At 42.8% G+C, this 144,179-nt stretch overlaps 5 protein-coding genes across 13 annotated transcripts in view; 2 read left to right on the forward strand and 3 right to left on the reverse strand.

The window, feature by feature from the left end:
- PDP1 (pyruvate dehydrogenase phosphatase catalytic subunit 1) overlaps nt 1-7,087 on the reverse strand; it is a 14,070-nt gene extending 6,983 nt beyond the window's left edge. Inside the window, exons 1-2 of one of the 4 annotated variants that reach the window (XM_066625781.1) lie at nt 6,617-6,797; nt 2,768-2,802 (exon numbers count right to left, since the gene is read on the reverse strand). In XM_066625781.1, coding sequence (XP_066481878.1) covers nt 2,768-2,798 — 31 coding nt within the window. In that variant the 5' untranslated portion in view covers nt 2,799-2,802; nt 6,617-6,797. Of the gene's footprint in view, nt 1-2,767; nt 2,814-6,616; nt 6,798-7,000 lie in introns of those variants that run through there. The other 3 variants (XM_066625783.1, XM_066625782.1, XM_066625780.1) reach the window with 3 other exon arrangements.
- A 16,389-nt stretch (nt 7,088-23,476) lies between these two features.
- Nucleotides 23,477-63,055, reverse strand: TMEM67 (transmembrane protein 67). The gene is made up of 28 exons (XM_066625707.1): nt 62,848-63,055; nt 60,941-61,026; nt 60,743-60,836; nt 56,954-57,053; nt 56,437-56,506; nt 55,212-55,286; nt 54,461-54,523; nt 53,184-53,338; nt 52,975-53,083; nt 51,523-51,609; nt 51,370-51,435; nt 50,874-51,033; nt 50,066-50,189; nt 49,391-49,496; nt 47,098-47,154; nt 46,896-46,994; nt 43,979-44,077; nt 43,545-43,631; nt 42,302-42,401; nt 41,850-41,989; nt 39,624-39,764; nt 38,060-38,140; nt 30,322-30,438; nt 28,376-28,492; nt 27,229-27,333; nt 26,470-26,572; nt 25,052-25,194; nt 23,477-23,835 (listed from the first exon to the last, which is right to left on the reverse strand). Exons 1-28 carry the CDS (start codon nt 63,023-63,025, stop codon nt 23,755-23,757), a joined length of 2,943 nt encoding a protein of 980 aa, XP_066481804.1. The 5' UTR covers nt 63,026-63,055; the 3' UTR covers nt 23,477-23,754.
- A 2,190-nt stretch (nt 63,056-65,245) lies between these two features.
- LOC136647964 (RNA-binding protein 12B-like) lies at nt 65,246-74,698 on the forward strand. Of its 2 annotated transcripts, XM_066623869.1 has the most exons (3): nt 65,246-65,372; nt 71,103-71,148; nt 71,803-74,698. In XM_066623869.1, exon 3 carries the CDS (start codon nt 71,830-71,832, stop codon nt 74,245-74,247), a length of 2,418 nt encoding a protein of 805 aa, XP_066479966.1. In that variant the 5' UTR covers nt 65,246-65,372; nt 71,103-71,148; nt 71,803-71,829; the 3' UTR covers nt 74,248-74,698. The 2 variants fall into 2 exon arrangements, with proteins under 2 accessions (XP_066479966.1, XP_066479965.1); XM_066623868.1 differs by having other exon boundaries at nt 71,103-74,698.
- Nucleotides 74,699-94,609: 19,911 nt separating this feature from the next.
- Nucleotides 94,610-111,616, forward strand: LOC136649237 (RNA-binding protein 12B-like). Of its 5 annotated transcripts, XR_010794377.1 has the most exons (6): nt 94,610-94,779; nt 100,864-100,909; nt 105,071-105,120; nt 106,430-106,575; nt 108,922-109,073; nt 110,918-111,616. XR_010794377.1 is itself a non-coding variant. In XM_066625706.1 (3 exons), the coding sequence occupies exon 3, from the start codon at nt 101,601-101,603 to the stop codon at nt 103,977-103,979; it is 2,379 nt and encodes a 792-aa protein (XP_066481803.1). In that variant the 5' UTR covers nt 94,610-94,779; nt 100,864-100,909; nt 101,573-101,600; the 3' UTR covers nt 103,980-104,783. The 5 variants fall into 5 exon arrangements, 1 of the variants encoding a protein (XP_066481803.1); XR_010794375.1 differs by lacking the exon at nt 105,071-105,120; XR_010794376.1 differs by lacking the exons at nt 105,071-105,120; nt 108,922-109,073.
- On the reverse strand, nt 107,923-135,473 carry CIBAR1 (CBY1 interacting BAR domain containing 1). Its single transcript, XM_066625708.1, has 9 exons — nt 135,369-135,473; nt 130,720-130,954; nt 128,645-128,713; nt 127,369-127,470; nt 126,929-126,934; nt 119,158-119,262; nt 117,903-118,016; nt 110,904-111,023; nt 107,923-108,936 (listed from the first exon to the last, which is right to left on the reverse strand). The coding sequence occupies exons 1-9, from the start codon at nt 135,440-135,442 to the stop codon at nt 108,832-108,834; spliced, it is 930 nt and encodes a 309-aa protein (XP_066481805.1). The 5' UTR covers nt 135,443-135,473; the 3' UTR covers nt 107,923-108,831.
- Between the last annotated feature and the right edge of the window lie 8,706 nt (nt 135,474-144,179).

Consider the following 144,179-nt stretch of genomic DNA (forward strand, 5'->3'; position numbering starts at 1 on the left):
TGTGTCATCTGTTAGACTAACCCAGCGGTACTCAAACTTTTCCGGCCAGTGGCTCCCTTGACCCCCACCCCATGGCTGTTGGCCATGACTCCCCATCATGCTCCTGAGGGCTGGAAGTGACATCATTAAACAGGAAGTGGCCAGAAATATTAACTATATTAATATTAAATTAATCATATCATTAGTTAAATAAACTTTATTTATATCCCGCCCTTCTCCCTAAAGGGACCCCAATTAAATGCAGATCTTAAAAATATATTATTAATACAAAGCAATATTCATGCTTTATAAATGATCAGCTGCTGATCACTGTTGGAGACAGGATGCTGGAGTAGGTAGATTTTGTCTAGTCTAGGAAGACTCGTTTTTTTAACTTTGCAAGCATACCAATACGCGTACAATTGTTTTATTAAATGAACTTTGTGAACAACCAGTCTGACCAACATTACACACACACACCCCTGTGGACCCCAAACCAACTAGTCATTTCTCCCATTCTCCTTGGATAGGATGGAACCCTTTATTAATTTGATGAAATTAAATTTTTCCAGCAGCTGGTGGGGAAAACAAAAATAGACCATGAAAATATATTAGAGCTGATAAGGGTTTGGTTAGGAGGCTGATTTGTCTCCTATACTAGGAGATGCACAGCTCAAGCCTATGCATGTCTACTCAGAAGTAAGTCCCATTAGAGTCAATGGGGCTTACTCCCAGGAAAGTGTGGATAGGATTGGGCTGGAAATCACTTCATCAATGGCTGATAAGTATTCCCTTCAAATAGCAAGATTCACCACTTTAAAAATACAGCCTCTCCTCTTCAGCCAAACAAGAAGATTAATAAATCACTTTAAAAACAGTACCCTTTTTCTGCTCCTGGCCAAGTAAAGTGTGTGCTTCTCTCTCCCCCCCCCCCCCCTTTGCCAACTGCATGGAAACAACTTTAAGACCCCGGTGACTGGTAAAATAGGAAGTGTTTTATTTGGGGAGGGGGAGGAAAGCGGGAAGGTTTGGAGATTGAAAGAGGGGAGTGGAAGAGGGAGGGGGTTGAAAAGAGATTTCACTTTGATGAGAATCGATCCCAGGCTGGGAACTAGGAACCAACCAGACAAGGATCAAGGAGGGTTTCTTTGTGACAAGGACAACGACTGCAAAATGAGCATGCTTGGTACTTGTCAGATGGGGGTTGGAGTCGAAGAGCTTTGGAAACAACCTGCAGGGAACACAGAAGGCAGCAGCCTCAGAGTGGAGGGAGAAGAGGGCAGGGCAGCAGCTCAGAGGGAACAGCTGAGCAACTCCTATTTCTTCTGCTTTAAAAAAAGCACAGAAGATGGTATTCTGCCCAGGGGTGTGACTGTATCTCTGCCTCCCCTTTGAGTTCCTGGCACCTCTCTAAGGAGCCACACCTCACAATTTGAATAGCACTGGACTAATCTAACAAATCATCCCTACTACCACAGACTAAAATAGCCACCCTTTTGTATTAGCTTGTCTGTAGGGAGAGTAAAAGTGCTATACGTACTTCCGACTATTTCTTTCAGAAGTTGCCATGATCCAGCTGCTACATCTCTGATGCCAGTAATTCAGCCAACAAAGCTGAAAAGGGTCATTCCCATTTTCAAAACTTGCTCTGCAATTGGCAAGTTAAGCCCTACAATGGACTTAAGTTCAGGTTATTCCCAACTGTTATTCACCCAAAGAGGAAAAGTCAAGATAAAATGATTATTGTGGAAGAGACAAATTGTGTCCCTTTCCCTATGGATTATTAAGGATGAAAATAATCATTTCCATCTTAACTAGGATCAGTGGCTGGAAGAAGCGTGAAAGTCCGCCTGCCTTCCTCAGCTTAAACTTTACAGTTGCCCAAGAGTGCCTACTTTCACATCCCTGGCTATTCTGATGCAATTTGGTAGGAAAGAAGAGGCAATCTTTCCATTTTTGCCAGTCAGTACCCTGGTTAACAACTGGTGCCAATAAAAGCCTCCTGCTCAAGGAAAGGACCTCACAAATGCCCGTCATGGTCATCAGGATGAACGTGCCTCCTTGCCACCAATGAATGCAAGGCCAAGACAATCTCATACACCAGCATCACCAAAGCTCAGTATACTGGCAGAGACAAATTCCTACCCTGCCTCTTAAGGGGTTAGCAGAAACATTTTGATCAGCTAAAGTGTAGACATTGCTGAAGACATTCACAGAAAGATCATCTAGCATCGGCTTAATCTCAGTGTCCATTAACTGTCAAACACATTATATCTGAACTATGATGCACTGCTTACTGGAAAGTACTTCAAGCCTTAGAGAATCAGGGTACAGATGTTCTACATTTTTAAAGTTACATTTAAGGCCTGGATAGGTTAAGTGATACTAAGTTTGCTCTGCTGTAACATATCTAGGACTCCAGAAGAATTTCTAAGGTGGTCTGAAGAGGACTATTGTACATACATGCACAATTCTCAGGCATAACATTCTAATGATTAAGGTGTAAAACTTCAGCCTCTGCAAAATGTCTAGTGCTTCTATCATAAACACAAACATGCAAGTCATTAGCACATTTGTCCAAGCGAACATCCTAAATAGAAGTGATATTATAGATCTAAAAGACAAAGACAATGTTTAAAGGTGGCACCTTCCAAAAACAGTGCCACTACCTATAGCAACATTTTACTCATTAACACCCTCATTATCCCATGAGGGATTATCCCATCCCCAATCTCCTGAAAGATTCCTATTACTGTACTGAGAAAATAGGAACACAAGAGATACATACCAATCCGCCTGGGACCAGGACACACACACATTCTCCTGTCACAACAAGAAGCCGCCAACATCCACAAAGCAGTAGCCCAGGAAAAGCAAGGCAGAGAGTTTATTAAAGAAGGAGGAAGAGATCTCCAACATTGAAGAGGGAACAGAAAAAAGACAGAGAGACAAGCAGTTTGTTTGTAGTGACAAGCATTAAGAAGCAGCAAGTGCAACACAGTCATCCTTCAGCAGCATTGTCTAATCACACCACAGCCCCCAACACACTATTCTCCATCCTCCTTGATGCACAACACCCAGTTCATGCAAAATTCATTTGCTGTCAGCCAGACATACTGAGCCAGAAGCACACCCATCCACTTAGGCAGGGATGGAAAAATATTTCAGGCTGTAAAGCACTGGTTTCAATACTTATAGATGTCAGCCCTGTAAAGGGCAAACCAACATTTTACTTTTGTATTTTCTACAAACTCAAGTACCTTAGATTTTTCCAGCTCTGGTAGCCTAAACATTAGCCTGCAACACACACACACACACACACACACACACACACACACCTGCTCTGCTGCCCTTCAAAACTACATACACATGCACACACACTATAGCAAACATGTATGTATTAGTGACATCCACAAACTACAACAGCCCTAATCCTCCAAAGAGTACATATGGGCACATCATTAAGCTAAGCCTACTTGGATCCACGGTATTTCACTAATAGTTTCTTACCTTCTGAGAAGAGTTCCCAGGGAGAGTCATTCTTTTTTTCCATATGCCCAATTTGCTTAGTTTTTATATACATGGAGAACACCTATGACCTATCTAGGGGCACTGGCAATACTCAATCTGTGCACTTGACCACCACGATACTCACCTACAGAAAACTTCCATTATGGATTTGCATTCCCATCAAGCTTCAAGAACCTGGACTGGTCTGCTGCCAATTCAGAGGGGATAAAGGGCAACTGCAAGACCAGTACAATCTCATCAGTTGTTCAACAAGCAAGTTCAAAGCTTGCAGCAGGTGGGCAATGGGGAAGTAATATCTTGATGAGAACCAAGAAAATAAAAACATAAGAACATAAGAACAGCCCCAATGGATCAGGCCATAGGCCCATCTAGTCCAGCTTCCTGTATCTCACAGCGGCCCACCAAATGCCCCAGGGAGCACACCAGATAACAAGAGACCTCATCCTGGTGCCCTCCCTTGCTTCTGGCATTCTAACAAAACCCATTTCTAAAATCAGGAGGTTGCGCATACACATCATGGCTTGTACCCCATAATGGATTTTTCCTCCAGAAATTTGTCCAATCCCCTTTTAAAGGCGTCTAGGCTAGATGCCAGCACCACATCCTGTGGCAAGGAGTTCCACAGACCGACCACACACTGAGTAAAGAAATATTTTCTTTTGCCTGTCCTAACCCGCCCAACACTCAATTTTAGTGGATGTCCCCTGGTTCTGGTATTATGTGAGAGTGTAAAGAGCATCTCCCTATCCACTCTGTCCATCCCCTGCATAATTTTGTATGTCTCAAGAACAGCCCCACTGGATCAGGCCATAGGCCCATCTAGTCCAACTTCCTGTATCTCACAGAGGCCCACCAAATGCCCCAGGGAGCACACCATAACAACAGACATGCATCCTGGTGCCCTCCCTTGCATCTGGTGCCCTCCCTATGCATTCTGACATAGCCCATTTCTAAAATCAGGAGGTTGCACTTACACATCATGGCTTGTAACCCATAATGGATTTTTCTTCCAGAAACTTGTCCAATCCCCTTTTAAAGGCATCCAGGCCAGATGCCATCACCACATCCTGTGGCAAGGAGTTCCACAGACCAACCACATGCTGAGTAAAGAAATATTTTCTTTTGTCTGTCCTAAGTCTCCCAACACTCAATTTTAGTGGATGTCCCCTGGTTCTGGTGTTATGTGAGTGTAAAGAGCATCTCTCTATCCACTTTATCCGTCCCATGCATGATTTTGGATGACTCAAACATGTTCCCCCTCAGGCATCTTTTCTAGCCTTCCTCATAAGGAAAGATTCCCCTTTCACCAGGAGGTTTGTGCCCGTGCCTCCAATTGCACACCACAAGAACCGAAACTGCCCAGAGCAAATGCTGTGCAGAGGGGGTCCTCTCACATTATGAAGCAAGACAAGGAATGATGGAAAAGTCCATCACAGGTTACAAACCACGATTGGTATATGCAACCTTCTCATTTTAACACTAGGCTATCTCAGAATGCCAGATGTAAGGGAGTGGACCAGGGGATGCAGGTGTCCTGTTGTCTTGTATTCTCCCTGAGGCATCTGGTGGGCCGGATACAGGAAGCTGGACTAGATGGGCTTTTGGCCTGATCCAGTGGGGCTGTTCTTATGTTTTTATTTTCTTGGCTCTTTTAATGTCCTTTTCTGCATTTTTAGATTGCCTTTCTGCAAGAGCATTCTAGGTGGTTCACAAATGTAAAAATACTAAATATACAACAAAAGCTTACAGAACAGAAAAAAAAAGTTCTGTTGGGCTATTTAGTAGACCTTTTGTGAACCTAGGGGGCTCTCTTCTGCCTTTCACTCAGAACAAGTAGCCCCTGGGAAGGAGAAGCAGCAGCCCCAAAGGTTCTCTGAGGCCAGTGCTGGAACCTTCTGGAGCTGACAGCTGACATGGCACCTGACATGAGCTGTGGGGAGGGGTCGTGAGCTGTTTACACCTACAACAAGGCTCCTATCTAGGATGATAAGAAACGAAGTGGGAAAGAGTTGCCTCTACCTTTAACCACTGTACTGAGGAGGGAATATGGGTAGGTGCAGTTTTTTAAACCCTTCCATGCTGAGCTGTACCTGCCAAAATTCCCTCTTCTATACAGTGGTTAAAATTAGAGAAAACTCTGTCCCCCTTTGGTCATCCTAGGTCAGCCTAGCAAGTGCCTTGGCAAGTGCAGCTCATCATGGATAGGTTTAAAAAGCTGCACCTACCCCAACCCCCTCCTCAACACAATGGTTAAAAGTAGAGGCAATTCTGTCCCACTTCATATCTGGTCATCCTAGGCAGGAGCCTTGCTGTAGGTGAAAATGCACAACTCCTACTTGCCCACCTGTTGTAAGCACCAAACTTGCCTGTTACCACGGAGTGAGAAACATACACACACCTTATGAGTCGGCTGTGCATCTTGGCTGGCTTGCTCAATCCCCCTGGAAGTCATCGGCTTGGTGTGCCCACTTCTAGTCTAGTGGCACTGAAGTGGCACCTTGATTGTGCCACTGGTTGATAGGAGAGGAGAGGTCACGAGTGGCTTTCGTGGCTGGGCATGGATGACTCCCTCTCCACTGCAGCAGCACCCTGATTTTTAGGGGTATGAAGGGAGCTCCTCAAAATGCTTCCACTTCAGGGATGTGAGGGGGTGGGGAGGCAGGTGATGCACAGCCTCCCCACTGGGGTCCTTTGGAAAGCACCACCGCCGTGGGAGGCACCCAAGCACCCACAACCCACGCACTCAGCGGCGCTTTCCAAAGGACCCCAGTGGGGAGGCTGTGCCTCACCTGCCTCCCCCCGCTGCCTCATGGTTGGCAGAGCTTTCTAAAAGACTCCGGGGGGAGGCACTTCCTCAACTGCCCCGCCCACCCACTGCACGTCCCTATAGCCACTTCTCCCTCTGCCTCCCTGGGTCAGACTGCGAGCCCCTCGGGGCAAAGACTCCCACGTGCGGAGCCAAGCGGCTCTCCAGACAAGCAGCACCGTGACGCCTCCTCCCAGGCAGAGGATGGGCAGCATCACGCCCGCCTGCCCGCCGCAGGCCCGAGAAGAGCGCGCACAGCAACGCCCCCCCTCTTCACACGCGCCCTCCGCAGACACTGACCTGGTCAGCCGAGAGGGGTGGGGCGCAGGACCCCGCTCGGGCAGCGGGAAACGGCTGGCGCGCGCGCGCTCCTCTCAGTGCCCGCCGCAGAGGAACCTGCTCCAGCGCTCCCTCCCCTCTCGGAGTGCGCGCGCCCGACACGAGCCCTCACAGCCGTCGCCTCAAACGGCATGACGACTGCGCTGTGTCGTGGTCGCTAGCGGTGACGCGCGCAGGATTATAAAGCAGGAGAGGGAGGGGAGAGCGGCCGCGACGCCCATTGGCTGGAAGCGGAGGGAGGGCGGGGGAAGCGGTCACATGGCGTGCCCGCTCACTGAAGCCCACACTGCTCCCCCCACCAGCCTTCTCTTCCTCCCGTCGGCGGAGGGATCTCCGTAGCCTCACCTCTGCCGGTCTAGTCCATGGGGAGCGGAACCTCCAGGCGGCAGCTCCGCGGATGCGTCTCTCCTCCCTAACGGATGACCAGACGCCTGTGCGCTGTGACCGCCTCAGCTCCCTGACAGCCAATCAGGACCTCTTGCTGGGAAGGGCGCGCCGCATTCCTGCTGGGGGAGGGCTCTGGAAGGGCGTCTGCCGCCTCCTGGCAACGCCCCTCGCAGCGCCTCAGGCTGCCGCCCCGCCCACGCTTGCCCGGGAGTGAGCCTTTCGGCTGCGGAGGGGCCTCTTCTGAGGCATGCGGAGCGTTGGCCTCTCAGGCTGCATCCCGGCCACACTGACCTGGGAGGAAGCCCCATTGGCTGTTGCGGGACTTACTTCTGAGGAGACGTGCAGAGGCTGGGGCACTCACAGCCCAGTTCTAAGCATGTCTCCTCAGAAGTAAGTCCCATTAGCGTTAATGGGGCTTACTCCCAGGTAAGTGTAGGCTGCAATCCTATACTCATTTGTCTGGGAGTAAGCCCCTTTGACTAGAATGGGGCTTCTGAGGAGGCATGCACAGGATGGTGCTCTCAGGGTGCACTCCTATCCACACTGACCTGTGAGTAAGCCCCTTTGACTACAATGGGGCTTACTTCTGAGAAGACATGCATAGGATGGGGCACTCAGGCTGCAATCCTATCCACACTTATCTGGGAGTAAGCCCCTTTCACTAGAATGGGACTTACTTCTGAAGAAACATGCATAGGATGGAACTCTCAGGCTGCAATCCTATCCACACTTAGGTTTTAAACTGATCCCTGGGGGAAAGCCGACAGGAGCCAAGGGGCATCCGGTTCAGGACTCCTCATCCCTATGGGACAAGGATGGGGAGGTTAGAGAACAAGACAAAGGCAGAGTAGAAGAAATTGGGAATGGCAGCATGATGGGATGTGATAGACGGTTTGGCACAATGAGAGGATTCAGGGATAAAGGAGCTAATAAGCAGCCCATCCTGGGGCATTGCATGTACAAATGCTTTTATGCAAATACCCAAAGTCTCCGAGCAAAGATGGGAGAACTGGAATGTCTGGTGACAAGGGAAAACATTGACATAGTAGGCATAACGGAAACCTGGTGGAATGCAGAGAATCAGTGGGACACCGCAATCCCAGGCTATAAACTGTACAGGAGGGACAGGGCAGGGCAGGTTGGAGGTGGGGTGGCCATTTATATTAAGGAAGGGATAGAATCCAGCAAAGTAGAGATTGAAGGTGGGTCCGACTCCATAGAATCTCTGTGGGTTAAATTACCAGGCCTGAGGAGTGATGCAATACTGGGGGTGTACTGTCATCCTCCAGACCAGAAACCAGAAGGGGACCTTGAAATGAGGAAACAGATCAGGGAGGTGACAAGGAGGGGCGGGGTTGTAATCATAAGGGACTTCAGTTATCCTCATATTGACTGGGTGAATTTGTGTTCTGGTCGTGAAAAGGAGACTGGATTCCTTGACATGGTAAATGACTGTGCCTTAGAGCAGCTAGTCAGGGAGCCCACCAGAGGACAGGTGACTGGATTTAATATTGTGTGGTACTCAGGACCTGGTTACAGATTTCAATGTTACTGAGCCATTGGGGAACAGTGATCATGCTGCGATCCGTTTCGATATACACATCGGAGGAAGAATACCAGGCAAATCTCTGACAAAAACCCTTGACTTCTGATGAGTGGACTTCCCTCAAATAAGGAGGCTGGTTAGAAGGAGGTTGAAAGGGAAGGTAAAAAGAGTCCAGCTCTACAGAGTGCATGGAGGTTGCTCAAATCAGCAGTCATAGAGGCCCAGCAGAAGTGTATACCGCAAAGGAAGAAGGGCTCGACTAAGTCCAGGAGGGTGCCCGCATGGCTAACCAGCCAAGTTAGAGAGGCCGTAAAGGGCAAGGAGGCTTCCTTCCATAAATGGAAATCTTGCCCTAATGAGAATAAAAAGGAACATAAACTGTGGCAAAAGAAATGTAAGAAGGTGATACAGGAGGCCAAGAGAGACTATGAGGAACACACGGCCAGCAGCATTAAGGGGAATAATAAAAGCTTCTTCAAATATGCTAGAAACAGGAAACCCGCCAGAGAAGTGGTTGGCCCTCTGGATGGTGAGGGAGGGAAAAGGGAGATAAAAGGAGACTTAGAGATGGCAGAGAAATTAAATGAGTTCTTTGCATCTGCAGAAGATCTCGGGCAGATACCGCTGTCCAAATGGCCCCTCCTGACCAAGGAATTAAGTCAGATAGAGGTTTAAAGAGATGTTTCAGACCTCATTGATAAAGATCAGTAAGTTGCCGGGCCCTGATAGCATCCACCCTAGAGTTATTAAGGAATTGAAGAATGAAGTTGCTGATCTCTTGACTAAAATATGTAACTTGTCCCTCAAAACGGCCAGGTGCCAGAGGATTGGAGGATAGCAAATGTCACGCCTATTTTTAAAAAGGGAAAGAGGGGGGACCCGGGAAACTATAGGCCAGTCAGCCTATACTGGGTAAGATGATGGAATGCCTTATCAAAGATAGAATCTCAAAACACATAGATGAACAAGCTGAGGGAAAATCGGCATGGCTTCTGTAAGGATAAGTCTTGCCTCACGAACCTTATAGAATTCTTTGAAAAGGTTAACAGGCATGTGGATGCGGGATAACCCATGGACGTTATATATCTGGACTTTCAGAAGGCATTTGACACGGTCCCTCACCAAAGGCTACTGAAAAAACTCCACAGTCAGGGAATTAGAGGGCAGGTCCTCTCCTGGATTGAGACCTGGTTGAAGACCAGGAAACAGAGTGGGTGTCAATGGGCAATTTTCACAATGGAGAGAAGTGAAAAGTGGTGTGCCCCAAGGATCTGTCCTGGGACCGGTGCTTTTCAACCCCTTCATAAATGTCTTGGAGACAGGGTTGAGCAGTGAGGTGGCTAAGTTTGCAGACAACTTTAAACTTTTCCAAGTGGTGAAGACCAGAAGTGATTGTGAGGAGCTCCAGAAGGATCTCTCCAAACTGGTAGAATGGGCAGCAAAATGGCAGATGCGTTTCAATGTAAGTACGTGAAGTCATTCACACTGGGGCAAAAAAACAAAACTTCACATATAGGCTAATGTGTTCTGAGCTGTCTGTGACAGATCAGGAGAGAGATCTTGGGGTGGTGGTGGACAGGTTGATGAAAGTGTCAACCCAATGTGCGACAGCAGTGAAGAAGGCCAATTCTATGCTTGGGATCATTAGAAAAGGTATTGAGAACAAAACTGCTAATATTATAATGCCGTTGTACAAATCTATGGTAAAGCCACACCTGGAGTATTGTGTCCGGTTCTTGTTGCCGCATCTCAAAAGGGTTATAATGGAAATGGAAAAGGTGCAAAAGAGAGCAACTAAGATGATTGCTGGGCTAGGGCACTTTCCTTATGAGGAAAGGCTAAGGCGTTTGGGCCTCTTCAGCCTAGAAAAGAGATGCCTGAGGGGGGACATGATTGAGACATCCAAAATTATGCATGGGAAGGATAAAGTGGATAGAGAGATGCTCTTTACACTCTCACATAATACCAGAACCAGGGGACATCCACTAAAATTGAGTGTTGGGAGACAGGACAGACAAAAGAAAATATTTCTTTACTCAGCGTGTGGTTGGTCTGTGGAACTCCTTGCCACAGGATGTGGTGACGGCATCTGGCCTGGATGCCTTTAAAAGGGGATGTTTCTGGAGGAAAAATCCATTATGGGGTACAAGCCACGATGCGTTTATGCAACTTCCTGATTTTAGAAATGGACTATGTCAGATGCAAGGGAGGGCATGAGGATGAGGTCTCTTGTTATCAAGTGTGCTCCCTGGGGCATTTGGTGGGCTGCTGTGAGATACAGGAAGCTGGACTAGATGGGCCTATGGCCTGATCCAGTGGGGCTGTTCTTATGTTCTTATCTGGGAGTAAGCCCCATTGACTAGAATGGGGCTTACTTCTGAGGAGACATGCTAGGATGGAGCTCGCAGGCTGCAATCCTATCCACACTTATCTGGCAGTAAGCCCCTTTGACTAGAATGGGACTGACTTCTGAGGAGGCATGCTTAGGCTTGGGCTCTCAGTCTGCTCTAAGTGTGACCACATGAATGCTTTTTTTTGCCCCTGTAACCAAAAATTAATTCACTTGGAATAAATCAAGAATGTTGCTTTCAAGATTCCAACACACAATCAGAATTAGACTGTGCCTGTACTGTTCTGATTACGTCAACCTTCAGTATGAAACCACCACAGCAGTCCACGCCAGTTATCCCCAGACAGGAAGTGAATCATCAAAAGCTGCAAGTTGGTGGTTGGGACCAAAGAGAAGCTGGGCATTTGGAAATTCACAACTGTGGTATAAGCTGGGACTCAGAAGCTGATAACTCATTTGTGAAAAGTATGGGGACCAGTGTGCTGAAGTTGTGCAATGCATCTATGTAGGGTATTCACATTAAAGTTTACAAATCCACAGTGGAAAATATGTTTTGTGTCCATTCTTTCTCTGAATGCTGCAAACTCATCCTTTGACTTACTCATGTGTATTCACTTTCCATTCACTTACTCATTTGAATATAAACTTTCATGTGTGTACTGGTATATTTTGGACTGCAGCATTTGGGAACAGAGGCTTAAATGTTTCCTTGCTGACTCAAGGTCTAGCCCCATACCCATCTCCATTTGTACAAAAAACATGTTGAGTTTCATCTGCATCAATCCACGGCAAGACAACTGTGCACATCCATCAATAATTCACTAACATGTCAACTTTGACATATCATCTCTAGCAGGGGCTTCCCAGAAGCTTTTCACAGCTGCCTCACCACAGCTTGATATAACTGGAAGTTAGCATTGCCTGATTTTTTTCCTTGAGGGTATTGAGGTCCATGGCATTTGTACCTTACCTTTTGGAAGTACATGGGCTCATCCCATTCCGTCTTCCTAACAACCCTCTGAGAGGGTGAGAGAGAATGACAGAGGTCAGGTTATTTTTAGCCACCATACCAAATTCCATATTGTTGCTAAAATTAGCCCAATTACCAAGATCCTTGAGAGGTCTCCTACAGGATGTTATGGAGGCAAAGTCTGGTAGCCCTAAAACAACACAACCCAGACAACAGTTAACAAGATAGGACTGGTTAGGTCTTGAATAGGTCAAGAGAAGAGTAAAGTAAGTAAAACACAGACCAATCTAGGAAATACCACAAGCAAATAGTAGCAATGGTAGCCCAGCACAGCATATCACCTTTCCTAACTTTAATCAAAGCCACACTCTTCAGACACAGATTAGATAGGGTCTCAGCTTTTGCTAAGGATTTCTGAAGGCTACTGCATCCCGTGTCGACCACCAACCAAATCACCCTGAAGATCCTCAGCTTCTGTCTTACATAGCCCACGCTTGGAACCTTACAGGTTCTTTTCCTTATATGGTAACACAGTCTTTGGACCTGGAACTGGCAATCTTCACTCAGATCATCTAACAAGTTTTTCTGCCTTAACCCCGACCCCTTTGCTTGTTTCTCTTGTTTGTTTTTCTTGCTTGTTTCTCTTGTTTGTTTTTCTTGCTTGTTTCTCTTGTCAAGGTATGTGCTGTATATACATTTCTAATGTAAAGTTCCTGAGGTAAAATTTCATCATCAATATACGAGCATGAACATAGGCCCTGAAAAACACAGTACAAGAAATCTTCTTGAAAGCAGGGTTGCAAATACAGATGGGACCTCAGTCACTAATTTGGCATCCACTGATTTGACTCTCCACCGATACCGAGGTCCACCTTTAAATGCCTTGTAACCAGGAAAAAAAGCATCAAAATCCCACTTTGTACCTTCACGCTGTTAAATTTATTTATGTTCTTAAATAATTTCATTCCATTAGATTTCCATTATTTACCCCATTTAGTAGCTGAATGCAGTATAGTGCCCACACCAATGCATTCTGGGGCAACAATAGAGGAGCAAGAAACCTGGAAGTGGGTCTTTAGAGCTGTTTTTCTACTGATTTGATATCCACTTATTTTTTTTTATCTACTGGGGGTTCCGGACTGGAACCCCCATGGATAATGAGGCACAACCTATAAGTTAAAGGGTGAAAATAGAGATAATGGCTGAAGCCCCTTGTCCAGTGTTTCGCAACCAGTGGTACTTGAGGTGGTATCCAGTAGTACTTGCAGGATCCCCAAACCCCCACTACCTAGCAGCAAGACCAGCAATGCAATGTAACAAGAAGCAGTAGGAGGTTTGGCTCAGTGGGCAGAGCTCCAGCATGCACTTTTCACGTGCTCAGTAAAGACCTCTTGTCCATCCTGAACTTCTTAGGGTGCAATCCTAACCCCTTATGTCAGTGCTTAAGTGCAATAAGGGCAATGCAGCTCTGAGGTAAGGGAACAAATGTTCCCTTACTTTGAGGAGGCCTCTGTGAGTGACACCCAACTGCAGAATGCAGCACATGCCCCACTGGCACCGCTATGCCAGTGCTGGAAAGCACTGACATAAGGGGTTAGGACTGCACCCTTATTGGTGTATGTTGTATGGTACTTCCAATAGGTGGACTGTGCAAAGTGGTACAGTAGGCAATAAATCTTGAGAAATGCTGCCCTCGGTTTATTTAATGCTCCCACATAGGTTTATTTAAAGGTTAATTTTAGCTCTGCCCGATTTGGATTTGGGGCATGGGATGAGGGGACAGAAAAGGGTTTTGAACCCTTTCACCAGTGTTGTTTTTCCCAACCTGAATTGTGCCTCTGCCCCTAGTGCTACTGGTTGTTCTGAGAAGCAAAACATACCACAGATGTGCTCTGGGAAAAGAATTAAATAATTAAAAGCTACCAGAACTCCAAAGCACCCACCCATCAAGGAGTCTGCTTGCTATGTATTTACATGTTGTACTATCCTAGCCTTGCTTCCTTCCAGTCTGCCCCTACTGCTCCAAGTGTTGTTTCCTCTTCAGGAGTGACTACATAGATGGTTGTTCATCTCACAGCCCACCCCTGCAGCCCTCATCCCCTCCCCTCCTGAATCAAGGGATCATCAGGCTTGTCATGTAATACTGCAGGGCTAAACACAGCGGGACATGTTTGGAGTATGGAATCTGCCTTGCCCTGAATCAGGTCTCTGGTTCGTTTAGCTCAGTATTGTCTGACTCTATACTGACTGACAGAGGTTCTCCCAGGCTTTCCCATCTCTGCTGGGAGACACCAGAGAATGAACCTGGAACTTCCTGTTTGACTGCCAGATGAAACTGTATTGAGAACATTAACAAATCGTGTACTAAGGGTACAGCCAATTCCACCTGTTTTAGTTGTGTGTTCTTAAGACTGAGCAACTTGTAGATCTGAAGATTAAGAAGATTGTGTTCTTAAGACTGAGCAACTTGTGCAATCCTTCAGGTGCAAAAGTACATGACACAATTTCAATCTGCTGTAGCTTTCTTCAAATCAAATGCAACTTACATAAGCAACACTTTCTCCCCTTCGTTTGCTTTGATTTACTTTTGCACCGCCTGCGTTCTAATTTTCAGCAGCCAGAAAATAAGCCTGAAGTTCTTGTCTGAAGAGTTACCATGTTGTATAAGCTGGAGAACTGCAAAGGTCATGGGAATGGGTTATTTTAAAAACCTGACACATGTTGGGTGCCAGCCAGGTTAAGCTAGATGAGACTGGAAAAAGACATCTGCGTTTTGCATTTCGGATTGGCTGACAAAGACTGACCGATTCCTGTTGACCTGCAACACTCAGCAGCAAGTTCCTCTTATTATCAACTACTTTACATACAATTTTCAAACTTCAAACTGCTCATGTGTAGAGGAATATTATTCCTTAAGTAATTGTGGCTGCATAGAGGACAAATTTTATTAACAGTGTACAAGAATTTGTAGTGTATAGCTAGCAAAGGACCCAATCCTACTGGTGCAGATGCAATGCAGCCTGGAGGTAAGGGAACAAATGTGCAGGTGCAGATGTGAGAAGACAAGCTGCACCTGCTGAAATTCCCACTTTTATACAATTGTTAAAGGTCCAGGAGCCCTAACATTTAACGATTGGCCACCCTGGTTTATAGACTGACAGGTGACCTTGAGGGAGTCATTCTCTTCTAGTATGTTGTGATATTCAGAGTAGTGAGGAGGACCACATTCCCCTCTGGGACATCTGTTTGTCCTTACCCTGAGGTCATGTCCAGGTTGCACTATTCCAGTTGCCACCAGAAACATAGGATTATGTTTCATGTTTCCACTCCTTCACCCAGCTGGGGGTCTGTCTACCAACCCTGAGATCACTGAGAAGGGAGAAAGATGAAGAGCATCTTGACAGACTTTCTTGCTTAGCTTCCCCTCCCTTCTCATTCATACACACAGAGAGAGAGAGAGAGAGAGAGAGAGAGAGAGAGAGAGAGACTAAAGCCTTCTCTGGACAGTATGCAAAGCTGAGCAAGGCATCAGAGATGGGTTGCATGGGTAATGGGGTCAGTATTATCTACTCTGACTCGCACTAGTTCTCCACGATTTCAGACAAAGATCTTGTTCATCATCTGCTATCTCATTCTTTCCAAACAAACAAACTTAGAGATGCCAGAGATTGAAGCTGTGACCTTCTACATGCAGGTGAACATGTAGTAAAGGTCAATTCATTTTCAAACAATCATTCGTAGGCATCACACTCTTATCCGAAGATGCATGAAAGATGAATGTCAAAATTATAGCATACCCTACACCTATATCTCCAGGACATAGAACCTTCGCAACTGCTGCTGGGCTCTTTTCCTAGCATAAGGTATTTGTATGAGATAATCTCATACATTGATGGCTGGCATTTCCAATACTCTATTGCAGTGGCTCTCAAACTCTCTGGGAGAGTTTGAGAGCCACTAAGTTCTTGTGTGGGCGGGGGGGGGGGGAAGGCAGCAGGGGTGAGGGAAGGCAGCAGTGCAATCCTCAGGATCGCCCCGCTCAGGGGGGCTGCAGGGGCTTGGGCACACATAGTACTCTGCAGCCTCCTGGGGGTACGGGGAGCCCGGCATGACCTGCAGCAGGGAAAGTAGATCCATTCTGCATCTACTTTCACTGCTGCAGGGAGCCCTGCTGCAGGTGGCACTGGGCTCCCCGCACCCCCCGGGAGGCTGCAGGGGCTTGGGTATGTGTACCCAAGCCCCTGCAGCCCCCCTGAGCGGCACGATCCTGGGGATCGCACTGCTGCCTCCTCCCTGCCTCCAGGGCCCGCAGGCTGGGGTGTCATGACGCCCCAGTTTGAAAAGCCCTGCTCTGTTGGAACTGTGAGCTTTCTGGAATAATAGAATAGTGGGAAGCTACTCATCTGGTCAAGGCATGGCAACAAGAGTATACAAAAGGGAAAAAAAAGGGAGAAGCAGTGACAAAAGACTCCATTTTTGTATTCTTGGCTGGAGCAGAAGATGGGAAAGTAGTCTGGACAGTCAAGACATGAGTACTTCACAGTCCTCCATACTACCTGTGCATACAATAATCGTCTTTACCAAACAGTTTCGGCTGTAGTTGTAGATAGAAATTCCATCATGATCAGGTCAGCAGTTTTCATATTTAGGCATATGTTGATTTAAACTACTATTCCTCAACAGCAAGATAGAACTGGGAAGAATCAACAACATAAAGATGAATTTTGTTGGTTTCTAGTTAAAAGGAAAGGGCTGCAATCCTATCCATATGTATGTGGATACAAGAGACTCTGGACAGAAACAACACTGGCTGATAGCCACCTAAATTTGGAGGTAAAAGTACACACCAACAGCCTTACTGGAAGGTCTTCTGAAAGCACCTTTTGAAGGCATTTAGATCTCATGTCCCCTTCACCTATTCTTACATAAACCTCCAAAATGCTTGTTAAAATGTGCATTGGAGACATTAGTGAGGGAGCTTACTTCAAGGAGATTCCAAACAGTAGACATGCTCAACGACCTCTTCATCCCATTGTTAAAAGTCACATAGCAAGTCAATTGTTGACCTGGAGCTTGAATGCAAGCTCCTCTCAATGAAAGCTAACCACTTTATCCACCAGAACAAAGCATATGTTGCCATAGACCCGCTAAGGGCAAATTCCTTAAGAGGTTTTTGTCTGCATGTGCACCTGTTTCACACATACTGAAATCCTCTACCAAAATAACTAAGGAACCACATGCTGGATATTAGCTAAATAGAACATTATCCATGTAAGATTGCAGTTGTAAGGTGTCAAGAAAAAGTTATATTAATAACTAACATTTCTTACTAATGCTTTTTTAAAGCTTTTCTGTATCTGCAAAACCTGCTTGTACAAGACCATCCAAAGAGAGGTGCTGACAGAATGGGGGCAAGGGAGGGAGAAAGCAAGTTCCTTTTTCAGTCATGGGAGTGGCTGACAGTGTAGGTTGATATAGGTAGGAGGATCAATTTCTCAGGCAGTGTAAAGCCATTTCTGCCCAATGTTGCATATACGCAACAGGGATCAAATGTGTACGCCTGTGGGCTGGGTAGAAATGGGTTAAGACAAGACATTACCCACCAAAATGTGGGTACCCACCAAGATCTGAAAGAACCATAATACTGTACAAATGCAAATCCCACTCTAACCAGAACCAGGTGAATCTTGAAAGAGCTGCATATTAGACCATAGGTGCGACAAGACTTGCCTCTAGACAGCCTATTGCATAAAAGGCTTATAGACAAACTAGATTTATGCTGAGTGAACTGTAGCTCTGCTCTGCTGATTGCACCATTGGCAATAACATAATTTTTGAAGTAATATACAGTCTTCCAAACAAACAAACAAAAAAAGGCATTTGACATATAACAGGCCAATCCTATGTAGTGCTTATGTAACAGGGCCACACGGCCCCCGCTGCGGACAGTGCTGGGTTTGAGCAGGCTAGAGGTCTATTCAGGGTAAGGGAACATTTGTTCTTTTACCCTGTGTCAAACCCCAGCCTGCTCAATGCAGCTACTCAGATTTGAACCAACAAAATCCCTGGTGCAAGTCCAAGAAGCCCCATGTAGGGCTTTCAGGCCCAGGGAGGAGGTTAGGATATGGTGGAGGTCACATCACAGTCATGCTCTCATGGTGGTCTGGAGTGGGTCAGTTACAGGAAATAAAATATACATTTTGTGAAAAAAACTTATTTTCACAGTAGGAGAAAAATATTTGCAAGAGATTTGCAGTATTTGCAGCTGCTGGCTGCACTCTCTATCTCTCTCCCTGCCTTTCAGCAGGGCAGAGGGAAAAGAAGGCACACATATTTATAATGCCACTGGCTCAGCAGGTCGGTCCAAACATGTTGGTGGGCCAGATACGGAATATGAGTCATAATTGGCTTGAGGGCACATGTCTGGAGCCTGTGTCCTCCTCATTGTTTTTTAAGATCCAAGTGGACATGTCTGCATGCAGAACACCCAGCCATAAGAGACGTATAGATAATAAAACAATGTCAAGAAGGTGGTTTCTGTATATTACACCCCTCTCCAAAGAGCAGCGGTCTCCCTTCTTGTCAAGTTTTATCGGGATATTTGATTAGTTTCATATCTCTCATGAGTCTCTTATCTCATATCATCCCTTAACATATTTGTTGATAATCCTGCACAGGGGAGAAAAAGCACTTAAAATTCCACATGCAGGTCATGTGTAAACAACTACCAAAGTCTACTGCACATTATCTTATTTACATTCCTGTGTCCAGACAACATGGCAGTTTGAGCCAGCAGGATATTACAGACTGCATTTGAGATATAGTTATAAGCAGAGGTTGCTTAATATCCTTAAATATTCTTGGCTCAAGGGCAGAAAGCTCAGATAAAAGGTACAATAATAAAGAAAATGTAGGTCAGTGTGACTGCCTCCTGAATATGAAAAGGATGACACCTGCAAGGGGTTTCAAGAAAGCTGTGCAACGGCCTCCTTCAAAACATGGAGGAGAACGAAAAGGAAAACTCTGGCAAAATAAATGCAAGCTGATGGGATGCAAAAAAAAAGAATATGAGGAGCTGTAATGAGTACCCCAGACCCAGCCCACTCCCAGGGGGATAGTTCCACAAAGTGGCATAGTTACAGGGGGCAGCGTGGTAAGTACTGAAGAGCTGCAACTTGCCACAAGTGGCCCCTCCTACTTGCCATTGGAGCCCAGAATGACTCCAGTGGTGAGTGGGAGAGGCTATTCACATGGCTTATTGTGGCACCTGCATTACTTACTGCACTCACCCCTGCCCCCCATAGCTACAGCTCTGGCTCCACATCATAAAAGTTGGGGAAGGACATGGCGAGGCTGAGTTGATGGTCAACCTGGAGTAGGAATAAAGGACTCACTGAGACCAGGATGCTGCTCAGTACGGATTCATTTGTGGGGAAGATTTCACAATATTGGTTGGTCCCGAATACTTATTCAGACCAAGAAAGCTCTAACAGGACACTCATACCTTAGGGACTACATTGCCCTGTATGAATCTTCCTGAAACCCATTAAGATTAGCTGGGAAACCTTTGCTTTTGATTCCGTCTTTGTACTGCATCAGATCTACCAAAGCCAGTCTCATATATTCTCTCTTCAAAGAAACTTCCAGCCTGACATTTTACATTTTTCAGAGGCAGCTGAAAACCTCATATATATCAAAATGGCCTAATTTGATGTTCTTGCTTATTTTAAAGCCTTGGCAGTATCACTTTTATGTTGCAGTTTTATTATTTTATGTAATTCTAAGCTCCCTTCATCTTATTTTAAGAAATTCAGGATGGGGGGGGGGAACCCCAAGAACAAAAGGAAACAAGTGTTTGTTTTCAGAAGAACTTGTCACAGTGGAGCAACTTGGATAAGACTGCACATAGGTCCTTTTCATAGGTCCTCTGACAACTTCATTATTTCATATCTAGCTATTAAAGTAATGAAAAAGGTCAATCAATATTTGTTTCCTTTTCAATTAGGTACAGCTTTTCTAAAGTGTTCAGAGTATGTTGTGTGATGGCATTTGCCCAACAGATGCCATTGTTTAAGGAGCCAGAACAAGAGCGCATAGTGTTCAGAATTCAGTCATCTCGATGACTCACACAGAAAAATGCACAGGAACTGTGCTGCAGTGGAAAGCTAATTTCCTTCATTACTCATAAGAAAAATATTTCTGGAGTCCAGCCTGGTGGCATACTAGAAACATGAAGGATGATTTGGTTCTTCTGTTGAAGTTATTTTAATAAAGTCACAGGATTGTTTCGTATTGAATAAAACAGTCTAGATTTTCCATGAAGGACCCTGTTTGCAGCTGTGTGCAGAGTCATTGAAGATTGGTTGTGTGAAAGGATTCCTCATGTTTTTTGAAATGTTCAGCAATCATGAAGGTAGTGTTCAAGTAATCATCTGCACAGCCGTTTACATCTGTTTCCTTTTAGTTTTGTGCTATAATCAGGGATTGTTCTCCCATGAAACAAGCCAGCCAGACTGTGCACCAAGTTAACCTGTAAATTACAGATATTGTAATCTGTAAATTACAGATATTGCCATATACTGTATAGATGTGTACTACTAAATCAACTTTCAAGATTCAGATTTTTTTTGGGGGGGGGGAACAACTTGAAATTGTTATCAGAGAATGGGAATAGGATGGGTCTTAGAGGCAGAAAGAAAAGGTTTCAGGAAATAGTAACCAAATAGGAAAACACACTTGCTCCTACCTGTAACTATTATCCTTTGAATGGCTCTCTTTGTATATGTACAAGAGCTTGGCCAAATTGGAAAACTTGCCTTTCAGAAGTCTCACACATTGATTAGCATAAATACTTGTCAGGACCCCTTTTGTTTCTGAGCTCTCACTTAACACCACCCACCAAATTCCAAACTTTTCTTAAGTCACACTATCTGAAAACTTGGCTCTCTTCCCCCCAGAAGCTGAAATACCTAGAAAGCTGAATCGATTCATAACATATAACCAAATTTTGCCCTCATGCAGTAGTACACATGCACACATAAAGCTTCTTTGTGCTGAGTCAGACCCAGTTCAGAACTGTCTACCATCATCAGCAACAGAGTTTCAAACAGCAATCTCTGGCACTACCAGAAATTGAACTTTTTTTTTGACTGCAAAGCAGGTGCTTACCCATGGTGCTACAGTTCCTCCAGAACCTACACAGGGCACTGAATATAAGAATTTATCTGAACGCATAGATTAGTCCTAAGATGGCAATAGCTAAAGAAGGCCCAAACTTGGTAAAAACTGATGAATCAACCATGTGCGAGTCTGAGTACCAAAACTTACTCTTCCATTCTGAGACTGAATTTGGGGATTGATATTTTCCTTTACTTTTAAAATAGCTTGCATGCCTTTGATCTCTGCATGGATGACTCTACCTTAACATCTTGTTACTCTTATTGCATGCATAGCTGGTATAATAGCAAGAGGTGCCAACATAAACTGAAATCATGTGCTTGCATTTTTGTGCAGTATCTTAGTGAATTATTTTCAAGAGAGGTACGAACCAGATTTCTCTTAAACTGAGTGCACGAAGGAGAAGATTAACAATACAGCTTAAAGGGTGATTAGAGCATTAAAATGACCATAAGAAAAATCAGCAAAAGTGGATATGTTCATGGGATTTACAAACTAAGTTGGTCTTTTATGTTTCAGGGTGTTCAGATAATTCACTGTGAAAACGGACAAAAAACAAATTGAACTGGATTGTAGGAAAACGTGCTAAAACATTCATTAAGATTAAAATTATAGGAACTCATGATGGATGAGCCCATGATCTATCTAGACCAGAATGCTGGATAGTGACCAACTGCAGGTGAGACACCTCTAAGCTCTCAAACAGATCATGGAGGTACTAATTATTCTGTTCTTTCTTCCTGCATCTGATAATGAGGTAAACTTATTCTGCACAATGAAGCTTCCATTCAAGTATTGTACCAAATAGACCTCTATTAATATGTCCAATTCATTTTTCAAAGGCATCTCAGTTGGTGAATATCTTCCATCTCATGGTAGTCAATTCCACGTCACTTTAAGAAATACTTATCTTTGCCAGTACGAAACTTCCTGTCTACCGAGTTCATTGGGTTCATTCATAAGATTGGTTCACCATATGCTTTAGGATCTACTGAAACTGTTTGTGAGAACTTTATTGCATAAAAATGGTTCATCAGCTGTAATGGTCTCATTTCAGTAGGTCAGACCATTTTAACAGGTTGTTTTCCTGCTACTAACCCTGACTCTGTGATGGAGGCCTATTTATTTCCCAAGCTGTATCTGCTTTGTTTAATCATCAGCACATTTTACTCTTGTCAGCATTTTACTAAAGAACCCAAATTCGAGAATCCTTTTGTTAACGGTACACAAAGCAGAGTAGGAAAACCAACAGCATGTTTGTTTACATAATAGGAGATGTAGGTCATTATCTGTGTATATTTGAACCAAATGTTTTCACATGTGAACATTTCACATGAAATGTTTTCACATTTAAGAAGTCTCCTGGACCATCCCATCTATATACTAGTCCATATTTATTTAAAGCTTCTGTATCCCATCTTAACAATTAATTTTTATCCTGCCTTTCTCCCAGTGAGGGCACTCAAGGCAGCTTACAACATTTAAATAAATCTGTAAAAACAATAAACTATTAAAAACAGTAAAACAGAAACCCAGTGTATTTCAGAAAATTATGAAATTAAAAATGCTAGTCAATCATCAAAAGCCATCCTAAACAAAAATGTTTAGGCCCTGCCAAAAGATCTCCAAAGTTCTTAGTTCCAAAAGAAGGGACTGCCACCACAACCAGAGTGCCACCAAAGAGAAGGACCTACTCATTACTGCCATTCCCCTCACTTCCATCAATGGCAGCATGATTAAAAGAGACCCCTCAATGACGTGTCAGATTATATGGAAGGAGGCAATCCTTCAAATACCTTGGTCCCAAGCCATAAAGGGCCTTGAAAGTCAAAACTAGCACCTTGAATTGTGCCCAGAAATGAACCTGCAGCCAGCGAAGCCACCGGAGCAGTGGCCTGAGTAAATCAAGCCTTCAGCCAACAAGACTCCTGGAATTACTTCCATAAAATGAAAAATCATTACAACAGAAAAAAGTGGTAGTGGTGTTGAGCAAGTGCCTCCTTTACTCCTCTTCACAGGGCAGTGTGGCCACTGTGAAGGGGAAGGAGCACAGTCCAAGCTTAAATAACATACAGTAAGAACAATAGTAATAAATCTGAGTAGTGGCAATGAGTTATGGTAGTAACTCTGCTCCACAGATAATCTCCATATTCTTGGAGATTCACAAAGGTCTGAGAATACTCTGGAAGTGCTGTCAAACTTTCCTTTTTGGGCTAGACTAGGGCACAGTTTCATCATCCACCTTCTTTGCTTACTAGTGGCCCCAGCTTTTAAGCTACAACACCTGCAATTCCCCTTCTGCTATTTCTTCCTAATTCTATTAGTCAACAAATCACAAAACACTGTTAAAAAAGTAAATGCAAAGTTTAATGTAACATAACAATGACTCAGACAACAGCAACATACAGATATACATGGAATGCCTCTGAAGTTAGTGCATGGATTTAGCTTTAAATAACGTGATGACTTAGCATCACTTTAAGGTATGTGGTCCATAATCTACTACAAGTACAAAAGTATTTAATCCATACAAAAATATCAATTTTCTAGTATACAATATAAAATGGGAAACACTGTACATTAATATTTACACAGTGTGCTGTAAACTAATCCATCTTTTGTGTGACCTTTCAGTGCCACAATTCCCAGAAGGAACTTTTTACATTCCTTTATATAAGAAATCTTTCATCCACCAAAGTTTTGGATGCCAAATTCTTCTGTCCAACTGCATTACGAATAAACCTAAAAATCTAAAAATACAAAACCAGCATCAGAAATAGTCTATTCATGTATGTAAGAGACTCAGCCAACACTCCTTAATACTCTCAACAGCCAATACACGGATAGAGCTAAATACATAAAGGAGAAGGCTTCATTCCTAATGGAGTCCCCAGGGGCAGCTGTGGCCTCCACCACATCCCCCAAATGTAGATATTTACTTTCTGTCATACACGTGAACTGCAGAAAAAAGTGCCACACTAGGGGACAATGTTGTGGCAAAAGGAAAGCCTACCCACCACTTTGCAAACTGGGTGGCCAAGCCACTACCAGCACATATAAGGGATCCAGAAAGGAATGGAAAGATGCTGATCTTCTCCCTTCTAAAGACAGATTTAGGGTTGCAAGAAAGGTGCCATTCACTGTGATGTTTTGCAATCCCTTCCAGTTCAAAGGTTTAGGAAGGGGAAGCAGTTTGCCACCTTTCTACTCTTCCTCAACATAACTTCTGATGTTTCATATTGTTAAATGTCCCTTTTGCTTTCCAGTCCTCAATGTGTTTTGTTTTTATTGTTACACTGTGGGTACAGGCAAGGCTTGCTTTATTTTTAGTTTTAATACAATGCCTTTTAGAAATAATATACAGATTGAGTATCCTTTATCTGATCTGCTTGGGTTAGAAACTGGTCCAGATTTTGGATTTTGGAATATTTGCATAAATATTCTGTGTTCTGTGAACTTCTGTGTTCACACTTCACACTGTGTTCACACTGTGTTCACACTGCACTCAGACTTCTTGTGTTCACACTTCACAAGTGCTCCTTCTGCAGTCGGCAATGTGCTGTCTGCTTTGCTCTGCTCTGCACCACCTTCTGTGGTGCCCTCTAGGGGTCACAGCGCAGTTGGATTCTGTTGCTGATTTGCACTGAACAGCAACCCATAACGCATTGTGCTATGGCCAGTTGCATGAAAAATCCCTGCCAGCTTGCTGTATCATGCTGAATGTGTGAAAAATGCAACAATAAAGTCCTGCCAGCTTTCTCTACTGGTGCTATGCCGGCCAGGCATAGGAAAAGTTAAAAAAAGTCATGGCCTCTAAAATGTCTGGATTTTGGATGTCCTGATAAGGGGTAATCAACCTGTAATTCCCCATGTGCACCAATAACTGCATTAGTACACATAGGAAATTACCTTATTATTACTCATTAACAAACATCCTTCTCTCCCACTTCCAATAAGGTAATTTACCTCTTGTTGTAAATATGTGAGAACAGATGCTAAAATAAAGTTTTGGGTAGCCAAATCAACAACAGCGAAAAACAGCATATCAAAGATAAGAAGTGTGGATTCGCTGCCATAATATAGAACATCACTGAAAGAGTGTCCTTCATCTGGAGAGAGAGAGAGAGAGAGCAGCACATTATCTCCATCAAAAGAGAAACCTTCTTTGCAAAAAGAAAAAAACTTGTTAAAAAACTACTACAGAATGGATAAAAACTAACAAAACAAAAATACAGACAAATGCCACAGCTTTCTCTGTAAATCAAAATTACTACTGTAGCTGGACTTTATCAAGTGGCTATCTTAGTTGCATGAAGAAATCCATAAGCAATATCACTGGAGGCAGACATCTATAACTGCTTATTGTTTAAAAATCAGATTTAAAAAAACTGCTTCTTAATAAATAGAACAATCTGACTGACGCTTTGGTCTAATTCAATTTTTAGGCACCAAAGCAGACAACTGAAAGTAAATGAAAGGATCTGAATTACTACTTGTGTTTTTGCAAAGTATATCCCATAGTTTTTTTACACATCTTAGAACTAAACATTTAGGGTCAAAGGCAAATTCTTTAAAAATATCAAACACTGCTAAACAATCCTATGCATGCCTACTCAATTAAATGAGCAGCCCAATCCTAACCTGTGCTGGCACATTTGGGTCACATAGCCTGTGCTGTATTCAGCATAGGTTAGGAGGAGGTTGGAGGCCTACACAGGGTGCGGGGACATTTGGTCCCTTATGCTGGTTAAAGCCACAGCCTGCCCAATGGGGCTTATCAGATCTGTGCCAGCTAAAAGGCGCAAATCCGGGAAGCCCCCTGGAAGGCCCAGGAAGGGGGTTAAGATACTGTGGAAGTCTCCTCCATCAATCCTGCCCCCCTCCTGAGTATGTCTCACCCCTCATTTGCCCTCTCACCCCTCTATTACACCCCCTCACCACCTCCGGAATGCCCTACCGCCATCCCGTCAATCCCTGCACCACTTGGCACTTTACTCATATCCACTGGCGACCAAGGGATCGGATTCAGTGCCAGTAGGCTGTCACAGGTCTTTCCACCAGTGCTGCTCGCTTACGAGTAATTGCAAATATGTTTTATGGCGTGTTTGTGGCACTCTAGGCCAGTGTAGTGGCCATTGCACCAGTGCTCAGGATTGTGCAGTGAATGGAATTTACTGACAGGATGTGTGACATCAGTGCTGTTTTCCACTGTCCCCTGGTGTCATAGTGGACAATGTGGAACAAACCCATTCTCTCAACAGCCCTGCACCCTTAAAATGAATTGGCAGCAAGTGTACTGTGAAAGTGACTGGAGTGTGCTGGCACAAGTCTTTAGGGTTCATTTGTCCTATAAAACAAAAATCTAACAACTAGGTGTACAATACCATTGTAAAATATGCTCTTTTCCATTGGTTCCATAAACTCCATTCCAAGAATTCGTTCTAACAACAATTTGTCCTTTACAATATAGTCCATTTCCTTATGAACCTATAAAAGAGAGGAAAAAGCCAAAACAAAACAATTTTTTTGCATTAAATACTACTTAGAAAAGACATCACAGACATACACTAGACCAGTGCTTCCCAAAGTGTGAGTGGTGAACCCAAGCACAGTGGGTCATGATTTGGGTCCTCCTGACCACCCTCATGCTGGTTTGGCTCCCAATATGAGCCATTCCAGAAGCCCCATTACTTACTGGAGCCTCCAGAAGCCTCTGTGGGCCTCAGTATGGCCTTCAGAAACCTCTATAAGCTGGTTTTCAGCAGCCACTTCTGGTTTGCTTCTGAAAACCAGAAGTGGCTTACAGAGGCTTCCGAGGGCCATTCTGAGGCCTGCAGAGTGGGTTGCTGGGCCAAGGGAGGCCTCTATCACCACCAGGAGCATCGCAACCCAGTGTGGAGGATGAGGTGGGTTACAGCGCTGCAAAGTTTGGGACACCTTGCACTTCATTATATGAAGAATGCATTTTGGAAAGATAACTTCTATGGAGAAGTGCAGCGCACTGAATATATAATGCAATATAATGTATTACAATACAATACAATAATATAATCTCTACAACTTCATATAAGACAAAGAATGAATCACAATCTCTCATTTCAAACTAATAGTTCTATCCTGTGATTAAATGTCAGCATACATACATGATCAATAAATGACCCTAGAAATTTATTCATGGTATGGTAAGCTTTAGTGCTCTGTTCAAAAGTAGTTGTGGAAGAATTCAAAAGCCTAACGGGTCCATGTTTCTAGAAGAAAAAGAGTAAAATGTATTTAAAACATGCACACTTACAGTTTATTCTGATATAATAGCTATGTAAAACAATGATGAAGGTTCCAATGTCTCCGAACTAAGAGAAAAAAGTTTGCAATAAAAGACTTGACTGTTCTCAGTTAACTGTTCTCTCTTAAGACAACACCATATCTGTTTGGTGCTAAATTCAAATCTCCTGCTAGTATCCAAGAACCGTTAGCACCAGCAGGTTCAAGAAGATGCTCCTAAACAGTAAACAAGCTCACTGAACCAAATGCAGCTGAAAAGACAAGACCACCAGTTCTTAAGGTTTGCTTAAGATTTCATTTTGTATGAAATCTGCTTGGTAGCATAATGTGAAAAGTGTTCCAAATCCTGTGCATCATTCTTTAATTTCAGTTCTTCAGCATCCGCCCAAAACCTGGACAAGAGTCTCTACTGTTCAGGAGGACCAAAGCTCACATAGAAGCCTCCAACATGTAGATGTAAACCCCAATAAAATCCTATAAAAATGTAGAGACACTGTAAAGCAGTGTTTCTCAACGTTTGTCCTCCTGTACCTCTTCACATAGTCCACCTGGCTGAAGTACCACTGGAAGTAACTGGTGATGACATCGTTGCCAGTTTCTTCTGGGTTTGGAGGCCAGATGTGATGTGACAAACACCAGAAAGAGGCTCAGGGTGGATGGGAGGGCTTTTAATAGCACAGAAAAGCATGCTTTAGAGCTCTGCCCACCAAGCCAAGCCTCCTATCACTGTATGTTGTGTCACGATCCTAGTCTTGCTGCTGGTCGGCAGGTATTCAGGGTCTTGCAAGAACCATCAGACACCACCTCAAGTACCACTGGTGGTACCTGTACCACTGGTTAAGAAACACTGCTGTAGAGAAATGCGTAAAATACATAGATGAGAATGATAGCATACTGGCTATAAAAATACATATAAAATACTAGTGGAAGATATGTCAGAATAAGGTCCTAACTAATTGATTTTAAGTGCTTAGGATAGCAAACAGTTAAATTTACCAATATACATACTCTTGTTAATGTTTCATGAATCCGGTCATACTGCTGCCTCATCTTGCTTGAAATGCAAATTTGAAATGTCTGTCCATCAGTATTTGGTAACAAACCTCTTTGACTACACAGATTTTCCTGTGGAAATGTCACAAATTAGAATTTCTAGAATACATGCAGAAACAGAACACATGTACTGTTCTTGTCACTGAGTATAGCTGTACTCATACATCATCTGTTTTTGCTCTTTAGATGAGAGAATGCTCAGCAATTTTGCCTAAGGAATGCAAAAGAAAGGAAGCGCATAATTTAAAAAACTCAAGTCAGGATGCAAACAGCCTTGACATTTGTTCCATGGGAAAAAGGAAAGGTCTTCTGGTTGGTTTTGGTCAAAGAGCAGCACTCCTTAATGCATAGCCTAGGCACAGAAAGCTGAGCAGTCTCTGCATTGGCCTATCTAGCTCAGTTCTGTCATGGCCAGGGAGGAACTTTTTGAGGTTTCAGGCACGGGTCTTTCCCAACCCCATCTGGAGGTGCGAGGAATTGAACCTGGGATATTCTTCAGGCAAAGCAGGAATTCCACTTAGCTATAGCCCCATCCCCATGGTAAATGACTTATGAAAACGAGGAGAGTAAGGGTCAGCTATGCAAAGAAATGTCAAACACTCCTCTAAAATATAAACACCCATGTGTGGACCTAAACTGCTCTATAGATTCTGGCCTGGATAATTAAATACAAGGCAATTTTCTTCAAAGTTGTTGATTATCTAGAATTAAACTAAACAGGCAGAATTGCCAAAAGGATAGAATAGATTTTTTGAATAATGTTAACATATAGTATAGTACAAATAATTTTAACATTCTTTTTTATGCTTGCCATGTTAAGCTTGAATATATCTGGCAACAGCCCACTTTTCCTTTGTACTTGCATTTCTAGTGATGAAGGAAAAACTACAGTGGGTTGCATTCTAAGTGCTTCCCCTGTGCACAGAAGCAGATCTGGTGGCTTAAGGTAGAAGCGAATACTTTTTGCCAGTGTCCTTTTCCCTCTGCAGTCCCCTGTGCTCTCTGCTCCTGAGGAACTCCAATTACAAGCCAGTATGGATACAACTCAGTTTAGTATTTTCTTTACAACACAGAAAAACCAAGTAAGAGAGAAAGCAAGATCTTGGTGTAGATTCAAGCTAAAGTATAATTTTGGGAAAAGAATAATTTATTCAAACATTGGATTAGATCCAAACTTTTCAGCCTGTGACTAGAAGAAGCTTGGAACATTTACAGAAGAAAGCTCCTTCTGCTCATGGAACACAAACTTTAGATCCAATTAGAATCTTCAACAAGAGGGAAAAAAACCCAGAATAGTCATCCTTTACTATTTCGAAGATATTTTGGGACAAGGAAAAAAAATCTAGTGAGTCCTTGAAGTTGTACAGGACAGAACATGCAGAAGAAGGCAATGTATAGGCTTCTGTACAAGTGTTTTTCTCCACATTTTCCACATTCTATTTCTTTATAGATATTTTGAATAAAGCAGAATGGTCTACGCTTTGTGTAAGTCCCATTTAAGTCTCACCTTGATCCCCTTATTCCACCTTGATCTCCAAAAGCAGGGCACAAAAGTATAGCTTTATATGGCCTACATAAATCTAAGCAATGTGATGTTTTGAAAAACAATTCAAAATTAAGCAAAAATTAAAATGCATGAGCCCAGATCCAAATATTTCAGGATGAAAAGGGATTCTAGTAGAAAACATGGCCAGCTTCTTAACCTTTTTACCAACTCTCAGTCTTCTCTTTCATCTTTTCAGTGTCAACCCAAGTAAAATACAGTAAGTACATAATGAGCATTCCTGCCATGCATAAATTCCACATAAACTCTGTATGGCAATAAAGGTCTTATCTATCACAAACTCTTTAACAACATAAGCCAAGTCTTTAGACTTCATTTTCCTAGTTCTTTTACATACCGCTTCCCTCTTTAAGTTCATATTCATCTCTTCCATATTGGTATCTGCATGGCCGTGTACAGACCGTCCGTGAATATAATATCCAAAGCATCTGTGTGATAACAGAAACACTGAAATCTATAATACAAAGGACAAAAAATATAACACCTTAAGAAATATCAATTCGGGTCTAACGTAAGTGTATGATATCTTCAAATACCAAATGTATAACATTTATAATAAATAATAACGCCACTTTGAAATGCTTCATTCCAATGCAAGTGTGAAACTTATTCAGACAAGTATGCAAAACCCTTGCCCACTAATGTATTATTTATCAGCTCCAGGATGTCAGTTAGTAACCTACTACACCCTTCAAAACTGGTGCCTATCTTTATTCCAGAGGCATTTATGAAATGGTAAACATGTCTGTGAAAAGATGTGCATGTAGCACTGTGGGTTGAATGTGGTCCTAACTGAAGTCATAAGACTTGGTGAAAAGCCAAGATTCTATTAAGAGCAAATGATCAAACATTACAAAGGGATAATTACCATGAGCAGTATATAAACTGATGTATTCTCTCTCCTCCCGCCTTTCAGCATTCAGAGACTTTTAAGGCAAACTAGGGCATAGTATTTCTTACAACCATACAACATCTCTTATAATGCTGATGGGCAGTGTTTGGGAGTTGGACTTAGACCTGGAAGATCCAGGTTGTTGCTTAGGCAAGAAGCTTCCTGGGTGCAGTAATTTAGCTCATGATCATGTGGCCCAGGGTCAAGCTCAAAATGATGCCCCGGAAGTGATGTCATAACTGGAAGGGATGCCACACCTGGGCTTTTAAAAAAGTGAAAATCAGGGGAAAACCTGCCTCCTCCCTCCAACAGCCCACTATACACTTACTCTGTCACCTCCTCCCCCAGCCAGTGGCATAGCTAAGGCATAGAGATGGCAGAGAAATTAAATGAGTTCTTTGCATCTGTCTTCACGGTAGAAGACCTCGGGCAGATACCGCTGCCCGAACGGCCCCTCCTAACCGAGCAGTTAGGTCAGATAGAGGTTAAAATAGAAGATGTTTCAGACCTCATTGATAAATTAAAGACCAATAAGTCACCTGGCCCTGATGGCATCCACCCAAGTTATTAAGGAATTGAAGAATGAAGTTGCAGATCTCTTGACTAAGGTATGCAACTTGACCCTCAAAACGGCCACGGTGCCAGAAGATTGGAGGATAGCAAATGTCACGCCGATCTTTAAAAAGGGAAAGAGGGGGGACCCGGGAAACTATAGGCCAGTCAGCCTAACATCCATACTCGGTAAGATGGTGGAATGCCTCATCAAAGATAGGATCTCAAAATACATAGATGAACAGGCCTTGCTGAGGGAGAATCAGCATGGCTTCTATAAGGGTAAGTCTTGCCTCACAAACCTTATAGAATTCTTTGAAAAGGTCAACAGGCATGTGGATGTGGGAGAACCCGTGGACATTATATATCTGGACTTTCAGAAGGCGTTTGACACGGTCCCTCACCAAAGGCTACGGAAAAAACTCCAAAGTCAGGGAATTAGAGGACAGGTCCTCTCATGGATTGAGAACTGGTTGGAGGCCAGGAAGCAGAGAGTGGGTGTCAATGGGCAATTTTCACAATGGAGAGAGGTGAAAGCAGTGTGCCTCAGGGAACTGTCCTGGGACCGGTGCTTTTCAACCTCTTCATAAATGACCTGGAGACAGGGTTGAGCAGTGAGGTTGCAAAGTTTGCGGACGACACCAAACTTTTCCGAGTGGTGAAGACCAGAAGTGATTGTGAGGAGCTCCAGAAGGATCTCTCCAGACTGACAGAATGGGCAGCAAAATGGCAGATGCGTTTCAATGTCAGTAAGTGTAAAGTCATGCACATTGGGGCAAAAAATCAAAACTTTAGATATAGGCTGATGGGTTTTGAGCTGTCTGTGACAGATCAGGAGAGAGATCTTGGGGTGGTGGTGGACAGGTCGATGAAAGTGTCGACCCAATGTGCGGCGGCAGTGAAGAAGGCCAATTCTATGCTTGGGATCATTAGGAAGGGTATTGAGAACAATACGGCTAATATTATAATGCCGTTGTACAAATCTATGGTAAGGCCACACCTGGAGTATTGTGTCCAGTTCTGGTTGCCGCATCTCAAAAAAGACAGTGGAAATGGAAAAGGTGCAAAAGAGAGCAACTAAGATGATTACGGGGCTGGGGCACCTTCCTTATGAGGAAAGGCTACGGCGTTTGGGCCTCTTCAGCCTAGAAAACAGACGCCTCAGGGGGGACATGATTGAGACATACAAAATTATGCAGGGGATGGACAGAGTGGATAGGGAGATGCTCTTTACACTCTCACATAATACCTGAACCAGGGGACATCCACTAAAATTGAGTGTTGGGCGGTTTAGGACAGACAAAAGAAAATATTTCTTTACTCAGCGTGTGGTTGGTCTGTGGAACTCCTTGCCACAGGATGTGATGATGGCATCTGGCCTGGATGCCTTTAAAATGGGATTGGACAAGTTTCTGGAGGAAAAATCCATTGTGCGTTACAAGCCATGATGCGTATGTGCAACCTCCTGATTTTAGAAATGGGCTATGTCAGATGCAAGGGAGGGCACCAGGATGCAGGTTTCTTGTTATCAGGTGTGCTCCCTGGGGCATTTGGTGGGGCTGCTGTGAGATACAGGAAGCTGGACTAGATGGGCCTATGGCCTGTTCCAGTGGGGCTGTTCTTATGTTCTTATGAGTTGGCTCTCATTTCCATGTGTCATAATACAGTTACCGCTGCTAACTGGGTAAAGAGGCACTTTTTGTATTTATATTTAGCAGGGGGAGAATAGTCATCCCTCTTCATCCCAGCACTGTGTCTCTAACCAATAAGGGGCACACTTTTTATTTATTTACTTAATTAATTAAATTTGATTTTGTTGTAGAGAGGGGCTATAAAATCTTCTTTGACCCCAGGAAGCAGATAGATAAGAACATAAGAACAGCCCCACTGGATCAGGCCATAGGCCCATGTAGTCCAGCTTCCTGTATCTCACAGCGGCCCACCAAATGCCCCAGAGAGCGACCAGAACTGGACATAATACTCTAGATGCGGACTTACCATCGATTTGTACAACGCCATTATATTAGCTGTTTTGTTCTCAAAACCTTTTCTAATGATCCCAAGCATAGAATTAGCCTTCTTCACTGCCACCGCACATTGAGTCGACACTTTCATTGACTTGTCCACCCCCCCAGATCTCTCTCCTGATCTGTCACAGACAGCTCAGAACCCATTAGCCTATATGTGAAGTTTTGATTTTTTGCCCCAATGTGCATGACTTTACACTTACTTACATTGAAACGCATCTGCCATTTTGCTGCCCATTTTGCCAGTTTGGAGAGATCCTTCTGGAGCTCCTCACAATCACTTCTGGTCTTCACCACTCGGAAAAGTTTGGAGTGGTCTGCAAACTTAGCCACCTCACTGCTCAACCCTGTCTCCAGGTCATTTATGAAGAGGTTGAAGAGCACCGGTCCCAGGACAGATCCTTGGGGCACACCGCTTTTCACCTCTCTCCATTGTGAAAATTGCCCAATAACACCCACTCTCCGTTTCCTGGTCTTCAACCAGGTCTCAATCCAGGAGAGGACCTGCTCTCTAATTCCCTGACTGTGGAGATTTTTCAGAAGATTTTGGTGAGGGACGGCATCAAACGCCTTCTGAAAGTCCAGATATGTCAATGTGTTCTCCAGCATCCACATGCCTGTTGACCTTTTCAAAGAATTCTATAAGGTTTGTGAGGCAAGACTTACCCTTATAGAAGCCATGCTGATTCTCCCTCAGCAAGGCCTGTTCTTCTATGTGTTTTGAGATTCTATCTTTGATGAGGCATTCCACCATCTTACCCGGTATAGATGCTAGGCTGACCAGCCTATAGTTTCCCGGGTCCCCCCTCTTTCCCTTTTTAAAGATCGGCGTGACATTTGCTAGCCTCCAGTCCTCTGGCACCATGGCCAGAGGTCTTCTGCCGTGAAGACAGATGCAAAGAACTCATTCAATTTCTCTGCCATCTCTAAGTCTCCTTTTATCTCCCCTTTCCCTCCCTCACCATCCAGAGGGCCAACCGCTTCTCTGGCGGGTTTCCTGCTTCTAACATATTTGAAGAAGCTTTTATTATTCCCCTTAATGCTACTGGCCGTGTGTTCCTCATAATCTCTCTTGGCCTCCTGTATCACCTTCTTACATTTCTTTTGCCACAGTTTATGTTCCTTTTTATTCTCCTCATTAGGGCAAGACTTCCATTTACAGAACGAAGCTTCCTTGCCCTTTACGGCCTCTCTAACTTGGCTGGTTAGCCATGCGGGCACCTTCCTGGACTTATTCGAGCCCTTCTTCCTTTGCGGTATACACTTCTGCTGGGCCACTATTACTGTTGATTTGAGCAACTTCCATGCACTCTGTAGAGACCGGACTCTTTTTACCTTCCCTTTCAACCTCCTTCTAACCTGCCACCTCATTTGAGGGAAGTCCACTTGTCAGAAGTCAAGGGTTTTTGTGAGAGATTTGCCTGGTATTCTTCCCCTGACGTGTATGTCGAAACGGACAGCAGCATGATCACTGTTCCCCAATGGCTCAGTAACATTGACATCTCTAACCAGTTCCTGAGTACTGCACAATATTAAATCCAGAGTCACCTGTCCTCTGGTGGGCTCCATGACTAGCTGCTCTAAGGCACAGTCATTTAACATGACAAGGAATTCGGTCTCCTTTTCGTGACCAGAACACAAATTCACCCAGTCAATATGAAGATAACTGAAGTCCCCTATGATTATAACCCCGTCCCTCCTTGTCACCTCCCTGAACTGTTTCCTCATTTCAAGGTCCCCTTCTGGTTTCTGGTCTGGAGGATGATAGTATGCTCCCAGTATTGCATCACTCCTCAGGCCTGGTAATTTAACCCAGAGATTCTATGAGTCGAACCCACCTTTAATCTTTACTTTGCTGGATTCTATCCCTTCCTTAACATAAATGGCCACCCCACCTCCAACCTGCCCTGCCCTGTCCCTCCTGTAGAGTTTATAGCCTGGGATTGCCGTATCCCACTGGTTCTTTGCATGCCACCAGGTTTCCATTATGCCCACTATGTCAGTGTTTTCCCTAGTCACCAGACATTCCAGTTCTTCCATCTTTGCTCGGAGACTTCAGGTATTTGCATAAAAACATTTGTACATGGAAAGCCCTAGGATGGGCTGCTTATTAGCTCCTTTATCCCTGAATCCTCTCATTGTGCCAAATCATCTATCACATCCCATTACTCTACAATTCCCAATTTCTTCTGTCTTTGCCTTGTTGTCTCTAAACTCCCCATCCTCATCCCTTATTAACACCTTATTGATTCCATGCTGTATCAAAACATCTCATCTCATCGGCTCTCAGAACAATCAGTCTCATTGGTTAGTTCCAAGTTAAGAAAATCCACCTTTGTTCCAGTTGTCCATTTTCTGGTTGTCATAACTTTTGATAGAATGCAGATATTCCAATGCAGTTTGTTTCATTGCATTCTGCATTAAATTACCTTTCCAATGATATATAACCTGGTGGTATTATTCGTACATACCAAGGTTTCCAAAATTTGGGCACTAGTGTCAAGCTCAGCTTGTTGCCCAGTGTAGTTGCAACCATCTTCACTCCCTTAGCTATGCCACTGCCTGGGTGATCTTGGCCAGTCACTATCTCTCAGCCTAACTTAGCCCACAGAGTTGTTGTGAGAACACAAGGAGGGAAGGAACTATGTACACCATCTTTTGCTCCTTGGAGAAAAGGCAGTAATAAAATGTTAAAAATAAAACAAACTAAATGGCCGATCCTATCCCTGAGATCCTCTGGGCAACATCTGAAAAACACAGAGCAGGCATAGTTTGGATGCCAGCAAAGAGCCAACACAGAATGGATAGAGGGGTGTGATATGACAGGGATGAGGTGAACCAGAACCTAACCCACCTTCAGACGATGAACATGCCTACAAAGCTGAAAAACCGCTACATGGCTGGCATAGATAGAAGGAACACTATATGGAACAAAAGGTAAGATGAGCATGCCCTGGCGCCTCCTGTCCTGTCTACATATCCTTCTGACAGGTCCTGCAGTGAATTTAGTCTCAGGCAGGGAGAATGAGAAGCACCCACTTGCCACCCTTCATGGAGTGGCTGAAAGGAGTAGCGCTTCCTCAAGTGGTAGCGGGGATGTCCATCTCTGTCCAATCTGGCATTGGCTGCTCATGCTGCCAAAGCACTGGCCATGAGGGTGAGAATGGCTAAATTGGCTAAGGGTCCAGCAACAGGCCCCCTACTGCCCAATGCCTATGGGCCTTGTTCAGCCCAGGTGCTGCCTTGTGACTTGGCTGCCCTGGGAGGCCTCATTGAACAGAAGTGCATGGAAGGTGGCCAGCTGTGGCAGCAGGTGGCTGAGGCAGCCTGTGAATGCCAGGCTCAGCTTGTGGAGGCTCTGGGCAGGGTCATGCAAGCCATCAACAGCAAAATGCAAGAACACATTTTGGTGCCAATGCCCATGGCCTAGGAGGATGTGGAGTGGCAGGAGCAGGCACTGACAGACCTTTGGGCCATTGGGACTAGGGTGCCAGCTCAGGGTGTGGGACAGGGTGCTGGCCATGGTGTGGGCATCCTGCTGGTAGAGCCAGTGCCGTATTCTGCACCCCAGGCTCGTGACTTGGAATTCAGTCTGCAAGGTCTGCATTTCTTTCCATGCCTTTCTCCTGTTCCCCCTGTACCTCCCCCCCCCATGGAGGAGGGGGAATCCCATGTCCAGTGTCAACATGGCATGAATGTGGGAACGCTTGATGCGAGTGGCTTGGCAGTGTGTTGGTATGTGCTGAGGTATGTCATGTGCCTGAGTGCCAGTGTCATTTGTGCCCCCCCGGAGTTGGGGCAAGTTGATCTGTAGCATGTGGTTGATGCACAGGGTGCCTGGTGGGTGGAACTGTGTGGCCTGTGTGGGAGTACAAGGGGGTGGGCACGTGTGAGTGCTGCCCTGGCTGTCTGCCTGTGGACACAGCAGCCATGAGCCTTGGCAGTGGTGCATCTTCCCTGGTGTCCTCAGCCATGGATTCTGCTATCAATGTGGTCCTATGCGGGTCTCCTCCAGGGTGGCCTCAGTTGCACCTCAGAGAGCTTGGTTTCAGGCAAGTGTACTGGGGCCCACAGGGCATTGTAAGTGCAGCTTTTTGTTGCTGGATTTGTCAGGCTGTGATTGTACACTTGCTTCCAGGGAGGTGAGGCTGGTGTCTGGGTAGTGGTAGGTATCACTTGGTTGCCGAGCTACTGCAGTGCATGCAGTGCTTGGTTGTGGGGCTGCCATGACACCACCACTGTGACTGGCAATGGCATCTGGGCAGCATCATAGTTGTTGGGGACGCTGGTGGTGTTGCTGGGCTCACTGCCCTCGTGGAACGTGGCTTGGGCTCTACTCCTCCCCCATCCTTGCAGGCTAGGTTTAGAATATGATAGATGTTTGCAGGCATTTGAATAGGATTGGGCCTTATGAAATGGGTGTTATTTTCCAATAGTCTCCATGTAGAAGAGAGCCAGAAATCAAATCCTAGTAAAGTTTTGAAAATAACTTATGGCAATTAGACCTGCTACTGTTTAGATACCAGTTACTAAACTATTTGCCATTCTATACATTTACCTGAGAGCAAGCCCCAATTTGAAATATAAAGTAATGAAACACTTACATTGCTCATACAGCACAAATCAACAAACTGCCTTATCTTATCTTCAACAAATCTTTCATAAAAGACAGAAAAGTAGGTCATCTGTAACAAACAAGGTGATTAATAATGTGTTCATTAGTCACATTTTTCTCTTTACTCTAGTTAAGCTTTTTTAACCATAAGCAGTCTCAGTGACATAAGCCAACAGCTGGTCATTTTGCCACTGCTTTGCAAAGTCTAATGCACTCCATCTTTTCTCCAAGAAGGTTGGGGCCACTACAAAAAGACCAGAAAGCCAGAATGTAGTGTATTGATCCCAAATGACTTCAACATGGGATGTTGGGTTAGCAATATACTGCCTACTGCCCAGCTCGAAGCTGTAGACATAGCAACTCACTTCCGCTGCCCAGACTATGCTGCACTTGGCAGTGGCGTTTCCTGAGGGGGGGCAAGCATGAAGTTTTCCAGGGTGCCTCTACACACTGTACAAGTTGCCCCTCCCCCTGCCATCAGGGCCATCCTGGGTGGCGAGAGCAACACGGAGGCACCTCCTCTGTATTGCTTTTGCCACTTGGAATGGCTCCAATGGTGAGGAAGAGGGGCAGTTTACACAGCACACTGAGGAGCCCTGCAAAACTTTGTGCTGTGCCCCACCCTTTGGGAACACTACTGACACTTGGACCCCTCCCTGAGAAATCTTGAAAGGGAAGCCTGCTGTTTCCTGCTCCCACTTGTTTTCCCACTTCTTAGACAATGTTTGAAGGCTGTACGGTCAGCCTTTTTGGTTGTGTCTCAAAGTGAATTTGCATTTTCACGTTATCTGGCCAAGCGTGTGGATTTTTTGAGAGTTAAGTTCAATCTATTTTGCTTTTATGTAATTTAGATCTTTATAAGATTTAATTTTTTTTAAACATTCAGGCAAACAAAGGAAAAACCATACAAAAATAGATCTACAAATGCAATCTCAGGGGGAAGGCTGCTTTTCTGCCACATATCCATCAACGCTACTGAATGTGATCGCAATCAGCCCCTTTCTGCATGCACCTGTATGTGCTGTGGTGAACACTATCATTATGCAAAAACATATAGACTGTTGTATGTGGATGTGCAAACACACTCTTAATTATGGTTGGAGAGGCTTAAGCAGTTTGATTTGGATATTTCACTCTAACAACATTTGAGGACTCCTGTGCCAAAAAATGGTGAATTTTCTCCTTGAAAAATAAGGATATTCAAATAACTTCTAAACAGTAACTGACAGCCCAAACCTAACCAACTTTCTAGTGTTGATGCAGTTGGGCCAATAGCGCACATACTGCATTCTGTTGTGGGGGGAGTTATGGAGGCCTCCTCAATGTAAGGGAATGTTTGTTCCTTTACCTCAGAGCTGCATTGTGAATGCATCGGTGCTGGAAGGTTGGTTAGGATTGGGTTGTAAGACCAATTCACAGGAAATTGAAAGCAAAATAAATAGCTCATTTAGTATCAACCATGTGAAATGTGTAAATACCATATAAACAATTGGTGAATTGGGCATCTGGAAGACACACTTGACTATACAGTGAGCAAAGATAGAGAGATCTACCTGTATTAAGGCAATGACTAGCCAGAGTACAGCAGACACACCAAATCTCAGAATGGAACTCCAGGGAGCTTTGTAACTTTCAGGGCTCCTTGTAAGACTGGAAGAAGAATCCATTAAGGCCAGGTTTGAAAATCCTACAATCTGAAAGGTTAATTTAAAAAAAATCTATAAACAATTCATTCGTAATCTGCATTGAGAAAAGTTCTGTATTTTCCCTGATGCTGATGGAGTAGAGGAAACACCTTAACAGGGGGACCATAACTCATAACTTATCTTCTGTCCCACAGAGGGATGCAACAGTGCCAACATTTCCCCCACTGCATCCTTTGTGGGAGAGGAGGCTGGTAGGCACCTTGGAGGAAAGGAACATTTGTTCCCTTGCCCTAGGTAAGCCCCAGTACATGCAATGGGGCCACTTGGGCTTGCGCCAGCAAAATAACTGGCAGGAATCCAAACACCCCTGTGTAGGGGAAATTAGGCCCAGGAAAGAGGATAGGATATGGCTGAGGCCTCTGCCACAATTCCCACCCCTCTCAGGACTGATCTACCTGCTCCCTGCCCTGTAACACCTCCTCCCTGCCTCTGTCATGCTCTCCCGCCCAGCCTTCTAGCCCGTGGAGACCTTACATGGACTGGTGGACAGAAGCCTTTGACTGGTGATGGTAGGTTGGTGCAGGCTTTTGCACCAGTGCCATAAGCCTCTGTGCTGCTGCAACATGCCTTAGAGCAGGGACCTCCAAATCCTGGCCAGGGGGCCAGATGTGGCCCGCGACAAGCCTCTATCTGGCCTGCTCACCTGAATGTGACCGGAGTCACATTCTGAATGTGCTCCAGTTGCATCTGGAGGGTATTGTGAGGGCCATGAGTCTCCCCTCAGAATGCCTTCTAAAGGCCTAAAACATCACTTCCTGGTTTTCATGAAAAAGCAGAACTGACATTTTTGGGCCGTCTGAAAACCTTAGACTTCCTAATGTATTTAAGTTTTACATTTAGAATTTATGTATTTTTCCAGCCCTCGACACCATACCAGATATTTGATGTGGCCCTCTGGCCTAAAAGTTTAGAGACCCCTGATTAGAGCACGTTTGTGAGTGTGCCTGCTCATTCTGCCGATGGAGGTCAGCATAGGATTGTGCCATTAATATGCTTCTCAGATATTAAACCCGAAAGTACAGCAATACTTGATAAATGTTTGTTTTTATTCAGATAAAAGATAATAATTGTATTCCTTAAATTGTAGAATGATTTGCAATCATGATGCTGATGTACCTGATTATGTTGGATAAATCAGAAGACAGTTTTTAGAAGTCCAAATAAAATAATTTTCTAAGTTTTGCTATCACCTTTTTCTCCTTTTCCTCCTTGCCCATGCCACTGAACCATTTTTAGTTAACGCTGAGCAAAAAATTAATATCAGCACAGGGTAATTTTAGCTTTGGAATATAGCAGATTTGACAATTCAGATGAATACACACTGATTGCAATTCCTGCTTTATGATGTCAAGTATTTAACTGAGAGAGTTGTTTCACTTCCTGCTTCACAATCATTGCTTGGCAGCAAAGTGAAGTCTGTACTAGTAATGACTCTGCAGATTATGCAAAAATAGCAACACCATCAAACTCTTTGCCCTGCTTATTCATGATGGATGGGTAATAAGTCCTTACCTGTCTCACTTAGGGCCCAATCCTATCCAACTTTCAAGTGTTGATGCAGCTGCAATGCAGTCCTGAGGTAAGGGAACAAATACTCCTTGAGCTTGAAGGAGGCCTCTGTGTCTGCCTTCCCACCGCAGGATACAGTGTGTACCCTGTTAGCACAGCTGCATCAGCTCTGGAAAGCTGGATAGGATATGGACCTTAATGGCATAAGCTAACCATTTTGTTGATTTTTTTCTTGACATAGTTAAAATATGCATAATTTCATACACTTGTATGCGCACACACACATAGTGCCACATAATGAATAGATTAAAAAACCGATGTTTAACACGGAACCCTTATGTAATCAGACCACAAAAGCTATGTATGTACCCAGATAACTGAAATCATAACTGTGAGGACTTTTAATCAAAACAATACAAGCCCAATAGCATACAATGCACCTGCATGGCACTAGTATTTTCTTATTAGCTCACCTCCCTCCAAGTCTTGGAATGTTGCCTACATGCTACCATTAGAACCTGCAAACATCAAATAAACTATCATAGAATAAAATCTGAAAATCACCTCTAAAAAGAAAAGAACAGCAAGCACTTGGAAGAGAGGATTTATTTTCCTGATGGTTTGAATTTCATTCCACTCATTTGCTATGAAATATGTTCTCCATATGCTGACAGGTGTAGAAGTACTTTTTATACCATTTTCGCCTATGGAGAAGAATGGTACATCTTTAGCACTGATAACATAGACACAATATGGATTGCCTGTCATTAGTGGAGGCATGTAGTTGCACAATAACATCATCTTAGAGTACAGTTAGAACAGAATTCTTGTGTCTTGGGGCCACTTCACACATTCTAGTACTATTGCCCCACCTGAATGAAACACAAGGAGTACACTATACAGTACTGCTAAATACATTCTTTTCTCAGTGGCTGCATGTAATAAATGGGATCTCTAAAAGGAAATATACAAATCACTTAATTGCTCCAATTGGACACAAAAATGTTTCTAAATACCTTCAAGTGCTTTAAGAACTTTTCCTTTAGGACGCTCCCAGTCAATGAAGAAGATATCTATTGTAAGTTGGGAAGCAAGCATTTGCAAAAATTGCAATGCCTACGGAAATCATTTAATGAGATAAAAACAAACGTGGATTAGCACTTAGGAAAGCAAGACAAACAGTTGTCATTCAGAATCAAACTATTTTGAGTATTTCCACTGGAATTCAGCTGGCTTGTGCACACACAGACTAGCCCTTACTATTACTGGGTGTGGGGATGGAAAAAGCCCTTTCTGGTCTAAGTTTTCTCTATCATAGCCATCAACCAGGTCTGTGTGTGTGAAAGAGGGACTCTAGATTATGGATGATTTATGAAAATGAAATTTTGGAAACTGCTGGTCACAAATTTTATTGGATGCATATCTTGTCTTTCATGATGGAACTCAAGCAGCTTTCAAAAGGGTTCCCAGATTCTCATCCAGGCAGTGACTGATGCTTAGCTTCTGTAAGCTTCTGCATCATGTGCTTTCAAGACCATGCCCCAAGACTTACAACTTAAGTACTTCAAATTCTAATGATCTCAGTGGAAGTGCTAAGCATGAGCTTAAATCTGCCCTACTGAAATAAATTGGAATTTAAATGAGTTTCTATGGTTAGATTGTGTCTTATGGAAGTAGTCATGTGTATATATTAATTAACACAGGCAGTCATAATATGAAGCACTGTCTAAATATCTGAACAAATGCCTGAAGTGTATCTATTTGGTGGTGATGGGGGAGGGAGATTTTCTTCTATTCTGTCTTACAGAAAAATAAGTCAAATTTTATATACTTTCAGATGTAAAGACTACAAGTTGAAAGCGAAATAGCTGTATTTTGTGTCAAACTTCCAAACTATTTTCATGACTGAGTTGAAATGGGGGGGGGGGGTAATACCCTTTTCACAAGGTAGTTTCCCAATAGCTCAAAGGCCCTCCAGCTGTTGTCTGTTGGGGGCAATTGCCATTTGCAGTGCCTTGTACAGCACAATCCTTCCATTTTCTTAGTAAGCACCAAGGGAAGGATCAAACTATGTATAAAGGAAGTGATTTCTGAAAGGGAGCCTCCTATTATATATATTTTTTATTCTTCCAGAAAGCAGCCACCTGGGGCTTTTGTCTAATGAATGTAAAACCTTTCCAATCTAAACTGTTAGCTTTAAATTAGGAAAAGTAGCATAGATAGCAAGTACCCACAGTCTTGTAAAGGCAACCAACTTACCTTCAGAGCAAAAGCACATCCAACATACGAAACAAAATCATTTTCTTGACTTGGCAGAGGTAAGAGGACTGAGACAAATTGTTGTGCCTGTGGGGGTGAAAGATCTCAATTATACCAAACACAGGTTTGTAGTGACATGTGTGTGTATTCTTTATCATGCCAATGTCTATATCCGATTGTAAAACTGAAGAAAATTAAGGGTTTGGAGCTTTTTAACTAGCTCTATTTGCTACTCCAAGCATAGTCAGAGTCAGAGAAAGAGGCGAATGGAAAATATAGACACAAACACACAGAATATTTTATGATACAACTTGCCTCAATGGTCTGATGAGAAAAGCCAAAAAGGAAAATAAAACATGTAAACATATGAATGCCATATATTTAGTCAAAATTGTTTATCTGAATTGAAATTGCAAAAACAACAAAATACTTACTTTGAAGAATACAAGCCAATAAATCCCTGTTCCTACTGTGATGATGAAGAAAACATTTCCAAGATCTCCAGCGTAGAACAGTAAAAACTTCAGAACTGTCTACAACATCAGATTATAAATATATTAAACATACTAGACCACAGATTCTAATTTACATAAAATGCTAATTTACATAAAGTTTTTTGTATATCTAGCAGCCTCACAGCTGATTTTCAGGTAACAAGATTACCACAGTTTGCACTTGAATTTGGAGCTGCACACATAAATGTTTGTATTTGCACAAGCATCTCACAACCAGTCCCTAGTTATTTCTTTGAGGATGCAATTCTAAGCAGTGCTACCATTGCCTGAACTAGTGTTCCAGCAGCTGCTTTATGGCTGTTGCAAACGGTGCTTCCAGAATGCTGCCAGGGAGGCACCACTGGGGAGTGGTCTGGGAGATTGGTGGGGAAAGCTGAGGCTGAAGGTGTGATGGAAGTGGGAGGAGGTGGCATCCAGCAAGTGACTTGTGCTGGATGCCACCCACTTCCTAGCCTCCCAACATGCTCCCTTTGTTTCCTCAGACTAAAGAGCTGGCACAAGTCTGATCACCCATCAGTGATAGGTAGGCTGATAGAGAGGTAAGGGAAAATATGTTTCCCCCCCCTTAAACCTCCCAATCTGCACCTCCACCACAGCATACATGGCAATCCATTTTGGCACAGCTGCATGATATGGCAGGGAAAAGGATAGGGCTGGCTGTTAGTGAGCTGCTAGGATTTGCAGGTCTTCATCACTGCTGAAGACTTGGTCTCCTTTTCAGCCCTGCCCATGCTTCCTACTGACATGCACTCCCCTGGAGATAAACATTCAGTTCTCTGACCCAAGCTCCCACCTCATGCTTGTCAGTTTCGCTTCCCTTCTACTCTGTATCTAGGGCTATGCTATTCCTCAATCTCTGCTTCTTTGAACAGAGTATCAAATTGTGGCTCTACTAGTGGTTCCTCTCCTGGTTTTTAAGTATTTCCTCCACACTACAGCTCCACATGCTACTGTGGATTCTCAGCAGCATATTGGGGAGGGCTGGAGTACTTGACAGGGATGAAGAAGGTGGCTTCTGCAAGCACTACACTTTGGATGCTATCCATAGGCAGCAACCCCAGCATACTTAACCTGCCAATAAATACTGTTAAACTCAATAGGATTTACTTCCAAATAAAAATTCTTCGGGACTGGTCTAAATCCCATGGCACTGAGCCTTAGCGAGCAAAATTTAAATTAGAAAACATTTGTCCTGCAGCCTGATGATGTGAGACGGGTTTTACAGAATATTAACGCCTGGAAAGCAGCTGGCCCAGATGGAATTCCAGGACAGGTCTTTAAAGACTGTGCTGCAGAGCCGACTGAAGTTTTTACAAATATTTTCAATTTATCTCTGTCACAGTGCTCTGTCCTTACTTGCTTGAAGACATCTATTATAGTGCCAGTTCCTAAGCAGACAGTTGTTGCTTCTCTCAATGATTATCGACCTGTGGCTCTAACTTCGGTAATTATGAAGTGTTTTGAGAGGCTGATGCTGAAACGTATTAAATCTGGTCTTCCACCCACCTTGGATCCTCATCAATTTGCATATAGGAGTAATACGTCAACTGATGATGCCATCTCTACTGTTTTACATACAGTCCTGCGTCATTTGGAACAATGGGGTTCATATGTACGGCTGTTATTTGTGGATTATAGTTCTGCTTTTAACACCATTCTACCTAGCAGGCTGTTTTTTTAAAGTGACTAGTTTGGGTATACAGCAAGACATTTGTCTGTGGATAAAGAACTTTTTGACAAATAGGCCACAGTCAGTTAGGATGTTATCATTCTTCCACTCGGATATTAAATACAGGAGCTCCTGAAGTCTGTGTGCTGAGCCCCTTCCTCTATTCCCTGTATACACATGATTGTATCCCATCACATAACACCAATGAAATTATAAAATTTGCAGACAATACTACAGTGGTGGGGCTTGTAAGTGGGAACGATGAGCCTTCTGCTTATAGGAAGGAGGTACAGGAGTTGTTATTGTGGTGCCAAGAAAATAATCTTTCACTTAACATCAAAGAAACTAAAGAACTTATAACTGACTTCCGGGAAAAAAGGGATGCACACACACACCATTATATGTAAATGGTGAGGAGGTGGAGAGGGTTGCTAGTTTCAAATTCCTAGGTATTTACATCACAGAGGAACTCTCATGGACTATTAACACCAGCACGTTGATTAAAAAGGCACAAAAGCGGTTATATTTTCTGAGGAAGCTTGGGAGGTTAAATTTGTCACAGCAGCTGCTTGTGTCTTACTATCGTTGCACCATTGAGAGTGTCCTAACCTATGATATCTTGGTGTGGTACAGAAATTGCTCTGCAGGGCACAAAAAAGCTCTGCAGAGAATTAAGATTGCACAGCACATCATCAACCTTCATCTACCAGCTTTGGAGGACATCTATACATCTTGCTGTCTGCAGAAGTCACATAGTATTCCGAGAGACCCCTTCCACCCGGTTCATAAGTTCTTTGAACTGTTGCCTTCAGGTAGACGATAGAGAACTATTAGAGGACGTACCACACAATTCCTGAACAGTTTTTATCCCACAGCCATAATTACGTTGAATAAGGCAATATAGTCGTTACCATGCTCCTGGGCATTATGGTCTGTTATACTGTTTTTATATTATGATGCATGTTTTATAGAATGTGTGGGTGAGTGTGTAGAGTGTGATTGTTGGAATTGTAGTACATATTTATGCTTGTATCTCAAAGGTGCATAAATTTCGATGTGCTGTAGCACAATTGCAATAAAGTTACTACTACTACTACTGAAAATGAGACACTCAAGAGCTATATTTTTTAAAACGTATTATAATGTGAGATTCCCAACAGTTCATACCTGTAGGTCAATCATGGGGCTCCCTACTCGTCTCTTCCAGCCAGCAGTCTTGAGAAGGGACCATAGAACTGCCAGGCCACCCAGAACACCCAATGCTATCTGAAGGAAAAGATAAATGCAGAGCTATGCAACTTTTTCTACAGGAGTAAGCAAAAAATGTTTATTGAATTATATACAGTGATGAAGAGAAAAAAATACTTACATCAGTCTGAATGCGAGCCTCTGACTGCTTCATTTCATAGTTTACTGAGAAGGAAACCTGAACAGTAAAATAATTCTTTTAAAACACACATATATAATAAATCATCCTTACTGGAATGCCACATTACATGTGGCATTAAATTACAGAGATATACTGAAAATAAATGAAATTCAATGGAAGTGATGGGTAGCTAATCTAACGGGCTGAACATATTCTTAAATTTTGGCATCAAAGTATGAAAAGTGGGAGGGAGGACAGTAAGGAAAAATTGTGGCTGGTTGGTTGCTCAGTAGCAGTTGTGAACCTTGCTAGAAATAAGTGAACAATGCAGTCCATGAAAACAAGAAGAGGATAAAAGACGACCAAAAAGATCCTGACCATATACACAAAAGTACTCTGAAGTCTCAAAACTGAGACTTTGGGGCTGACAACAACAAGGGAGTGGCTCACCTGGATATCCTAAAAAGATAGGAGACCCTGTAAACACTTCACAGAGAGGCCTAGAAGATACAGAAATAGGCCTGTGGTCTGGAAGACTGCATTATAATATGGGACCATGATCATATCACTATCTCCCAGCCTCAATTTCCCATTGGCAAGATGGGGAATCGGAATAAACCCCTGGAATAAACCATCTCACAGGATGGTCTCAAGGGTTTCTACAATAAAGACTAACGTTCTTTGCACATTAGTAGTGCTATTAGTATAAAGAATGTTCAGCTGTAGCTACAACCTAGAGTTCAAAAATATTTACAAACTTTGGAGCCACAGGGGAAGGGGGGGAGAGAGAAAGGGGGGAACTTGGCAGTCAGGGAAGGGATTCTGTTCTTTACTCCCCCAGCCCCTTTTTGCAGGCAGTAGTCAACCGAGGTGCCAAGCAAGTCTACCTGTAAATCACAGGTATTGACTTCGGGAATGAGACTCCACTGAATAGATGCTAGCTGCAATTAAGACCTGATGAAGCCTGAGAAGGAGCCGGTCAGGACCCATACACGGCAACACAAATGGGAGAATTTGCTTCTTGCTCTTTTCAGCAACATAGGGAGCAAAGTCGGTTTTAGTTTAAATGCCAGCAACAACCAGCACCCACATCCTTTTTAACACTTATCAAAATTTTGAATTCAAAAGCAGATAAATGCAAACCAAAAGGCAAGGCAGAAAAAGGGGGGAAATTTTCCTCTTGCACATCAGAACCAGGTGATAGCCACTAAAACTGAATGGTGGGAGGGTTAGAACAAGTAAAAGAAAATATTTCTTTACCCAGCCAGTAATTAAAATGGAGATTGCTGTGCAGCTGAAAAGCCCCCCAGCCAGCGCTTACAGTTCTGCCATGCTGCTGCTGTTCCTGGCACCCAATCTTGACACAAGGATGCTCTAGATCAGTGATTTTCAACCTTTTCCATCTTACAGCACACTGACAAGGCACTAAAATGGTAAAGGCACACCACCAGATTTTTGACAATTGACAAGGCACACCATGTTGCTAGTGGGGGCTCACATCTCCCATTGGCCCCATTAATAATTGACCTTCCCCCAAATTCCTGTGGCACACCTGTGGACCATTCACAGCACACCAGTGTGCCACGGCACTTTGATTGAAAATGGCTGCTCTAGATAGATGCAACTATTACCAATAGCCCCAGTAGGCTTTGTGAAAGGTGTCTGGGCAGATTCCCAGAGTCCCCTTTTGTTGAGATCAGGTGCCAGGATCAGCAGCAGTGCGGTAGAACTACAAGTGCTGCTCACACAGGGGAGGGCTGTCTCCAAATGTTGGATCCAGCCCATGGACTGGGGTTTTGAGAGCCCTGCTTTAAAAAGAACTTGGACAGATTTATGGAGGAGAAGTCCATCATAGGTTACAAGACATGGAGACTATATGCAACACCTGAGTTTTAGAAGCAGCCAATCACTGAATGCCAGATGCAAGGGAGTGGCACCAGGATAAAGGTATTTTATTTTGAGTTCTCTGAGGCATCTGGTGGGTCACTGTGAGATACAGGCAACTGGACTAGAAGTGTCTTTGGCCTGATCCAACCAGGGTTTTCTTATGTCTTTATTGTTAACCACTTCTGACTTTCCTTGGTCAAAAAGAGTAAGGGCGCAATCCTAACCCACTTTCCAGCACTGACATAAGGCAATGAAGCTCTGAGGTAAGAGAACAAACATTTCTTTACTTTGAAGAGGCCTCCATGAGTGCCACCCAATTGCAGCACACATCCCATTGGCACAGCTATGCCAGCACTGGCATGTCGATTAGGATTTGGACTTAAAAACATTAAACAAAAAACCTCACCACCACATTTTCAGTACTGGGATTTTGAACCAGAACATCACTGTAGAAAACTGTAATCAGAGGGGGGTAGATAGCGCCTCTCTGAGTTTCAGGCACAAGACGAATGCTGCAGAAATATATAAAACACATTGTTAGAAGGGAAACATAAAATTAAGCCCTATTATGTTTATGAAATTAATACAGAAGCTTGTGAATTAGCTGTATTCCTTTTTTCAAAACAGTTCCAATACAACCCTCAGTGCTGAACCAGTAGTTCGACCTGTGTGTGTGTGTGTGTGTGTGTGTGTGTCCCTATCTTCCTGATGCTGGCTTAGGGTAATTCACCTGTAAGTAACTTAATCTTCCTTCTGCATGTGAGACAGACGATTGACTATCCTTAGGTAAACATAATTACTGAGAGATTAAAGACACAATACCATGTTTAATATCCAAACCCTGAAGGGCTGTGAAAATGGCTGAAATGATGTATTCAGTCAACTGTAACTATTGGAAAAGTGCTTACTACTCAGTTGGTCTGGAAGCTGGGCATGAATATTGCGCTACTTTATCACTGAATATTATGCCTTTGTGGCCTTTGCCAATGTTAATTTTTTGCTTCTTCTGTATGCATAATTATGGCTGGTTCTTTTTTCTGTATTTTTACTTTAATATGGATTTGCTTTCATGTGAACTCACCTTATTCTTATTTCACTAGCAACTCTGATTACTCTTGGCTGGTTTCCCAAGTCATTTTCTCGCCCGCTCAAAGTATCCACCAAAAACATCCGACGTGTCAAAAGCCAGCTGTTCATATTGCTGCCTTTGAAAGAAATGGTGAAATAATCATTTTTAAAGAAAATCTTTACCTTGCCTGAATGAGATTAAACCTATGGAGGAAAGCAGACTTGGAACCTGCTACCATTCACTAAAGAAGAAGGAAGAAAGTGAGAAATGCCTCCTAGTCTAGCCATTGGCTGAATTGTTCTTCAAAGAACCTGCCTCTTAGAACCTGCCTCTTAACAGAGAGAGAACACTGCACTGTTTTGGACCATTAAGAGGCAACAAGTAGAAAGATATGTATGCCAAACAAATGTTTGCCAATGATAATTATGAAAAAAACAGAATATAATTTGCTTTTTAGGATCTCTGGATGATTCTTTGGTTGTCAGACACATACCCACAAACCTATGTCTCTAAACCTAGAGGGAACTTCTACAATTAAACTTCTTCAATTGTAAAGAAGTGATATGACACCATCTGTTGCAAATCATTTCAAAGTCTGCTACTTTTACACATTTCAGATTCTCCTTGCAGTCAATTAGCACAAAATAGAGACTGGAATGAGATTATTAGATCATAAATATAATTACAGGTGGAATGATATAACCTCTTCAGATGACAGAATTACAATTCTTGTGTTTATTACATTTTTCAGCTGAAGACATTAATCTAAAGCTGAAGAATTCAACACACCTTTCAGATCTGAACAATATGATATTCTTACCTTGGTTCACAAGCATTTCATTATACTGAAGATTTAAGTTTAACACTGGCACTGCCCAGACGTATTGCTGCCCATCTTCTGCATCATAATACTCAAGGAACACATCATAAAAAACTGGATGAGGATAATCCTTTAAAATCTTGGAAACGGAAACTGTACACTGTACAACACACATACAATTAAAGTGGAACACAATGAAGTGCTATTTAAGTATTCCTATAAAATATTTGAAATAAATTCCTCCCTTGAAGTTATTTATAAATATTTCTCTTCAGAGAATGCAAAAGATAAGGAATGCTTACGTTGTTTAGTAATCAAAACTATGAATTATAAACTGCTTTAAAAAGCATGTCAGTGAAAACAAAACATCAAAACCAGAAGTAGTTCCAAATATCTGTTCTATTCTTAAGGAATAGTGGCCATCTATGCTGGATACTGTTCAAAATAGTCTCTATCATGTAACTCTTACAGAAGCCTCCTTTCGGATTATGCTTACCTTTTGTTGATAGGTTGTCCCAAAAATGTAAGCAGCATTCAGCCTAGTCGCTGTGTCCGGGCAAAGCTGTAAAAAAAAATAATAAAGCACAGGTAATTATGCAGTGCAGCTCCTGTGCCACATGCCATTCTGCAAAAATAAACACAAGCATACCTGTAAAACACCATCTTCTAAATACTGCCACTTCAGGAAGTTTCCTTTTACATCATATGAAGCAGCAATAAACTGCAGTTTTAAGTTCTGTGAACAAGAATATGTTTTTAAGAATTGAACTCTTATAGACATTTGACGTGCAACATTCTGAAAAACTAGATTGTTATCAATACTTCACTTCTTCCAGGGAATTCTGTAAACAAAGGAATTCTGTAGCAAAGGAATTTAGAGAGCAAAGTGAAAATCTTCCTATCTGCTATCTAGCTCCATTATACACAAACAGTATCCTGGAAATGTGAAAAGTTAGCTATGTCCAAAATGTGGTCAGGAACAATGGACATATTTTTAACACAACATGCATCGAAGAGGTGAAACTGGAATAAACCAAAACAAAGTGTGGCCCTGAATATGTCTATCAGGTAACTGCTGCCACAATATGGAGGACACATGCTTCTGATTAAGATAAAAAAATTAAGAGTTATCTGAGAATTCAGGTTATACGAATAATAAGCGACTGCTTGCCTATCAGCAGCCTGTTTTCAAACCTTGGCCTCCTCCCTTGGCAGCTAATGCCCCAGTAGTTATGATGCCACATAATGTTTGCATAAACTCTAAAGCAACATTTGAAAACAAGTCATCTGTGAGGAAACCAAAGGCAGCTAATAAACAAAGGAGAGTCCCCCAGATGTATTGCACTGATACAGCATCTTGTAGGATCAGACTGTCCATGCCAAGGAGTGGATTCAAATATCCACTCTACTATGAAGCCCACTGGGTTAAATTGGGCTAGGTATTCTCTCTCAGCCTTATCTCACAGGGTCACTATGCAAATAGTGGGGAGGGGTTGGAAACTGTATATACCAGCCTGTGCTCCTTGGATAAGACAGAAATGTAATAAATGAAAATATTCATGTTTTCAATTCTAATGTATTAGTCACTTTGTAGTTCTGCTTCGTATTAAATACTCTATATGTAACATAGAAAAATTTATGGAGTAGCTATCACTTTTATGATATTCAACTCATGAAACTATTAAACCCTTATATGGTTTGAGAACAGTATTATTAAAACTGTATATACCACTTTTTAAACCAAAAAGTTCAAAGATTTAAGAAAATCAAGTGACACCATCCTGTGTCATTCTTACATGGCTCACAATAAAAGAAAATGCAGAACACACACTAGCAAACAGCTGTTAAAAAGATACAGAGCTGGGGTGAACTGGGATAGTTACTCTTCCTCTGCTAAATATAAGAGGAGCACCAGTAGAGAAAGTGCCACTTTGCCCAGTTAGTAGAGTTTATTTGCCATAAATTATACAACCTTTGGTGTATTTAAAAAAGAAATTGATACTTTGAGTTAAACTGATCCTCAGCACAACTCCAATGATCATAATAGAATTTGAATAATCCTGAACTCAAAGAAGAATAATTTTTACTTCATAGACCATACCTTGTTTGTTCCTTTAAAAGTGAAACTAGTAGGAAACTCAGATGTGTCAAGAACCTGTGATGCTAGTCCTGGTTGGTCACCATAGTAGAGCCAAGGAAGGTTTTGTCTCCTGCAAACAATTACACAGCCTTGATTAGTACCTACCTTTTTCCAAGTAACGTATATAAAAATATGCAAGTCAAATAATGTAAAAAGTGCAGACTACATACCAAAATGATATTGAATGAACAGTGCCAAGACCTGCAGTATTTGTATAAACATACTGAAAGAGACCACATGCATCAGTGCTGGCAAAGCTCAAAGAATTCATGTTCATCACACACATATTTCCAAGTGCTTGGCAAGATGTGAGATTGGAATAGAGCTGCATTGAGACAAACCAAAGGCAATTATTGCCAGACTGCAAAAGAATAAACACGTAATCCATTTCTAGCACTCTTTACTTTTGTTTTTATACCTTGTCATCAACTAATGTTATCATCCATTCAAAAGAATTGGTAAAAACAATATGGGATTAATTATCTTATGCAGCAAAGAAGCAAAATTCACAGTTGCACTTTGATTGGGAAATTTTTTTTAACCCTAATATGGGAAAGAGAAATTTTTCTGAGTCTGCTTTCTTATTTTATTCTTGATATAATGTTCAGTTACACCAACAGGGATACAGTAAGCAGAGATCCGCAAATTGTTTAATTCAATTTGTTGATAAAATAGTTGTGTTTAAGAAAAATATACCCAGTCATCACCTCTAGGAGGCCTTATGCCAAGAACTTAATCTGCCTTCAGCAACATGTGCACAGCACCAATAAAAAGGATATAGGGTCACATTCACAGTAATGCTTCTGTAGTGAAAAGGTGAAGTTCCTCAACATGATACTCTCCGCCCCTTTTCCCTGCTGCTAACTTTGAAATCAGCCTGTCACCTTGACATAGGTGCATAGCTCCATCAAGAGCTATGGGTCATGCATGCTATGTAAGATCTGCCTAAAATGTATACCAAGGGTGTCAAAATACCTGGTTTCAACCAGACAAAGAGCCTTGGTCAAAACTTATTGTTATTTAGAACAGCAGTTCCCAAAGTCCTGCTTGGACTTTGGGAACCTTTAAGTATATGCAGGAAGGGAGCAGCAACATGACTAGGATGGTTGTGCAGTGAGGAAAGGTTTTTTGTAGGTTGTTTTCTTTTAAACTTACCTGGGATCACTAAGGCCCCCCTGCAGCCCTCCTGACAGCTTCAAAGTCCTGACAAAAAAGAAAAAAAACACTTCTTGCTTTGGTCTCGAAACCAGAAGTGGTTTTCTTTTTCTTTTTGACAGGACTTCGAAGCTGCCAGGAGTGCTGCAGAGGGGCACAGGCTCCCCAGACCCTGACAAGGAGCAGTCAGCATTTCAATAGACAATTTGTCTGTTTAACATGTAATTACAGTTCAAGGGCCAAAAAAACAGAAGGTTCCATCTCAAAAATCACAGCCTCACATAAAACTTACCCAGCAAGCAGCTGCTGATGCTTGCAAGTTTTTCAGAAACCAAGCTGATATCAAGGTGATACCCTACAAATAAGAACAAAAATCTTAATTTTATTGATTATAGATATTGTTTTACCTTAAAATGATGGGTAACATCAAAGAAACATATTGTAGTTTGAGCAACGCATTGTAAAAGTTTGCTTTCATGTGAGGCCTGTTCTTAGCTATACAGCACTATTTTGTACCATCTGAACTCTTCTTTCTTTTAATACTGACATCTGGCAATTAAGTACTACCTGCTGAACTACCTATCTTTCTGACTATAACAGTGTTCTTCAACCTGTGGGTCATGACCCCAATGGGGTAGTGAAGCATCATTCAGGGAGATGTGGTAACCTTTTAAAGACTGTGCAAGAGAGGGCTTAAATCCAATCCAATTATGGTACTATCTTAACAAAAACTGAGTTCTTGATATAATCCTGTACAGACTCTTCCTGCTATCTTGTCCCATAGCTACTAAGGCCAGCCCTGCTCAGGCTGCTACCCACAGGATTATTAAAACACAAGGGGTAGAAGGAAATGGGGTGGGCTGCAGCGGCGACAGGGTGGGCAGATGGGGACCTGGGAGTGGGGCAGAACTGGCGATGGGTCCCTAATCTCTTACTGATTGATTGAGGCATGAAAAAGGTTGAAGACCACTGGTCTTTAACAATATCACTACCTAAAAACACCTGTGAGAAGGCAGTTTAATCAGTTAAGAACGGGTACTTACTAGTTTTCCAAAACGTACAGTTGCAATTCCCTTTGGTGGGAAATTCCCAGTACTTCTGAAACATAAACCTCCAGTCTGAAAGACAAATAGAAAATAAAAATTCAAATATGAGATGGGCCCATGTTCTTTTAAAGACAAGAGTAGTATCCCCATCTCCATAAGGGTTTTAGGCCTCTTATCAAACAGAAGCTGTTCTGATATCCTTTGGCACACCCAACATGAACTGCTTGAATCTTGAAGAGATTGAACACTTGATCCACTGTTTTGGCTCTTGCACCCACGTGTCACAAGCCTGACACAGCTCATGGCTTATGGCAGGAGTGTCCAAAGTTTTTGGCAGGAGGGCCACATGGTCTCTCTGACATTGTGTTGGGGGCCGGGGCAAAAAAAAGAATTTACATTTAAAATTTGAATAAATTTACCTAAGTTTACATAAATGTTTACATATTTTACATAATAAAGATGAACTTGTATGAACGAATGAAGGACTTGCAATAGCTCAAGGCCAATAAAAGGCCTGGCACAAAGCAAGGCCGGCCTTTCCTTTGCTGCCACTACTGCATCACAGATGTGAAACAGCAAGCAGTGGAGGGAGCCCTCATCCCACAGCTCATGCGAGAGGTCAAACAGTCGCCCTTACGCTAAGAGCAGTTGCGTTGGGCCAGTGTGGGCTTCAACAAATCTTTGGAGGGTCAGAGGCTCATTGGAGATTGAGGGTTCACTGAGGGCCGCATTGAAAGGCCTCGAGGGCTGCAAGTGGCCCCAGGGCCGGGGTTTGGGCACCCCTGGCTTATGGTGTTTGCAGAACCAGGTGACAAGGCAGCCTGTAAGTACATCCCAGCAGTGGAAGGACACAGAATCTGCTGGGGGGGGGGTGTTTAAAACTGCCCCAATACAGGAAAATAGAAAATATATATAAAAGCAGCAGGGAACATATTCATCACACTTCCCTCCCTCTGCAGGCCTTAATCTTCACTTCCTTAGACAGACTAGCTTTGTCTTGCTATGACTCTGCTAGTGCTTCCCCTTGTGGCTTCTAGATATCCCCCCCCCCCCACTGCATCTCATGTCACTGCTAAAGGTTACTGAACCCTAAAAAACAGTTTTTCAGGAAACTCAGGAGAGGGGTAGGAAAGGGGGCTTGCACAAGTGCAGCGCTTTGGGTGCACTGCACCCATATCATTTCTTCTTTCACTTTACTTACTATTCTGGTCACTATACTTACTAAAATATTTGGCTGGGAACAGTTACATGACTTGCTAACACTGATGAATGTTGGTTCACATCTTACACACCTACAAAAAAGAAAATAAATGTGAAGTTTTTTCTTTTTGAACTATAGAAAATTAGCAATAAAAGATTGGCTGTAGGATTTTTTCATGGTGTCAAATGACATCAAAATGATGTCAAATGTTGCCTGTGACAATGTGCAGACGATATGTGGAACCATGGCTTGTGTGACATAAGAGGAACTCATACCATGGTTTGGGATTCCAGATGTAAAGAGGCAAAACATGGTTCAGAGATGCTGGGTTGCTGCTGCTTCCCAAAGGCCACCTTGTCAGATGCACCTCATAAGAACTTTTTAAACACATAGGCACTTTGTAAATGGAAGCTATCTGAACACTGTTTTGCAAACCTGTATCAAATACCCGTTTCTAGTTTCATACATTTGGTGGGGGTAGCTAAGAACTTTAATTCGACTTCCGATCCCAACGCTACACAAAGAAAAAAATACTTACATATTACTTAACACATTTGAAGCAGCAAATGATTGTTCCATTCCATCACACTGAACACATAATGCAGTTTTCAATAAAGTACCATTAGTATCTCTTTCCACTAAAAAAAGAGAAAGCGAACAGAACAGCAACATGACATGCAGTAAATATCCACATACATGGTAAATAAGCACATAATGCTTTGGAATTGTCGATCTAGATAATTTTACATGGCCTAAAGCTTTTTGGAAATCTTGGCCAGGATCCAAGGGGTTGCTAGCAGTGTCCTGTCCATGCACTGTGGATTCTAAGGCTGCCTTTCCTTCGGCAACCTCTTACAGATGCCATAAGGCCACTTCTAAAGGTCTAAGGCCAATCTTGAGTGCCACTGAAGGTAGCACGAGGGGCTGCAGCTGGAAGGAAAATCAACTATCTCCCTGTGCACGCAGAGATCTCTGAATCCCAGTCGTTATTCTGTAGAAATCCAACTATGGACGCTATCCTACAGTGAACTTGGGCCAACGCAAGTCCCTTGTGCTGCCCCGTAAGTGTTTCAAGAGTGCAGTAAAGCATTTTTCTGGAAGGAAAATACTTTTGCCGTAAAGCACTTTTGTGCCACTCTTCAGGGAGATAGGCTAGCGCATGGATGTGTGCCAGCTTCTCTGCACCACCGTGGGGGAGAGGTTGAGTTGCATCAGCTCAGCAGGTGCATGGGTCGGGGAGGCATGGGGGAGTGGGGAGGAGGCAGAAGGGAGGCATTACTGGGCGGGGGGGCCATTTGGCATGCAGGACCATGGGTGGGCAGGCAGGGAATGGGAAGCGGGGCCAGAACCCAGAGGTTATGCAAGATCCTGTCCCCCTTTCCAGGTGGCTCAGGGCAGTCCCAGGCTGCTTGTATTTGCACCGCCTCTGGAGGTGGCACGGATCTGAGTAGCCCTATTGGGGCTGCGGTAGTTCTTCCTAGTGTAAGGGGAAAGTTTTCCCCTTGCCCCAGATTAAGCTTTTGGCTGCTTGAAACTTGTGCTGGATATAATGCAGGCACGATAGCCTGCCTGTTTCCACTGCAAGTTAGAATTGTGCTCTGTAACTTTTTTAAAAACTAAAGACTACCTTTTAATTATGTGAAATTGATTTAAAAGATTTACAGTGTATCTCACCTTCTGGATTATAAGTGTCATAAGGAGGATTATAAAGTTAAAAATGCAGTAAAAATGCAACACATTAAAAGACATAAAACAATCATTAAAATGGTAACACTCATGATGTATTTTAAAAGCTTTGCTGAATAAAAAGGTTTTAATGAATGGGTATTAATGGGGGTCCAGACAGCATGACTTATGAAGATCATAAAGTCTGAGCAGGCTCATGTGGGTAAAGTCAAAGCTTAAAGGTAGCCTGGATTCAGTACATGTAGGTCTTTCAAGATTAAAACCAGCACTTTGAACTGGGTCTAGAAAGAAACACTCAACCAGCACAAATGATAAAGAAATGGAGTAATATCATTGTATCCACGGATTTCTGCTGGTAGCCAGGCAGTGGTATTCTGCACAAGCAGAAGCTGCCAAACTGCCTTCAAGGCTCATGGAGGGCATGTAGCAATAGTCTCATCCGGATGTGAAAAATGCATGTGTGACTGGAGACAGTTCTGTCTTTTCTAAACAGGGGCACAACTGGCCAAACAGTTCCAACTGGTAAAAACACCCTTGGCGACTGACATCACATGCCATTCACAAATAATGCCATGTCCAAGAGCACTCCTAAGCTGTAGACCTGATCCCTCAGAAGCTAAATCCAATCAAGAACAGGCTGCATACCACTGCTCAGATAAGTGGTTTCTAAATCCATAGCCCTAATGTCTGGATTTAGTTTCAGTTTGTTTGCCTTCACCCAAACCATCTTGAGACATTGGCTCAGGGTTTCAATTACCTTGTTTGGTGGAAATGATAGTGCTGAGGGTCACCCACATACTGGTGACACCTCAATTCAAACCTCTGGCTCCCGCAATCACACTGCAAAAAGGGTTTTTTACTCACTGTGGGTTGCGCTAGCTCTCCAGAGGGCGTGGGAAGCCTGCAGACCCTCTGCAGACCTCTCTGCACCTCTGAACTGCTGCTGAATGTGATTGCGACCTGGCACGACCTATGGTGAGTTTAAAAAAAAACAAACTTTTTTTGCAGTGTGATTGCGGGAGCGCTGTCACCTCCCTCTCCTCCTCCAAGACTTATGAGGTCCCAAACTCTCTTGGAGAGTTTGGGAACCTCTGCCCTAGAGGCTCTGTGGAGACATTCCCATTTGTATACAGAGAGGCTGGGTGCAGCACCAGAGGACACAATCCTAACCCACTTTCCAGCACTGATATAAGGGCAATGCAACTCCTAGGTAAGAAACAAATATTGCCTTACTTTGAGGAGGCCTCTGTGAGTGCCCTACAACTGTGATATGCAGCACATGTCCAATTTGCACAGCTATGCGAGTGCTGGAAAGTGGGTTAGGATTTGGACCAGAGAGACAGCTGTTATCACCACTACTGGGAGTTTAGTAATCAGTTGAGTCAGGTGGGTCCTCTGATGAGCACGGACCCTTAGATCGTGGGCAATCCTCTATCTGAAGTCTAAGAAAGCCACGTTATTTACAAGTAGACAACGCTGAGTTAGACAGACTAACTCAGTGGTCTGAGAGTACAGGGAAGTGAACAAGCTAGACATCTCCCTTACCATGCTGTTATTGATTTCTTGGTTGAGATTAGAAGCCATACTTCAAGAAGTATACTGCATTCTGAAGATGGAACAGACTCAGAACAACCAAAATGTTCAGAGGACTAGAGTTCTGTCCTTATAAGAAAAAGCTATGTTTAGGGCTTTTTCCGCTTGGAAAAAAGACACTTAAAGAAAGACATGACTGAGAATTATATAATTATGCTTGATGTGCAGGGGTCTCCAACCATTTTAGCCAGAGGGATGCATCAAATATCTGGCATGGTGTTGAGGGCCGGAAAAAAATTTAAATATAACATTTACATAAATTAGAAATGGAACTTAGATGAGTAAATAAATGAATGAATGGGCTCATTCATTCAAACTCTCTGGCCCTTAGAACACCCTCCAGATGTAACCAGAGCACAGTTCCAGTCATGTTCGGCCAAGTGGATCAGAGGCTTACAGGGGACAAGAGGCTGGCCACGGGCCAGATTGAGGCTGGCTGTGGGCTGCATCTGGCCCCTGAGCCGGGGTTTGGAGACCCATGGTATAGAGGGAGAGAGAGAGAAAGATGTTTTTCTCCCTCTCTTGCAATACTGGAAATCATGAAAGATATTCAGTGAAACTGATTGGCAGATTTAGAAGGAATAAAAGGAAATAGCTATTCACAGAGCATGTAATTAGCCTATGGAATTTCTTGTTGCAATTTAAGGCAACTTAAACTGTAACTTGTATGGCTTTATTAATTCATTCAATTTGTATTCTGCCTTTCTCCCTGGAGGGCACCCAAGGAGGGTGTCTTTAAAAGGGATAAGATAAATTCACAGAGGACAGGTTTACCAGAGGCTACATGGTACCTTCAGGTTGTGAATACTAGTTGCAGGGACACAATAGCTAGAGAGAAGTGTGCCTTTTTCTTCTGTTTATGAGTTTCCTCAGAGGCAGATGGTAGGCCTTTGTGGGAAACAAGATGCTGAACTAGATGGGTCTTTGGACTGATTTTATGTGTTAATGTAAGCCAATAATAAAAAAGTCACAAAAAATCTTTAAAAGTACCTTACCTACTTGCAAAATGATATATTTAACATGATGAATAACAGCATACAATCCTTACCTAAAATCTCACCAGTAAGGCATTTACATTTTCCTTCAGCAGTTAACCCTTTAGGGCAAGCAATGCAGTCCCATCCATCCTGAGTAACTCCACTCTAAACAAACGAAAAATACAGAGTACTTGGAAGCTCAATGCAATATCTAAAAACGTTTATGTGTTTATGAAGCAGTTCATGGCTTATTGCAGGTATAACATTACCATCGCATCTGGACATTTTTCACAGGTAGGAGAGCCACCATTATCTGAAACCAATTTGAATCCTGGGAGACAAGCACACGAAGTACCTGGAACGCATAGAATAGTTATCTCAATGGTTACACACTGAAATCAAAACAGATTTCAGTTTTGGGGCAAAGTATGAATACAGTGTTATTACTTTACAAGTGATAAATTTCTAAAGTTAAAGATGACATTTATGCTATAATTATAGGCCTAACTGTACGGAAGCAATTTCCATGTAACTAATGGAACATGTAATATTTATTTGAAAAATTTATACCCCGCCTTTCTCATGCCAAAGCAAATGCCCAAGGCTGAATATCAAGCAGCAGTTACCCCCCCCCCGTAATATATATGCCCACTGAAATATATTTAACAATCATAAAATAATTAAGATTTTACTTAATTATTCTGTGCTGTACTGCACAGAAGTAACAGTGACCAGGCCCACCCACAAGTTTACAATGTAAATAGATACAACACATAAAGGAATTGGGGGAGTAACGAATGGCAACAGAAGAAGAAAGCTCAAAGTTAATAAAGCAAATCACAGCGGATTAAGGAAGGCCTTATTTGTAGGGGTGTTTTTTGGGGTGATATTTTTTCCAAAATTTCTTGATCAAAATAGCAAATGTTGGTGTTGTTATGCATTTTCATCCAAATTCTTATTCAAAATTGTACAAACAGTGCAATAAAGCACATTAAGCACATCCGTTCTGAACTCTGTATGTGTTTGGAATGTTACCAAACACATATACAAACATATTTATCGGTTTTCCAAGTTTCTCAAAAGTGCAGCACCAAACAGACAAGCAGAATTTTTGTTTAAATCACAGTACCCCGCTATGAATATCAGCATAGCACAAAATATGCAGAAAAACCACAGAAAATGACCAGATCAAGGTGCAAGGTCAATGCAGAAAAAAGAAAATCAGAGAAAGGCTTCGTTGAGCCTTGCTTGGTTTTCCAAGCTTCTCAAAAGCACAGCACCACAGACAAGCCCCAGAAGAGGCATTTACAGAGAGTGGCTTGGGACAGTGTGGAGATCCAGTTCCAAGCACATTCACCTGATCACAGATCACACTTTAGAACTCGGTCACCTCCAGATTAAGGCATATACCCTCCCTGGGCATCCCACCCACTCACATCTCTTTCCCTCCACAGCTGCAGCACATGTATATACCCTCTAACACAGCCATTTTCAACCACTGTGCTGTTGGAACACTGGTGTGCATGTGTGCCCCAAGAGTTTTGGGGGTCACTTAATGGTAGGGCCACTGGGGGATGCAAATCCCTCAACAGCACAGTGTGCTTTGCCAATTGTCAACCAACTGATGGTGTGCCAATTTTTATACCTCCTCAGTGTGCCATGAGAAGGAAAAAGCACTCGCAGTCTAACAAGATGCAGGAGGCTGCAGTCCTAGCTACACTTACCTGGAAGTAAGGTCTATAGACTACAATAGGACTTACCACTGAGTAGACCTGTCTCAGACTGGGCTGTAAGCCTCATTGAACTCCCTGGGGCTTACTTACAAGGAAAAGTCTCTGCAATACGTGCTAGCAAACCTTACAACCCCATCCCATGCGTGTCTACTCAGAAGTCAATCCCATTATAGCCAATGGAGCTTACTCTCAGGTAAGTGTAGCTAGGACAGCAGCCTTAGAACCCCCACATGCCTCCTCAGAAGTAAGTCCCATTACAGTCAACGGAGCTTACTCCCAGGCAAGCATGGCTGGGACTGCAGAGAAGCTGCACGCTGCGCCCTGCTGTTGGGGTGAGACGCTCGCAGGCCGCCCTCGGGAGCAGCCTCTCGCCGCCCCCCGCCCGAGCTCCACGAGCAGACCTGCCCGGGGCCAAGCACAGGGACCGGCGGGCGGCGCCTCACCCAGCGCGCTCTTCCTCTGGGAGGCCCCGCACTGGGCGCAGGCCAAGCGGGAGACGTCGAAGTACTGGGTCCCTTCACAGGCCTGGGGCTGGCGGAAAGGCAGCGAGAAGCTTTGGCCTCCGGCTCGGAAGGGTAGCAGAACCAGCGCCGCGAACAGCCAGCGGCTCAACGTCGCCATGGCTACTGAAGCCTCGGCCCCGCCCACTCTTCACAGCAGCAGCCGCCAATAGGAGCGGGCCACGCCCACTTTCGGCGTCAGCCAATAGGCGCCCTGCGGTCACTGAAATCTCTGCCTACGGAAACAGCAAAGGATCAAAGAGCAGCAAAGGGAAAGAAAGGTGGCTCCTCCCATTGGGACGTTAACAGCAGACGTTCTGTGCAGTGGCTGAGAGACTGACAACACAACTCTGCCCAGGTTTACTCGGGAGTAAATCCCACAACGTTCCAAGGCCTTTGCTCCCTTACCTGGCTGTGTCTAGGTCAAGCGGTGGACCTTTTCACACCTGTAATTGACAGGTAGAACCCAAGCTTATGCTTGTCTACTCAGAAGTAAGCCTCATTACAGTCAATGGGGCTTACTCCCAGGTAAAGTGTGGATAGGGTTGCAGCCGTACTTACCATATAAAGGGACTGTATACAAACCAGAACTGAACAGGTCACTAATAAATGAAAGGGATATGAGAAGCAAACTGTAGGGTTTTAAAGATACTGAGGCTGTAATCCTGCGCACGCTTTACTGGGAGTAAGCCTTGTTGAATACAATGTGAGTTACTTCCAAGTAGACATGCATAGGATTGTGTCCTATGCATTTTATCAGGTTTTTAGACCTTCAACAGTTCCAAAGACATACTTCAGTTTCCTAGCAAGACCCCTGTGGAATAGGGTAGATCAAGCCGGAGCTGACATTTCAAGCTCAGCATCAGGCATTATAGACCCATCAGGAGAACAATATTTTGGACCGTGCAGATCCATTGTATTGACCCTTTCTCAGCCAAAACTTGTCTATAACAAGTAGCTTTCAGTGACTGCTCTATAAGCACCAAACAAAGCAAGACTCACATACAACAACACAGTGAGTGGGAATGATAACATGAAAGTGAGACTCCACATGAACCACATTCCATGTTTGGAACTGATCCAGGCAAGAAACAGTTTTCAGGTAAAGGGGAAGGACCACCAACATCCAAAACAGACACAGCAACCACCTGTCTCTCTAACAGCCTAGTCTGTATGTGTTTTCTTTATTCTTTTCATTTATTAAAGGCCCATTCCAGATTTTCATTATCCCTACCTCAAAGAAACAAAGATTGTTTGGGGTGGGACTTGACTCCCTACATACCTTCCCTAGTGCAGGAAAATTGAAGTTTCTTCACTTGAAGGCCTTTTAGGGCAAAAGAAGCTCTATTTCCATCAATTTCTATAGGAAACCAGCCCTGATCAGATTTTGAGTCAAAATTAAAAAAATAAATAGGGAGCCACAGCCCCAAATTCCCCTTGCATCAGGGTACCCAGACAGAGTGGAGGACAGCATGCCTAGAGTTTAAGCATTCTGTAACAGAGAATTTGAGCAGGTGCAGCTTTTTAAACCTTTCCCTGTTGAGCTGCACCTGCCCAAATTATCTCTTTTATATAATGGTTAAAGGGAGGGGCACTCTGTCCTCCACTGTATCTGGCCACCCTGCATCTAAGACTGATGGCAATTTGCTCCAACACACAGGGCAGGATTTCAACCTTGGGCCAATCTTAATTGTGGTGCTGCTTTCTTCCAAATACTGCCCCTTCATCTCAGGCTAAAATCATGATCTCCACTCTCCTGGGAGTAAGCACCAGTGAATACAATGTAATTTACTTTTGAATAGACCTGCATAGGCTTGGGCTGCAACAAGTTTCCAATGGGAGACTTCACAGCATGCTCCTGTGTTTGGAAACAACTATCTTGCAAAGATTGCTTGTAATAAAGAAATTTATTTTGGGAATACACACAGGCATATATATATATTATACGTATATCATACATGTACATATACTTACATATGTACATGTATATGTACACACACACTTATATATAAATGTACATATACACATATGATTTGTTTATGTATATATAGGTATGTTATATCTATAAAATGTGTGCCGGGCAAAAACGGGTCAATGCAGTGCTCGCCCTGAAAGGGGGCCCCGTGGCGGGGAGCCTTGGATGAGCTCTGACTTCCCGACCAACCGTTTAGCCAGAGGGCACTTCCAGGTCTGTGCGGCCTCCCGGGGTCCTCGTCGAGTCGCCTGATTGGTGGGATCCGGAGCGTCGCGGAACGGCGCGCGCACGCGCAGTTGGTATGCCCGCGGCGCCGGGCTTCTGCGCGTGCGCGGGGCGGTTTGTCTGTTCGTGTCGAAAGAGGGACTGCCATTTTGTGGTCGGGGAGCGCTCTCCGTGCGCGAGGGGGAGGGGAGCAGCCGCTGCCTGCTGGAGCGCCGCGGAGTACGGTGGCGGCCGAGAGGGGACGGAGCTCCCTCGCTCGCCGGCCCTGGTTGGTAGCGCAGCCTTGGAGGGGGGCTGGCCCGGCGTGGAGGCCTCTCTCCCCGGGGCGGGAGTCGGGGAGCGCGGTCGGTGCCGCGGGGGAGGCGGCGCCGTCACCCCAGCCTGCCCTGCAGGGAGAAGCGTGTGCGAGGCCCGTCCAGGTGCCGGAGGCGCGTCTGAGTCTTCGGTCTGGTCCGCAGGTGGCAAAGCAGCGGGGGCTGCCAGGCGCGAGGGAGGACACCGGGGCGCATGTCCCTTGTGGTTCTCTGTGCTCCTTTTTCTCAGTGTGTCGTTAACCTGTGGAACTTCTTGCCACAGGATGTGCTGATGACTTCCGTGTGTGCGGTACGCTCTGCAGGTAGAAAAAGCAGTGCAGGCTGCCAGGTATGAGGCAGAGCACCAGGATGCAGATCTCTTGTGGTCCTCTCTGCTTACTCCCTTCTTTACCCGGCGTGTCATAACCTGTGGAACTCCTTGCCACAGGATGTGCTGATGGCTTCTGTGTGTGCGGTATGCTCTGCAGGTAGAAAAAGCAGGGCAGGCTGCCAGGTGCGAGGGAGAGCACCAGGATGCAGATCTTTTGTGGTCTTCTGTGCTTACTCCCTTCTTTAGCCAGCGTGTCCTAACCTGTGGCACTCCTTGCCACAGGATGTGGTGATGGCACCTGGCCTGGGTGCCTTGCAAAGGAGTTTGGACAGAGTTCTGGAGGAAAAGTCATCACAGGTTTCAAGCCATGCTAGGTCTGTGCAGCCTCCTGGGTTTAGAAGTGGGCTACCTTAGAACACCAGGTGTGACGAGGGAGTGGCACAAGGATGCAGGGGTCTTGTGTGCTCCCTTCTTTACCTAGTGTGTAATTAACCTGTGGAACTCCTTGCCGCAGCATGTAGTGGTGGCATCTCTCCCAGATGCTTTTAAAAGGGGATTGGACAGATTTTGGTGGAAAGTCCATCACAGGTTACAAACCGTGACGGGTATGTGCAACCTCTTGGTTTTAGAAGTCGGCCACCTCAGGTGCAAGGGAGCGGCATCGGGATGGAGGTCTGTTGGTCTTGTGCGCTCCCTGAGGCATCTGGTGGACCATTGTGAGATACAGGAAGCTGGACTGGATGGGCCTTGGGCTCGATCCAGTGGGACTCTTTCTATGTTCCAGGCTTGCCTTGGTTAAGGGGCGTGTTCAAAAACTACGTCAACAATTCTTTTATTTCCCCCTGTCGATTTGGTGTATTGGCAAATGGAAACATCTCGGAACACAAGTGATCTCTTGAAGCTGCTACTCCAGGGAAACGTATTGGACTGCACCAAACTGGCACAAGTGGCCAAAAAAATAACCACTCAGGACTAAGCAAATGCAACTTTGCTCAGAACCTGTTTTATAAACAAGAATTTGCCTGTTCTTGGCTACCTTGCAAATGTTGTTTGGAGTTCTGATGCCTTGCAGCCAGCATTCACGTGGAAATACAGTGCTGGTTGTTCCTGTAGAAGTTCCTCATGAGGGCATGTTTTCTGTCCTCTTCACATTCTCTATTTGTATCAGAGTACATTATGTACTGTCTTCATGCCAAGCTCATGTTCACTGAAGTTGTGCCAACGTACCCAGGAATTCTGCTACGCGCTGCTTTCTAGAGGGGAATTGGATCCCTCTTGGTGGACGGAAGGACCATGAAAAAAAGGCATTGCAACAATAATATTAACATAACTTTCCTTATGAGAATGACATATGGCTAAAATGTGTGTCAAATGATTTTTAACCAGAAACAGCCATTCTGTGGGCAAACCACTTCTTGCATTCCAACACTGTCACTTCAGCAGAGCAACTCTGGAAGTTTTATTTGGCTGCACAGATCTCATCTAAACAGCCTAGTTAGATTTTGAAGGCTGTATCGCTCATTAGATGTTTTGTTACTTTGTCAGCTTTTGTAACTCGTATAGATCTAATAGGTCTTGCTTGTAACTAGGAGTTGCTTCTAAGGTAATCAGTTTTGCCTTTCATTGAAGGCCAAATGTTCTTGTCACATGATTGGGGTCTGTGTGCTTAGTTTCTCAGTTATAACTAGCAGCTGTGCTGAAATCACAGTTGGGGGATATGCCCTTCAGCACTGTGTCCCCTGATCTGGAATCTCTGCCCTACTTATTGCCTTTTTTTAAAGGAAAAGAGCTTCCATTAAAGCCTGTTACTGTGTTTTGTGGCACTCTGCTGAGGACTATTTTTGATAGGAAATAACCACCTAAACCTTGAGTTAAAAGTTCTCCACAAAATTTTTTGTAGCTTGTATACTGTGCCATTTAAAAGATCAGCCCTGGAATTGAATTTTGTACATGGTCACTGTTAGAGTTTGGAGAAATAATTTTCTTAACGTTTGCGCAATGTGTGTCTAAAAGGTTTCAGAATGACTGAAAGATCTACAGGGCACTGAAGAAATTTGTAGGATCATCATTGAGAAAGGTGTGGAATACACAGTACAAGATGCGTAAAAAGTATGGAATATATTGCCAGAATAGTATTTTCCTGAAAGAATTGATACAGAGATCTACTTCATTGGCTTCTTGGACACTAGTTTTCGCTAATGCTGCGAAATAAGGAAAATATGATTTTCCTGTGTAAGAATATGAAGTTGTCTTTCTAAAAAAAATTATTCTGAAATGAAATGGATTGATACTGCTGGTTGAAAAAGGGGATCAGGCAATGTTTACCCTAGCATATCCCAACAGTACTTTTATAGTGTCTGTACACAGTATACCAGTGGTTCTCAGACTTTTAGCACAGGGATCCACTTTTAAGAATGAGAATCTGTCAGGACCCACTGGAAGTGATGTCATGACCAGAAGTGGCATAATCAAGCAGGAATATTTTTAACAATCCTAAGCTGCAATCCTACCTGCATTTATCCAGGAGTAAGTTCCGTTTAGTATCATTGTTAAAATAGTAGTCTGTTAATAGTACAGAGCTGTAACATTTCCCCAGATGCAGTCACATACCATGGAAGCATCCAGTCTAATATATTGAAAATAAAATATTGAAATGAATGGGAACCCACCTGAAATTGGCTCATGACCCACCTAGTGGGTCCTGACCCACAGTTTGAGAAACACTGCCGTAGGCGGTATGTACAGCAGGGATGTGCTCAAAGCACCGAGCCCGACTTGCGAGTTGAGTTATGAGTCAGTGACCCAATGACTCGACTTGCAGTTCATAACATGCACCTGTCGTGACTCTCAAAAAATTTTGAGTCACGAGTCTCTTTTAGCCCTTCCCAAAAAACTTAAGCCTTCGTCCTCCCCTCAACCCCTCACTTCCTGGAACCTACCTACCTTTCCAATACATCTGTTGTTACCACTGGTGGACGTTACCTGTCCCCACTCCGCTGGCATGCCTCCTCCCTCTGCCTCTCTCTGGACTGCTTCCCCCCACACTTACACTTCTGCTACCTGGTGGTCTGCATGACCGCCAAGTGGTGGAACTCAGGTGCTTCACTGGCTTTATGGCCCACAAATGTGCCTTATGGCAGCAGCAGTGTACACCAGCGGTAGGCCAGTTCATGATTTTTAGGATTGAGGAAAATTGTGCTGTATATTTGCAATTGAAAAAGACTAGGAGCAATTTTTTTTCTTAAGTGAAATTTGAAAAAAAGTTTGTTCCATATACATAAGCACATTTTGTACTGTCAATTCTGCATCTTTTCCATGATGATATCACATATAATATATTATGGATCTCTTCTAGTAACTGAAACCTCTGAGACCCAAACTGAAAAGTGTGAAATGAATGTCCCCGAACTCTTGCAGTGACCATGTACAAAATTTAAGGGCTATGCCTTCAAATATCTTTCTGCAAAAACTTGCAGGAAATTTTGGGAAGACCTTTTACCAGAGTCTTAGGTGCGGGATTGGAAAGAAAAAAAGAGCAGATGTTATAATCTAGGGTTAGTAAGAAACTAATTTTCAAAGTGGTTTTTTTGTGTGTTTGGTTTGGTTTGAAACTTTGGTTTCAAAGTGGATTTTTTTTTGTTTGCCTTGTGGTTTATTTTTTCCTTGCCTTGGGAAACTGAAAGTGGTGTGAGAAGGACTCTCTTCTCTTATGGCTCATTTGCTGAGGTTATGATGATATCGGGGAAAAATTTCTGACGGTAAGGGCAGTAGGGAAGTGGACTCTCCCTCACTGGAGATATTCAAGCAGAGGCTCAACAAGCACCTTTTGGAGATGCTCTAGGAGGATTCCTTGATACAGGCAGGGGGTTGGACTAGATGACCTACTAGGTACCTTTCCACTCTGTTTCTATGATTATCATTATTATTAATCCGCTTTAATTGATTGTAAGCCACTTTGAGCACTTCCTGTTGGGAGGGGAAAGGTGGTATAAAAATATTTTAAATCAAAATAAGTAGTCATGCAGAGGAGGGAGAAACAAATAAAATTCTCCCACAGCAGTTCAGGTCGGGCTTTGCTTGGCTGCTGTTTACTTTTCAAAAAGGAAGCATGCAAGCCCCAGTTTCATACTGTCTAGTTTGGACTACAGCTTGGACTCCAGATGCAACTAAAAACTCACCTTGCAGCAGGCTCTAGAGTCTAGATGATTGTTAGTTCTCCTATCCTGTATGTGGCAATTCTTTTACCCCATGGCTTTTGTGGAAAATTTGAGATCCTCAGGAACGTTTAGAAAATCTTCCTTGCACTGTGGTGTTGTACTGGGTTCTGCATAAAGAGTTGCAAAGCTGTTGGATTGAGCGTTTTGTGCACTGAAGTTATCTTTTAAGATTATTGGAATGCACAATTGATTGCAGTAGGATATAGATAGGAACTGATTGAACAAGTGGATCAGATTGAAAGTCTTTTTGAGAACAGTTGCAGTTTCCAGGATGGTTCTAGGCACTTCATAGAATTCAAGTGTTTTAAGTTTCAGTCTTTGACTTTTTAGACACTTGCCTCAGTTACAAAAGACTTGAGCTCTACTTTTTCGTCAGTGGAACATTTTAAGTTTAAATATGTTGCTTTTTACCACTAAAGAATAGATTGTTTTGCAGCTAAATATGCAATTTTGTGCAGACTTAGCTCCATAGTACTCTGTGGAATTAACTTCTGGATAAATGTGCCTGGGATTGGGTTGCATAGTTTTCAGTTGTTTTGCCTTAAGTATTTTTTGGATCTTGTGAAATAAACGATTTGGTCTGTACATTAGGTACACTTGACTTTTGTGATGTAGTCATGTTCTGGATGTTGGAGAGGTTAATGTATACCGGATTTAAAAAAATCTGGAGGAATGACAAGCATTTACAGGAAAATTGGAATGAGCATGATCTGTATATTTCCGGAATTTCTGCATTCTGGATTTTTTTAAATATATTATCATCTTTGTGGTGCAGAGTGCAGTTGCTGGTGAACATATTCCCACTTTCTTTGGATGCAAAAGGATTTCAGAAGAAGTGGACATCTCTGTCTTTGTGCGGCCTTCATCATTCAAGGACTCCAGAAACTGGGGTTTTCAGCATTTTCAATTCTGTGGGGATCTATTGAAGACTAATCTCACCTTACTTGCATTGCTTGATGACATTGGCTTTAATATTCGGATGTTATTACATCCTCCTAAAAGGAACACATGAGTCATGTGTCCTCATGGTTGATGATATCATTTTCTTCCTGGCATGAAGATAGAAGGAAATATTAAGCAACCAATTTTGATTTCTTTAATACGTTGTTAACAGTAATGCAATTGGCCATTAATTATGTTTCGTTTTCTTTCCACAGTTAAATTGATTTCACAGGCATTATCACGCTTTCCAGGCAAAAACAGGTAAGCTTCTAAGCTTATTGTTTCTGAGTATTGTCCAAAACAATGGCCTTTTCTCACTGTCTGGAAAAGAAGATATGCAGATGATCCAACTGATTCCACCCTAATAACACGGAAAGACTCAGCCATGTGAAAAAAAACTGTGGTGTTAAAGGATGAATGAACTTACTTCATTATGAAGTAGGCTTGGTCGAGCATGATGTCTGAAAACTTAATAGACATAGGTGCCAGTTGCTGTAAAGTGGTAAACCATCTTTGGTTGCTAATCTTTCTAGACTTTTGATATCGAGTAGCAAGAACTTGGGACCAGAGTTGCTCTCTGTTTTAATTTCCACACAGAATTTCTGATACGGTATATACACATACTATGTATACTGTGAAAGTTTCATATAGGGAGTAGAAAGAGTGATGTTTAAACTTTTGACGGTGCTGCTTTTTATGATTGGAAATAGTGGAACTTGGCAAAACTTCACATTGAACAGTTTGGTATTCTTAGATTTTAGATTAAAGCTTCTTGTGATTCTGAACTGAGAAGTTTTTTTGAATTTGAATACCTTGATCAAGGCAGGGCTGTTTGTTTTTAAATGGTATAGCTTGAGGTATAGCATTTTTTTACAGTGTAAGGGCTTGCCATCATGTATACCTTTTTCTCCACAGGTGATTTTGCTGTGGGTTGAGCTCAGAATGGCTGTAGTCATCCGTTTACAGGGACTTCCTGTTGTTGCGGGGTCTGCAGATATTTGCCATTTCTTCTCAGGATTGAATATTCCTGATGGAGGTATACATATTATTGGAGGAGAAAGTGGGGAAGCTTTTATTATATTTGCAACAGATGAAGATGCAAGACAAGCAATGAGCTGTTCAGGAGGATTTATCAAGGATTCATCTGTCAAGCTCTTTCTAAGCAGCAAGACAGAAATGCAACATATAATAGAAATTAGTAGGAAAAGATTTGATCGTGATGGAAGAGAAACAATACCTGGATCTAGACGGACAGGTTCTAACTCAGGAGGATCTGGAGCTGGGAACCTTTCAAATTTAGTGGCAGCTATTAAAAAAGGAATAAGTAAATCTAGCTATGGTTCTTTGGATGCCTTGGAGGACAAATTCCATTTGAGTGGCTCACAAAACAGTGATACAGATCTTGCAAAATCAAATTATGAGAAGTCCGGGCAAGAGTCAGATAATTTGTATTTATTTGTACGTGGTATGCCTTATTCTGCAACAGAGAATGATGTATACGCTTTCTTTTCTGGATTACAAGTTGTCAGTGTGATCATGTTAAAAAACGAAGACGGTCAACAGAATGGGGACGGAATGGTAAAATTCGCTACAGCAAGTGATGCCATGAAAGGGCGGCAGCGTAATCGGGAATATATGGGTTCAAGATTTTTAAAAGTGTATCCTTCTAAAGAAGTTACATGGATTAAATATGGTGGAAGGATAGATGAAAAGGTGGACCGTCATTTTGATGACGAGCATGTATCTCATTTAAACAAAGAACGTTATTCTTCAAGCAGAGACCATTCTTCAAGAAGAGACTCAAGCTATTTGTCCTCAAGAAAATACTCCCATTCAAGATCTCCTCCGAGAAGGGTTATGACATGCTCTTGTTCAAGGTCTCCTCCTAGAAGGGCTATGGCATGCTCGCGTTTAAGGTCTCCTCCAAGAAGGGCTATGGCACGCTCCCGTTCAAGGTCTCTGAGAAGGACTATGGCACGCTCCCATTCGAGGTCTCCACCGAGGAGGGTTATGGCACGCTCCCGTTCAAGGTCTCCACCGAGGAGGGTTATGGTACACTCCCGTTCAAGGTCTCCTCCAAGGAGGGCAATGGCACGCTCCCGTTCAAGGTCCTTAAGGAGGGCTACGGTACACTCCCATTTAAGGTCTCCACCAAGGAGGGGTACGGCACACTCCCGTTCAAGGTCTCCTCCAAGGTGGTCTATGGCGCACTCCCGTTCACCTCGCTCTGGTTCAAGCCAATCTCATTTGCAATATAACGAGGAGTATTATATACATATTAAAAATCTGCCAGCTGCTGTTGAGAAGAGAGATTTGAGAGTGTTCTTTGGAGAACTGGATGTAACTAGCCAACAGGTTATATTCTTGAGATCGCACGAAAATGAAAAAAAGGAGGCATTTGTGATGTTCAGATCTAAGACAGAATATAGGATGGCACAAAACTATCACAAGAATGTTTTGTTTGGTCAATCAGTTTATATTTTTCCCATTTCTAAAAAAATGATGTTAGAAGTACTTGAATCTTCTGAAGCCAATAGATCACCAGAAAGACATCACCACGTAAGAGAAAAATGTAATCGAGATGGATATTCTGGCCCAAAGACATGCGTATATATAAGAAACTTTCCATTTGATGTGACAAATGTTGAGGTGCAGAAGTTCTTTGCAGGATTTAATATTGATGACAGTGATATTCATTTACTTTATGATGACAAAGGAATTGGACTGGGAGAAGCATTGGTCAAATTTAGATCTGAAGACCAAGCCCAGAAAGCTGAAAGTTTAAATCGCCGGCGGTTTTTGGGAACAGAGGTACTACTAAGATGCATTCCTGAGGAACAAATGCAGGAGTTTGGTATTAATGTTTCATCAAACAAGATGCAGGATCACTTCCATGTTTATGACCGAGGTGAACAATTTTGTCCTGTTGGCTCTCAGGGACCAGCCATGCAGGGAAACATAAGGCCTCTATCGTATAATCAACCATCTGAAAATTTCATCTGCTCCCCTGATGGTTATAGAGGACCTCCTCCCTTTGCAGAATTTGGTGGACCAGGAATTTCTGGTGGCTTTCCAGATGGCTGTTTTTTGCCTAACTCTAATTTTACTGGTGGCTCAGATAGCATCACGCTGATCAGGTTAAAGAATATTCCATTTCGGGCTTCCCCAAATGAAATTTTGGATTTCTTTCATGGCTATAAAGTCATACCAGAATCTATTTCTATCCAGCACAATGATTATGGAATGCCTTCTGGGGAAGCAGTACTTGCCCTAGTAAATTATAGTGAGGCTATGGCTGCTATTAATGAACTAAACGATAGACCTTTTGGTCAACGTAAAGCTAAGTTAAGCTTGATGTAGATAAAGGAATGTACAGGAAGCAAAAAATGTACAGTAGCAGTACATGGAAAATTAGATCCACACTTTTGTTGGTGGAAAATTGGGGGAAAATGTAATTATTTGTAAAAAGCGATGCTTGATCTCATGTACAACTTGTTTTGCCGAAGTTTTAGAAGATTTTTTTTACAAGCTTAATGTAAAAATGAAAACACGATATTAAATAGCATGTTGTATAGTTCTATTCCTTCCATGGTTGCCTGTGTATTTGCAGTTCATGTAAATGGGCTGTTGAGTGTAATACATCTGCATCTTTCAAGCTATTAGTAAGCCAAGGTTCTAAGTTCTCCTTGTATATTACTAACAAATTTACCCATAAATTCTTGCATTTTTACCCTTTGTTTAGGGGCAACTTGAATAGTTTTCTTAATGTCAGTTTACCATTTCTTTTAAAATAAATGTACATAAACAGAAAGATGTTGATGGTTTCTTGTGAATTCCTGATTTACATGTAATGCCTGTTGACACCAACAACAGTCCAGCATATTGGTTATAGGAAAACAAACTGTCTACAGAGCGTACAGATTATACATTTGAGAGAAAATACGTTGATTTTATTGGATAGCATAAAAAGGACTTTTTTAAACCTGATGATTGGGTTTGTCTGTGGAATTTAAAGGAACTGGTGTTGCCAATAATTAGAGGTGTTTGTTTCTGTTGAGTAAGATAGGATTACATTCTAAGTCTTACTGAACACATTGGGCTTACTTCTGAATAAAATAGATAATACTGTTTTCAAACACCTCTACCAGTAACCCAAATAAGGGTTAAAAATGACAAGGTCAGTAAGTTGTGCATGATGTGAGGGTGGGTGATAGTCACCTTCCTTGAAGTTACAGGGCTCTGTCTAGCCAGTGCCTTTGACTGTGACTGTCTAGAAACCCCACTTGTACCACTTTCAGTTCTGCAAGGGGCAGATCATAATCATACATAATCAATAAATTAGCAGTGTTAGTGGCTTGTGTTCAAAAAGGCCAAGAAACATGCTTTCCTGACTAAGTTTTCCAAACTTTACAATACCAGCGGCTGAGAGTGCTCAATACTAAAACAAATTAACACCCTGTTTTTGAAGCTCAAGAAAGAAGAAACAGTTCAGAGGATGCAGGAAGGACCTTTGGAGTTGTGAGTATAAGGAAGAAAGAGCTATTGGAATGGGACTGCAAGTGACTTGGAGTGCATGTAAGGCCTATGTCATAAGGGGAATTTTCTTCCCAGAAAGTTTAGCTACCAAGATCTTGGTTAACATCCTGTTGTTTTTAAAGAAATTGAAAGCTATACCATTCCCTCTCACCATGTACAATGCTATCTTCTGTGCTATTTTTAAATGTAATTTTAGTACCTTTTACTCTTTACAATAGTGGTTCTCAAACTGGTGGTTTGCAACCCACCAGTTCATGTAACGCTTTCCCTGTCTCTTCTTTTTTTTAAAATATATTTTATTTATTCATTACAGATACAGGAAAAGAAATAGGTTTAACTTTGGGTAGGGTACAACACAGGTTACACATAAGGTTTGGCCCCAGATTCCAACATACATCATTCAGTTAACACAGAAAAAACACAATAATCATCAATACAAAGGTTCACATATTTATCAATATAAAAAATTGATTTTTACGAAACATTCAATTTTATCTAAATTTATCTACCCAATCATAAAAAAACTTCCAATATTTTCTCACTCTATCTAAATCTCTCATTCTTTGTTAAAACATCCATTTCTGCTACTTCATAAATTTTATCTATTAAATCTTTCATTGGCACATCTATAGATTTCCATTTTTGCGCAAACAATATTCTTGCCGCTGTAACAATATGTACAATAAGATGTTTCTTAGATTGGTCTTTAATTTCTGATGTCACATTTAGGAGGAATATTTCTGGTTTAAATGGTAATGCACAATGCAATATCTCTTGCAACACTTTATGTATCATTTTCCAATATTTTTTTGCTTTTTCGCATGTCCACCACATATAATAAAAAGTTCCTTCTAGCTCATTACATTTCCAACACTTATTTGATAACCCAGAGTACATTTTTGCTAACTTCTCTGGTGTTAAATACCATCTATAGAACATTTTATATAAATTCTCTTTAAAAGACACTGCTTTAGTTATCTTAATATTTGTATTCCAAATTTGATTCCAATCATCCATTGATATATTATATCCAAAAGTTTTTGCCCAACGCACCATTGCATCTTTAACTATCTCATCTTCCATTCTCATCTCCAGGAGAAAACTGTACATTTTTCTTATATACTTCCCCTCATCAATCAAAAATATTTTATCAAAACTTGTATCTTCTTCATATAGACCTATTTTTTTGGTCTTCTCGTAATCTTGTTCTTATTTGCATTTCATTCCACCAGTCCAGCTTTATTCCTTTCTCTTCTAATTCAGACTTACTTAAAATCTCCCCTTTATTATTCAGCAACTCACTGTATGGTTTATTTTGATCCTTTTTAATCCAGTTTGGATTGGTTGCTATTTCGAGCAGTTTTATCCATCTAGGTAATTTAAAATATATCTTATATTTTATCTGATCCCATATCCAAGTTAAGGATGTTCTTAAAATGTGTTGTTTAAAATATCCATGCTGTTTAACTTTATCATAAAAGAGGAATGCATGCCAGCCTATTTGTAAATTGAATGCTTCCAGTGTTAAAATTTTTGCGTTCAATAAAAGTCTCCAATCTTTTATCCAGTTTAAGGCTGCTGCTTGATAATATAATTCCCAGTCTGGTAGTCCAAATCCTGCTCTTTTTTAATCTTCTTGCAATAATTCTTATTCTCGGTTTTTTACCTTGCCAGGCAAATTTTGTAGTAATTTTGTTCATTTCTTCAAAAAATGATCTCTTCAAAATAATCGGGATAGTCTGAAATAAAAACATTAATTTTGGTAATATTTTCATTTTCAATAAAGCTATTCTTCCTATTAGAGATAGTTGCAGTTTATTATATTTCTCCAAATCTTTTTTTATTTCTTTCATTAATTTGATATAATTGTCTTCCATTAATGTACTTGTCTTTTTTGTAATTGTAATTCCTAGATATTTTACTTTGTTTGTTATGTGTAATCCAAATGCCTTTAATCGTTCTATATCATTGTCTTTTATGTTTTTAAGTATCATTTTGGTCTTCTGGTAATTTATTTTTAAACCTGCTACTTCTCCATATTGTTTAAGTCTTCTATCAAAAATTCCATGGAGTTGAGTGGATCTTCCAAAATAAATACCAGATCATCTGCAAACGCTTGTAATTTATATTTTTCACTTTTAATTTTGAGCGGTTTCACCCTATCATCTTCTCTTATTACATTATTCAGTATTTCTAATGTCAAGATAAACAACAATGATGAAAGTGGACAACCTTATCTTACTCCTTGTTGAATATTAATCTCGTCAATTCTCCATTTACTCTTATCCTTGCTTTCTGGTCTGAATATAATACTTGTATCATCTTAATAAATACAACATCCTATTGTTTTTTTTTTAAGAAATTTAAGCTATACCTTTCCCTCTCACCATATACAATGCTATCTTCTGTGCTATTTTTAAATGTAATTTTAGTACCTTTTGCTCTTTACAATAGTGGTTGCAACCCACCAGTTGCAATAACTCTTTCCCTGTCCCTTTAAGGAAACGCTTTCCCTGTCTCTTTAAGGGCTGGGGGAAGAGGACAGAAAGGAAGCAATCCCAGAATAAATACTGTGGGGAATCATCATTCATTTCTGAAACTATGTGAAAGTGTAGTCTGATTAGGAGAGGATGGAAGACAGCAGGATTTCCCTATGCAAAATGGGATCATCAATACATGGGATTTGGCTCTCAAAAGCAAAACAGAGAAACTTGCTTACATGCAATGAAGAAATGTTTCACTGAGGACATGATATTGCATGTTACGTCAACCTATTCTAGGTTCAACTGTTGAATACACATACCAAGAGTGCATGCTGCCCACTGAGATGAGTGTGATCAAGAGGCAATCCTTGGCAAAATAAGCAATTATGTGGCACTTGTTTACAAGAGGCGACTTTAGAGGCAACTAAACAGCCACCGGGTAGATGGGACTCATCAGCTTGGAAAGGCAGCTCATCTGAGAGAAGGAAAACTCTGATCCCAAACCTCCACTGCCTTGTGGCTACATCCAGTTGTGGAAAAGGCTTCAGGAGTCAACCTCGAGGCAAAATCCGGAGGCAGAGTCCCTGAGGCAGTTCATGGCTGAACACAGTCCCGTTCTGGCAACTCCTGCGACGCCGCTGGAACCAACCGTATTGGCCTCTGCCTTTCCATTGGACCATTTCAGCGACGTGGAGAGGGGGGATTTGCTGCATGGGTAACAGCCTATCCTCCATACCTACTTTACCCAGGCTTCGCGCACTGGAGAGGACACTGTTCCAGAACCACCATTCAGAGCGTGACACCATAGTCTTCCGAGACTGAAGGATGCCAACAGCAGGGGTGGTGGTGAACTGTGTTGTAAAAAAATAATTTTTTAAAAATTTTTTAATACCTTTATTGGCATATAAACAGGTAAACAAAATTACAACAGTCACTAAAAGAATAGACATGATGGGGAGGGGAGATGGGAAATGATTCAAGAAAAGAGGGAAAAAGAGAAAGGAGTTCAGGAAAGGGGGATATTTTAATAATTTGGGATAGAAAACTGGCAACTGCTATGGTAATGTTTGCCTGATTGTCACTTAGCAAAACAAAAAAGGGATCAATAAATGGGCTAGTAGGATGCTGTAAAAAGGGATCCAAATACAGCTATCTGAGTGAACAATGCGCTGGACAATGGATTAGGATATGCTCAAGTGTGTCCGGTTCGAGATGACAGAAGGAGCATAATCTGCAGTTCCGAGGAATGCAGGAGAATCTGCCAAGATGATACGAGGAGGGGAAAATATTAAAACGCGCGAGCATAAAAGCCCTTCTAAGGGAGGGATTTATTAGGGTATCAAAATATTTAGAGGGCTGACCTGGTAAAGAGCAGAAACCAAAAGAAAGAGGGGAACATACTGGGTTAAGATCAGCAGAAAGAGAGGTAAATTCAGCTTCCCAGAGCCTGGTTTGGATTAGCTTATAGGTGCTGTTAATATCTAGGCCCGCTAAAGATTCCAAAGGAAGATCTAGGGAGTTCAATTTGGAATCGATATTATGAAACCAGTGAGACAAAAAGGGGTCTCTTAACAGGTCATTAAGAAGGAAGTCAGATGGAAGGGACAAATGGAGTCGGAGCCAGAATTTAAGCGTTATAGCCCATGCTATGGTTGAGGGGAGGTGGACTCCCAACTCGAGAGTCAGCATTGCTAACCGGATGGAGTTTGGGACTCCGAGAATCCTCCTAAAAAATACGGCCACAACTCGGTCCAGAGTGCTGTTGGCTACTGTAACCCATATGGGGACGCCATATAATAGTTGGGCCACGATCTTGGCTCTGAAGATCTGAAGGGCGGCAGGCACAAACTGGTCACCAGTGCTATAATGGAACCGAGTAATCGTCTTAAGGTGATGATGCGAGGTGGCAATAGCTAACTTCCTATGGGCCACCCAAGTTAATCGATAAAGGGAAAGTAGGCCAAGATATTTGAAAGTGGGGACTTGCTCGTGGATGGAGTGGCCAACCCTGCAGGTCGATGGGGACCAAGATTTTGAGTATACTAGCATTTTGGTTTTGTTGGCGTTGATGGTCAGGTCATTGGATGTGCAATAATCCTGGAAAATAGTGAGGGATTGATGAAGTCCAGATTTGGTTAGTGAAAGGAGAACTGCATCATCCGCATACAGTAAAAGGGGTACAGGAACACCATTAAGGGCAGGGGGAGAGACCCTTTGGTTGGAGAAGTAGGAGGGAAGATCAGATAGGAAAAGGTTAAAAAGTGAAGGGGCTAGGATGCAACTCTATTTTAATTGCAGTCAATTAAAAATAGGATAAATCCTAGAAGTTCTGTTTAACAAGGTGTGGGGGCGGGGGTGGTGAACTGTGTTGTAAAGACTTACAGGCATCTATCACAAGTGAAGCAGTACAGACTTGGAGCCAGGCCAGCCATAAGGAAAGGTAAGATCAGCAGCATCATGACAGAAGAATACAGGTAGCACCCTGCACCAATCAACTGCCTCACCTAGTTCCCATTTGCCCCTTCACCTCTTCCTCTTCTCTCTGCAACATTATTGTTTTTAACAGTGCTGCAGAACAGGAAATCCCACTTCCGCTTCTCTAGGCTTATTTGTTCTGTCCTGCTCTGTTGTGTTATTTTAAAACAGAGCAGAGTGAGAACGAAACAACAAAAAAGGTGGAGGAAATAGGTAGCAGATGCAATACTGATTTCTATCCAGGAAGACTACTGCTACTCCCTTTCTAGCCTCCTTTCCACATGCAGGGAAGGGGTGTGCTAAGATGACTGTTGCAGTTGTCACTATCATCTTGCCCTTGCTTATGGAGGAGGAGGCAGCTGGACTAATGTAGCTGCTGCTGTCGCCTCTCCACCTCTCCTCTTAAACTGGACAGAAGCAGTAGCGGGGGTGTGTGTGTGTGCAGCAATTCAGGAAGCATTTCCCTTGTGTCATGATAACTGATAATACACAAATCATGTCTGTAGATGCATTGAGAAGCAGCTATCATTTTGTGATTTTTAAAGAACTGACATTAATTTACAGCGGTTCTGAACCTTTTTTCACTTGTGTACCCCTTGGCAGCCTATTTCCATAAATTGTACCCCTCAGATTAGCAAAATGTTTGTAATTTATATAGTTGCTGTTATTCCAAATATATGTGGCAACTGTAAATAAATAGCCCAATAATGGGATTAAAAAGCAAAGGAATAATTTTTATAAAACTTATATATTTTATATGCAACAACTGAGCAGTGTGATACTTGAGCTAGTTTGGAGGCACAGTTTTTTTGAAATCAGGTTCAACTGATGTAAGATACAGTTTTAAATCTGGAACTGCATTCAGCTTACTACGGTGTTTAGATGTGGCCAGAGAAATTCCTGCTGATTGATAGCTTTCCACATTATGTTTCCACTTTTTTACTGTGCTAGTTTTCAACCACAGATCTATATCTGACAATCACGAATTGATGACAAAAAACTAGTAGTTGGTGCGACTTTTGCAGCCTTCCTTCCTGGACACTGATGGCTAGTAATATTTACTTCATGGGCAGCAATAGCTGGTGGTGGCAGCTGGCCTGAGGATTGTAAACAGATGTCCCTCTGGTTTGAGAGAAAGTGATGCGGCTTGAGAGAAGGTGAGAGAAGACTGTTGCCTGCCTTTCTGCTTTGCATTCAACTAGCTAATAACAGCTTCCTGCACTTTTGCAGCCAGCTAGCTGCCTTCCTTTCTGCCTTGCTGGGATAACACTTAGTTGTTAACCAAAACTTAGCAAAAAAAAAAAAAAATTTAGAAAAATTAGGCATTCGAAAAAAAAATTATGCGAGGGCAACGGAGAGGGAAAGAAAGGAGCTTCTGTGAGGAAAACAAATGAAGGCCAGCCTATGGGGCGGACACACACCCTTTGGCTATCAGATGGAGAAGCAGGTGCATCTCTTTGACTACCCCCACCCCTAAAGAACTCCCCACATGGCCCCCACCTGCAGCCCCCACAGACCTCTCTTAGGGCGTTGTGCTGCGGAGAGGACAAAGGAGATCGCAGCCACTCTGGTGCCTCAGGTGCAGGGAAGAAGCTACCACTAGAACACAGCAGCACTGCGAAGACTCCAAGGATACAAGCACTTTGCTACAGATGTCACAGTAGCGAAGCTGCCTCCTAGTAAGAGAGAGGCACGTGCAATAACATGCAGGACCGCAAAGACACGAGGGCGGCACTCCCACCTTGCATCCTGTTGCTGGACTTAGCTCTGCAGAGATGTCTGCTGGTGGCAACCGCTTTCCTGCATGTGCCTCTTTCTCTTACTAGGAGGCAGCTCTGCTACTGCAATGTCTGCAGTGAGGTGCTTGCATCCTCAGAGACTTTACAATGCTGCTGTGTGCTGGTGGTAGCTGCTTTCCTGCACCTGCTGTCTTCCCCTCCTTTGGTACTTGGAGAAAGCTTCCCTCACAGGTGGCTCTCCCTGTGAACTGCACTCCCACCGCCTTGCACCCGCTGCTGGGCTTAGTTCTGCACCATCCACCAGATCATGTGCAGGGAATCAGTTGCTTCCAGCAGATAGCAGCATTTTGCAGAGCTAAGTTCAGCAGCAGGGTGCAAGGCTGGAGCGCAGTTCTCAGGGAAAGGCTGCAATCCTCTCCACACTTTCCTGGGAGTAAGTCTCATTGACTCTATTGGACTTCTGAGAAGGCATGCGTAGGATTGGGCTCAGAGTTGCTTGTGAGGGAAGCTTTATCCAAACGCTGGTGGCAACTGCTTCCCTGAACATGGTCTGTTGGATGGTGCAGAGCTAAGCCCAGCCATAGAGTGCAAGGTGGCAGGAGTACGGTTTGTGGGGAGAGCTGGCTGTGCAGGAAGTTTTATCCAAGCGCTGGTGAAGGGGATAAAATGGTGGCCCCTCCAGTGCTTTCCCTTCCCTCTCTGTCTCCTGCTGTCCTGACCTTGTTGAAAAGCCTCCTGAGCCCGTGGACTCCTGAAGAAGCTGCCGTGTTGCACCGTTTTTTGTTCTCCTTTTCTGCCACAAGGCAAGGTCAATCTTGTGCACTTGCCTGTTTCTGCCATTATTGATTTTTTTTCCACGTACCCCTGAAGGTCCTTCTGTGTACCCCTGGAGTTACGCATACCAGAGGTTGGCAACCTGATCTAGGGTACCATGTGAGCCACATAAAACAACATTTTAGGCTAAAATTAAACACAAGTGCTCTTAACTATGTCATGAGTTTGATTCACTTGGGTATGCTTTAAATGTGGATTGGATTGCAGCCTTGGAAATTAGTCAACTAAAGCATTCCTCCTAAATGTTTTTAGACTTTATCTAGATTTGTATTAATTATGCCTATGCACCCAGATATATGTGCATTCTAAGAAAAGTATATACCATCATTGCTGAACAAGCTCTGAGCCAACAAACTGTTCCGATTTTAAAAAGTGGCTTTTCTTTGCAGGTGGAGTGAATGGATCAAAAATTAATAATGAACTCTGCAGCCATGTTTCCTATATAAACCGTAACATGAAATCGGACCCCAGCCTTGTGAATAAACAAGTAGTAGGGTTTCTTTCAAATAAGAAATGTTAAAAACAGTGAAAATTATATCAGTGGCATACTGCACTTACATAGGAAAATTATAAATGAGTTTCATTCTTAGTATCAAGAAGCCATTAAAAAATCATTAGTACAAAATAGGCTTTTTGTATTTAACAGTTCATACTTTTTAAGAATATAAAACAACTATTTAAAGCATTATACCAATGGTTTCCAAATGTACCTGGGTCACGATGCCCCTGCAGCCTCCTCAGCTGAGCCATCTTGAATCTTGTGAAACCTTGTGAGATCCAATATGGCAGTGCCAGGGGGAACAGGTAGGAGGGCCAAGGGGAACATCCCATGGTGCCCCTGTGAGTCTGCCAACCCTGAGTGATTGCAACATACACTTTTTGGGAACCCCTGCATTATACTGAAACAAGCTTTATTGCGTTTACTAGGGCTTGAACCAAAGTTTCAATTCTAACGGTTTGTGGATACATACCACAGTCATATGATGCTTAAAAAAAGTTACTTCATCAGATACTGCACATCTGAAAGTTGTCTTAAATATCACAACTAGAAAGAATGGTGCAGATTCATTAGCTTTAATGTATATTTTTTTTCCAGGAAATCGATATCTGATGACAATTAGGCATGTAGACAGACTTTTCTTTGTTTATTATGACTGAATATAATGTTTGGTTCCATTTTCAAATTTCATTAAGTATCTCATTATTAAGGAAATGAATTTACCGCATCAGCATGCAATTTAAATGAAGCATTTATAGTTGGTTGTTATGAAGTTCATGTTGTCATGAAGTTTTCCTTTTTTTTAAAGTACCATTAAATACAACGAAATATTTTTTGGTTTCTTACCTCTAAGTCTTCATTCTCATCAATGTTTTGTATATTCTGATAGGCAGCAGTGTAAATTTCTAAGGCTTTTCCATGGAATAACATCTCAATTGTTATAAATTCAGAAAATATGTTCTAAAACGAAATTAGGGTACAAAGTGTTACATACACAAAGTCAATTTCTCAGAAAACTGTATCTGTATCTATTTCTATATGACTGAGTAGCTTGATTCATTGGATGTTAAAAAGATTAACTTTATATAGCAGCCACTGTGAAGTTAGAACCAATTCTCTAACTGCCATGCTCTAACTTCCAATCCAGTCCTCCAACCACAAAGGACCTATTTTATACAGTCTGGGTTATATAAATTTCCAGGCTCAGCTCAAGTCCTTTTAGTACCTGGGTCAGTGCTTTAAAGCCAGCATCCATGATTATTATTATTTTTTGGTCTGGTATACATACACTCACTCCAGATTAGCCCCCACTTTCCCCTTCTTTTTCCCCATGTTTCTCCTGCCACAGTGGTAGAGATGGAAAAGTCCATTCCCTCCCTTTGTTTTCTCATTGGCCGTGGCTCTGCACTGCTCTTCTGCTGTTTGAAAAGAGAAACAGGATGAGTGAGGCCTGGAAAAAGAAAGTGGGAGGAGGAGCAGTGGAGGCCACCCTAGCTAGAGCAGCTGTTACTCTACCTCCCTCCTCCTGCTTCTTTTTTCTTCACCAACAGGGAAGAAGTTACACAGCTGCAGCAGTGATGACAATGTGTTCTGCTGCTCCCTTTAAGGTACTGTGTGGCAATTGGGACTCTAGTGGACTGGCTCTGTAATGCTCTAATTTCTGAACATTCCAGTTGAAAGCCTTTCCCACCAGGAATGTTTCATTTGGCTTTCAAAAACCTACTATCCTTGTCATTCCATGTGATAACCTGCTACACTGTATGAATCATTTCCTTCTTTCATCTCATTTGTTTTATTGGCTGCTGATTTTCTGCCTTGTATTTCACCAATTGATTATACTGCTGAAATTTTATTGAATTGTTTTATTGCAGATTTTCTTTTGTAAACTACCTTGATGGCCCCTTGAATGGGAATGAAAGGCAGCATAGCTATTAATAGAAATTGTCAACATTGTATACTATGTATTGTCATTGTATACTATGTATTGTCAACATGTATACTATGTATACATAGTATAGCAAAAACAGTATTAAAAATAGTGTATGTATGTATGTATACATGTATGTATAGATGTATACATACTATGTATATATACTGTGTTTTTAATAAATTAGTGACTGTACAGTTCTTAGGTAACAATTACTGGGAGGTTATTTTTCAGAATCTGGCCTCGGGTAAAATCAGACAAAATTATAGTCAGACACCTCCCTAAGTTAAACCCCCGTCTTATCCGAGGGTCATAGCAAATTCCATGATTTTGGGCTCAAAACCTGCCCTCGTCTTATCTGTGAGATCAACTTATAGGCAAGTGTCTGCGGTAATTATAATCATAAATTAATAACTAATTATTAATTAAGGATATATTAGTTAATCCTTAATCCTTAATTAATTTTTTAAAAAATTAAAATAATAATTTACAGGACAATCCTATGCATGTGTTATTGGAAAATAGCTCCAAAGGATTTAATGAAGTTTACATCCTGGAAAGTGTGCATAGGATTACAGCCTTAGAAGTGTACCAGGGCATAGTTTTGTAGACTGTCAGCCCAATCCTATTATGGATTGGGCTGCTAGGTGAAGCGCATTGCAAACAGCAAGGTACTTCAGCTGTCATAAAATGGCTGCTCACACCTCTCCATCAGCAGCCATTTTACATGCACTACTGCAAGCTGCAGCAGCACCATAATGCCATCACCAGTTCCCGCCACACCCAGCAGACCAGGTGAGGCAGTGGTGGGGTGCAGGTGTATAAAACTGGGTGAAGAGGGGACAGAAATGGGGGCAGGGAAGCAGCAGGAGGGAGTGTATCCAGCAACAGTGTTGTGCACTGGATCCTATTCCCTCTTTTTCAAACTTCACCCCTTCTCCTCAGACTTGCACCAGCTAAAGAGATGAGGATGGTCAGATGATATCCATTGTGGATTGGGAGGTTTACAGAGGGGTAAGGGGATTCTCCTTTCCCCTCCAGAACTTCCTGATCTCCCCCTCACACTGGATACAAAACACCCCATTTTGGTGTGGCTGCATCAGCAGTGGGGAGGAAGGATAGGACTGAGCTCTGTATCGTGGGTGAGAGAATTACATACTTGAATGCTCTCTTCCCACCCACCCCCAGCAAAACACACTCCAAAATAAAAACCTGTAGTCACATCAAACAATAGTAGGTGAGAGACAAGGCTAGACTGACCTTTTCTGCCTGCCATTCTATTTGTCTAGACCAGGGGTCTCCAAACTTTTTGGCCAGAGGGCCGCATCAAATGTCTGGCACGGTTTTGAGGGCAGAATAAAAAAATTAAATATAAAATTTATATAAATAAATTAGAGATGGAACTTAGATATGTGAATAAATGAATGAATGGGCTCATTCATTCAACCTCTCTGGCCCTTAGAACACCTTCCTGATGCAACCAGAGTATAGTTCCAGTCATGTTCAGCAAAGTGGGCTAGGGGCTTTCAGGGGACAAGAGGCTGGCCACGGGCCGGATAGAGGCTCGCCGCGGGCCGCATCTGGCCCCTGGGCCAGGGTTTGGAGACCCCTGGTCTAGACTCTGTATGCAGGCTGCCCCATCCCCAATGAGGTGTGTACTAACGCGAATTCATTGCTTGCTGCTTGAAATGCAACCAGAACAAATCTCCAGCCACATTCAGGTTGGACCTGATCGAGACTCAACACAGGGCAGGAGACCCACATTGAGTCACATCTGCGGATGAAAAATCTGCAGGTGTTCAGACACAATTTGTAGTGGAAATAGGAATCCCGTGTGCTTGCTTGGGTGCAAATTACTCAATGACTGACCTCAAATTACTGGTCTGAGGCAAGATTAAGAGCTGGATGGTAGGTAGGGGCCTGGTATTGACCACATGTCCTGTGGCTGAACTGCACAGGGCAGATAATTACTCTTTCAAGGGAACGGATCATACCTTAAATTTAGAAAAAGTTGCTGTTTCAGGGGGAAAAAATCATTTCAATCATATTTCAAATGAACTCCTATTAAGATCTAAAATTATATAAAATTATTATTATCCCGCCTTTATACACTCATTGGGGAATACATATATATAATATATATATTACACATATGTGGTTTTATTTGCAGAATGCTCTGCTTGGATTCGCAGTGATTCTGTAGCCTAGAGCAGGGGCGCTCAAAGTTTTTGGCAGGAGGGCCACAACATCTCTCTGACACTGTGTCAGGGGCCGGGAAAAAAAAGAATTAATTTACATTTCAAATTTAAATAAATTTACAGAAATGATTATATCAGACACTGAAAATGAATGAATAAATTCCAACCAGCTTATGATCCCATCCACCCTAGTAAGGGCAGGGGTCTTCATGCCAGCTTATGATCCCATCCACTCTAGTAAGGGGGGGTCTTCATGCCAGCTTATGATCCCATCCACCCTAGTAAGGGGGGTCTTCATGCCAGCTTATGATCCCATCCACCCTAGTAAGGGGGGGTCTTCATGCCAGCTTATGATCCCATCCACTCTAGTAAGGGGGGGGTCTTCATGCCAGCTTATGATCCCATCCACTCTAGTAAGGGGGGGGTCTTCATGCCAGCTTATGATCCCATCCACCCTAGTAAGGGCGGGGGTCTTCATGCCAGCTTATGATCCCATTATGATCTAATAACTTATGATCTAATAACTAAGAACCTTAAGGGAGGAAAAAAAATGTTCAGAGAGCAAGCTGTCTCAGGAAACACCTTAATAGGGGGGCCATAACTCATAACTTATCTTCTGTCCCACAGAGGGATGCAACAGTGCCAACATTTCCTCCACTGCATCCTTTGTGGGAAAGGAGGCTGGTCGGCACCTTGGAGTAAAGGAACATTTGTTCCCTTGCCCTAGGTAAGCTCCAGTACATGCAATGGGGCCACTTGGGCTTGCGCCAGCAAAATAACTGGCAGGAATCCAAACAGCCCTGTGTTGGGGGAATTAGGCCCAGGAAAGAGGATAGGATATGGCTGAGGCCTCTGCCACAATTCCCACCCCTCTCAGGACTGATCTACCTGCTCCCTGCCCTGTAACACCTCCTCCCTGCCTCTGTCATGCTCTCCCGCCCAGCCTTCCAGCCCGCGGAGACCTTACATTGACTGGTGGACAGAAGCCTTTGACTGGTGATGGTAGGTTGGTGCAGGCTTTTGCACCAGTGCCACAAGCCTTTGTGCTGCTGCAACATGCCTTAGAGCAGGGATCTCCAAATCCTGGCCCGGGGGCCAGATGCGGCCCACGACAAGCCTCTCTGGCCCGCTCACCTGAATGTGACCGGAGTCACATTCTGAATGTGGTCCAGTTGCATCTGGAGGGTGTTGTGAGGGCCATGAGTCTTCCCTCAGAATGCCTTCTAAAGGCCTAAAACAGGCATGTCCAACAGGTAGATCGCAGAGGGGTCAGAGGTAGATCGCCAGCCCCACTTGGCTCCATCTCTCCAGCAGCTCGCCCCGTCGCTAGGAGAGAGCTCGTGCCGGCAGGACGTATGCTGAGGGCTTGCCGTCGCTGCTGATCCTTTGCCTGTCTTTTTTCCCTGCCTGCGGGAATCTTGCCTGCGGGTGTATTGGGGGCACTTGTTGTTTTCATGCCAATAGTTTGTGGGTACCCCAGGGGGCTGCTGCCCGCACCCCGTGACAAGACACCACAGGCCCAGCATCATACCTGGTCTCCTGCCTCTCAGAATCACCCATTCCTGCCCCCGCCCCAACACCCCTTAGAAGTGTGTTATATACCGGGCAATATCCATTGACCCGGGCTTTAACTGAATACACTTACCGTATTAGTTGTGTTGTGTGCTGTTCATTGGTTGCTTTATAGTTTGCTTTCATTAAACATTTCAGACACAACAAAGTGTCAAGCATTTGGTGATTTTTGCGGGCTTTTCCAATTTTGTTCTAACTTGCCTATGCCTTGCCTTCGAATTGGTTCAAACTACTGTGAGTTTTGCTTGCCTCTGCAATTTTATTTCGCCTAGCCTTTGCGTTGATTCTACACTGTGTGCAGAATTTATTAAATCGCATGTGGTGGTATTTGAACTTGTTTGGCGGTATTTGATTTTATCTGGTTTGCTGGACAGGTGTTTGAGTTTTTTTGATGATTGTTTGGTGGTATTTGATTATTGGTGCCAGTATGATGAATTCTAATTTTTACTTTTAGAACTGCATGTGTGGTTTTGGCATCTCCAGTCCTTGTATTGCGCATCATCCAGAGGTCTTCAGTTCCTGTTGATCTTTAATACTTTGGGACAGTGACAGTTTTGGACCAGATTCAGCCAGTGTTTATACTAACTTAGCAGATTTGGCCTTCTTACATTCAGCCACCCCAGTATAACGAAGATGAGTGTTCCAAAGAAGAGCAAAACCTACCACTTTCATGATGAATGGGAAATGGACTACTTCTCCATCATGGCGAAAGACAAGTGTTGTTGTCTAAATTGTAACACCCCAGTATCCTTGTCCAAAAAGGGTAATGTGGAACATCATTATAAGGCTCTGCATAGCAATAAGTTTGATGCTGATTTTCCACCCAAAAGTGAAATTTGTAAACTGAATCTCAAAGAACTTAAATTGAAATTGGCTACTCAGCAACAGTTGATGGTGAAGCCAAGATAACATTCGGTCAATGCAACCATAGCATTGCAACCTGCTTCAAGGTCAGGTTGCTTCAAGGTCAGCAACCTGATTGCAAAGAAATGCTAACCTTTCACTGAAGGGGAATTTGTAAAATAGTTTTCTTGAAGCAGCTGACAATCTTTTTGAAGGATTTAAAAATAAGAAAGAGATCATAGTTGCTATTCAAGATGTACAATTGTCAAGAAACACCGTCGTGTGGCGAATAGAAAAGATGTGTGGAGACACAACTGAACAATTGTTGGAGGATGTTTCAAATTGTGTTGCTTTCTCACTCCAACTGGATGAATCTACAGACATAAGAGACATAGTCCAGTTACTAGTCTTCATCCGAATGGTTTTTGAAGACTTCAGTGTTAAAGAAGAAGTACTTGGAATGATTTCTTTAAAAGGGAGAACTACTGGTCAGGAAATATTCAGTTCTTTCCATTCTTTTGTGACAAAGTGTAATCTTCCATTGCATGGACTTGTTTCCAATGCTACTGATGGAGCAAGAGCAATGACAGGTGAGGTTAACGGTTTCATAGTCCTCTGTAGACAGCATGAGGGCTTCCCAGATTTCCTTTCTTACCACTGCATCATTCCCCAGCAAGTTTTGGCAAGCAAGAGACTCAATAGAAAGACTGTCATGGACATCACTTTCAAAATTGTAAATTCAGTTTGTGGAAGATCACTTCAAAGACGGCTTTTCAATCTTACTCTTGATCAGGGGTGCCCAAACCCCAGCCCTGGGGCCACTTGCAGCCCTCGAGGCCTCTCAATGCAGCCCTCAGGGAGCCCCCAGTCTCCAATGAGCCTCTGGCCCTCTGGAGCTTCGTTTGAGCCCACACTGGCCCGATGCAACTGGTCTCAGCATGAGGGCGACTGTTTGACCTCTCACGTTAGCTGTGGGATGAGGGCTCCCGCCACTGCTTGTTGTTTCATGTCTGTGATGCAGTAGCAACAGAAAAGGAAAGGCCAACCTTGCTTTGTGCAAGGCCTTTTATAGGCCTTGAGCTATTGCAAGACCTTCAATAATTCATATAAGTTCATCTTTAATATATTCATTTATGTAAACTTATGTAAATTTATTCAAATTTTAAATGTAAATTAATTCTTTTTCTCCCCCCCCCCACACAGTCTCAGAGAGACAATGTGGCCTTCATGCCAAAAACTTTGGACACCCCTGCTCTTGATGAAGGGGCAGCAGAAAGCATTTTGCACATAGATGTAAGGTGGCTTAATAGGAACAAATTTCTGCAAAGATTTCATGATTTGCTGAATGAAATAAGAAGTTTTTTGAAGGAGAGGAGAGATGACCAAGCAGAGTTGGAAGATGAGGAGTGGTTATGTGATCTGGCATTTCTTGCTGACTTTACAGGCGAACTAAGTGATATGAACCTTGAACTACAAGGTAAAAACAAATGCATTGGCGAGATGATGAGTACAGTTTCATCCTACAATAGCAAATTTGAGCTAATGATGACTGACCTTGCATACAACACTTTTGATCGTTTTCCTAATACGCAGGACCATCTGGGACAATATCCAAATCTGCACGTGTGCCGCAGGAGTTTTGGGGGGTCACTTATTGGTAGGACCATTGGGGGATGCGAACCCCCCACCAACAGCACACTGTGCCTTTTCAATTGTCAACCAACTTATGGTGTGCCAATTTTCATACCTCCTCAGTGTGCCATGAGAAGGAAAAAGCACTCGCAGTCTGACAAGATGCAGGAGGCTGCAGTCCTAGCTACACTTACCTGGAAGTAAGGCCCATAGACTACAATGAGACTTACCTCTGAGTAGACCTGTCTCAGACTGGGCTGTAAGCCTCACTGAACTCCCTGGGGCTTACTTACAAGGAAAAGTCTCTGCAATACGTCCTAGCAAACCTTACAACCCCATTCCATGCGTGTCTACTCAGAAGCCAATCCCATGATGGCCAATGGAGCTTACTCTCAGGTAAGTGTAGCTAGGACAGCAGCCTTAGAACCCCCACATGCCTCCTCAAAAGTAAGTCCCATTACAGTCAACGGAGCTTACTCCCAGGCAAGCATGGCTGGGACTGCTGAGAAGCTGCACGCTGCGCCCTGCTGTTGGGGTGAGACGCTCGCAGGCCGCCCTCGGGAGCAGCCTCTCGCCGTCCCCCGCCCGGGCTCCACGAGCAGACCTGCCTGGGGCCAAACACAGGGCCCGGCGGGCGGCGCCTCACCCAGCGCGCTCTTCCTCTGGGAGGCCCCGCACTGGGCGCAGGCCAAGCGGGAGACGTCGAAGTACTGGGTCCCTCCGCAGGCCCGGGGCTGGCGGAAGGGCAGCGAGAAGCTTTGGCCTCCGGCTCGGAAGGGTAGCAGAACCAGCGCCGCACACAGCCAACGCCTCAACGTCGCCATGGCTACTGAAGCCTCGGCCCCACCCACTCTCCGCAGCAGCAGCCGCCAATAGGAGCGGGCCACGCCCACTTTCGGCGTCAGCCAATAGGCGCCCTGCGGTCACTGAAATCTCTGCCTACGGAAACAGCAAAGGATCAAAGAGCAGCAAAGGGAAAGAAAGGTGGCTCCTCCCATTGGGACGTTAACAGCAGACGTTCTGTGCAGTGGCTGAGAGACTGACAACACAACTCTGCCCAGGTTTACTCGGGAGTAAATCCCACAACGTTCCAAGGCCTTTGCTCCCTTACCTGGCTGTGTTTAGCGCAAGCGGTGGACCTTTTCACACCTGTAATTGACAGGTAGAGCCTAAGCTTATGCTTGTCTACTCAGAAGTAAGTCTCGTTACAGTCAATGGGGCTTACTCCCAGGTAAAGTGTGGATAGGGTTGCAGCCGTACTTACCATATAAAGGGACTGTATACAAACCAGAACTGAACAGGTCACTAATAAATGAAAGGGATATGAGAAGCAAACTGTAGGGTTTTAAAGATACTGAGGCTGTAATCCTGCGCACACTTTACTGGGAGTAAGCCATTTTGAATACAATGTGAGTTACTTCCAAGTAGACATGCATAGGATTGTGTCCTATGCATTTTATCAGGTTTTTAGACCTTCAACAGTTCCAAAGACATACTTCAGTTTCCTAGCAAGACCCCTCTGGAACAGGACAGATCAAGCCGGAGCTGACATTTCAAGCTGACATCATCAGGCATTATAGACCCATCAGGAGAACAATATTTTGGACCGTGCAGATCCATAGTATTGACCCTTTCTCAGCCAAAACTTGTCTATAACAAGTAGCTTTCAGTGACTGCTCTATAAGCACCAAACAAAGCAAGACTCACATACAGCAACACAGTGAGTGGGAATGATAACATGAAAGTGAGACTCCACATGAACCACATTCCATGTTTGGAACTGATCCAGGCAAGAAACAGTTTTCAGGTAAAGGGGAAGGACCACCAACATCCAAAACAGACACAGCAACTACCTGTCTCTCTAACAGCCTAGTCTGTATGTGTTTTCTTTATTTTCATTTTTTAAAGGCCCATTCCAGATTTTCATCATCCCTACCTCAAAGAAACAAAGATTGTTTGGGGTGGGACTTGACTCCCTACATACCTTCCCTAGTGCAGGAAAATTGAAGTTTCTTCACTTGAAGGCCTTTTAGGGCAAAAGAAGCTCTATTTCCATCAATTTCTATGGGAAACCTGCCCTGATCAGATTTTGAGTCAAAATTAAAAAAATAAATAGGGAGCCACAGTCCCAAATTCCCCTTTTATCAGGGTGACCAGACAGAGTGGAGGACAGCATGCCTAGAGTTTAAGCATTCTGTAACAGAGAATTTGAGCAGGTGCAGCTTTTTAAACCTTTCCCTGTTGAGCTGCACCTGCCCAAATTCTTTTATACAATGGTTAAAGGGAGGGGCACTCTGTCTTCCACTGTATCTGGCCACCCTGCATCTAAGACTGATGGCAAATTGTTCCAACACACAGGGCAGGATTTCAACCTTGGGCCAATCTTAATTGTGGTGCTGCTTTCTTCCAAATACTGCCCCTTCATCTCAGGCTAAAATCATGATCTCCACTCTCCTGGGAGTAAGCACCAGTGAATACAATGGAATTTACTTTTGAGTAGACCTGCATAGACTTGGGCTGCAACAAGTTTCCAATGGGAGACTCTACAGCATGCCCCTGTGTTTGAAAACAACTATCTTGCAAAGATTGCTTGTAATAAAGAAATTTATTTTGGGAATACACAGGCATTTATACATATATACATGTATATGTACACACACACTTATATATAAATGTACATATACACATATGATTTGTATATGTATATATAGGTATGTTATATCTATAAAATGTGTGCTGGGCAAAAACGGGTCAATGCAGTGCTCGCCCTGAAAAGGGGCCCCCTGGCGGGGAGCCTTGGATGTGGTCTGAATTCCCGGCCAGCCGTTTAGCCAGCTGGCACTTCCGGGTCTTTGACGGCTCGCGGGCTCCTCGTTGAGCCTCCTGATTGGTGGGATCCGGTACGTCGCGGGACGGCGTACGCACGCGCAGTTGGTATGCCCGCGGCGCCGGGCTTCTGCGCGTGCGCGGGGCGGTTTGTGTGTTCGTGCCCGAAGAGGGACTGCCATTTTGTGGTCGGGGGGCGCTCTCCGTGCGCGAGGGGGAGGGGAGCAGCCGCCGCCTGCTGGAGGGGCGCGCGGCCCACCCGCCCCGGAGCGCCGCGGAGGACGGTGGCGGCCGAGAGGGGACGGAGCCCCCTCGCTCGCCGGCCCTGGTTGGTAGCGCGGCCTTGGAGGGGGGCTGGCCCGGCGTGGAGGCCTCTCTCCCCGGGGCGGGAGTCGGGGAGCGCGGTCGGTGCCGCGGGGGAGGCGGCGCCGTCACCAAAGCCGTGCCCTGGGGGGAGAGGCGTGTGCGAGGCGCGTCCGTCTGAGTCTTCGGTCTGGTCCGCAGGTGGCAAAGCAGCGGGGGCTGCCAGGCGCGAGAGAGGACTCCTCTGTGCTCCTTTTCCCCCAGTGTGTCGTTAACCTGTGGAACAACTTGTCACAGGATGTGCTGATGGCTTCTGTGTGTGCTGTATGCTCTGCAGGTAGAAAAAGCAGGGCAGGCTGCCAGGTGCGAGGGAGAGCACCAGGATGCAGATCTTTTGTGGTCTTCTGTGCTTACTCCCTTCTTTAGCCAGCGTGTCCTAACCTGTGGCACTCCTTGCCGCAGGATGTGGTGATGGTACCTGGCCTGGGTGCCTTGCAAAGGAGTTTGGATAGAGTTCTGGAGGAAAAGTCCATCACAGGTTTCAAGCCATGCTGGGTCTGTGCAGCCTCCTGGGTTTAGAAGTGGGCTACCTTAGAACACCAGGTGCGACGAGGGAGTGGCACAAGGATGCAGGGGTCTTGTGTGCTCCCTTCTTTACCTAGCGTGTAATTAACCTGTGGAACTCCTTGCTGCAGCATGTAGTGGCGGCATCTCTCCCAGATGCTTTTAAAAGGGGATTGGACAGATTTTGGTGGAAAGTCCATCACAGGTTACAAACCGTGACGGGTATTTGCAACCTCCTGGTTTTAGAAGTCGGCCACCTCAGGTGCGAGGGAGCGGCATCGGGATGGAGGTCTGTTGGTCTTGTGTGCTCCCTGAGGCATCTGGTGGACCATTGTGAGATACAGGAAGCTGGACTGGATGGGCCTTGGGCTCGATCCAGTGGGACTCTTTCTATGTTCCAGGCTTTCCTGGTTAAGGGGCATGTTCAAGAAGTGCGTCAAAAATTCTTTTATTTCCCCCTATCGATTTGGTGTATTGGCGAATGGAAACATCTCGGAACACAAGTGATCTCTTGAAGCTGCTACTCCAGGGAAACATATTGGACAGCACCAAACTGGCACAAATGGTCAAAAAAATAACCACTCAGGACTAAGCAAATGCAACTTTGCTCAGAACCTGTTTTATAAACAAGAGTTTGCCTGTTCTTGGCTACCTTGCAAATGTTGTTTGGAGTTCTGATGCCTCGCAGCCAGCATTCATGTGGAAATACAGTGCTGGTTGTTCCTGTAGAAATTTCTCATGAGGGCATGTTTTCTGTCCTCTTCGCATTCTCTATTTGTATCAGAGTACATTATGTACTGTCTTCATGCCAAGCTCATGTTCACTGAAGTTGTGCCAACGTACCCAGGAATTCTGCTACGCGCTGCTTTCTAGAGGGGAATTGGATCCCTCTTGGTGGACGGAAGGACCATGAGAAAAAGGCATTGCAACAATAATATTAACATAACTTTCCTTATGAGAATGACATATGGCTAAAATGTGTGTCAAATGTTTTTGAACCGGAAACAGCCATTTTGTGGGCGAACCACTTCTTGCGTTCCAACACTGTCACTTCAGCAGAGCAACTCTGGAAGTTTTATTTGGCTGCACAGATCTCATATAAACAGCCTAGTTAGATTTTGAAGGCTGTATCGCTCATTAGATGTTTTGTTACTTTGTCAGCTTTTGTAACTCGTATAGATCTAATAGGTCTTGCTTGTAACTAGGAGTTGCTTCTAAGGTAATCAGTTTTGCCTTTCATTGAAGCCCAAATGTTCTTGTCACATGATTGGGGTCTGTGTGCTTAGTTTTCAGTTATAACTAGTAGCTGTGCTGAAATCACAGTTAGGGTTTCAGCACTGTGTCCCCTGATCTGGAATCCCTGCCCTACTTATTGCCTTTTTTTAAAGGAAAATAACTTCTATTAAAGCCTGTTACTGTGTTTTGTGGCACTCTGCTGAGGCCTATTTTTGATAGGATAGGAAATAACCCCCTAAACCTTGAGTTAAAAGTTCTCCACAAAATTTTTGCAGCTTGTACGCTGTGCCAAAGATCAGCCCTGGAATTGACTTTTGTACACGGTCACTGTTAGAGTTTGGAGAAATAATTTTCTTAACGTTTGCACAATGTGTGTCTAAAAGGTTTCAGAATGACTGAAAGATCTACAGGGCACTGAAGAAATTTGTAGGATCATCATTGAGAAAGGTGTGGAATACACAGTACAAGATGCATAAAAAGTATGGAATATATTGCCAGAATAGTATTTTCCTGAAAGAATTGATACAGAGATCTACTTCATTGGCTTCTTGGACACTAGTTTTCGCTAATGCTGCGAAATAAGGAAAATATGATTTTCCTGTGTAAGAATATGAAGTTGTCTTTCTAAAAAAAATTATTCTGAAATGAAATGGATTGATACTGCTGGTTGAAAAAGGGGATCAGGCAATGTTTACCCTAGCATATCCCAACAGTACTTTTATAGTGTCTGTACACAGTATACCAGTGGTTCTCAGACTTTTAGCACAGGGATCCACTTTTAAGAATGAGAATCTGTCAGGACCCACTGGAAGTGATGTCATGACCAGAAGTGGCATAATCAAGCAGGAATATTTTTAACAATCCTAAGCTGCAATCCTACCTGCATTTATCCAGGAGTAAGTTCCGTTTACTATCATTGTTAAAAGCACATACATAGTAGTCTGTTAAAAGTACAGAGCCATAACATTTCCCCAGTTGCAGTTACTATGGAAGCATCAAGTCTAATATATTAAAAGTAAAATAATTGAAATGAATGGGGACCCACCTGAAATTGGCTCATGACCCACCTAGTGGGTCCTGATCCACAGTTTGAGAAACACCGCCGTAGGTGGTATATACAGCAGGGATGTGCTCAAAGCACTGAGCCCGACTCGCGAGTTGATTTTATGATTCAGTGACCCAATGATTCGACTTGCAATTCATAACATGCACCTGTCATGGCTCTCAAAAAATTTTAAGTCATGAATCTCCTTTAGCCCTTCCCAAAAAACTTAAACCTTCGTCCTGCCCTCAACCCCTCCAGCCCTCACTTCCTGGAACCTACCTACCTTTCCAATACATCTGCTGTTACCATTGGTCTGAAGACCGGCTTTCGGATTGCAAGTGAAATCTTTGGTGCAATGCAGAAGTGGCTGAAAAAAGTAAGCAAAAGAGCACACACACACACATGCAAGAGTTCGACTTGAGTCATTTTGAGTCCCAACTCTTAATTAGAATCAGTGGCTTAGAGCCACAAGTAGAGTCGGGGTCAGTGACATCCCCAACTTGAGTCGAGTTGCTGAAAACAGCATTTTTGTGTGAGTTGAGTCAGCCTGACTTGAGTACTGAGTTGAGTACTTGTATAGCGCAGTCCTAAGCTGCCTGGTGTGCAGGGCTGCAGTGGCACTGAAAACGACTGTCGCTGCACCCAGCACGCCCCAGGCAGCCAGCGCTGCCTGCTCGAGAGAAGGGGACTTTTGTCCCCTTCCCCCAGGTAAGGCAAGTAAACCTGCAATGGGGCTACTCAATTCTATGGTGACTCAAGGGTCGGTACAGAATTTAGAGCCTCTGTGTTGGGCGAATGGCCCCACATGTAGGTTCAGAATCTGATGGAGCTCACCCGTCCCCACTCTGCTGGCACGCCTCCTCCCTCTGCCTCTCTCCGGACTGCTTCCCCCCACACCTATGCTTCTGCTACCTGGTGGTCTGCATGACCGCCAAGCGGTGGAGCTCCAGTGCTTCACTGGCTTTATGGCCCACAAATGTGCCTTATGGCAGCAGCAGTGTACACCAGCGGTAGGCCATGATTTTTAGGATTGAGGAAAATTGTGCTGTATATTTGCAATTGAAAAAGACTAGGAGCAATTTCTTTTCTTAAGTGAAATTTGAAAAAAAAGTTTGTTCCATATACATAAGCACATTTTGTACTGTCAATTCTGCATCTTTTCCATGATGATATCACATATAATATATTATGGATCTCTTCTAGTAACTGAAACCTCTGAGACCCAAACTGAAAAGTGTGAAATGAATGTCCCCGAACTCTTGCAGTGACCATGTACAAAATTTAAGGGCTATGCCTTCAAATATCTTTCTGCAAAAACTTGCAGGAAATTTTGGGAAGACCTTTTACCAGAGTCTTAGGTGCGGGATTGGAAAGAAAAAAAGAGCAGATGTTATAATCTAGGGTTAGTAAGAAACTAATTTTCAAAGTGGTTTTTTTGTGCGTTTGGTTTGGTTTGAATCTTTGGTTTCAAAGCGGGTTTTTTTGTTTGCCTTGTGGTTTATTTTTTCCTTGCCTTGGGAAACAGCTTAGAACAGTGGTGTGAGAAGGACTCTCTTCTCTTATGGCTCATTTGCTGAGGTTATGATGATATCGGGGAAAAATTTCTGACAGTAAGGGCAGTACAGAAGTGGACTCTCCCTCACTGGAGATCTGCAAGCAGAGGCTCAACAAGCACCTTTTGGAGATGCTCTAGGAGGATTCCTTGATACAGGCAGGGGGTTGGACTAGATGACCTACTAGGTACCTTTCCACTCTGTTTCTATGATTATCATTATTATTAATCCGCTTTAATTGATTGTAAGCCACTTTGAGCACTTCCTGTTGGGAGGGGAAAGGTGGTATAAAAGTATTTTAAATCAAAATAAGTAGTCATGCAGAGGAGGGAGAAACAAATAAAATCCTCCCACAGCAGTTCAGGTCGGGCTTTGCTTGGCTGCTGTTTACTTTTCAAAAAGGAAGCATGCAAGCCCCAGTTTCATACTGTCTAGTTTGGGCTACAGCTTGGACTCCAGATGCAACTAAAAACTCACCTTGCAGTAGGCTCTAGAGTCTAGGCGATTGTTAGTTCTCCTATCCTGTATGTGGCAATTCTTTTACCCCATGGCTTTTGTGGAAAATTTGAGATCCTCAGGAACGTTTTGAAAATCTTCCTTGCACTGTGGTGTTGTACTGGGTTCTGCATAAAGAGTTGCAAAGCTGTTGGATTGAGCGTTTTGTGCACTGAAGTTATCTTTTAAGATTATTGGAATGCACAATTGATTGCAGTAGGATATAGATAGGAACTGATTGAACAAGTGGATCAGATTGAAAGTCTTTTTGAGAACAGTTGCAGTTTCCAGGATGGTTCTAGGCACTTCATAGAATTCAAGTGTTTTAAGTTTCAGTCTTTGACTTTTTAGACACTTGCCTCAGTTACAGAAGACTTGAGCTCTACTTTTTCGTCAGTGGAACATTTTAAGTTTAAATATGTTGCTTTTTACCACTAAAGAATAGATTGTTTTGCAGCTAAATATGCAATTTTGTGCAGACTTAGCTCCATAGTACTCTGTGGAATTAACTTCTGGATAAATGTGCCTGGGATTGGGTTGCATGGTTTTCAGTTGTTTTGCCTTAATTTTTTTTTTAGAGCTTGTGAAATAAACGATTTGGTAATTGTAATTCGTATTTGGGGCTGTGGTCTGTACATTAGGTACACTTGACTTTTGTGATGTAGTCATGTTCTGGATGTTGGAGAGGTTAATGTATACTGGATTAAAAAAAAATCTGTGGAGGAATGACAATCATTTACAGGAAAATTGGAATGAGCATGATCTATATATTTCCGGAATTTCTGCGTTCTGGATTTTTTTTTTTTATATTATCATCTTTGTGGTGCAGAGTTCAGTTGCTGGTGAACGTATTCCCACTTTCTTTGGATGCAAAAGGATTTCAGAAGAAGTGGACATCTTTGTCTTTGTGCGGCCTTCATCGTTCAGGGACTCCAGAAACCGGGGTTTTCAGCATTTTCAATTCCGTGGGGTCTATTGAAGACTAATCTCACCTTTCTTGCATTGCTTGATGATATTGGCTTTAATATTTGGATGTTATTACATCCTCCTAAAAGGAACACATGAGTCATGTGTCCTCATGGTTGATGATGTTATTTTCTTAATATTCCTGGCATGAAGATAGAAGGAAATATTAAGCAACCAATTTTGATTTCTTTAATACGTTGTTAACAGTAATGCAATTGGCCATTAATTATGTTTCGTTTTCTTTCCACAGTTAAATTGATTTCACAGGCATTATCACGCTTTCCAGGCAAAAACAGGTAAGCTTCTAAGCTTATTGTTTCTGAGTATTGTCCAAAACAATGGCCTTTTCTCACTGTCTGGAAAAGAAGATATGCAGATGATCCAGTTGATTCCACCCTAATAACACGCAAAGACTCAGCCATGTGAAAAAAACTGTGGTGTTAAAGGATGAATGAACTTACTTCATTATGAAGTAGGCTTGGTCGAGCATGATGTCTGAAAACATAATAGACGAAGGTGACAGGTGCTGTAAAGTGGTAAACCATCTTTGGTTGCTAATCTTTCTAGACTTTTGATATCGAGTAGCAAGAACTTGGGACCAAAGTTGCCCTGTTTTAATTTCCACACAGAATTTATGATACGGTATACACATATACTGTGTATATTGTGAAAGTTTCATATAGGGAGTAGGAAGAGTGACGTTTAAACTGTTGACGGTGCTGCTTTTTTTGATTGGAAATAATGGAACTTGGCAAAACTTCACATTGAACAGTTTAGTATTCTTATATTTTAGATTAAAGCTTCTTGTGATTCTGAACTGAGAAGTTTTTTTGAATTTGAATACCTTGATCAAGGCAGGGCTGTTTGTGTTTAAATGGTATAGCTTGAGGTATAGCTTGAGGTATAGCATTTTTTTACAGTGTAAGGGCTTGCCATCATGTATACCTTTTTCTCCACAGGTGATTATTGCTGTGGGTTGAGCTCAGAATGGCTGTAGTCATCCGTTTACAGGGACTTCCTGTTGTTGCGGGGTCTGCAGATATTCGCCGTTTCTTCTCAGGATTGAATATTCCTGATGGAGGTGTACATATCATTGGAGGAGAAAGTGGGGAAGCTTTTATTATATTTGCAACAGATGAAGATGCAAGACAAGCAATGAGCTGTTCAGGAGGATTTATCAAGGATTCATCTGTTAAGCTCTTTCTCAGCAGCAAGACAGAAATGCAACATATAATAGAAATTAGTAGGAAAAGATTTGATCGTGATGGAAGAGAAACAATACCTGGATCTAGACGGACAGGTTCTAACTCAGGAGGATCTGGAGTTGGGAACCTTTCAAATTTAGTGGCAGCTATTAAAAAAGGAATAAGTAAATCTAACTATGGTTCTTTGGATGCCTTGGAGGACAAATTTCATTCAAGTGGCTCACAAAACAGTGACACAGATCTTGCAGAATCAAATTATGAGAAGTCCAGGCAAGAGTCAGATAATTTGTATCTATTTGTACGTGGTATGCCTTATGCTGCAACAGAAGATGATGTACACACTTTCTTTTCTGGACTACAAGTCGACAGTGTGATCATGTTAAAAAGTGAAGACGGTCAACAGAATGGAGATGGAATGGTAAAATTTGCTACATCAAGTGATGCCATGAAAGGGCGGCAGCGTAATCGGGAATATATGGGTTCAAGATTTATAGAAGTGTATCCTTCTAATGAAGTTCAATGGATTAAATATGGTGGAAGGGTAGACGAAAAGGTGGACTGTCATTTTGATAACGAGCATGTATCTCATTTAAACAAAGAACGTTATTCTTCAAGCAGAGACCATTCTTCAAGAAGAGACTCAAGCTATTTGTCCTCAAGAAAATACTCCCATTCAAGATCTCCTCCAAGAAGGGTTATGGCACGCTCTCGTTCAAGGTCTCCTCCGAGAAGGGCTATGGCACGCTCCCGTTCAAGTTCTCTGAGAAGGGCTATGGCACGCTCCTGTTCAAGGTCTCCACCGAGGAGGGCTATGGCACGCTCCCGTTCAAGGTCTCCACCGAGGAGGGGTATGGTATGCTCCCGTTCAAGGTCTCCTCCAAGGAGGGCTATGGCACGCTCCCGTTCAAGGTCTTTAAGGAGGGCTATGGCACGCTCCCGTTCAAGGTCTCCACTAAGGAGGGGTATGGCACGCTCCCGTTCAAGGTCTCCTCCAAGGAGGTCTATGGCACACTCCCGTTCACCTCGCTCTGGTTCAAGCCAATCTCATTTGCAACATAACGAGGAGTATTATATACATATTAAAAATCTGCCAGCTGCTGTTGAGAAGAGAGATTTGAGAGTGTTCTTTGGAGAACTGGATATAACTAGCCAACAGGTTATATTCTTGAGATCGCATGAAAATGAAAAAAAGGAGGCATTTGTGATGTTCAGATCTAAGACAGAATATAGGATGGCACAAAACTATCACAAGAATGTTTTGTTTGGTCAATCAGTTTATATTTTTCCCATTTCTAAAAAAATGATGTTAGAAGTACTTGAATCTACTGAAGCCAAAAGATCACCAGAAAGACATCACCACGTAAGAGAAAAATGTAATCGAGATGGATATTCTGGCCCAAAGACATGCGTATATATAAGAAACTTTCCATTTGATGTGACAAATGTTGAGGTGCAGAAGTTCTTTGCAGGATTTAATATTGATGACAGTGATATTCATTTACTTTATGATGACAAAGGAATTGGACTGGGAGAAGCATTGGTCAAATTTAGATCTGAAGACCAAGCCCAGAAAGCTGAAAGTTTAAATCGCCGGCGGTTTTTGGGAACAGAGGTACTACTAAGATGCATTCCTGAGGAACAAATGCAGGAGTTTGGTATTAATGTTTCATCAAACAAGATGCAGGATCACTTCCATGTTTATGACCGAGGTGAACAATTTTGTCCTGTTGGCTCTCAGGGACCAGCCATGCAGGGAAACATAAGGCCTCTATCGTATAATCAACCATCTGAAAATTTCATCTGCTCCCCTGATGGTTATAGAGGACCTCCTCCCTTTGCAGAATTTGGTGGACCAGGAATTTCTGGTGGCTTTCCAGATGGCTGTTTTTTGCCTAACTCTAATTTTACTGGTGGCTCAGATAGCATCACGCTGATCAGGTTAAAGAATATTCCATTTCGGGCTTCCCCAAATGAAATTTTGGATTTCTTTCATGGCTATAAAGTCATACCAGAATCTATTTCTATCCAGCACAATGATTATGGAATGCCTTCTGGTGAAGCAGTACTTGCTCTAGTAAATTATAGTGAGGCTATGGCTGCTATTAATGAACTAAACGATAGACCTTTTGGTCAACGTAAAGCTAAGTTAAGCTTGATGTAGATAAAGGAATGTACAGGAAGCAAAAAATGTACAGTAGCAGTACATGGAAAATTAGATCCACACTTTTGTTGGTGGAAAATTGGGGGAAAATGTAATTATTTGTAAAAAGCAATGCTTGATCTCATGTACAACTTGTTTTGCCGAAGTTTTAGAAGATTTTTTTACAAGCTTAATGTAAAAATGAAAACACGATATTAAATAGCATGTTGTATAGTTCTATTCCTTCCATGGTTGCCTGTGTATTTGCAGTTCATGTAAATGAGCTGTTGAGTGTAATACATCTGCAACTTCCAAGCTATTAGTAAGCCAAGGTTCTAAGTTCTCCTTCTTGTATATTACTAACAAATTTACCCATAAATTCTTGCATTTTTACCCTTTGTTTAGGGGCAACTTGAATAGTTTTCTTAATGTCAGTTTACCATTTCTTTTAAAATAAATGTACATAAACAGAAAGATGTTGATGGTTTTTTGTGAATTCCTGATTTACATGTAATGCCTGTTGACACCAACAACAGTCCAGCATATTGGTTATAGGAAAACTGTCTACAGAGCGTACAGATTATACATTTGAGAGAAAATACGTTGATTTTATTGGATAGCATAAAAAGGACTTTTTTAAACCTGATGATTGGGTTTGTCTGTGGAATTTAAAGGAACTGGTGTTGCCAATAATTAGAGGTGTTTGTTTCTGTTGAGTAAGATAGGATTACATTCTAAGTCTTACTGAACACATTGGGCTTACTTCTGAATAAAATAGATAATACTGTTTTCAAACACCTCTACCAGTAACCCAAATAAGGGTTAAAAATGACAAGGTCAGTACGTTGTGCATGATAGTCACCTTCCTTGAAGTTACAGGGCTCTGTCTAGCCAGTGCCTTTGACTGTGACTGTCTAGAAACCCCACTTGTACCACTTTCAGTTCTGCAAGGGGCAGATCATAATCATACATAATCAATAAATTAGCAGTGTTAGTGGCTTGTGTTCAAAAGGGCCAAGAAACATGCTTTCCTGACTAAGTTTTCCAAACTTTACAATACCAGCGGCTGAGAGTGCTCAATACTAAAACAAATTAACACCCTGTTTTTGAAGCTCAAGAAAGAAGAAACAGTTCAGAGGGTGCAGGAAGGACCTTTGGAGTTGTGAGTATAAGGAAGAAAGAGCTATTGGAATGGGACTGCAAGTGACTTGGAGTGCATGCAAGGCCTATGTCATAAGGGGAATTTTCTTCCCAGAAAGTTTAGCTACCAAGATCTTGGTTAACATCCTGTTGTTTTTAAAGAAATTGAAAGCTATACCATTCCCTCTCACCATGTACAATGCTATCTTCTGTGCTATTTTTAAATGTAATTTTAGTACCTTTTACTCTTTACAATAGTGGTTCTCAAACTGGTGGTTTGCAACCCACCAGTTCGTGTTACATTTTCCCTGTCGCTTTAAGGGGTGGGGGAAGAGGAGAGAAAGGAAGCAATCCCAGGTTTGCATCCCTAAGGAGGATGGGGGGGGTGCTTTCACTTGGACTCAGTGAGGGCTGCTGGAGGTGTAGGGAGCCCAGCACAGCCCTCTGCAGGGCTCCAAGGCTTGGAATCTTGAAATGGAGCTATTGCAAAGCACTTCCTGTTCTCAGGAGGTGCATTGCGATAGCTCCGTTTCAAGATTCCAAGCCTCAGGGAGGCTCACATTTTGCACAGGGAAATCCTGCTGTCTTCCTTCCTCTCCTAATCAGACTACGCCTTCACATAGTTTCTGAAATGAATGATGACTCCCCACAGAGCCATTTGTATTTATTTTATGCAGCCATGAAATAACTTGAAAGGGATGGGGGATGATACCACCTACATCTTTGGTGGTTGCTTCAGGAAGTAGATTTAATGTAGCCAATTTTATTTTTCTCCTGCTTTATTACAGTATGATTCCAATAACGAACAGCCTACATGTGAAGTTTCCAGAGTATAATATACAGAATTCATGAATTTGTGATACTGAAATCTTACTTTGCCCATTTGCTTTTTTCACGGCCAACAAACTAAAGACTACTTATATCCCCCCACTCATATACTAGTAATATGCCAGCAGAGTGTTGTATATCCAGCTAATTTAACAGAGAATAGATGTTATGTGTAAAGGCATGTTTTGGCCAGCCACTCACGAGACAAAGCCATGCACAGGATGTGATCTCAAGAGTCTGACTTAGCAAGGCAGTGAGCCGACTGCTTGTACACTAGAAGGCCCCTTCCCCAGCTCTTCCTCTAACCAGTGAGAGGGTGAAAAAGCCTCCTCCCCCCTTTGCAGTTGCTACAGTTTAATTATCTCTGCTGCTTCCTTTTCTTTGGTCATAGCTGTAGCTGCTGCTGGCTCTTCCTGCTCCTGAAGCTGCTCTCTGAAAGGTAGACAGTAAGACAGATAGGGATGTCTACCGCTCTTCATCCTGTTTCTGTTCCTTTCCTCCAGGGCCAGGATTCCGGCATCTCCCCCACTGGTACAGGCAAGCCATAGCTGTTTGCACCACTGAAGCTCTCAGTTTCTCTCGTAACCTGTCTAATCTTCCTTCTTTTCTCCTCAACATGTGCCCTTAAACTACTACTTTCCTTGAACAGGTGGGAGTTCATGGGAAATTTGACGGTGTTTGAAAATATTGCAAGCGTAATTTAGGCTTCAGTATGTATTAAACAAGTGCATTATTCCAAAAACATCGATGACAAATTCTAAACAAGAGGTACCTGTTTTTCTCCACCTGCGGAAGAAGTCCTTTCCTAGATTGAAGCCATCATGGAGATGGTTGTATGAAAAACTTCTGAATTAAATTTGTTCCTTCTACATCCCAGTATAGCACTATGCAGGTGAAAAGAAAGGGGAAACATTTCTTTGTGGTAGTTGCTATTTCCTTACAGTAGAGGAGGGTATCTTTGAATGGGTAGTATTTCCCACTTGCTCTAGTCGGCAGGAACAAAACAGATTTACCAGTATCCTCCTCTGGGAAGAAGCCCCTTCCTGTTCCAGACCTGTCTTGCTCTGAAGCACAGGGCTTATGTCAGTGGTTTTATTTTTAATTTTTTTATTTATCACATTTTTATACCACCCTTCCTCCAAAGAGCTCAGGGCGGTGTACATGGCTGCTCCCTTTTTTCCTCACAACAACCCTGTGAAGTAGGTGAGGCTGAGAGAAAGTGACTGGCCCAAGGTCACCCAGGGCGCTTCATGGCTGAGGGGGGATTTGAACCTGGATATTCCAGGTCTGAGTCTACCTCCCAAACCACTACACCACCCTGGCTCTCGTGACACCCCAGCCTGAAGGCCCTGGCCTCTGCCCCCTTAAGGGGCAGGGGTAGGGAGGAGGCTCAGGGGGTTGCAGGGACTGGGATGCACTCACCAGTCCCTGCAGTAGCTGTCCTGGGGGGCAGGGAGCCCTACCCGGTTCCCCAGGCTTCTAAAAGTGAAAGCGGAGCAATCGCGCTCCACTTCTGGTTTTATGGAGGTGGGGCGCGATCGCTCTGCTTTCACTTTTGAAGACATAGGGAGCCCTGCAGGCACTCACGCAGGGCTCCCTGCACCCCAGGACGGCTGCTGCAGGGACTGGTGAGTGCATCCCAGTCCTTGCAGCCCCCTGAGCGATGTGATCCTGTGTTGCTGCCTCCCCCCCCTCCACCTCCACCAAGACTGATTGCGGTTCAAACTCTCCCTGAGAGTTTGAATACCGCTGGCTTATATATATCATTTGAATGGTTTTAAAGCAAGGGGCTGCTATTTGGGTTAAAAGCTTTTGCTTTACCTTCAGCCTACAGTATTAGAATGGTTTTATCAGATTTAAGATTTGTTTTGTCACTAGTCTGGAAAAGTACTACTGAGACAAAGTGCTCTCTTACAAAACTAATGTGAAAATGTATTTCTAAGTTGTTTTAGTAATTGCATAATGAAGGTATAAAAGTAAAGGATGAATACAGCTATCAGGCAGAAAGACAGGTTTTAATAATACTGACAATACAAAACTAATGTAGATATATTGATATGAAAAATTCAAGGAAATACATTATCCCATATGTCAGCTGTCTTCACAGTTGTGACTGCATCTGAATTACAGGGAAAAATAAAATATAAGTCTATTCTAGAAGTGCTGTAATTCTGAAGGCACTTTCACTTATAATACTGAAGCTGCATGAAGAGATGACTTCTATCTAATCTTCAGCTAATTTCACTGTGTATGTTGCAAATAAAGTGTGTTGCAGATTTAACTAATTTAAGGATTTGGGGGCATAAGTTTGAAAAGTCCTCAGTTATGAGAACAGTCAGAAGCACCTGCATGCTAGTCCTTTAGCATAACAGAAACGGGACATGTCAGCAGATCAGAAGCTAAGAATGACTGGTGGCCAATAAAACGTACTTTTTAGGGCTCTACACTGTTGTGTACAGAGCAAAGCAAGGTGAGGTATTTTCACTAGGTGCTAAAATTGTTTTCATCTGTATAGATCTGAGAGACTAAAGATTGTTTAGTTACTAGGATCTGGGGGCTTGTAAGTAAATAGGCAACATTTGGTCCCCTTGTGTTTGCTAGTATCTTTTCTGAGCAGTCAATTTCAATAAAAGAGCATGTCTTCCTAAAAACAATCTGTTCAGTCCAAATAATGACACTTGCTTGAATTCACTCATACAGACTAACTCATTAGCACTTCTTTCATTTTATGACTACTGAAACAATACAGTTCTAGTAGATCTTAAATTTTAAGAGGCCATAGGTAACCTTTTTAATTAAAATTGTCAATTGCTTCTTTACTATAATTTAATGAGTGGTCTTATTAATTTTAATATCAAGCATTAACACCATGAAAATCCTTTTAATTTGAACACTTGTTCTAGCTTCACAAACTTGCTTTCTTGGTGGTTTCAAATTCTTCATCGTCATCCTCATATTCATCCTCCTCCTCTTCTTCCTCCTCTTCCTTTTTTAGCATATTCCTAGAAATCTATCACAGAATATGATGTCAGATTTTTTGGATTTAAAACTTGGAGAAAACAGAACTGGATTTAAGATACCATTGAAAGATGCATTGTCTCCTACTACTCCAACTGCTTTGAGAACAATGCCAAAAATTGCCCTTTTGTGAGTGTGCCATTCAACAGAGATCAAATCTCCAAGTTCTTATGGGGTGGGGATCCTTATAGCTCAGGTATACAAGATACTAAAGACAGCTAGAAATAGTCTACTAGGAATACTCTTAAAAAATGGTTCGTAAAACTGACAAGCTTGAAAATGTATCAAGCTGTATGGAAAGTGAGGTACACATCTGCATTTACTCATGAGTAGGCAAATGTGCCTCAGTTCTTATCAAAGGCCAGGTGAAGGGGAATGTAAGGCCACCAGAATGGTTCTGATTCCATGTCCATGGAGCTCAACAAATGCTCCAGAAGGCAGTTCCGTACAGGAGGGGTGGGCAAACATTTTGGCAAGGAGTGCCACATCATATCTGACACTGTCGGGGGCCAGGGAAAAAATTAATTTACATTTCAAATTTGTTGACAAATTTAGATAAATGAATATATTAGAGACAGAAATTATATGAATGAATGAATTTGACTGAGATTATAATACAGGCATGTAGAGCCACATGAGAACTGTGCACAGTTTACCACACATCTCTTGCAGTGAAAACCTACAGACCAAGCCAGAAACACATGGATACACAAGTTGTTCAGAGGCAATTGAAAGGGGGGGGATTTAAAATAATGCCCAGGGAAACATATAAAACACATGGAGACTGTAAAAGGCCTTGCTCTAACTCAGCCTGCAGCTCTTGTTTGGTGGTCATGACCAGCAGTTGCGAGGCAGTGTGAGCTCCAACTGTGTCCAATGGGCCAGAGGCTCATTGGAGACCAAGGGCTCCCTGCGGGCCAGATAGAGGGTCCCCAAGGGCTGCAAATGGCCCACGGGCCGGGGATTGCCCACTCCTGCCATACACCATAGTAAACAGGATATAAACAGGCCTGAGCAGCTAGTAAGGTGAAACTTTATTTTTGTTTTGTAAAGCTAGGTGGGTCCTGATAGAGCAGGGATTTTCAACCAGTGTGACACGGCCCATTCGTGTGTCATGAATGGTCCATAGTTGTGCTGTGGGAGTTTGTAAGAGGATAATTTATTAGTAGAGCCATTGGGAGATGTCAAGCTGACACCAGCAGTTGCCAATTGTTAAAAGCTGATGGTGTGCCTTGACAATTTAAGGGAAAGCACAACCAACAAAACATTTTTCACTCATCATGAACAGAGATATGAACATAAGCTTGCTTTAAATCAGCAGTTTTCAAACTGTGGGTCCAGGACTTACCAGTGGGTCATGACACAATTTTGTTGGGTCGTGAAACTGACAGGACAGATTAGGCTATGTGCATCAAGGACTAAACAAGCTGCTATGGGGGGGGGGGGGAGAAGAAGAGCACTGCTGCCTAATCACAATTATAGCCATACCCCTTGGCATTTATAAGTCAGACAGTGACCTCTTCAAAGTTTTGGGAGCTACTGCTTTGAACTACTGTAATTTATCCTGAGCCCCTGAGATGAAGCAAGCTAGACATTAATCTAGAACAGTGATTTTCAACCTTTTTCATCTCAGGGCACACTGGTAAGGCATTAAAATAGTCAAGGCACACCATCTGTTTTTTGACAATTGACAAGGCACACTGTACTGCCAGTGGGGGACTTGCATCCCCCAATGGTCCTATTGATGTAAGTATTATCCTCTCCCAAATTCCCGTGGCACACCTGGGGACCATTCGCAGCATACCAGGGTGCCACGGCACAGTGGTTGAAAGTGGCTGATCTAGAATTTTGAAATACAAATTGATTTTTAGCAGTGGTAGAAAAGGAATGAAAAACATCTGATTTTTAAAACATCTGCTAGAATTCAGCTAAGGATCACATGCATGATTTCTAACCTACCTGATGTATTCCAGTGCAAGATTTGGATGAACCAGTTCTCTGGAGGGGAGACTTTGAATTTGCACGGACAATATCCAAACGCGACTGATGGTCTGGTGGATAAAGTGAGCTCCGAAACACCTGTTAATAAAAGTTGATGTTCAGGATAAACACTAGACCTGTGCTTTTTAAACATTCACTTTTTCTATATCAATTTCCCAAGGAACCCAGGCACATCTGCCATAGAATCTTGTTATGTTGCAAAGGATTCTGGTGCATGCTCGATTCTATATGGGGCACCACCCAGGCTTTTTATAATTCACTTGAGTGAAGCCTAGAACATACCCAGCATTTTCCTTCAGCTGCATATTGTAAGGAATGATCAGTGATATAGGACAACCTAGCCTTTATTGATCTTCTAACTGAGAATAGTCTTTATGAAATGCCTGAAGAACTTGGTGCTGTACAAGAGTAGAAACCTTGGTACTGTATTCCTTGAAGCATACATTGAAACCCTGACCCAGAATTAATTGATTTGCAATCCAGTTATATTTTGATCTAAGAGAGACCTAATTTCATTGAGAATGGTCAATTAAAACTAGCATAAATCCTAGAAGTTCTGTTTAACAAGATGTGAGGTGGTGGTGAACTGTGTTGTAAAGACTTACAGGCATCTATCACAAGTGAAGCAGTACAGACTTGGAGCCAGGCCAGCCATAAGGCAAGGTAAGATCAGCAGCATCATGACAGAAGAATACAGGTAGCACCCTGCACCAATCAACTGCCTCACCTAGTTCCCATTTGTCCCTTCACCTCTGCCTCTTCTCTATGCAATGTTATTGTTTTTAACAGTGCTGCAGAACAGGGAATCCCACTTCCGCTTCTCTAGGCTTATTTGTTCTGTCCTGCTCTGTTGTGTTATTTTAAAACAGAGCAGAGTGAGAACGAAACAACAAAAAAGGTGGAGGAAATAGGTAGCAGATGCAATACTGATTTCTATCCAGGAAGACTACTGCTACTCCCTTTCTAGCCTCCTTTCCACATGCAGGGAAGGGGTGTGCTAAGATGACTGTTGCAGTTGTCACTATCATCTTGCCCTTGCTTATGGAGGAGGAGGCAGCTGGACTAATGTAGCTGCTGCTGTCGCCTCTCCACCTCTCCTCTTAAACTGGACAGAAGCAGTAGCGGGGGTGTGTGTGTGTGCAGCAATTCAGGAAGCATTTCCCTTGTGTCATGATAACTGATAATACACAAATCATGTCTGTAGATGCAATGAGAAGCAGCTATCATTTTGTGATTTTTAAAGAACTGACATTAATTTACAGCGGTTCCCAACCTTTTTTCACTTGTGTACCCCTTGGCAGCCTTTTTCCATAAATTGTACCCCTCAGATTAGCAAAATGTTTTTAATTTATATAGTTGCTGTTATTCCAAATTTATGTGGCAACTAAATAAATAGCCCAATAATGGGATTAAAAAGCAAAGGAATAATTTTTATAAAACTTGTATATTTTATATGCAACAACTGAGCAGTGTGATCCTTGAACTTGTTTGGAGGCACAGTTTTTTTGAAATCAGGTTCAACTGATGTAAGATAAAGTCTTAAATCTGGAACTGCATTCAGCTTACTACGGTGTTTAGATGTGTCCGGAGAAATTCCTGCTGATTGATCGCTTTCCACGTTATGTTTCCACTTTTTTTACTGTGCCAGTTTTCAACCACAAAACTATATCTGACAATCACGAATTGATGACAAAAAACTAGTAGTTGGTGCGACTTTCGCAGCCTTCCTTCCTGGACACTGATGGCTAGTAATATTTACTTCATGGGCAGCAATAGCTGGTGGTGGCAGCTGGCCTGAGGATTGTAAACAGATGTCCCTCTGGTTTGAGAGAAAGTGATGCGGCTTGAGAGAAGGTGAGAGAAGACTGTTGCCTGCCTTTCTGCCTTGCATTCAACTAGCTAATACCAGCTTCCTGCACTTTTGCAGCCAGCTAGCTGCCTTCCTTTCCGCCTTGCTGGGATAACACTTGGTTGTTAACCAAAACTTAGCAAAAAAAAAAATTAGATTAGAAAAAAAATTGTTAGAAAAAAAATGTGAGGGCAACAGAGAGAGAGGGAAAGAAAGGAGCTTCTGTGAAGAAAACAAGAAGGCCAGCCTATGGGGCGGACACACACCCTCTGGCTATCAGATGAGGAAGCAGGTGCATCTCTTTGACTTCCCCCACCCCTCCCCACATGGCCCCCACCTGCAGCCCCCACATACCTCTCTTAGGGCATTGTGCTGCCGAGAGGACAAGAGATCGCAGCCACTCTCATGCCTCTGAGGTGCAGGGAAGAAGCTACCACTAGAACACAGCAGCACTGCGAAGACTCCAAGGATACAAGCACTTTGCTACAGATGTCACAGTAGCGAAGCTGCCTCCTAGTAAGAGAGAGAGGCATGTGCAATAACATGCAGGACCGCAAAGACACGAGGGCGGCACTCCCACCTTGCATCCTGCTGCTGGACTTAGCTCTGCAGAGATGTCTGCTGGCGGCAACCGCTTCCCTGCACGTGCCTCTTTCTCTTACTAGGAGGCAGCTCTGCTACTGCAATGTCTGCAGTGAGGTGCTTGCATCCTCAGAGACTTTACAATGCTGCTGTGCGCTGGTGGTAGCTGCTTTCCTGCACCCGCTGTCTTCCCCTCCTTCGGTATGGTACTTGGAGAAAGCTTCCCTCACAGGTGGCTCTCCCCGTGAACTGCACTCCCACCACCTTGCACCTGCTGCTGGGCTTAGTTCTGCACCATCCACCAGATCATGTGCAGGGAAGCAGTTGCTGCCAGCAGATAGCAGTATTTTGCAGAGCTAAGTTCAGCAGCGGGGTACAAGGCTGCAATCCTCTCCACACATTCCTGGGAGTAAGCCTCATTGACTATAATTGGACTTACTTCTGAGTAGGCATGCGTAGGATTGGACTCAGAGTTGCTTGTGAGGGAAGCTTTATCCAAGCGCTGGTGGCAACTGCTTCGCTGAACATGGTCTGTTGGATGGTGCAGAGCTAAGCCCAGCCATAGAGTGCAAGGTGGCAGGAGTACGGTTTGTGGGGAGAGCTGCCTGTGCAGGAAGCTTTATCCAAGCGCTGGTGAAGGGGATAAAATGGTGGCCCCTCCAGTGCTTTCCCTTCCCTCTCTGTCTCCTGCTGTCCTGACCTTGTTGAAAAGCCTCCTGAGTCCTTGGACTCCTGAAGAAGCTGCCGTGTTGCACCGTTTTTTGTTCTCCTTTTCTGCCACAAGGCAAGGTCAATCTTGTGCACTTGCCTGTTTCTGCCATTATTGATTTTTTTCCGTGTACCCCTAGAGGTCCTTCTGTGTACCCCTGGAGTTACGAATACCCGAGGTTGGCAACCTGATCTAGGGTACCATGTGAGCCACATAAAACAACATCTCTGGTTAGAGATGTCAGTGTTACGGAGCCGTTGGGGAACAGTGATCATGCTGCAATCCGTTTCGACGTGCACGTCGGGGGAAGAGTACCGGGCAAATCTCACAAAAACCCTTGACTTCCGACGGGCGGACTTCCCTCAAATGAGGAGGATGGTTAGAAGGTTGAAAGGGAAGGTAAAAAGAGTCCGGTCTCTCCAGAGTGCATGGAGGCTGCTTAAAAAAACAGTAATAGAGGCCCAGCAGAGGTGTATACCACAAAGAAAGAAGTGTTCCACTAAATCCAGGAGGGTGCCTGCATGGCTAACGAGCCAAGTTAGAGAGGCCGTAAAGGGCAAGGAAGCTTCCTTCCGTAAATGGAAGTCTTGTCCTAATGAGGAGAATAAAAAGGAACATAAACTGTGGCAAAAGAAATGTAAGAAGGTGATACGGGAGGCCAAGCGAGACTATGAGGAACGCATGGCCAGCAACATTAAGGGGAATAATAAAAGCTTCTTCAAATATGTTAGAAGCAGGAAACCTGCCAGAGAAGCGGTTGGCCCTCTGGATTGTGAGGGAGGGAAAGGGGAGCTAAAAGGAGACTTAGAGATGACAGAGAAATTAAATGAGTTCTTTGCATCTGTCTTCACGGCAGAAGACCTCGGGCAGATACTGCTGCCCAAACGGCCCCTCCTGACCAAGGAATTAAGTCAGATAGAGGTTAAAAGAGATGTTTCAGACCTCATTGATAAATTAAAGATCAATAAGTCACCGGACCCTGATGGCATCCACCCAAGAGTTATTAAGGAATTGAAGAATGAAGTTGCACTTGTCTCTTGACTAAGATATGCAATTTGTCCCTCAAAATGGCCACGGTGCCAGAAGATTGGAGGATAGCAAATGTCACGCTGATCTTTAAAAAGGGAAAGAAGGGGGACCCGGGAAACTATAGGCCGGTCTGCCTAACATCTAGACCAGGTAAGATGGTGGAATACCTCATCAAAGATAGAATCTCAAAACACATAGACAAACAGGCCTTGCTGAGGGAGAATCAGCATGGCTTCTGTAAGGGTAAGTCTTGCCTCACTAACCTTATAGAATTCTTTGAAAAGGTCAACAGGCATGTGGATGCGGGAGAACCCATAGACATTATATATCTGGACTTTCAGAAGGCGTTTGACACGGTTCCTTACCAAAGGCTACTAAAAAAACAGTCAGGGAATTAGAGGACAGGTCCTCTCATGGATTGAGAACTGGTTGAATGCCAGGAAACAGAGAGTGGGTGTCAATGGGCAATTTTCACAATGGAGAGAAGTGAAAAGTGGTGTGTCCCAAGGATCTGTCCTGGGACCGGTGCTCTTCAACCTCTTCATAAATGACCTGGAGACAGGGTTGAGCAGTGAGGTGGCTAAGTTTGCAGACGACACCAAACTTTTCCGAGTGGTGAAGACCAGAAGTGATTGTGAGGAGCTCCAGACGGATCTCTCCAGAATGGCAGAATGGGCAGCAAAATGGCAGATGCGCTTCAATGTCAGTAAGTGTAAGGTCATGCACATTGGGGCAAAAAATCAAAACTTCACAAATAGGCTGATGGGTTCTGAGCTATCTGTGACAGATCAGGAGAGAGATCATGGGGTGGTGGTGGACAGGTCGATGAAAGTGTTGACTCAATGTGCGACGGCAATAAAGAAGGCCAATTCTATGCTTGGGATAATTAGAAAAGGTATTGAGAACAAAACGGCTAATATTACAATGCCTTTGTACAAATCGATTGTAAGGCCACACCTGGAGTATTGTGTCCAGTTCTGTTTGCCGCAGCTCACAAAGGACATAGTGGAAATGGAAAATGTGCAAAAGAAAGCAACTAAGATGATTACGGGACTGCGGCACCTTCCTTATGAAGAAAGACTAGGGCGTTTGGGCTTCTTCAGCCTAGAAAAGAGGCACCTCGGGGGACATGATTGAGACATACAAAATTATGCAAGGGATGGACACAGTGGATAGGGAGATGCTCTTTACACTCTCACATAACATCAGAACCAGGGGGCATCCACTAAAATTGAGTGTTGGGAGAGTTAGAACAGACAAAAGAAAATATTTCTTTACTCAGCGTGTGGTCGGTCTGTGGAACTCCTTGCCACAGGATGTGGTGATGGCGTCTGGCCTGGACGCCTTTAAAAGGAGATTGGACAAGTTTCTAGAGGAAAAATCCATTACGGGTTACAAGCCATGATGTGCATGTACAAGCTCCTGATTGTAGAAATGGGCTATGTCAGAATGCCAGATGCAAGGGAGGGCGCCAGAATGAGGTCTCTTGTTATCTGGTGTGCTCCCTGGGGCATTCGGTGGGCCACTGTGAGATACAGGAAGCTGGACTAGATGGGCCTATGGCCTGATCCAGTGGGGCTGTTCTTATGTTCTTAACATTTTAGGCTAAAATTAAACACAAGTGCTCTTAACTAAGTGCCATGAGTTTGATTCACTTGGGTATGCTTTAACTGTGGATTGGATTGCAGCCTTGGAAATTAGTCACTAAAGCTTTCCTCCTAAATGTTTATAACTTCATCTATATTTGTATTAATTATGCCTACGCACCCAGATATATGTGCATTCTAAGAAAAGTATATACCATCATTGCTGAACAAGCTCTGAGCCAACAAACAGGTGGAATGAATGGATCAAAAATTATTAATGAACTCTGGGCTGTATCCATGTTTCCTATATAAACTGTAACATGAAATTGGACCCCAGCCTTGTAAATAAACAGGTAGTAGGGTTTCTTTCAAATAAAAACAGTGAAAATTATATCAGTGGCATACTGCACTTACATAGGAAAATTATAAATGAGTTTCATTCTTAGTATCAAGAAGCCATTAAAAAATCATTAGTACAAAACAGGCTTTTGAATTTAACAGTTCATACTTTTTAAGAATATAAAACAACTATTTAAAGCATTATACCAACGGTTTCCAAACTTACCTGGGTCACGATGCCCCTGCAGCCTCCTCAGCTGAGAGCCACCATCTTGGATCTTATGAAACCTTGTGAGATCCAATATGGCAGTGCCAGGGGGAACAGGTAGGAGGGCCATGGGGAACATCCCATGGTGCCCCTGTGAGTCTGCCAACCCTGAGTGATTGCAACATACACTTTTTGGGAACCCCTGCATTATATTGAAACAAGCTTTATTCCGTTTACTAGGGCTTGAACCAAAGTTTCAATTCTAACAATTATTTGTGGATACATACCAGTTATATGATGCTTAAAAAAGTTACTTCATCAGATACTGCATATCTGAAATTTGTCTTAAATATCACATCTAGAAAGAATGGTTCAGATTCATTAGCTTTAATGTGTATTTTTTTTCGAGGAAATCCATATCTGATGACAATTAGGCATGTAAACAGGCTTTTCTTTGTTTATTATGACTGAATATAATGTTTGGTTTCATTGAATATAATGTTCAAATTTCATTAAATAACTCATTATTAAGGAAATGAATTTGCCGCATTAGTGTGCAATTTAAATGAAGCATTTATAGTTGGGCTGTTGTCATGAAGTTTTCCTTTTTTTAAAAGTGTCATTAAATACAATGAAATATTTTTTGGCTTCTTACCTCTAAGTCTTCATTCTCATCAATGTTTTGTATATTCTGATAGGCAGCAGTGTAAATTTCTAAGGCTTTTCCATGGAATAACATCTCAATTGTTATAAATTCAGAAAATATGTTCTAAAACCAAATTAGGGTACAAAGTGTTACATACACAAAGTCAATTTCTCAGAAAACTCTATCTGTAGCTATATGACTGAGTAATTTGATTCATTGGATGTTAAAAAAGATTAACTTTATATAGCAGCCTCTGTGAAGTTAGAACCAATTCTCTAACTGCCATGCTCTAACTTCCAATCCAGTCCTCCAACCACAAAGGACCTATTTTATACAGTCTGGGTTATATAAGTTTCCAGGCTCAGCTCAAGCCCTTTTAGTACCTGGGTCAGTGCTTTAAAGCAAGTATCTATGATTTTTTTTGTGTCTGGTACACAAAGGACACTACACTCACTCCAGATTAGCCCCCACTTTCCCCTTCTTTTTCCCCATGTTTCTCCTGCCACAGTGGTAGAGATGGAAAAGTCCATTCCCTCCCTTTGTTTTCTCATTGGCCGTGGCTCTGCACTGCTCTTCTGCTGTTTGAAAAGAGAAACAGGATGAGTGAGGCCTGGAAAAAGAAAGTGGGAGGAGGAGCAGTGGAGGCCACCCTAGCTAGAGCAGCTGTTACTCTACCTCCCTCCTCCTGCTTCTTTTTTCTTCACCAACAGGGAAGAAGTTACACAGCTGCAGCAGTGATGACAATGTGTTCTGCTGCTCCCTTTAAGGTACTGTGTGGCAATTGGGACTCTAGTGGACTGGCTCTGTAATGCTCTAATTTCTGAACATTCCAGTTGAAAGCCTTTCCCACCAGGAATGTTTCATTTGGCTTTCAAAAACCTACTATCCTTGTCATTCCATGTGATAACCTGCTACACTGTATGAATCATTTCCTTCTTTCATCTCATTTGTTTTATTGGCTGCTGATTTTCTGCCTTGTATTTCACCAATTGATTATACTGCTGAAATTTTATTGAATTGTTTTATTGCAGATTTTCTTTTGTAAACTACCTTGATGGCCCCTTGAATGGGAATGAAAGGCAGCATAGCAATTATTAATAGAAATTGTCAACATCATAATACACTGAAACTGTGCTACAAACTGGTATCTCATTTTAGTTACAAACTGAGAATATCACTGTGTCTAATTCTACTAAAGAACTGAATAATCTCATTTTCCTTGGGCCATTTTAAGCTTGATGCTCTATTAGAATTATATACACACCTTTATGTCTCTTATTTTTTGTTTTTCAAAGTTGTCAATTGTTTCCTCCAACTGACGACTTGTTCTAGTGGCATCCAATGAAGCTCTCTGTAACTCACTTTCAGCCTGAAAATGTAAATAGTGATAGAGTTATTTCTTAACACTGCTATTTAGGGGGTTTATCTCCCCCAAAATTATTGTGACTAAGTTCCACTGAAATTAATTAGACAAGTTAGGGCACCATCCTACCGTGCACTGGAACAGGCAAGCCAAGAGGCTTGTGCTGTATGCAGTGCAGGATAGGGGCCCAAAGTGGCTCAGCCAGAGATAAGGGGAAAGTTTCCACTTACCTCCGGGTAAGGCATCCTGGCCCCTATGGGTCTCCTTGGATTTGTGCCAGCTCCTTAGGTGGCACAAGTCCAAGGAGAGCGGAGCAGCTTGAAGCCGCCCAGGAACTGGAGTTGGAATCTGGCATAACTGCTAGGTCCCAGCCCCGCCACCCACTTGCTCCAGGTCTGCCCACCGTCCGCCCTTCCTCCACCCAGGAACGCCCCCTCCCGCCCACTCCAGAGCCTTGCGTTGGCCCAGCTGGGCTGAAGCAAGGCTCACCGCACAAGCCGCCACGGAGGCTGGATTCAACCTCAGTGCGCTGGTGTGGCTTGCTCGTGAGGAGGTGCAAACATGCTTTATGGCATGTTTGTGACCCTCCTGGGCCGGCGCAAGGGACTTGTGCTGGCCCCTCTGGATTGCGCCCTTAGTCAAAAGTAACTTTTCTCATTGATTGCATGACCAACATTCTTTGGATACAACCCAATGTTATCTTATAGCTTAATATTTAGAAATTGTTAGAGTGCTCTGGAAATGTATGCAACTACAGTAATAAACTCTGACAGGAGGCCATTAACATCAGGCTTTCACACCTGCATTCCTAAGCTTTGGAAGAAGTATGACATATGCAAAGGTACAGCTTTTAATTAAAATTATAGTTGGTTATAGTGAAGGAAAAGTAAAGCGATTTTAGAAGACAAGATCTGAAGAGAGATATAACAAATCAGAAAGCTTACAAGGAGATGACTGTAATCTTAGAATCTAAGCTTAGAATCTGAGAATCTAAGCAAGAGAGTTCCTTGCATACATGAGAGTTGTCAGAGTGTATGAACAGAAAAAGTAGATGTTTAAAATTTAGGGGCTCATTCAATGCAACAAACAATGCTGTTGTCCCTAAGAATTCTATCTCACACATTACAGAGAACTTGAAAGTCTTTGTTATGACTGCTTTTCTAAAATTGTGCATATTTTTTCATGTATTTATAAGATGGGTTTCAAAGCAACAAAGGAGACTACAATATGTTTGCATAAGCAGTATGATCACAATGATAATTTTGTTCTATATCTTCAAGCCCCACTTCAACAGAAGTGTGTGATTTGCTGAACTGAGATCTTTTGATTGAACTACGGAAATTAATTGTATGAAGTCCCCTTTATAAGATGGGTTTAGTCACTTATAACGGGGACTGCAAGTAAAGAACTTATACAGGAGAATTTTATCTCCTGTAAGAAGAGATAAAAATTCTCTTCTTATTATTTATAAGAAGCAATGGAACATGGTAGGGATAGGGATTGTAGAGAGTGTCTTGCATGTGTGTATAAACATGTATAAACCAGTACACCGCCTGTATATTTGTAGCAACCCAGAACACATGAATTTAGACTAAAGGTGTTAAACTAAAAGCTTTCAACATTTTCACATTAAAAAAGTGACTTTGTAATGCATTTCTAACTTTGGATTCTATCTGTTCAACATTTTTCAATATGCACATTTATTGGAGAAAGACAGAAAACACAAGTGATATCAGAAGTATGCTCATCACTCATACTTCTCTAAATAATTTTATGCACAAAGAAGCACTTTGGTACTTCCTCTGACTTTCAGACCTACCACCAATATTAGTACAGTAGAACCTCCAAAGTTGGCCACCTCTTCTTTTTTTTGTACACACATGGGTTTTTTTTTTTCTTTTTGTTACATTTTTAATATGAAGTTTATAAGTGATCAGAGTAATTTGCAGGTTCTTTTTTTGGAATAGTATATTTTCATGCAGGCCTAGATATTAACTTTGTATGTACCAATCTGAATGAGGGCAATTTTTAAAAATTATTATTATACAATAATACTAGGAGCAACTCCAAGATAGATTATATCAATGATATTGTAATACTTAGGTATGTTTAAAACGATCTCATGGAATGTGAAGGGCATTAGAGATACACATAAATGTCGGAAAGTACTTTCCAGGCTTGGGGAAATGAAATCAGGGATTGTGTTACTCCAAGAGACACATATTTTGCCTGGAGAGGAAAACCTCTTAACTCACAAATGGGTGGGTGAGGCTTATTTTACAGGGGATTCTACAAGTGCAAGAAGTGTGGCTATTTTGATTCATCAGTGTGTAACACTTCAAGTCTCTCAGGTCATAGCAGATGCAGAAAGTAGATATATAATATTAGTGGTCAAGTGACAAGGTGTAACATGCACTATTATCAATGTATATGGTTTTAATCAAGATAATCCGCAGGTGTTTCATAATTGTTTTAGTCACCTGATCAATATAGATTATCATCATGTGATATGTGCTGGAGATTTTAATGAAGTCACAGATCCTTATCTTGACAGAAGCTCTGCCTCTTTTAGAATAAATACGAAAGTTAGGTCAGCACTTAAAATATATATGGAAGATTTCGGTCTGATCGATCCATGGCATGCACTGCATCTTTTAGATAGAGACTATACATTTGTTTCCCTGGTCCATCATACCTGTTCTAGAATAGATTATTTTTTGGTATCCAAGTCCTTTCTATCTAAGATTACGCAAACTGATATTGACCTTGCTGTTTTATCAGACCACTCCCGAGTTTCGATATCCTTCACAATTTCGGGTGAAACTAAGGTATTTAAACCATGGTGTTTAGGTATATCCTCCTTAAATGATGTAAGCTTCAAATGTATGATAAATGAAACTAAAGAATTTTTTGAATTTAATGAAGGAAGTGTTTCATCACAAGTTTTTTTGTGGGAGGCATATAAGATAACATTGAGAGGTAAAATTATTTCCTATTCTTCCTATAAGAAAAAATTAAAGACAATGTGAGAGGAGACATTAAAAAGCAAATTGCAATATCTAATTCACCAGTTGGCTACACTGCCTTCACCTGATGCTTATGCTCAATTACAAAAAGTGAAAATTGAATTGGAGGAGATAATTTCCGAGAAGATGAACGTGCAATGATTTGTTTACGTCAGACGTATCGGGAGAGTGGTGAGTGACCAGGTAAGATTTTATCTCATCGACTAGAGCAGCAAGGTCTTAACAAACATATTCCTATTATAAAGGATGAGGATGGTAATCTTTGTTCTAATCCTAAAGGAATAAATGAACAATTTTTCAAATTCTATTCTAAGTTATATGGATGTGACAGGGAACCTTTGAATGAGGATATAGAATCCTTTTTTTTTAGACATGAAGCTGCCTGGGTTAAGTGTGGACCAACAACAAATCTTGGCTGAACCAATTAAGTTGGAGGAAATTAAAAGTGCAATTTTTAAGTTGTCATTAGGAAAAATGCCAGGGCCTGACGGATTCCCCGTGGAATGGTACAGGATGCTTTCTGATGTTTTAGTCCCATGGTTATTTTTATTTTATAATGAGATTTTTGCATCAGGCATATTACCCCCTTCTATCGCAGAAGCCTATATTACACTCATTCCAAAACCAGATAAGGATCGCACTGACTTCGCTAATTACCATCCTATATCATTAATGAATGTGGATGCCAAAATTCTATCTGTGGTGCTGGCTAGTAGATTGCAGCAAGTTATCAAAACACTTGTACATCCTGATCAGGTTGGATTTATACATGGTCGACAAGGGGTTGATAACCTAAGATTAGTAGTAGATCTGATTACGTTGGAATAAAAAAAAAACCATCAGTGTGCTATTATCTCATTGGATGCTGTGAAGGCTTTTGACTGGGTTCAATGGCAATTTATTCTGTTTAGCCTCACAAATTTGGAATACCTCAAGAGTTTTTACAATGGGTTCAGATTTTATACTCTCGGCCCATATCACAAATAATAACAAATGGTTGTATATCTCCCAAAATATATTTGGGTAAAGGAAACAGGCAGGGTTGTCCACTCTCTCCTCTAATTTTTAATCCTTGTTTAGAGCCTCTTGCCTGTGCAATTAGGCAAAACTCCAGAATTCAAGGAGTTAAATATAATAGTGAATTTAAGATTGTTTTGTATGCTGAAGATATGATGTTATTTATTGCAGACCCCCTCGTGTCTATACCTGAATTACTGAAACTCATGAACATTTTTGGTATTATTTCTGGTTACACTATTGGTTGGCAACCTTCAGTCTCGAAAGACTATGGTATAAGCCTACAGCAACCGGTATTCCCAGGTGGTCTCCCATCCAAGACTAACCAGGCCTGACCCTGCTTAGCTTCCGAGATCAGACGAGATTGGGCATGTGCAGGGTAACTGAGCAAATCTGAAGTATTGCCTCTTGGAGACAGTATTTTGCAAGATATGTTTAGTGTATGGAATTTTAGGTGTCCTGAGTTTATTAGGTATTTGGGAATTCTTATTCCCAGAGATATCAAGCAGATGATTAAATTGAATTTTGATAAGCTGATACTTGATATCTCATTGGATCTTGATAAATGGGCATCCCTAAATATGTCTCTATGGGGAAAAGTGAATACTTTAAAAATGAATATTATTCCTCGTATTATATATGTACTACGTGCAATTTTCTTACATATACTACAAAGTTACAGGTGGAGCCTATTTATCTGCGTTAGTTCTGTTCCGTGACTGGGCGCAATTAACAAAAAACGCGTTGTGCTAAATTCCATAGAGTTACGCAAATACACTGCAGCCTAACACTTCCAGATGGAAGGAAACTAAGGCAGCTGTTATCAATCCCCTTCCCTCCGCTCCGTACTCAGCCTCAGCTAGGTATATTTGGAATATGATGGCATGGAAGTTTGAATTTGATACCTATTCCCACTGTAGATTAACATTATGGATGAATCCAACTTTAAAGATTAATAGGGAATTTTTTTTATGGAGGAGCTGGACTGATAGGGCAATTTTTACATTAGATCAACTTATTGATCAGGATCAGGAATTTTTTTCATTTGATAGACTTAGTGAACAGTATCACTTTCCAAAGTCTGCTAGCTGGCAATATTTACAGTTGCAACATTTATTCCTTTCTAAATTTGGTCCCTCTGCATTATCTGCTTCACAAACTCCTCCACTCCTAGATGTACTTATGCAGTCTGTTGATATGAAGAAGCCAGTAATATTTGTTGATAAATATCTAATGTCATATACTAAGTTTGATACACAATTACTTCGAATTTAATGGAACTCTGAATTGGAATGTCCTATCCTGCGTGAGCAATGGGCTGTGGCACTTAAGAATATACAGGCAATATCTAGAAATCTTAAGCCTAATATAGCAAAAAATACCCTTTAGAATATATTGGATACCGCAGAGGCTACTTCTTAAAGGACTTAGTAAGGAACCTAGATGTTGGAGATGTTTGAGTTTGAATGCTACACTTACACATATGTTGTGGTCATGTCCTGTTACTGTAAGCTTTTGGGATGAAATAATTAATATTATGAAGATAGTGCTACAGCAACCTTTAATTTTTACAGATATGTATATAATTCTTAATTATCTACCCGTTATCTGGAGACTCACACCTGGACAATTGAAGTGGACTCTCTGTGCCCTCACAGTAGCAAAAAGACTTATATTACTTCATTGGAAGGAGAGATGCCCACCTACATATGCCCAATTGACGAACGATATTTTACATTTATCAGTATTTGAGCGAATGGCCTATCGGCGTCAACTGCATATGGATTTATTTGAGGATATCTGGAGGCCATTCCTTGACATAATAACATAAGCCGCAAGAAGTGTTGATACCAGATACTCTGGTCATGTACATGTATAAATATTTTTTCCCTTTTTTTAAGCAATTCATAAGCATGTATCAATGTTATATTCTCTTTTTTTGTTTGTTTTTGTTCTGTTCATATAAAACAATAAAATTTAAGAAAAAAAAAAGAAGCCACAGGACAATCCCTCCCCTACGCCTGCTAGCAAAAGGGTTTTTATAGGTGGACACACTGCACATAGCCAATGGACCTGCGCCAGCTTCCTGGACATGTACCAAGTTGTGAGGAACATGAGGTTGCTTGTGCATAGTGAAGCCACTGTCCTTTCACTTTGGTTCCCATCACCAGTGCATTACTTTACACTTATATTGAAACACAACTGCTATTATGCTGCCTATTCTCCCGGTTTGGAGTGATTCTTCTGGAGCACTTCACAATCCCTTCTGGTCTTCACCACTCAGAAAAGTTTAGTGTCATCCACAAACTTGTCCACCTCCCTGCTTATTCCTGTTTCCAGGTCATTTATGAAGATGTTGAAAAGCACCAGTCCCAGGACAGATCCCTGAGGCACTCCACTTTCCACCTCCACTTTTTTTGTCAATTGCCCATTGATACCCGCTCTCTGTTTCCTGGTCCTCAACCAGTTCCCAATCCATGAGAGAACCTGTCCTCTTATTCCCTGACTGTGGAGTTTTCTCAACAGCCTTTAGTGAGGGACCATATCAAACACCTTCTGGCATTTAGTGAATCTGAGGAGACCCAGTGGAGGCCAGGCAGCCTAAGTAAAAAAGTTTTTTTTTTTAAGCTGTTGGAGCTATGTAACATGCTACATGCTATGGGCTGGCAAGGAATAACATTGGTCTGACTGTCTGCTATGAAACCAAGTTTTTGTTTTTTTAACTTACAATTTATTTTAAGCTTATAAATTTTCAGGGGTTTTTTTAAACACTGATTGTGGGCTGTTTATTCTCTGTCTCTTGATATAGATATAGATGATATAAATAGTAAGCATCACAAGAGGATCAATTCTCATTGCTATTTGCAATAAAACTTTTTAAAAATCCAATCTAAATAATAACTTGGCCTTACATTTGTTGTCCTGGGAGCTAAACATTATCTAATATTTAAATGCCTTTTTTCCTTATGTTGACCAATTTCCTCCAGTCCCTTGGGTGGTCAACTTAAAGAGGTTCTACTGTATTTCTTTTGACACTCATTATTGCACAATTGGATATTGTTTTATATGATATTGTATAAAATTACTTCCTGAACAAGACGAAGAAAAATGCTCAAGGAGGATACTAGGCATGGCAATTAAGATAATATCTTGCAGTAAATCCAAATATCAAGTCAGGTCAAATTACAAAGACCACTCTATTACTCCAATTAATGATAACACACAAAATCAAAACACAACAAATGCTAAAATTGACAGTATAGTACTGTAATACTATATGTCGAGAAGTCCCTTTAAAAGCTCAGGGAGAAAGAAAAGCATACAGGTGCTGTTCCTTTAAAAATTTGGAGAAGAGCTTGCTGACACAAGTTGGGAGTAAAAAGAAGAGCCTTCATGAGGCAAAGGATGTAAGTGCAGGGAATGTTAAAATTTAGTTCCCAAGAAGATGAGGATGTACACATATAACAAAGACCCCCTGTATAGTAAATCAGATGTAAGCAATGTATTACAGCTCAGGTAGTACCTGCTATTTCATAAATGTGCAGCAGAGTCACAATAAGCAATTGTTAGTAGATAGTTCTGTTCTGATATTCTCTGTTCTGATATTTCATATCAAACAGAAGACCTACCTGTGACTGAAGTTAGCCATGAAGGAAAACAATTTTTTTAAGTTACAGAAAATAACTATGCTTGCAATATTCAACATACTCTACTTATCATATTTATACAAAATAACTCAATGGGCTCCATGCCTCTCTTTGTGTATTCTTGGGTATTAGTGATTTTAAAAACCTTGAAACTGTAACAAATGGGATAGCAAAGACATAACTTTCTGTTTTCCTTAAGAGCTTCATCTCAGCAGATTAAATCATGTTGATTTGCTAATTTAACTGCCAAACATCTGATGAATATTTTAGGGAGATACCGCATAGAAGAAATTTCAGAGGAGAGGCATACTGCACGCATGTATACAACATTTGCGCAACAGTCTTATGTAGTAAAACAAATGTAGTAAAAACAAATACTTTCCATAGCAGCTATATAATTATTTCTTATGTGCAAAGGATACAATAATGTGCCTATCTGATGGATTCCGTTGACGTGTCCTTTCCAATTGAGATAACTGTTTTGCTTCTCGATTCTTTGCTGTTAAAGTCACTTTAAGATCCTCCTGCAATTATAGGCACTTTCAAAACAATTTTAAAATGTAGTTTTATATCAGTTCATGTGAACGGACTTGTGCTGGCTGGCGCAAGAATGGGACTCAACGCTGCCAGGCTGGCATGGGCTTTTACGCCGGCCCAGCCTGCTCCTGAGTAGATTAAAATGTGCCTTATGGCATGTTTGTGACACTCTGAACCTACATGGGGACGGCTGTGCCTGCTGAACACCACTTTACGATTGTGCCATAAATTTAACACAGGAGAAGGCAACTTCGTTAGATACCACAATAAGCAAACCCTTATTTCTTAGAACGAGAATGTCCAAATTTAAGAATTTCTTGATATATTAATGTTTAATTATATTAAGTATATTCAACTCAAACAGAAATTAAAAAGATTTGAATTCGGTTTGTCCCAGCCAGCACATAAAAGACTGAACACACAGTTTCCCAAACTTTTGTATTATGAATGGTCATATTTACTATTAAGAAAATTAAAAGACATTAGTTCCATAAACAATATCCTAATTGCACTGGAAATGATCCTTTATAGATGGTAACTGACCTTTTCCAGGGCTACAGCTTTTTAGGAACTTTTTAATTCTGTGCCTGGATTCAATTAAGAATTCAATTAATAATTTTAACCAAATTTAAGAGTTTTGTTGAATTAAACTCAAATCTGTTACATACCTATCTCCATGGAGTGGAAACAAATTCAGCAGTCAAAAAATAATTTTCCATGAGTTAAGTCAGTTATGCTTTAGAATTTACAATGTTGCTATTACTGTTACTTTAATAAACAATAGGAAGCTGACTTGTATTGAGTCAGACTATTGGTTCAACAGTACTGCTGACGCTGACTGGAAGCAACACTCCAAGATCTCAGACAGGAATTTTTCTCTGCCCTACCTGGAGATGCTGGGGTTGAACTCTGAACCTTTTGCATGCAAACCCACTGAGCTATCACTCTTCCCTCAATCAGATGATGATAATTTCATGCTCATGTATGTAAAAATTAATTACTTATATTACATAACCTTAATGGAGATATCAAGATTTGATACTTGAAATACTATTTCCTCACATCAAAAACATTGATTACTCTTGCTTGGATATCTACTTTCAATCCATATCTAAAGTATCCATCTTAAAAACAAAAATAAAAACAAAAGCTAGCACCTACTCGCTTAAGTTTTACGATGGTCCCATAACATTTCAGAGGTTCAACCACTTTGGCTTCAAGTCTTTCTACCTATAAGGAAAAGCAATGTATCATTTCAATTGTACATTTTGGCTGTTAATCTTAAAACATGAGATGTCCCACTGCTTGCAAAGAAATTAAAAAAGGTGAGGGAGGGAGGGAGGGAGGGAAGAAGAAGAACAGTAGGAAAAAAATCACTAAGGAAAAATCTATATTGTGCACAGTATTAAATGAATTAAATCTGCAAGTTTATTTCAGTCATTTGACATTTAACTGATGTATTTCAACTGAAATACAACTGACAATCAAATTTCAGTTGTCTTTTTGAGGTACTGAAGAAAGCATTATAAACAGAAGCTACCATTCATTAAGACAGAAAGATTACATCTAAGAATTTCTCCATCATTTCACATTACAGAAAAATATCAACCTCCAAAATGATTTAAAATATAACCAAGTGTTGTCATTAACTCTCGGTCCCAATGATTAACAGCCCAATCCTGAGCTGCCTGTTGCACCAGGACTGCCGCAGTGCTGAAACAGCTGCCGCTGCATCCTGCGTACAACAGGGCAGCCCCCACCAGCTCCCCAGGGTAAGGGGACTTTCATCCCCTTCCCCTGGGTAAGGGAAGTAGCCCCTAAATGGGGCTACTCGATTCTGCGGCAGCCCTTGGGCTGGCACAGAATCAAGAGCCTCCATGTTGGGCCCATAGCCTGACAGAGGCTTTGGATGCGGCAGAGCAGAGCTCCACCAGTCCCACCTCCCTCCTGCCCTGCTCCCTCCCCTGGCACGCCTCCTCCCCGCCCTCTCCCCACCCAGGAACTCCTCCTCCCTGCCTCCCCCATATCCCCACTCACCTCTCTGCTTCCCCATGGTCTGTGTGACCACTGAGCAGTGGAGCACTGAGTCCCCCCCCCCCCAACAGCCCAGCGCTGGCTGGCACTGAGCTACCCCCAGCACTGGCATTGAGGACTGTGAATGTGCTTTATGGTACAATTGCAACACTCATTGCTGGCAGAGCACCAGTGGTATGAGCTCAGGATTGGGCTCTAAAATTGGTTCTCATCAGCTAAAGATTTAGATGATTACCATAGATACTTGCCTATAAGGCAAGAAATTTGTACCCCAAAATCACAGGCGAATCGTCCCCTCGCCTTATCTCCACAGTCACCCAGGGGGAGGTGAGGGGGCCATCTGCACTTGGGTTGGGGGGAATTCGGTAGGAGGATGGGCAGCAGTGCCTCCTCTGGGCCTTGTGTGGGGCTCCTGGCAGCTGTACCTCCCACCCGCCTGCACCCAGCTGGTCTCCCTATCACACCAGGAGCCAGAGGAGTTCCGGAGGAGGCAGGGCGTACGGGGCAGTCTGCTGCCCAGCATTCCCTGCATCCTCTTGTAGCCTGCCAGGCGCACCCCCTGCTGCAGTCCTGCCATTTCCTGGGGACAGGGAGCGGAGCGGGGGCATCCTGGCGGTGGCGGCCGCCAGATCAATGGAGGGCAGGGAGTGCGCGGGGAGCATCCTGTGTTGCCCACTCCTTGCCACTCCTGGCATGGGGACAGCGTGCCTCCCTCCCTGCCCGCCACAACCACACACTTGGGAGTGGGCAGCGCAGGATGGTTCTCAGGTGCTCCCTGCCCTCCATTGGTCTAGTGGCAGCAGCAGCCCAGGTGCCCCTTAAAATTAATAAGAGGGGAAGCAGAGTTGTATCAGTGCTGTGAGCAGTATGTGGGAAGGGCAAGAAAGGATAGCACTAGTTTGGGCAATCCCCACTCCAAAATTATTTGCATGGCTGCCTGTTTTTGATCTTGCACAAGACAACCCCCAACTATTCCAAAACTGGTTTATGAAATCCATGGATAATGAGAGCCATCTATATCCACTTATTTGAAGGAGGAAATGTAATTACCAAGTCTATAGTACATATTTTGTTTACTCATGAATGGACTGTCATTCTTTAGTCTTCAAGGAAAAAACTTTCCAAAGTAGCCATGTAGTCAAAGCCAAGCTATGATTTGAAGTATTAATTTTACACAACTATGTACGAATTAAATTACATACCTCTGCCTGGCGATAATCTTGAAGCTTGGACAACTCATTTGCAAAGTTTTTCAATCCAAGTTTTAAACTGGGCGTTTCTGTAGCAGCATAAGCATGTATCTCATTTACTAGGAGATCTGCTTTGTCTCGCAGTCTGGCAGTTTTTCGTATATATGCAGCAAATATTTGGCACAATTCACCAAAATGTTTTTCCACGTTTGACACAGCTTCCCTTACTTGTCTTGTCTGACTGTCCCTAGACCGGGGAGAAGTTCCAGTAGTAAGATCAGATGCCATTGAAAACAGAAGACACTGAACAATATTGAATTGTATCCTAAGTAAGAAAGTCGTAACAGAGCAATCCTATACCTGTTTTCTCAGAAGCCTACCATAATCAATCAGAACTGAATTAGTCACAACTAGCTTATTTCAATGATTTTAATGGTACTTAGTCATGACTAACTTTCTCCAGATACAACTCTTTGACAATTCTACAATTATTGTAATATCAGTTGTTGATTTGGAGCTAAGAAAAGCAGAAAAATAAGCATTTAGGTTTAGAAATCTGGCCTATCAAGCAATAACTTTTATTAACCAGAAAATATAATGGAAAATATTACTATAAATATCTATTTACAAATATGATCAAGATGGCATATCAGTTAATAACAACATTTCTGTATTTTCCCTTTCTCCTGCTCCTGCCAGCACACATAGATCAAACTATTTCATTTCATTCTCACACTCACCCTGTGAGGTAGGTCAGATTGCAAAAGAGTGTCTTTTCCAGGATCACTCACTGAGCTTCAAGCTTCAGTGAAAAGATCAATATCAACCAGATTTAAAACTGGCCCTCATCTGCATTCTGAAGGAACACATTCTAGTTAAAAGGGTCTACTTTGTATTATTTCTGAATATGCCTTAAAATATTGACAGCGTATTACAGAACATAAATACAATTTAGAAGAACATAAAATCTAACCCAAAATATATTCTCACTAGACACCCATTAAATGACAAACATTAAATGTTTGTCCATCACTTTTGAGCTTTGGGGAATTCAAGAGAAAGGGAGCGACAGATCTGGCAAAAATTGGAATACCTGGTGTGGATAGCCAGGATACTTTGGAGCATGCACTGCTCCTGGGCTATCTTAGTTATTTGGACAGAACATACAAGAGGTAGTGCAGCATAGTGGTTAAGAGTGCTGCCTAGAGGTGATTGGGATCTGGATGAGGGCTAACAAACAGAAACTATATCCAGACAAGACAGAGATTTTCCTGGTTCAGAAATCAACAAAGCATGAACTGGACTATCATCCTGCTCTGAATGGAGTTACAATCCCCCTGAAAGAGCAGGTCTACAGCTTGGGGGTTATCCTGGATGTCCAAGTGTCAGCTTTGCCCAGCTTTGGTTGGTGCACCAACTGTGGTTCTTCCTGCCTCAATCAGATATGGCTACGGTGGTCCACATGTTGGTGACATCAAGATTAGACAATTGCAACATTCTCTATGTGGGGTTGCTTTTGGAGACAGTCTGGAAGTTAAAGTTAGTGCGGAATGTGGTGGCTTGTGTGGGTGCTGGATATTGCTGGTATGCACATGTTTCTTCAGCAGTCTCACTGAGTTCAATAATACTAAGTTCCAAGAAAGTGTTCCTTGAACTGCAGTCTTAGATAGCCAGTACCCGAAATATAGAGGGATAACGTTCTAAATTCAAGTTTACCTATCCACTAGATCAGTGGTTTTTAAACTCTCAGGGAGAATTTGAACTGCAGTAAGTTCTTGCGGGGGCGAGGCAGCAACGCAATCCCCAGGATTGCATTGCTAAGGGGGCTGCAGGGACAGGAATGCACTCACCAGTCCCTGTAGCAGCCTGTCAGGGGTGCAGAGAGCCCTGTGTGATTGTCTGCAGGGCTCTCTTCAGCTTAAAAAGTGTAAGGTAAAAGTGGAGTGACTGCCCTCCACTTCTGCAAAACCAGAATTGGAGCTCTATCACTGTACTTTCACTTTTTAAGCTGCGGGGAGCCCTGCAGACACGTGCGCAGGGCTCCCCGGCACCCGCGACAGGCTGCTGCAGGGACTGATGAGTGCATCCCAGTCCCTGTAGCCCCCTTAGCAACACAATCCTGGGGATTGCATCGCTACCTCCCCCCTGCCCCTTAAGGGGAAAGTGGCCTGGGCTCTCTGGCTGGGACGTCATGATGCCCCAGTTTGAAAAGCCCTGCTCTAGATCAATCTATCGGTGATATAATTCAAATCTCCTCTTTCATGTATCTGATAAAGCTGGATGTTGTTAGAGTAACACAAGTCACAATAAACCAATTTGACTCTAAGGTGTTACAGCATCATTTTGCTGAATAATATCACAATCACCACACATTTTTTCTGAGAGTGAGGCATCTGGTTAGTGATCCCACCATAGCTGCTATAGTGATTTTCTCTCTGCTGAACATACTTGCCAGGCATCCACTACATGTAGGTTCTAGTTTGTTTATATTATAGCAATTTCCAGAAAGGTAGCCATGTTAGCAAAAACTCAAAGCATCTGGTGTCATCTTAAAGACTAACAGATTTATTTTAGCCTAAATGTTCATGACTTGAGTCTACTTCATCAGATGCATCTGACAAAATGGGCTTCAACTCAGAAAAGCCTATGCTAAATTAAATTTGTTAGTCTTTAAGGTGTCACCAGATGCTTTGTTGTTACATATTACAGAATACTTTCAATCTGAAAAGTGTTTTACAAATATGATTGGAGGGGTATGTCACCGCAGTAAGCCCATGAGAGAGGACTTCAGTCCAAGCTTTTGTCTGTGAACAGAATCTCCAGACATTCACAGAAAGGAAACAAACATGCAAAAGGCCCAACTCAACAAAGTTAAACTTTGGAATTCATGCAAGTAGAACAACATGTTAAGCAGCCTGCTGCTTAACAGGCTTCTTAACATGATATATTCTACTTGCACAGGAAGCAATAGCATGAACTTCAAGTGAAGATGCAGTAAAAGCATATCTGTGTTGGAAAAGTGTTACAGACAAAGCAGTATCTTTAGTTTGAAGGGCTAGCATATATTCGGACACTCTGATCTTATACAGGAGAAATACCACTGAAATCTATAGGACTAATTTCTGGTATTATATCTGGAAACTAAATACACATGCACACACTTTTCAAACACTTTACACTTTACACTCTCACATAATACCAGAACCAGGGGACATCCACTAAAATTGAGTGTTGGGCGGGTTAGGACAGACAAAAGAAAATATTTCTTTACTCAGCGCGTGGTCGGTCTGTGGAACTCCTTGCCACAGGATGTGGTGCTGGCGTCTAGCCTAGACGCCTTTAAAAGGGGATTGGACGAGTTTCTGGAGGAAAAATCCGTTATGGGGTACAAGCCATGATGAGTATGCGCAACCTCCTGATTTTAGGAATGGGTTAAGTCAGAATGCCAGATGTAGGGGAGAGCACCAGGATGAGGTCTCTTGTTATCTGGTGTGCTCCCTGGGGCATTTGGTGGGCCGCTGTGAGATACAGGAAGCTGGACTAGATGGGCCTATGGCCTGATCCAGTGGGGCTGTTCTTATGTTCTTATGTTCTTATGTACTTATGTGTTAGAATTGCATCAAAAATGTATAATTTTTAATGCAAGACAATTATGGGTGGGTAGGTGCATATGTGTGACATGTGCGTGTGTGGAGGCAGGTGAAAGACAATGAACCATCACCACAATGTAAGTGGTCAAAAAATGTGAAGAGTCCAATAACAAACCTGGTTTTTTTCTTCTTCTAGCTTCCTTTGAAGTGGGGTTAATTAACAGAGGGACTCTGTTGACAGGTGTGGTGTATGGGACTCAAGCTCTGTTGAGCTGCTGAGGCTTAATTTTTGCCCAAATTACACACTGACCAGAACTCACAGAGCAGTTGTAAGCATGTTTACTCAGGGAGTAAGGCCAAGAGTATATGCAGTTACTGGGATTGCAGCCTCTGCCCCAGAAAACCTGTTTTCAGTAACATGTGAAGTAACTGAAATGAAGTGTGCACTTGAGCATGTGAAGAATGTCTTTCCTTCCAGGGTAAGCCAATGAATATGTCCTGACAAATTCAAGATTTGAGGAGGAGGGTTGCTTGCTGAGTAGGGCTCTGGAGCAGGCTGAGCTCCCAGTGAGTGTCATGTCCTAGAAATGAGCCCTGCTGTCCTGGGGGGGGGGGGGCGTAGCGGCACTAAGGCTGCAGTCCTATCCACACTTTCCTGGGAGTAAGCCCCATTGACTACAATGGGGCTTGCTTCTGAGCAGACACGTATAGGATGGGGCTCTGAGGCTGCAGTCCTGTCCACACTTTCCTGGGAGTAAGCCCCATTGACTATAATGGGACTTACTTCTGAGTAGACACGCCCAGGATGGGGCTCTGAGGCTGCAGCCCTACCCACACTTTCCTGGGAGTAGGCCCCACTGACTAGAATGGGCCTGACTTCTGAGGAGACCTGCCCAGGCCTGGGGTCTCCCCGTCCCCTCGCAGCCCCGCGGCTGCTTCCTTCCTTCCTCCCTCCAGCCGAGGGGCGACGGGGCATCTCCCCGGACTCTCGCCCGCGGCCAGCAGCTTCCGCAGGCGCAGGAGGCCGGACGGAGAAGCCTCCAGTCCCGCCCTCCTTCCTCAGCCCGTTACCTGGAGTCTAGGCCACGGCCCAGCATCAACATGGCGGCGGCGGTTGGACCCTCCGCTTTCGGACCCGTTGCCATGGACACCAGGCGCCGCCCATCCTGAAGGAGAAGCGCCCCTTGCGCGGACGAGGCGGAGCCTACCCAGAGCGCTGCCGCCCCCCGCCCGAGCCCGGCGCCCAGAGGCCCGAGGGCAGCGCCGTCCCAAGTGAGCCCTGCTGAGCGAGCTCGGGAAGACGGCGGTGTGCCTGTGCCTGCGCTGCCCCCAGACCAGGCCACAGGCCCACCCAGTCCAGCTCCGTGGATCCCAAGCGACCCACCAGCTGCCTCAGGCTGCAGCCCTCTCCGCACGTTCCCGGGAGTAAGCCCCTTGGACTCGAATGGGACTTACTCCTGAGTAGACAGGCAGAGGCTTGGGCTGCAGTCCTCTCTGCACTTTCCTGGGAGTAAGCCCCATTGACTGCAATGGGACTTACTCCTGAGTAGACACACACAAGATTGGGCTCTAAGGCTGCAATCCAATCCACACTTTCCTGGGAGCAAGCCCCACTGAGCACAGTAGGACTTACTCCTGAGTAGACATGCATAGATTGGCAGGAACCTCCACAATGCAGAAAAACGCAGGTAATGAAACCCTCGGGTCAGGCACACCACACAAGTCTGAGGGCTGTTCTGAGGCCCGGGGAGGCTGCATGCGACTGCCACAGCTTCCACAGGTCTCAGAATACCTTCTGGAGGCAAAAAAAAAGCTGCTTCCGGTTTTCAGGCGAAAACCGAAAGTGATATTTTTATGCCTTTAAAGACATTATGAGGGCTAGGAACGTTCTGCACAATCTCCCTGGCTCTCAGAATGTCTTTAGGCATAAAAATGGCACTCCCAGTTTTTGCCTGAAAACCAAAAGTAGTTTTTCCCCCTCTGTAAGGCATTCTGAGGCCCGTGGAGGCCACAGGCGGTTGTGTGCAGCCTCCCTGGGCTCTAGGCGCAACCAGAACAAATCTCTAGCCACATTCAGGTTGGGCCTGATCGAGACTCAATACAGGTCAGGAGACTCACATTGAGTCGCATCTGCGGATGAAAAATCCGCAGGTGTTCAGACACAATTTGTAGTGGAAATAGGAATCCCGTGTGCTTGCTTGGGTGCAAATTACTCAATAACTGACCTCAAATAACTGGTCTGAGGCAAGATTAAGAGCTGGATGGTAGGTGGGGGCCTGGTATTGACCACATGTCCTGTAGCTGAACCGCATAGGGCAGATAATTACACTTTCAAGGGAACGGATCATACCTTAAATTCAGAAAAAGTTGCCGTTTTAGGGGGAAAAAAATCATTTCAATCCTATTTCAAATAAACTATTAAGATCTAAAATTATATACAATTGTTATTATTATCCTGCCTTTATACACTCATTGGAGAATATATATATATTACAGATTTGTGGTTTTATTTGCAGAACGCTCTGCTTGGATTCGCAGTGATTCTGTAGCCTAGAGGTATTTCCACAGTCAGGGAATTAGAGGACAGGTCCTCTCATGGATTGAGAACTGGTTGAAGGCCAGGAAACAGAGAGTGGGTGTCAATGGGCAATTTTCACAATGGAGAGAAGTGAAAAGCGGTGTGCCCCAAGGATCTGTCCTGGGACTGGTGCTCTTCAACCTCTTCATAAATGACCTGGAGACAGGGTTGAGCAGTGAGGTGGCTAAGTTTGCAGACGACACCAAACTCTTCCGAGTGGTGAAGACCAGAAGTGATTGTGATCTCCAGACTGGCAGAATGGGCAGCAAAATGGCAGATGCGCTTCAATGTCAGTAAGTGTAAAGTCATGCACATTGACGCAAAAAACCCAAAACTTCACATATTGGCTGATGGGTTCTGAGCTGTCGGTGACAGATCAGGAGAGAGATCTTGGCGTGGTGGTGAACAGGTCGATGAAAGTGTCGACTCAACGTGCGGCGGCAGCAAAGAAGGCCAATTCTATGCTTGGGATCATTAGAAAAGGTATTGAGAACAAAACGGCTAATATTATAATGCCGTTGTACAAATCTATGGTAAGGCCACATCTGGAGTATTGTGTTCAGTTCTGGTCGCCACATCTCAAAAAAGACATAGTGGAAATGGAAAAGGTGCAAAAGAGCAACTAAGATGATTACGGGGCTGGGGCACCTTCCTTATGAGGAAAGGCTACGGCGTTTGGGCCTCTTCAGCCTAGAAAAGAGGTGCCTCAGGGGGGACATGATTGAGACATACAAAATTATGCGGGGGATGGACAGAGTGGATAGAGAGATGCTCTTTACACTCTCACATAACACCAGAACCAGGGGACATCCACTAAAATTGAGTGTTGGGAGAGTTAGAACAGACAAAAGAAAATATTTCTTTACTCAGCATGTGGTTGGTTGTGGAACTCATTGCCACAGGATGTGGTGATGGCGTCTGGCGTGGACGCCTTTAAAAGGGGATTGGACAAGTTTCTGGAGGAAAAATTCATTACAGGTTACAAGCCATGATGTGCATGTGCAACCTCCTGATTTTAGAAATGGGCTATGTCAGAATGCCAGATGCAAGGGAGGGCACCAGAATGAGGTCTCTTGTTATCTGGTGTGCTCCCTAGGGCATTTGGTGGGCCGCTGTGAGATACAGGAAGCTGGACGAGATGGGCCTATGCCTTGATCCAGTGGGGCTGTTCTTATGTTCTTAAAAAAAACAAAGGGGGATTATCACTTATAACACATCTGCACTTTAGCAGCCCCATCCTGGCTTGGTGCACCGGCTCACCACCGGCGCGCACTGTCACAAATGTGCCATAAGTCACATTTGTGAGGCTTACCGCTGGGCAAGCACCAGTGGTAGCCCAGTGCCAGGAGGTGCTGGGCTAGCACCGGGCAGGCGCCCAAGCTCCGCTGCAGGAAAATTGCCTGCTTCACTGTGGAATTTCCCCCTCCAAAAAAGTTTTCCATTATACTCATTCCATTATAACGAGCAAAGCACCTATGAGCAAGATGTGCCTTTCCTAAAATGTGCCATCTCTCCTTTTCCTTTTAAAAACACTATGCATTTTCTATGGTGCTGAAAATTCTGCTTGCCAATTGTTAAGGCCAACTTATAAAATTCTAGAACAGGATTTATAATCAAAATCAAGGACTATGTAATTTCTGGACTCACATTAAAGTATTCTTTTGCTATTTTAAACTGTGACCCTAGCTTTTGGGGTGCTGATGGCAGGAAGCAGCAGAATTTCACACTGGGGCAATGGCTCATAACAGAGAAGCCAAAGAAATCACAGTAACCCAGGTTAGTTACAGTTTACATTATAAAATGTTACCTCACTATTAAACAATGTCATGGGTTTGAGTCATTCATTTTCAGAAACAGAGGGAAGTCTACCACACCATTGGCCCTGCACTGCTGTAGAGTATACATGAGGAAGCTGCTTGAACCTTCACTAATGAGGCTATACTATATCTCCAAAACTAGATGTGATAGGGCAAAACGGATGCCATTTTTGGAATCAGCACCCCAAATTCATATCAAACCACCATAAAGTTTGGGAAAAACTTTTCTGATTCTCAATTTTGTAGGCCCATGTAATAGATATTTACAATAACCCTGAGAGGTAGATCAGTATTACAGTATTCTCATATTGCAGATTGGTGGAAATGAGACTAGGAAATGAATAAAGGTTCAATAATAAAATAAATAAATAAGGGCATGACCCTAACCAGGTCTATTCAGTAGTAAGTCCTATTTTGTTCAATGAGGCTTACTCTCAGAAAAGAGTGGTTAGGATTGCAGCCTAAAACTTTAATTTATGTGAAGGCTTGGCACCAGAATCTGATTATATTCAGAAGTCAGACCTGCAACTAGTGACAAAGCTGTTCCTCTGGGTATATGCAGGGTGCATTTTATCATTATAGAATAGCTGGTCCACTTCTCATACATCTGGGATTACAGGTTGATTACAGTCACATCTAAGAGAAGTGACTTCTAGGCAGGTAGGCATCCTGAGCGTCCCGCTTGGAGGCAGGCTGTGCAGCATGGCTTCTTCCAGTTTAAAGAGACACTTGGCCAACAGACTGAGGCAAAGAAGGAAGGCCCATAGCCAGGGAGACAGATCAGGGACAGACTACACTTGCTCCCAGTGTGAAAGGGATTGTCACTCCTAAATCGGTCTTTTCAGCCACACTAGACACTGTTCCAGAACCACCATCCAGAGCATGATACCATAGTCTTTCAAGACTGCAGGTTGCCAACTAGTTTTTAAAATTTACCACTGGAGGGCAGTATTACTAAAGCAATCCTTTAGTATCCACTGTATGTGATTTTGAGTTAGATGTAGAAATGTGAAGGCCTGGAAAAAAACCAGAAAAATTAGGAAAAATGCTGTTTTTTTCTGCTTTTTTCTGGAAGACTTTTTTGGTTTTTTCCTAAAAAACTGGAAAAATTGGAAAAAGAAAAAAATTGATTATGGAATGTTTTATTTTATCATGGGTGGAGCTAGTGGAGGATTGCAGAGAGAGAAGAAGCAGGGGTGGGGCTAATGGAGGATTGCAGAGAAACATGGAGCAGGGATGGGGCTAATGGAGGATTGCCAAGCTGATTGCCAAGCTTACTTGTCAAGCTGAACAACAAATTGGCACCTGGCACCTGGGGGGGGGGCAATACAACCACATTCCCTCTCCACCTCATTTCTAGTTTTCAAAGCTTAGGTGCAGCAAAGGTACCACATGGTAAAGAGGCTCCAGGTACTTGCAAAGAACGTCTATCCAGAATCGCAGTGCGGATTCCGAGCCAACAGGTCTACCACTGATATGGTATTCTCCCTTAGACAACTGCAGGAGAAATGCAGGGAACAACGACAGCCACTCTTTATAGCCTTCATAGATCTCACAAAGGCTTTCGACCTGGTCAGCAGGGACGGCCTCTTCAAGATTCTCCCCAAGATCGGATGTCCACCCAGGCTCCTCAGCATCATCAGATCTTTCCACAAGGACATGAAAGGCACTGTTGTCTTCGATGGCTCCACATCAGACCCCTTTGACATCTGAAGCAGAGTGAAGCAGGGCTGTGTTCTTGAGCCAACCTTGTTTGGGATTTTCTTCACTGTCCTGCTGAAGCATGCCTTTGGAACTGCAACAGAAGACATCTAACTCCGGACCAGATCAGACGGAAAGCTCTTCAACCTCTCCAGACTGAGAGCAAAGACCAAAGTTCAGCTGAAATGTCTGCGTGACTTTGCCGACGATGCAGCTGTCACTACCCACTCTGCCAAAGATCTCCAGCAGCTCATGGATTGTTTTAGCAAGGCCTGCCAAGATTTTGGACTGACGATCAGCCTTAAGAAAACACAGGTCATGGTTCAGGATGTGGACTCACCTCCCTGCATTACAATCTCTGCGCATGAACTGGAGGTTGTCCATGACTTTGTGTACCTTGGCTTAACGATCTCCGACACTCTTTCTCTCGATACCGAGCTAAACAAACGCATCGGTAAAGCAGCTACCACGTTTTCCAGACTCACAAAGAGAGTCTGGTCCAACAAGAAGCTGACGGAACATACCAAGATCTAGGTCTACAGAGCTTGCGTCCTGAGTACACTTCTGTACTGCAGTGAGTCATGGACTCTTCACTCACAACAGGAGAGGAAACGGAACGCATTCCACATGCGCTGCCTCTGACGCATCCTCGGCATCACCTGGCAGGACAAAGTTCCAAACAACACAGTCCTGGAACGTGCTGGAATCCCTAGCATGTATGCACTGCTGAAACAGAGACGCCTGCGTTGGCTCGGTCATGTTGTGAGAATGGATGATGGCTGGATCCCAAAGGATCTTCTCTATGGAGAACTTGTGCAAGGAAAGCGCCCTACAGGTAGACCACAGCTGCGATACAAGGACATCTGCAAGAGGGATCTGAAGGCCTTAGGAGTGGACCTCAACAGGTGGGAAACCCTGGCCTCTGAGCTGCCTGCTTGGAGGCAGGCTGTGCAGCATGGCCTTTCCCAGTTTGAAGAGACACTTGGCCAACAGTCTGAGGCAAAGAGGCAAAGAAGGAAGGCCCATAGCCAGGGAGACAGACCAGGGATAGACTGCACTTGCTCCCAGTGTGGAAGGGATTGTCACTCCCGAATCAGCCTTTTCAGCCACACTAGACGCTGTGCCAGAACAACCATCCAGAGCGTGATACCATAGTCTTCCGAGACTGAAGGTTGCCAACATTTTAACATGATGAATAAAAATATTTTAAGATAAGCTGTTCAAATATTTTCCAAATCATTTCTATTTTCCAAATCATTTCTAAAAAATATGTATGGTATCAGATTATTCTAATTTCTGTGCACTGAGGACAAGCAAGTCCTAGGTTACAAATTGAACTCTCCAATGCAAGAACAAGATGCATTTCTTCTTTTAGGAGGTGCTGCTATTGTTGCAAGAAAAGAAAAAGGTTCCAGTTTTGTTTTTGCATGTGGGTGGGGTGGGTATGTTTGGTTCTGTTCTGTCCTCTTCACTAGGCCTCAAAGCATTGGAAGAAAATACAGAGCAACAAAAAGGACCTGAAAGTATATACTTAATTTAAAAAGGTAAGAGTTTACATTTATCTGATTCCAGAAAACTGAATCATTTAGCTACATTAGTTTATCTTTATAACCTTTGTGTAAATAATGATTTAATTACTACTAATCTGGTTCTTTAATTCCCCTACCCACAACCATAGATTAGTGTATTCTTGCAAACTAGCCATTAAATTATTTTTCTTTCCTACTCCCCTCAGGAAAATGGTGAGACCAACATCTAGCATATGGAGGCATTTTCACATTACAAGTTCTTCTGAGAAGAAAAATGTGATTTGCAAATATTGTCAGATGAAATATGCATTTCCAAATGCTACCAGGATGACAAATCACATTCTTGTATGTAACAAGTGTCCTGTAGATATTAAAAAATCCTTCATGGATCTAAGTGAAGAGGACCACAATGATGAAAATGCACATAGTTTTTCTCAACGTTCTCGTTCAAGAAGTCCTCTTTCTACTCCATCTGTAACATCAGCAGCAACACAAAGTGTTGTCCCATCAGCAGCATCTTCAAGTAAACAGATACTGAAGACAGCTGCTTCCAAAAATTATTCAATAACTTCATTTGTAGACAAGATGACACCAAAAGATCAGGAAAAAGTTGATCAAGCTCTTGCAAGAGCAATATATTCTTCTGGAACACCATTTTCAATAACTGAAAATACATGCTGGCAGGAAGCTTTGAAATTACTAAGTCCATCATACCATTTGCCCAGCAGACATTGTTTGAGCAAGCCTCTTTTGGAGTCAGAATATGAACTTCTAATGGAATCTGTGCAAGGATAATTAATGAAGCACTGCGTCTTGCACTACTTACAGATGGATGAACAAATGTGAGAGAAGAAGGAATTATAAATTTTGTTATAACACCTCAACCAGTTTTTTTTTACAGAAGTATTGAAACAGGAGAGAACAGACATACTACAGAGTATATCAGCTGTAAAATATGTGAAGTCCTACAGAAAATTGGGAGTGGTAAAGTATTTGCTTTGCTGACTGACAATGCCAGCAATATGAAAGCAGCATGGGAGATCATAATGGATAAGTATCCACATATTACTGCAATAGAATGTGCATCTTATGGGCTCAACTTGCTTCTTAATGATATTATGAAACTGGACACCCTTCAAATGATCTTTAGAAGTTCTAATGTAAAATGTACTCATATCGTAGCTGCAGTTTTCAAGAAGAAGCAAGTAGAAAAAATGCAAAGAATGAAATAGTGACACTGAAGCTCTGTAGTAAAACTTGGTGGGCTGGAGTGGTGATCTCCTTTGAAAGTTCACTAAAAAAACAAAGAAGCTCTTCAAGAAACAGTAACAGTTGAAGATCTTAAAGTACCCAGGAGTGTGAGAAACACTGTTCTTGATCAGGATGTCTTCTGGGTTCAGCTGCAAAATTCCCTGAAGATTCTAAAGCCAATTGCTGCAGCAATCACTGCATCTGAATCAGATAGTGCACTTTTGTCAGAAATTCTAAATCTAATGACCAAGATAAAAACAACTGTTTTTGAAAATCTCAGTATATCTTCACTTACAACTATAGAAGAAAGTAAGCTGATTATTTAAAAAAGGGAAGAATTTTGTTGCCATCCAATTCATGCTGCTGCAAATCTGCTGGATCCAAGATTCTAAGGTGGAAATATAAGTGATGACAGCACTGTGACTGCATTTGACTGGATTACAAAACAAGCATCACATTTAGGACTTGATGTTGGGAAGGTACTTTCAAATGTTGCAGAATATAGAACACCTTCTGGGATTTGGTCTAGGAATGCAATCTAGGATTATGCCAAACATATTCCTCCTGCAACACAGTGGCAAGGTCTTTGCACAACACAGCCTCTGACTCCTCTTACTTCTCGTCTTCTTCAGATTTCTCCATCTTCTGCAGCATGTGAAAGAATCTGGTCTATGTTTGGAAACACTCACACTAAATAAAGAAATAAACTGACATGTGAAACAGTAGAGAAGCTTGTTTCAATCCAGGCAAACCTTCAGTTTTTAGAAGTCCATAATAATGACAGACACAACAGAGTAGCTGCAGCAGCAGAGACTGAAACTGATACTGATAATTACAGCTCAGAAAATTTCTGATTAAATTTCATGCCCATTCATTGAAACTTAGTCCCATTCCCTTCTATACACTTCCCTCTTCTTCAATTCTTTTTATGAGAATGGGTTTTTTTTTTTAATTTAATACTGTGGAGAGGAAATATGAATAATTGTTACTTCTGGATTTTTAAAAA

Source organism: Tiliqua scincoides, chromosome 4 (genome assembly GCF_035046505.1).
Source record: "Tiliqua scincoides isolate rTilSci1 chromosome 4, rTilSci1.hap2, whole genome shotgun sequence".
In the NCBI taxonomy this organism is placed as follows: Eukaryota; Metazoa; Chordata; class Lepidosauria; order Squamata; family Scincidae; genus Tiliqua; species Tiliqua scincoides.

Bases quoted from the DNA above. Each gene is read 5' to 3' on its own strand.
- CIBAR1 (XM_066625708.1), bottom strand. From the start codon at position 135,442: ATGGCAACGGGTCCGAAAGCGGAGGGTCCAACCGCCGCCGCCATGTTG. The intron at 127,471-128,644 runs GTAGGTGCTAGC...CTATAATTGCAG, and splicing joins CCATCGTAAAACTTAAGCGA to GAGGATCTTAAAGTGACTTT. The intron at 111,024-117,902 runs GTAAGAAGCCAA...TTTTATTAACAG, and splicing joins ATGAGAATGAAGACTTAGAG to GTGTTTCGGAGCTCACTTTA.
- TMEM67 (XM_066625707.1), bottom strand. From the start codon at position 63,025: ATGGCGACGTTGAGCCGCTGGCTGTTCGCGGCGCTGGTTCTGCTACCC. The intron at 51,436-51,522 runs GTATGCTTGTGT...TTTTTTTTACAG, and splicing joins TAGAAGATGGTGTTTTACAG to CTTTGCCCGGACACAGCGAC. The intron at 23,836-25,051 runs GTAAATTACCTT...TTGTATTTTTAG, and splicing joins TCACATATTTACAACAAGAG to ATTTTTAGGTTTATTCGTAA.
- LOC136649237 (XM_066625706.1), top strand. From the start codon at position 101,601: ATGGCTGTAGTCATCCGTTTACAGGGACTTCCTGTTGTTGCGGGGTCT.
- LOC136647964 (XM_066623868.1), top strand. From the start codon at position 71,830: ATGGCTGTAGTCATCCGTTTACAGGGACTTCCTGTTGTTGCGGGGTCT.